Source organism: Ambystoma mexicanum, chromosome 5q (genome assembly GCF_040938575.1).
Source record: "Ambystoma mexicanum isolate Mex_15411 chromosome 5q, UKY_AmexF1_1, whole genome shotgun sequence".
NCBI lineage: Eukaryota > Metazoa > Chordata > Amphibia > Caudata > Ambystomatidae > Ambystoma > Ambystoma mexicanum.
This window is the reverse complement of record NC_090933.1, coordinates 283,172,590-283,316,768: the sequence shown is the minus strand read 5'-3', so window position 1 is coordinate 283,316,768 and position 144,179 is coordinate 283,172,590.

The window sequence follows — 144,179 nt, the reverse complement described above, 5'->3', positions numbered from 1 at the left end:
AATAAATTATTTAAAAGTGTAGGGGGATGTCTTGCCAGGAAGAGTTAGTGTGTGCGTATAAATGGATGGCTTTGTATATGACTGGGGACTTGGGAGCATCAACATGTTTGGCAAGGGGGTAAGTGGGTTATTTGTAAGTGTGTTGTATGATGTGCACTTTAGCAAGTGTGAGTATTGGTGTAGGACTATTTAGTTTGAAAATGGATTAGGTCTCATTATAGAAGGGTCAGAAAAAGTTTCGGAAAGGTGTACAGATTGCAAAGGAGAGTGTTTTCGTGTGTGCAATTCCATTTACTTTTCTTCACATATATGTTTGGTAAATTAGTGGAGCAATTGTTTCAGTTGTTTCATTTATTTATCTACTTTTATGAATGGTACTGTTGTCAATGCACACATGCATTTTTTTGGTTTTTGAGTAATGTTGCATTCTGTGAAGTGTTTAAAGTAACTGACAGGTACACTGTTGTTTTGCATGGAATGTATGCACTTGGCTTAGTTTGGTAGGATACATTATAGGAGATGCATTAGTGGGGGAAAAGGTCGTAAAATTGACAGAAAGAAAGAAGAGAGTGATGTTTGAATATTACAATTGCTAATTTGGGTAAATGTCAACTTTGCAAGCACATACCACTGTAGGTGACATTTGATGGTAGGTGATGGGAGAGATGACAGTATGCTTTTTGAGTACGGTATGGAGGTTCAGTGGCAGGTACCCGGTTGGGAGGCACTCATAACAGAGTTGCAAATGTACTGTATACAAAATATTGAAACCTACAGGTTGTGGTGATGGGTGGCGATGTGGATGAATCTGGATGCAGAAATCGTAGATAGTTTTAGAGTACTTTCCAGTGGAAGTGCGTTTGATTCACAGGACACTTGTACTCTGAGTGTTTAACGGTTAGTATGGAGAGTTGAGCAGAGATGATAGTGTTAGATGCAGAGGTCCTGGATGCGATTGGTGGATGTGTGTGTGACTGTTTAACAGTATCCGAGTTCTGCAAAATGAGCACTGGAAAGGGAAGGAGGACTGCCCCTGCTTCACTCCTTCAGCCCTCGTGGTAGTTGAAGAAGTGCATGTGCCACATGCTGTCCTTCCTAATATGCTTGTCACGGAAATGGGACTTTGGATTATCCAATCAGGTGTTGAGGGTGTGCTTAACAGGAAGGGGTGATCATACTTTTTTGAATTACTGGTTACCGTGATGATGGCAGAGATGCAGAGAGTGACAGTGCTCATTGTTGGTGATTCGTTTGTCGGTAAACTGTACACATATGCCCAGGATAGCAGCATTGATGAAAATGTTGCTGTGGAAGGAGTGCACGCTTTGTTAGCACAGTGTGGCACTACCGAGTTTGCAAGCTGTGATTGCAGAGTGCAGAGATGTGGCACTTGGAGTACTGTTGACATACTAGTGCTGCATTGTGGAGCACTGCATGTGGCTTTTTGCACTGCTGCAAGTTTTCTCTGTGAACTGGAGGTGATGAGAGCAGTGATGTGCATTTTTCCCACTGCAACAGTGATTTTCTCATGCATACCACCAAGACCAGTGTGAAACAATCCCGATGTACCTTCTTCTGAGGTAGAGAAGGAAAGGTGTCTTGTAAACGGCGGCATGTGTGCATTTCTGTTTGATGCTGGCATGTTCTTCTGTGCCCATGAGAACCTTAGTTCTTCTAATGTGAGGTTTTTCAGTGAAGCTGATTTTTTTTTGTCCCCCCTCGAAAATGCTCTTGTATTAAAGAATCTAAAAGCTATCTTGGAGAAGCTTGTGTAATAATGTAAGGAGGAGAAGAAGAGAACAATCCCCAACAAATACAAAAAAAGGTGTTTGTTTACAAGCACCTTTAAAAAAAAAAGCTTGTCACAGCTACCAATAAAGAGGGGATCCTCTACCCTAGTTGAAATGTGTTCTCGCACCCATGCATAAAGGACAATATGTCCGCGGACATCACAGCATTTGGAGGTGGACACGTGCCACTTGTGGGTATTCTGAGGGTGGCTGGCATGGAAATGGGACTGTGTAGGGATGGGGATTGGTCAATAAGGTTTCCTGGGTGTGGTGTGTAAGGAAAGATTGTGCCATAAGGTGTGTTTGCAAATAGGAGTGCACATGGCTATGGTTATGGCTGTGCTGATCAGGAGGCAGAGTGTATGGCTTTTGGGCGACTCCTGGATACATTAGTTGGAAGTGTATGCAGAACGCTGTGGAGTGGCTGCACACCTTGGGTTCCATCATGTGGATGTCCACTGGTACAGAGTGCGTGTTATGAAGTGGTTGCATGTGGGTCCTCTTTGTGCCACTTTGGTGACGCTCGATCATCCAGACATTATTATTATTCATTGTGGAGGGAACAGTTTAGGACATGTTACCGGAATCTCACTGCAGTTTGTGATGAAGGAGACACTTCAGCAAGCCATGTAAATGTTTCCAAAGTCGCAAGTAACTTTTTCTCGAATTGCCCAGAGACAGATGTGGCTGCGTTCTTCCTCCTTTGGGCCGCAAATGGAGAAAGCGAGTCGCAATGTGAACAAGGTTGCTTGCGCCTTTTTGCAAGTTGTTGGCAGTCCATCTTACTGATGCTTGCATTCAGTTGTTTCTGCATATTATCCAAAATGCAGTGCAGCACTTCTTGCAAGTATAGCAGGCATTTCTCCAGTAGGTATTTACCATTCCAAACCCTCTAAACACAAACAGTACAAAAACGCTCTTTTCAGAGCCACCACTTCCTTTTGGGAATGTGTGCAATGTTTGTGACGGAGCCACAACTTGCATTTTTTACTGTGCTGTCCGCGGAGTTATAGGCTACATGGCGGCCTGCATTCTTTCATTGGAATTCTATTTTTGAACTGTGAAAGATGACTCTGAAAAGAGACTTTTTTTTACTTTCTGGTTGTTTTTTATTTCTCCTGTTCTTGTAACACAAGACACTGAAGGAATAGAAGGGAAGGGAGGTTAGGGAAAGTGCACCAACCACAGGGATAAGAAAAGACAAGTGGAGAGAGGAAGATGTTGGGTGGCCCTTACTTAGTCCTTGTCATGCTCCTGGACCGCAGCTTGAAAGCACTTCGAAGTTGCTCTCCCTTGCAGAGTACCGCATTGCAGTACATGCACAGTACAGTGACCTTTGAAAGGCAAGGGTCTGCTGTGTTGCGTATGGCCTGCAAGGATGGTTTAGGGATCCGCTACCTCACTGGAGTGTCCCTAGTGGTGGCAGGAGCAGATGCAGAGGATGCTGTCGAGGAAATTAACTTACTGCCTTGTTCGAAGGGGACAACCCTCCAAACAGCTGCTTTGTGGTTCGATTTGAGGTGTCGCCGCATGAAGGTAGTGCCGCAGCTGTACACGCCAGGTTTACTGTGACTGAGTACTGTGTTGCACTCAGTGCATCTCACTTGGTTAGCACAAGATTTGGGCACGTCTACTACGGTGGTAAATAGTTTCCACACCCAGGACTCACACGGGCTACAGGCATTGGGGAATTGCTCTACTTCATCCTCGTTCTCCTCTTGGTCTCTATCTACATTTCCACACCTGTTCTCTTGTCCAGGCCCTTCGGAAGGAGGTGGTGGTGGTGGTGAGGTTGAGGGTGTTGGTGCTGCTGAGTTAGAGGTAGTAGCAGCAGCCATGGTTGCAATAGTTGCAAAGGTAATATAGCACAGCAGAATTGCTCACAAAGCAATTTCAGCATGAAGCAATGTGCACCACTGCTCTGGTCTGTTCTGGAAAGCCAAACACTGAATGCAGAGTAGCTCTGGGGTGTGGCCTCTTTTAGGGCTGCTGGGAAGCACTTGGAACTGGAAATCAGCCCTAAATCTTTCCCAAAATAGTTAGATGTACAAGGGAAGTGTGTGGGACCTCTGTAAGGGTGCACTTTCACAGTTACACTCCATACATTGCAGAAAACAGTACTTTTTTCAATGCCCAGGGGCCAGGATCGTGTCTGGCAAATAAGTGCCCACGTGCAGCGTGGGTGCGGTCCCATGTTGACGTCGCAAATGTTCTCGAATGGGATGGCTGTCCGCAGGACGCGTATTGGGCGGAATACTTTGTGCGCATGTGCATAGGTGTTCCCAAAAATGCACACATGCAGCAAACATTTTGGAACAAGCAGCATGTTTGTAGGGTACATCAGGTGGGATGTTCATGTGCACAGCTAACCGTAGGACGTGGGTGGGCGTCTCAACCTACTAAAAGTATGTCACAAGCTTTGAGCACATTCTGGACATGGGCGGTGTTGCCAGGACACAGAGGAAGAGATATGCATGCGTGCAGCTGTGCAACGGACAATTGTGCACTCCCACAACTAATTACAGGTGGTTCACAAGATGTGGCCCATAGTGGCATCGTATGGATGCCTCCATTGTGATTGCGGATAGGCCAGGCTGGTGCAGTGTCCATAGGACACCTTCATTTTGCTTAATTGCGGTCATCCCCACAGCTACTGTGTGCCGCAGAGTCATTGATACATATACAGGAGAAATGGGGATTTGTACAAGTTGGTCGTGAGGGGAGGAAGGGATTGAGGTCTCATCGTAACATCTCTGATGATACAGAATTTGCAGGTATTGCGGGCTGGGAAACGGTGCATTCCTTTCATTTCCAGTATGTTCTGTTAAAGAAAAAATCTGTTAGATGTACATGAAGCAATATATATTAATTGCTTTACTTTTCAGACATTTGTGATGTCACATTTCATGTCATGGGTGGCCAGGTATTTTATGGACCACAAATCCATATGACGTGGGTCTATTAAAAGAAATGGGAGCAGTGAAGATTTAGCTCCAATCAGGAGGCATTTTGCAATGTGCAAAACAGTATCCAATGTCCAGAGAGTCGAATAAAGGAATATTCGAAAATATATCTGCTTTATTGAAGCAAGGCATCTTGGTGCCAGCCGATTCTCCATGCAACACGGCTGTGTACCCAGTCAAAAAAAGAAAATCAACAGGGGGGTTGTGGAGATTTATCCAGAACTGGAGGCCCATGAACAATATAGTTGAAGATGAGTTTCCTTTAGTTTCAAATCCAGCTACAATATTGTGTAATATTCCATCGAAAGCCAATCATTTTACTGTTGTAGATTTGAAAAATGTGTTTTTCTCAATTCCCCTTTATGAAGACTCACAAAATTTGCTTCATTTTCATATAGAACGATTTGCCTGCAAAATACTTCTTTGCCCCAGGGGTATTGTGAGTCCCTCTCGATCTTTAATAGAGTCCTTCAGATGGACTTGGTTGATACACAACTTGAAAGTGTCATAATGTTGATAACATGTTGGTGTGTAGTGAGACAGAAGAAAGATGTAGAGAAGACTCTGCCAAACTTATGACTATACTAGCAGAACAAAGGTACAAATTAGATAAGGAGAAATTACAAAATTGTCAAGAAGAAGTACTGTATATAGGACAATTTATCTCTCAAACGAAGGGCTTGAAGTGAAGGCTGAAAGAGCAGAGACTATAATGAGGACTGACCAACCAAATCAGTAAGACAAATGCAACCATTTTTAGGTCTATGCAATTATTTCAAGGACTGGGTCTTTGATTACAATACGTATATCCAACCACTTTTGAAAGGAGTCAGGTGGCTAAACATGATCTAATGTGTACACAGGAGATGACTGAAGAATTTCATGACTTAAAAAAGGTGATTAGTACAGTACAGCTACTGTATTAGGAATTCCAAATTATCTTGAAGAGTTTGACTTATTCTCTCATTCAAATGTAGAAGTCATGACAGCAGTACACATATGACACTGACACAATTGGTACAATTTGTAAAATCTTTATTGAAATTGTTGTAGTTGGAGAAAATCCTATTTTGCCATCTAACTAAAATGGGAGTAGTCTCGACCATCCAATAATAAATAACGCAGTGCTAGTGGAGACTGTCAAATCAAAATGGCCTATGCTAACAAAACTTAATGCCTGACCTATCATTTGTGCAAAAAAGTGTAAAAAGGTGAAATGTATGCAAAAGGAAACATCAGTGTTCAAATGAATAAATGGTGATTGAAAAAGCTCTCCTCCCCACATTCGACCTTGCAGAGTAATACTGTACATGTAGGCAGGGTGACACACTCTGGCTTGACTTGCAACACAATAAACAGTTCCAAAACGTGGATCGAGAACTGCTTGACCTCCCACGTAGAAGTCTCTTTTCTTGACTTCCAAAATAATGTTTAAAGGAATGGTTTGGTAAACATTTTTTATTGCCCCTACGGGTCAGCCATGTTTTTTTAAGCCTAAGTCGCTTGATTTTAGAAAAATTTCCTATGGACCTTACCCGAGTTTTCGTCCATTAAACACACGTGAAAACAAGCGGTAGGGTGCCGCCATTTTGTGATAATCTTATCACTTGCCGCATCGCCCTGGCTGACCTGCTTTTGCGGCACTAAATCATATCCCCCGCCCCTGAGCCTGACATTATCAAAACATTCATATTCCCCACCTCTCTCCGTGACGTTTCTGTGCTGCGTAGGCAAACGCGGCCAGTCGTCTTCTACGCGACTTCACACAGAACCCGGAAACCAACACAGATCAACTCACAACACAGCGCGCCACAATTCAGAATATGAAACTGTACTTTAAAATCAAACAGCAACACGGTACATTTGGTAAAGTACATTTATTTGACATTAAATGTTTCTAGAATATTCAGCAATTGCTATATGAACTCGGAATGCCATTTATTTTCTTTTATCTCTATCCGCAAAAACTGTTCCGTTTTATTGTGAGTGACGCGCTGTTCCTTTATGGTACACAGGGTGTTGGTTTTCGTTAAAAGAAGCACTTTGGTCGCACGGTGAACCGCAAGGCTGTTCCATCAAGTAGGCACTACTCCAGCGTAAAGGGTGATAAGTTGCTTTTAGCCGCTAGTACCGCGTAAGGGCATAAAATTGTCAAAGTGGTGCAGTTGTTGACAAGAAGCTGCAGCTGGCGGTTGAAGAAGCCGTCTGCCGGGGTCTGCAACTGGTAGCATTCGCAGTAGGGAAGGATATACCTGTTTTGAAAACAGAAAAATTATAATTAGACTCGCCAGCCGATCTTTATTAATATTATTCATTTTATTTATTACGGCCGAGCTGAAACTATTTGCTTTTAAGGATAGTGCAATGGAGTATGTTTGGCTCTAAAATCAATGCGAAAAGTAACAAAATAAATTGAGGTTAGCACACAATGAGAAACGACTGTTTGTCTACATGCGTGTGGAATGTGGACCTGCATGCCCATGTGTCCGCTACAAGGACGATACCACAAACGTTTTCCTAGCTCTTCATTCATTCATTTATTCATGCATCCATTCATTAATTCTTCATTCCTGTATAAAAGCATCTAAAGAGTTACTTACATTATATTTGCAATTTCCATTGTGTCTCTGCGTAATGCAGTCCGTAAATCCCACTGTGCTCTTGACAACGATTTTTCGTATACTGAACTAACATGAAACTCGGTCTAGTTTCAGAATTTTCTGCCTTATCGTCTCTTACGTTATTGCACCCCCCTTCAAATGAAGTTCTTTCGGCATGGTCCCTGTCTCTCAAGGTCAAAAAAGAATAGAACCTTATACTGCCAGTGCGAGTTGTGGGCCTCTTCAGGCTTCGAGCTGAAAATCAAAGCCGCTGACCTTCACTAGAAATGAGCATACATTCTTTCTTTGCAACAACCCGTAGTAAAGCCATCTGTGAGAACTTGAAGTTTCGAATCCATCTATGTACTGCGCCCCAATGTGCAAATGCGAACTGGCTTCTCTCCCATCTGCAACAGCTCACTTGGCGCGTTCTAAGGCCCCCAATTCTGTCCTCGTGGTCTGCGAGCATTGAAGCCCCAAAAAATCATAACTATTGAGACTTTTAATTCTTTGGGGAAGGTCAGGGAAAGTATAAAGTACCCGAGGAGTTGAGTTGAAATTGAGATTTATTGTTTGTTTGTTTTATTATTTGCAATACGCAAGCCTCCCCTCGGTTAACAGTGTGCAGCATTTACATGAGATTGCGAAAATTTGTTACATCAACAAAAATATATACATACACATATAGACAAGGTCAGCAATATGAGGTGAATAGAGAGAGAATTCAAAGATGACACCCAGGTTGTTCGCCACCCAGGATGGTGAAGGTAGGGGTTAGGATTAGAATACTTTGTATGTACACTGTACAATAACATTTATTTACAAAAAGACAATCGTATTACAATTATTTAAACCGGGATTTGTACTTCACAACCAGCTCTCCTTTGGGTGGACATGGCACAGTGGCAATGTTGGGTGGCAATGGATCAGTGCTCAAAATTCCATATCTGTGCTTCTCTAATACAGCAACAATAAGGCTTTTGACAAAGTCGAGCTCCATTTCCTCATAGACTGGTTTGATCACCCATTGCTTACTTCTTTTTGAAAAGGCCTTACTGTAGCGAGGCATCCTTACATTACCCGTAGTCCTAGATTGTTCACGACCGAGATTCTCGTTATGGGCCAAGACGGCAAGTAGAGACCTATGTCTCATGCCCTGTATGCTGAAATGCAAGCGCTTTGGCCTGTACTTTAGGCACATATTGTGGAACACCTCCAAACCTCCTGTGTGACAGAATTCTGTCAGTCCCCTGATATCCCTTCATAGAGTTTTATAGAAAACAATCTTCTCAATGGCTTTGTGTGTCGGTGAAGATGGATTCAACCACTTCTTCTTCCGTGCCTCCACTGGGGACAAAGGGCCATGTTCACATTGGTGGAAATGTAGGTTTTCTGCACACAGTAGATTGCCTGCTGGCAGTTTCCCCAGCATCGGTTGTGCAGACCATGAGAACGTATGATTTAATCTACAGACGGCATGTATTTTGACATTACTGCCTTGTTTTTGATGAGTCACATGAATCAATGGCTTCCCACATACTTTCCCTCTAACTGAATGCCCACATTTCAGCATACTTATAATATTCATCAAACAACTGTTGAATACTATGTTTTTGCCCTCTTTCATTAGACTGTCATCCTGCGTCAAAGTTGTTTCGGACTGTGACGTTGAGGACATATAACCACATTTGAAAGAAATATCGCTGCTATCAAGTTCTGATGCGGTGGTGAATGCTGCTGCTGGTTCATTCTCTGTCATTTCAACAGCTGCTACTTCAACATTGATGGGAGAACACAACAATGTCGACAGCTTTTTTGGAGGCAATTTTTTGGCGTGTGTAGATTGTGTGAATTGATCTGCGACAACTTCAGAGCTATCTTCAATACATCCAGTATCATGTTGTTGTGGTGGTGGGGACGCACTGTAGCAATGGTCCTTTACAACTTTACTGGATTCTCTAGACACATTCATTTCATGTTCTGGCCATTGGACATGAGCATCTCTAGTCTCAACACACGGCGTCTGAATTAATAGTTCCTCCATAGTGTAAATGGTCTGGCAAGCAACATCTCTCATTCGCTTCACTGTCTGTGTATGTATAGTTTGGACACACACGGTTAACTAGAGGATAAATTGGAAAAGGGATGTTCAGTTTAAACACAAGATAAAGTATAGTACAATTGACTGGAAAAAAACATAAAATAATCCCAAGCACAAAAAAAATTGTAAAGTTATGAACTGTTTGTAACTAACCTTATTTTTGTTCTTTTCTTTGCAACTTTTTTGACTCGACCTTCAACATCTGCACGCTGTTGCTCTGATCCGCATGTCTCCCCTTCCTCTTGCGCTGCAACGACTATATTTTCTGTATCCGCATAGACAGGACGGAATGAGGCTCCATCGACTCCCTGAAACATAGTATTTTCATTACTGTGTATCAAAGTATTGTTAGCATAAAACACACGTGAGGACGAACACACAGGTACATCTCAATAGCCAAACACGATTTAAACATTGTGTGGAACAATCAAACGACAAGTATTCGAGCTCTGATGACCTAGTTCGATGGAGCTGTCAGTATCCATACCTCTGGCTCTGCATGGACTGCCACGAATGATTGTATTGAAGAGGAGGCATCATCAACTCCCTGAAGCACACTACTTGCGTTAGTATGGTTTTCAATATTATAAACATAACACACACTTGGGGTTGACGGCACATGTACATATAAAGTGATAACCACAAATGTTGCACTGTCTAAAAGAATCAAGGAATATTTAAATATGATCAGATTTCTTTAAATGGGATCCTGTGATTGTAGTGGAAGCTCCATCGTCTCCCTGAAACACAGTACTTGCGTTAATAGGGAAGAAAGTATAGCAAATGGAATCACGTTATATGATCACGCTCAATGGAGCTGTCAGTATCCATACCTCGTGCTGCTGAAGAATATCTATGCATGTTGTAAATGTGGTGCGCACTTCCGAAAGCTGTTGCGCCGATTCGTATCCGCATGGTCCCGCTTCCCCTGGAATTACTTGAATGTCAGGCTCCGCATCAAGTGCGTGTGTTGACGCTTCAACAACTGCCTGAAACATAGTATTTGCATTAGTAAGGATTACAATATTGAAAACACAACACACACTTGGGGTCGACCTCACAGGTACATATCAATGGCTAACCACGAATGAAACATGGTGTAGAACAATCAAACGACAAGTGTTCCAGTCCTGATGATCACGGTCGATGGAGCTATCAGTATCCATACCTCGTGCTGCTGAAGAACATCTAGGGCTGTTGTCAATGTGGTGGACGCTTCAGCATCTCCTTGAAAGACAGTACTTGCATTAGTACGGATAACACTAATTATAACTGAAAACAAACACCAGGGGACGACAACTAAGGTGTATATCAATTGGAAAGCACTAACCAAACAATTGGTAAAATAATCACACGATACATAAAAACTATTACTTGACATGCATAAAACAAGTCTGTAGCGGAATAGCCAAGTATGATTACCTGATACGCGCTAGAAGTGGTTGATAACTGCGGGCACGTCACGGATGTAGAATGTTCTTGCTTCAGATTCAGTGGATAGTCAAGCAGTATTAAAGGTAAATTATTGTTTGATGATGAAATGCAAATATTAAAAAATTGCCATGTAAACCGACAGAATACTTGAGAATAATGATATTGAAAATGCACAATATAGTACAGTTCCCTGTGCCCATAAATAGATTTCCTTTGGGGGTTATAAAATCGAAAAATAATTTATTGATAAATGTCATTATTCAAAAAGCTATACACTAATATCAATATCGAAAGTATTACAAGGGAGTATTACAAGGGACACAACACCTAAAATATCAATTAATCCATTCGGCTACCTACACACTACCGCAAGGCCTAAAGCTAAATCCGGACACTTGACTCACCAGTGGCGGAATGTGGACGAATAGAGTTGGAAAAGCGTTTGCGAGCAATTTTCAAGTCGTTCGCCCTTTATTCTTCTTTGTTACCCAAGATGTGGCGTACATGTTCGAGGAAAAGTGCCGGCTGCAGATGCGGTATCGATCACCCCTCTTGTCCTCTAAGACTTGTTAGACTTTACTTTCCAGCTCATCCAGTGGATATCCGCAATGTCTGACCCATTCTCTTATTCGATCAACAGTTTTTCGGGAATACATGCATTGTAGTGCCTTCAGATTTAGCATGGGTCTTCGAAGGGCAACCGCTAATCGAACAGGCAGGCATTGTTGAAAATTCTGAAAAGTAAATATCAAGATTATTATAAAACCTTGATGAATAAAAATGTCATAAAAAAGTAAATGAACAATACCATGCTCAATGCAAGATTTGTTTTGGTCGCAGGAACTATACCAGTTCATCATGTGCGGCTTAGTATTTGCATAAATTACAGAAATGTTTTAAATTATGTGACTAAACTCTGAACATGTGACTCGTCCCTTGGATGTTCTGTCTTGCACGAAAAGGAACCATGCTTACATTATAGACTGGACCACCGAAGGATGCAATTCGATGACAATTGACACAGATGAAAATCAATAGATCTATTGATAGCATATCAATTCAAAATCAAGTCAATAGCAATGAGACCAATGACCATAGCTCTATTGGGTACTGTAATCGCAAATAGATAGAAATGTAAAAATGACCGAAATATGACTAGGATACATGGCCTTACCTTGACCAACAAACAGGTGGATTCAGCAGGCCGAGCAGTATGTTGCAGGAGAACAGGTAGATGGCCGCAGGTAGCACACTGACGAGTTTGCTCAAAGCGGTCACAGATAGCACGACGACGAGCAGATTAGCATAGAACTCGGTGCTTCTCAGGTAGAAGGTTGAGGAGTTGACTTGCAAAGCACAAAGATGTTCTCATGAGACATATCAAGTGGTGTATAAAGCATTAGAAACAGGGGTGTGTTTGTGAATGAATGACGTGTGTATGTCGTGGTATTATGTGGTTTGCAGAGGGGCGGCCTGCCTCAAGGCCTGCCTGGAGACACGGGGTCTGAGGAGGCCATGTGAGCGATGGCCCCTGGGCGTGGGATACCTTTTGAAGTGTACATGCTGTTTGGCACCTTGGCCGTTTGCGCCCGTGACAGCCCCACATGCCAGCGCTCATTCCCGTGTGCGAACCGCCTTTGATAGAGGGGGGTGGGATGGATGGGCCTGGGGCGTGAAGATAAGGCACAGGAAGACTGCTGAATGGAGACACACATATGTGGATTGCAGGGGGGCGGCCTGCCTCAGGGGAGGCCTGCCTGGAGATACGGGGTCTGAGGAGGCCATGTGAGCAATGGCCCATGGGCGTGGGATAACTTTTGAAGTGTACATGCTGTTTGGCACCTTGGCCGTTTGCACCCGTGACAGCCCCCCATGCCAGCGCTCATCCCCGGGTACGAACCGCCTTTGATAGAGAAGGGTGGGATGGATGGGCCGGTGGGCATGCAGGCAAGTGTGTGGGAGCGAGGGGCCATCAGGCCCCACTCATCCTTTACTTCTCAGTAGGAACTCGGACCAAGTGCCTCCAGTAGTGGGTCCACCCCTTGTCCTTATGTGATGTTAACTTTGATTGACATTCGCATAGATAGGACCACTGAGCAGGACATGGGGTATCCATTTTTGTACCCCCTTTCAATCCGTCTTGGTGACCAGGCCTCACTGCACACAGCACATGGACCCCACCCTCGTTCCCACTCTGACTGGAAAACTCCAGAGATATTTGCAACAGCTAATAAATGTAACACATCACTCTTCCTCTTCGATCACTGTCCTGCATGTGAACCAGCCTGAACTAAGCACATAGCTCATTCATCTCCACAAACGTGTCCTCAATACCTGCATGCATTATTGAGAATATATTATGTTAGCTTAGATAGTGACCACCCTGCTTCACAGCGACCTGACCTTCACCCATTCGGAGCACAGATGTCTGATGTCCTTCCTTGAATGGAGACACACTTGTTTCATTTAAAAAATCGAAACAACCGTTGTTAAAATATATGTGGTGTTTTATTTTGTATCTTATTTTGATGACACAAAAATACAAGACTTAACACATTGTACAGGTCAGGTTGCAGCACAGTGAGAGAAAATCCCCTGTACTGACCGCTGTCACTCAGGAATGATTCTCTTATGGCACGAATGTCACAGGTGGGTATTACTCTTCGAACGCGGTGACCAAGCCTCCCGTGAAGCCACCATGTAAAGGAACGATAGGCCACCAGCCTGTACCACCTGTGAAAAGGAATGAAACAAACTGTTTTTAAATGACCAAGATAAGTTTAATAAACGTTTGTTGTCAATGACAATTCTTGTAACTAATGGCATTCTGCTCGGACAAATGCTATCTAGACAATGCACAATATTGAACGACTTTCATGCGTTACGATGATATGTATATGTAATTTTGGATATAGTAGAAGACCATGAAATAGGAGTGGCATGACAAGCAGAGTATACTTACTCGTTACTCGGATTACGAGGACGAACAGTTGCGTGAAGTTCGTGCATAAGCACCATCATTATCCTCAACACGGACCATGTGAGGCAGGCTGCCCTGAAGTCTGGCAGCTCGGTGATGCATTGCGGCCGTGGCTCGCCTTCCGAAATGTAGGCCACGCATCCTGAGTTTTCACAGCAGCAGCAGTTCTCGTCCTCGGTTGGCATTAGCTCGCACCGATTGCATGTGCACCAGGTGGAAACACCGTCGATGCGGCTAGGTCCAGGCTCTTCAGCTGTTGAATCTTCCTCCCAACTGCCGTCCGAAGACCCATTGTTTTTGTGTGTTTCCCTTTCCAGTAGTTCCTCCTCTGTATACTCGGGCACGTACATGTAGGGCATTATTGTAGCCATTGTGTGTTAAACAAACTAAAATGATTTATAGCGGTGGTACTGGTATCTGTTCACACGGGCTAAAAGTGATGAAGGTAGCTGACCAGAGCACAGAAACGAGTCACAGAATACTCAAAGTAGCACAGAGAGAGGAATGGAATCAAAAATCTGCTGCTGTGTGTTGTGAAACGGTCTGTTTATACTTATTGAGGAAAGAGGCGTCCTGCCATTTCCATGGCGACACGTCATTAGCTGAAGCGCAGCGAATGTTGACACGAGATGTGCTTTGGCGTTGTGAAATGGGCGGTACGCTTCTGCTGATGACAGGCTCAGGAGCGGGGGATATGATTTAGTGTCGCAAAAGCAGGTCAGCCAGGGCGATGGGGGAAATGATAGGATTATCACAAAATGGCAGCTCCCTGATGCCTGTTTTCACGTGCGTTTAATGGAGGAAAACTCGGGTAAGGTCCATAGGAAATTTTTCTAAAATCGAGCGACTTAGGCTTAAAAACACATGGCTGACCCGTAGTTGCAATAAAAAATGTTTACCAAACTATTCCTTTAAACCAAAAAGTTCACAAAGTCCCCCCTATGTTAGGTTCAGACCTTTCACCACACAGTTCTCGTAGGTTCCCCTCTGCCGGTTCAGACCTCTCATGATAGAGTTCAAACCAAACTTGCAAGGTGGGCTCCCTTCCCCAAGTTTATTACCCTTTGAGTGTCCCTCTTTTGGGATCAGACTACTTTCAGATAAAGTTCAAAACAAACTTGCAATGGGGGGGGGCCTTGCTCAAGGTTATTTCACTTTCGGTCTCCCTCTGCCAGGCTCGGACTACTTTCTGACATCGAAGACTTTCAAATGTATGTGACTTTCTTTACAGACCACTGCAGGACCAGTTCGACAAAAATGTACAGTTCAACTTTCACTTTCCCCTTCTCTATTAGTTAAACTTCTTTATTTCAATTTTGCTGATCATTCGCTTTATCGCTTCAAACAATTTACTTTTCACTGAGACTTTTGAATGGGCTACTTCCTTTAACGGACCACTCCGTTACTAAGTATTGCTGATTTTGCAGCTGTCTTTTACTTCAAAATTCATTCAAGCTCTGCCTTTACTCGTCTCTCATTCACATGCGTGCAGCCTTCACTTGAGATTATAATGTTGCTACTTCAAACTGTAACACACACCGGTCTTTCAGGGAGCTTGATTTTGCGATTGCCAATTCACAAGTCAAGCCACAGGCTTGGCCTTGCGTACCCAACTCTGCCGTTCACCCGGTAGGGTCCTGCCACCCTTAAAACACAGTGCATTCTTCACTTGTGGGATCTGGCCTTCTCCAGGTATCTTTCATGGCCTGTCGGAAGTAACAACCTTTAGTAGGGAACTCTTGCGGTTTTCGACCAGCAGCTCTTGTCCCTTGATCTATCGCTCTGCTCCAGTAGGTTTGCCTTCACCCGGAAGCCCTGCTCATTCTCCTGTTCCTCCTTGCTCAGACTGTGTCTTTGAGTTCTGCCTTTTATTTTTGTTACCAGACCTAATTGGTATCAGGTGTATGCCCTTAGAATCAAGTGCCTGACCCGATTAGCGGGACATGTCCAGTACAATGTGTGAAAGTTAATATTGTTAAACTCAGTCACACTCTTCCTCGGCCCAGTGTTTGTGTAAAAAGGAGGGGTGGTTGGTACGTGTGGGCATCCTAAAACATAGGATGGTTTGGATAAACAAAATAGGGGGAATACCTCATCTCACCATCGGCTGCCTCAGTCCCACTCCCCAAAGACCCCTCACCCAGGAGATCCTCCCATACTGGTCCACCCCCAGGAAATGGATCCAAAAGCGATGGCTGTTTCCTGGCCACCTGGATGACAAGTCCCCGATGACTAGCGGGCGAGACACCCTTTGGTTTCTAACAATGATCATAACCCATTGGCTTATTATAGTGCGATTTTAGATCCAGTTATGAAAGAGCACTATCTTTCTGAGCAATCTTTAGCAGCTGCTGCTGTTGCAATTGGAAACGCTTAAAGTATACCCATGGGATGTTCAGTAACGTTGTTTGTAGAACAGGCATTTTTTACGATTTTGGAGAAGCCTAAAAGTATATTGGCCTCACAAACCGGGTCAGGGTATGAGGTAATTATCTCAAACCCTGCCATCAAGATTGTTAGCTATAGCACAGTGAATCCAGCAACATGTATAGCTGAACCCGTGGGAGAAGATGATGATGGGCATGACTGTATAACGTATACCGAATGCTTTGACGATATTCCCCAAGTTAGAGAAAATGCTTAATTGATGGGTCATCAAAAATGTATCAAAAGATGGGTGTGAGACACACAGGATCAGCAGTGGTAAAGCTGAACTGAGAGGGTACATTTGAGGTATTGATTAGCAGGCAATTGCCCCCAAATTACTCAGCACAGGTGGTAAAATTAGCAGCGCTTATTAACACACTGCAAAGCTTTGAGGGTGAGGAAGTGATGGTGTACTCTAACTCCACCTATGTCAACTGTACACACAGGCTTATCACATTGGAAACGGAGGGGTTTTCTCCATGCTGAGGGCACTCCAGTGCAACATGCAGGTTTATTAGAAAATCTTTTTGAAGCATTAAGTTTCCCAGAGACCATACCAGTCATAAAATGGGCCACTCATTCAAAGAGAACAGATTTAATCTCTCACAGAAATGAAACTGCATACTTTGAGGCCAAAAAAGCAGCCTACCAAACAACCACATTTGAGGGTGAAGTTAACAATATAAGGCAGGTAACAGGGCAATGCAATCTGGTTAAGGAAGGATGTAATATGACATCCATTATGCAGTTCATTGAAATACAAAGACAAGCATTTCAGGAAGAAAAAAAGTTATGGAAAAAGCATGGGTGTTTTCTATCCCCCATTAAGGCTATTTAGATACAGGACAGCACTGGAAAGTATGTTATGCCTCTAGCCTTATTGAGGGTAGCGTTGGAGCAGCTTCACTACCCAGCGCATGTGACTCAAGAGAGAGAATCTATCTGCTACGATTGCAGTGAATTGGTTTGTACCGTACCTATGTGAACATGTGCCACAATTTATTATAAACTGTATTGTGTGCCATTTTAGCAGAGGAATCGAGGCGGGTCCATGCATACACAGTGATGCCGCTAGGTTTCTTCTATGGTAAGTGTTTCCAAGATGGGGTGTGTGTGAGGTTTTGCGATCTGATAATGGACCACACTTCATCAATGAGCTATTTGAAAATATAATTTTGTTACTAGGAATAAGACATAAGTTTCCATCAGCTTATCATTCACAAGCAGTTTTTGTGAAAAATTAAATGGTCTTTTAAAGGAAAGGATAGCAACGTTAAAATTCACTTTAAAAATTGCCTACTGCTTGTGCTATATGTGTTGCGGAATCAGCCTGGCTCAGATCACCATCTAACACCTCATCCATCGCTCAACCTTTTGCGGGAGGTAAAAATGTCCCCTTACTGCATGTTTTCAGCTGTTTTTTGGCACTATTACTGCTGGCACTATTACTGCCGGTGCTAATAGCTGCCCCTGACCCCATTGGGTCCATTGGAACTTACGTATGTACCGCTACTCGTGATCCGGGGCTATGTAGCGGTACCACTATTTGCGCAGGTGGTATCCTGGCTTTATTACCGCTGGAATACCGCCAAACTCTTGATGAGGCCCTATATCAAAATTGAAATAGACTGTCAAAACCCAGCCAATTGTGAGTTCATTATTTTCTTGTAAACTGATAAACCTCATTGTGGTTGGCCTACTTTTCTAACTGTGAAAAACAAACAATCACAGATTTAACTAGTGCCAAACCTAATTTATTTTATGTTAGAACCTGGTGGAAAGAGGCAAGCTGATCAAGTGGGAATGAACACTGGCTTTACTACATGCTTCCTCTGGGCTCTAACTTGTACCAGGAGTCCTTAACCAGCCACTAATAGCCCTCTCATCAGTGTATATTGCTTAACTAATTGTGTTTTCCTGTTTTTAAGATGCACATAGAATGAATTCTACTGATTACCCCAAAAAAGAAATACATATTTACTGGACACAATGCAAAAGCACTTGAAGGGCTAGCAGGGCCTTTTATATGCTCTAGAAAACCTGATAGACAAACAAAATAAATACATGTCACTTCTCTTGAGATTATCTGGAGGGCAAAAAGGGTGGAATATGGCATCTGCTATCTTATTTTATTTTATTGAGCATTTGTAAGGCGCTTTACAGCAGAGATGTATTTCAAAGCGTCACAAGGCTAAATGGGAAGGGAACAGGGGAAATAATAGCAATGGTAAAAACAGTAAATATACACTTGTGGTCCTAATAGGTCTTGTGTCATCTGGCCGTGCAAGTGCATTGCGGTAAAAGTGCAGGGGATGAGGATGGAAGGAGGGGCAATGGAGTGGACAAGTGCTGGAAGGGGGGCCTGGAGGGAAGTGCTAATGGTGAGCCAAGGAGGAGAACCTCAGGTAAGTGCTAGTGCAGGCGACTCTCAAGGGTGGGATGTGGAGCCACCAAGCAGGGGCAGGAAGGGTAGTGCAGTGTCGGTGGGTGAGGGGTGCTGGTATAGACTGGGAGGAAGGGCCTGGGATTATGTGTGATTCATGAAGATCAAGCCATGGGTCACAGCGGCAGTGGGGTGATTAGCAGGGAAGGGAAAGAGGGGAAGAGGTAGGGAAAAGCAGAGTTTTGAGCAGTTTCTGGTACTTAAGGAGGTCTAGCTCAAGTCTGGCAGGGAGGCTGTTCCCTATGGTTTGGTGAAACAGCATCAATGCTTTGCACAGGAGCAAGTCAAATGATGTTTTGTAATTCATATGACTTATACTAGAGACAAACAAGATTTAAAAATGGCATAGCCTAGCAACGGTGTAGATGCCACATCAATCAGATATCAAGTGGGACATCTTTAACACCAGTATGCAGGATTCCAGATATACACTTTCAGTTGTTCTTGGCTGGTCACTCCATCAGACAGAATTTTTGACAGTCAATATTTATGCATCCAAGAAATCTACAGCTCCCTCACTCAAGGCACCTTTACCTCGCCCCTCAACACCAGATAAATCCTCTCGCTTCTTACAAAACCAACACTGTACCCCGATTTCCCCAGCAATTACAGGCCCATCACCCATCTTCCTTTCAAAGGGATGATACTTGATAACGCACTTGCTATGAAACTCCTCCAACATATAACACACAGTCAACAATAAACTTCTTTAGTCTTATCAATATGTCTTATGACCCAGAAGCAGCATAAAAACAGCTGCCAACAAGCTAATTGTTTAACATGCTCAGCAATGGCCATCCTTGCCTCGTGGTTCTCGTCCACCTCTCAGCCATGTCCAACACAGTAGACCACCAGGAATTTGCCAACGTTGTACATCAATGCATGGCGATCAGGGAGACCATCTTCAGCTCGGTCAAATCCTACATCGCAATTCATCTCTATCAGCAACTCTTCCCATCACCTTTGGAGTCCCACAAGGATTCATTCTCTCCCCCTTGATCTTCAACATTTACATGGAGCCACTCAGAATCCTTCTGGCACCAAATGACATTCAATTCCACAAATATGCAGATGCCATGCAGTTCAACCTTAATAACTCCTATTTTAAATACATTCACATGCTCAAGGATTGCCTTACGTTGATCCAGCCTTGGATGTCCAGTGCTTACCTGAAGGTGAAACCCTCCAAGACTGAATTCCTTCTAATGACCAACAACTCCAAAAACCCTGACATCCAGACCTGACTCTCCGCTATGATCCTCTAGCGCATCACATCTCAGCTGACCAACTGCACCAAATCTGTTCGGCTCTACATCAACAGACACCTCTCCCTCAAGGAATGCATGGCAAAGGAGACACACATGGCTTTACCTCCCTCCTGAGGAAAACCAAGAGCCTCATCCTAGCAATCAACTTCAGATCTGCTGTTCATGCTCTGGCACTCCCCAACATGGATGGTGTCAATGCCCTTGTGGTAGGCCTTCCGGCGACCACCATGGAACCCCTGAGATGTGTCCTACATGCTGAAATACAAATCATCAAAGCACTCCACAAATGTAACCACATCACCTGGACCCTCATTGAACTTCACTGACTCCTGCTGTAACCATGTATCACCTTAAAGTCCTGCTGCATCATCTACAAGGTTGCTGCTCTCAAGTACCCAATCTACCTCACCGAGCAGCTCAGCATCTACAGAGGGCTATGATCCAACTGAAACCAGGACATGTGCAGACTTCAACTCCACCAGTGCAGGAAAGAAAAGAACCAGAAGATAGGCCTACTCTACCTACTCCCACAGACTATGGAACATTCCCCCTTTCAACACCAGTTTCACCCCCTCACTTCTAAATTTCAGAAAAGACCTCCAGACCTACATCCTCCATAAATGGCGCCTACTTAATTCCTAGGTCCACACCCAATCCACTCCCCACCTAACCTGAGACTGGGCTATCTGCTCCCGTTTAACCCCCTTAGTGCTTGTATATTCCTATCTGTCAAACTGCCCACCCTCCGTCTTTCCAATGTTAGCTCCCTGTGCTCTTGGATTGTTCACTTGCGATTTGCTTCCCTCGCTATGTACTTACTCGTAAGACTTGTAAAGTGCTTTGTTGCTTCATTGAACCGGGTCTGCGCCCCATAAGTACCCTAATAATGATAACCCTATGAATAGGAAATACATGCATGGGCCGTTTTGAGCTTGGTTTGCAGACCTGTTAGTCCAAATAGGCTAGAGATCAGCTTTGAAATAAGGTTTTTAAAAATCAATCATCTAAGTGTGGACTTGTTTCTTGCACAAGAAAACTAAGTTTAATTATTTTCTTCTGGACTGAAATTGTTTTGCTACCGATAACAAAGCTATGTTGGTATATAGGCAAGACCATACAGAAGCAGTAGCTCGCTGCACTGCAGCAGTGATATATAGCTCGGTGCACTGCAGCAGTGATATGCCGACGAATATTCACTGTTCTCTTATTTCTTTGCCAGCTACTCTTTGTAGAACTATTTCCCTTTGAATAAAATGGTACACACGGAATGCCTTGCCTCACTATTTCAATGTTCTTTTCTTAACAAATGAAACTCTAATGCATACGTATCCATTTACTTCAGTTTTGTTTTATTGTGTATTATTTTATCACAAACACCCACAAGCTGCTTTCTTTTCAGTGAAAAATGATATAATCTCAGCAGTGGATTTAAGAACGTTGCCTCGGGCAGTCGGAGCCCAGACCTCAGAACTGTGCTGCTGACACTCAGTGATTGAGTCCAGCAAAATTAGAAATCGTCAAAGGTAATGCCTTTAGGCAAGGTGCAGTACAGAGCCACATGCATGCTCTCTTTGAGGCAGAGACATTTGCTACATCACATACACGGAATGCAAGGAGAAAAGGCAAGTGTTTCTACCTGTTGCTAATAGGATAACGTCTCGCCGTGTGTTGTGTTTCTTTATCAAGCTGTAGAGCTACAATACCCTGTTTTTGTGCATTGTTATTTTGGAAATGTTTGATGGTATTAAACTTTGACTGTATTTTCATTAAAAACCCCAATAAATATGCTTGGAATAAAAAAGCGGTGTTATGCACTGTCACGCTGGTAATAGAAAGACAGACATTATTCTTAGAATGCTTAGGGGGAGAGGAGTCCAGGCAGAGCAGTGGGGGTTTGGAGGTTTGCATAGGCATGCTTTTGGAGGAAGCACAGGGGCTGGTTGGCACACCAAATGTGACCCGTGAATGAATATGGGTCACCGATGTCTTGTCTTGACTCTGTGAGCCGCACATATTTGCGGGTCACTTTAAGGACCTTCTTGCCAGCTTTTCTGCTACTCAAAAACTTTGGAACCCCCTGAGTGCATTACCTATACACAGAAGTATGTGGCTTTTCAGCTACGTAGAGGTCCCCTAAATAAATCCAATACATGGCCTCAAGTTCTTCCAGCCTTAGCCGGAAGCAGACACTGCAGCTTCACCTGACACGTGCTGTTACTTGCATCCAATCGGATTGACCCTGTGACCATTCACTGCTGGAGTGTTCCTTGAACATCTCGAGACACTGTGTCTGTCCGGCCTGTGCTGTGCAATGTGCTCATCCTTGCAAGCTGTGCGTCTGCTCTAGATAGGGCGTTAGTTCATGTCTGGTGGGGCATGTTGATTCCTGTCTGCTGCGACGTTTGTGTCTCTGCATTGTGATTGTGTGCCTCTACAGTGATTGCACCACACCATGTTGCTATTTCTTCAGGTGCATGACAGGGGTGTGATTTTGTTTTCCTCCAGCTTCATTGTGTTCCTTAATTTGCACATGCTTCTCCGTCCCTCACACCCCTCACCAATTCTTTTTGCAGCTAACACTCAATTTATGAAGTAGTTAAAACAAGCAATTGCGCTGACCTAATGAAAAGCATAATTCCATTTGAAAAGTGTATTACTTTCTAAAGTACATTCAGAGACATACCAAAACAATCATTATAATGTTATCAAACTTGTACTGGCTTAAGTACATTTAGCAGAACAAAATATGGATACCTTCATTTGCATTTGTATTTTGCATTAATTGAAATTTAAAGAGCATTTTCGAAATTCAATGGTAAAAGCTAATAAAAAATAACAATAAATGAATATTGTTCTGTGTGGCTGTTCCCCTGCCTCCCGTACCACACTGGACAAAGATAACTTTAACAAGCCTGTGCGGGCCATCTGTTTGCTGCAAAGTAAACAACACACAACACACTGATCTGGTGCATAAACCTGGACTGCCGTTGCCTACGCAGTTCCAGTGATTCCTTTATTTCCCACACTGCGCCCTATCACTTGACCCCAATTACCTGCAGTACACGTGACATCACATTCCTCCTAAACTTAGAATACCACAATAACTTGTATTCAAACTTTTTAAACATTGTTCATAGTCAAATCTAGTCTTTTACAGGTGTTGCTCGGCCTCGCTCATCCTGTGATATATACCCTGCAGGACATACCCGTAGAGGTGGGAGGAAGGCTTTGGCCTTTCTGTCAGTTGGTAGTGAGGGTGTGCTCTTTCCGTTTCTTCTGCCCTGTGGGAGTCTGGTAGAATACTGTCTACCATGGCTTGTGGCCCAAGCTCTTCCACTGTCTGCTCCATTTCCTCAGATCGTGCAAGTGCATCATGTTCTCTCCGTTGGATTCCTGCTTGCTCCTGCCACATGGTTTCTGGAACTCTTTGGAAGTGGGATATGTTTCTGGTCACTCCCTCGTTTCCTCTGGTGGCTGTTATCATGCTGTGATTTGGGTCAGGAACGGTCCATGGGTGGGATTCAAAATGTAAGGTCATCTTCTCGGGTGGCGCCCTGTTCTTTACTAGCACCAGTTCTCCGGGCTGCAGCTCCCGGTGTCTGGTACGATGAGTTCGGCTCTCTTGTTCCTTTGTTCTGACTCATTTTGCCTCTATGAGGGGAATGTCTGGATCCGGTGCAAACCAGTTTGGAAGCATTGGGAGCTCTGACCGGATTGGCACTGCGAACATGAGAGCCGCTGGGCTTATGCCTGTTGACATGTGAGGAGTTTGGCGATAGGTTCACAGGAACCTGTATACAGCCGTCAGCCAGGGATGGTTGTTTTCTTTGGCGATGCGTAACACTTTGTTCAATGACCCCATGAACCGCTCTGCGTTGCCATTGGCTCACGGCCAGTACGGGGTGATCTTCTTGTGCTTGATACTCAGGTTGGGGGAATTGTATTAGCTCCTGGCTTGTGAACGGCGGGCCTTTGTCGCTCTTCAGCTTGACGGGGATACCGTGTATTTCAGATAATTTTTGTAGGACCATGATCACTGTTTCTGCATTGGTGGACCTCACATACTCGATTTCGGGATAGCGTCTGAATTCGTCTTCTTAGACCAACAGATATCCTTCCCCTGCAATGGTGCATAAATCTATGCTTACCGATTCCCACCTTATGTTGCTCCGTGGGGTGCTGATGATTGGTGCGGGTGCTTCTGCCTTCCTGGCGGACTCACAGGCTGTGCATGAATCCAGGCTAATTTCGTGCTGTTGCATGCAGGGCATCCACATTCTGGATTTCAGATATTATAGTGTCTTAACAATACTTTGGTGTCCATTATGCGCTAGCTTGAGTGCTCTCTCCCTAAGCATTGCTGGTAGGATGATCCTATGCCCTTTTAGCAGCACCCATTCGCCCACTATCGTGAGTTCATGGCGGACCCCGAACAAAGCTTGCAGTTTCTCCTGAGCAGCTTGTGTCTGCTGCGCTACTGTTGCCAGGTAATTCTTCCAGTTACCTGTTTGGAAGGCCACCATGGTCCATATCAGGCAGGCATCTCTATTGGTTTCATCTGCTATATCTTGTAGAGTAATGGACCGGGGCCATGTGCATGCAATGAAGTGGCATACGTGTTCCTCGGTTTCTGCTGCGTGTGGTTCCTCCTTCTCCATTGCAGGGCATGGATGGCGGGAAAGGTAGTCTGCCGGGTTGTCTGCTCCGGCCCGGTACTCAACTTCAATATTGTAGGGTTGAAGCTTTAGCATCCACTTCTCAATCCTCGCTGAGGGATATGGTGCTGAGACCTTGAAAATGGAGATTAGCAGCTTGTGCTCGGGGAAGACTTTTGCTGTCTTCCCAAGCAGGTATACTTTGAAGTGGCAGCACCACAGAGAATTACTAGCGCTTCTTTTTCGATAAGTGCATAGTTCTGCTCAGTCTTGGTTAGTGCACGGCTGGCAAAAGCAATGGGGTGTATGCCGCCGTCCCTGTCTACTTTGGTAAGAACAGCCCCTAGGCCCACAGGGCTCGCGTCTACTAGGAGCTTGGTTGCTTGCTCAATGTTAAAGAACGCCATGGTCATGGTGCTGGACAGCAAGTCTTTGATCTGTTGAAATGCTTGTTGATGTTGAGCTGTCCTTTTCTGGTCTTTTTTGGTTGAACTGCACCAACATGTGCAAGATTCCCAAACAATCTAACAATTTAAGTCCAAGCTTGTGGGCGCTGCAGCTGAACACACCACAATGAGTACCAGCCCCAATTCCAACTCTCACAACTGACCAGGTCCAACACACACCACTCAGAACCCCATCTCCTCATCACACCATCCATCTGCCAAAGTACACTGCACAGCCACAGTCACCGCTCAAACGTAACTTCCAAAACTCAGCACACCAACACCATACCGCCCACAACCACAGGGCAACAGGAACCCTTGAACCCCGATGATACCACAGACTGCCCCCTTCAAGGGTACTGGGCATCACAAACTGAGTATTAAATGAGCAGGTAATTCCTCCCAGTACAACTACTGAATGCCCAACATCCAAAAAAAAAACAACAGGCACAGGTCCTAGACCCCCCTCCAAGTGCCGGGTGTCTCACACTCCATGTTATCCGTGGCCTGGTCATGCTCCTAAACAGACCTACATCACACACAAACAGGTTGTGCCCTATGGTGGACACTCTCTTGCAACATGCATATCATAAGGATTTGGGCAGCCATGAACCGCGACCCGTGCTTCGCTACGCCAGCGGGTGGGGTTCACACACATTTCATACAACATACAGGCCTCTCCACACAACTGTAGGCAAATTGAGCAGGCATGGTAAACAAGCGTTTTTACTCCAATCGAATGTAAAGTCTTTAACATGAGTGGTCCTGTGGAGGCAAACATTATTTAACATAACATAAATGACACAACATTTGTGGAATCATAGTGATAACTATTAACAGAGGCCGCATCAGAACATTTCCAAACTTTCAGTGTCAGCTGACATACCCAAACAAAACACATTCACATTCCATCCAGCTGCAACAACACAAGGCAACTCTGCAACAGCTGCAACATATGAAATCTAATATGAATAACAGGCCTCACATGACATCTAGAACTAATGAAAACACAGAATCTGGACTTAGAATGCAATGAATATCTTTGCTTCATCTGAGAAAACAACAATCAGCAGAACTTCTCTAAAAATGATTGGAAACAAACTTGCTGGTATGGCCAGCCAATTTGAACATATGGGTCACTGCACTTCAATGCCATTTAGCGCCTTGCCAGTAAAAAAAATAAAAATTAGAACAGTACCTCTTACTTCCAAACAGCAACACTAGACAAAGTGCACTATCTTTGCTTTGCCGTTGTAAATGCTGTCCATGCAGTGTTATTGCTACGCTGGCAAGAAGACTGTAGCATCTCCTTCCAGATAACACATTTCCTTATGCCCGTTATTACTGTGCAATGGCTGCCGACTGGCACGAAAGAAAAACAAAAAGTGTTGCAAACTCCATTTAACAGCAACCTTCCTACTCTCCCAACTTTTCCGCTTAACACGGCACACACAGAAGACCGTTGTAATGTTCCTTAATCGACACTCTGAGAGCACCGTAGAACGCTATTGTCCCAACGCCTCAGTAACTAAAAACAATATCATCATTCAACATCAGTCCTCCGAACAGCGTTGAGCTCCCAGGATGCCAACGGCCTCTGTTATCGTGTGCCACTGACACTATTTTGGGACAAACAAGATCCCTGGATGTTTTCTCCCTCCAGTGCCGCGCTACCCCAGAAGTCAGGTCAGAAACAGCACACTCAAGAAAAATCATCTGCACTAACACCATAAAATCGGGCACGCAGGCTGCTCACTCATTCATTGCACTGTTGGCTGTTTACACCTCTATCTATTATTTACTCAGCCATGCTCATACATCTGACAATTATGTCACTCACAGGCATTTTCATTGCCGACTCTGAGATACCCCACCCCTTTCTCTCCACCACCAGATAGCTTTTTCTCAGGCATTTGAATGCCAAATCTCTCCTGGGTCCTCCCAGGACCGGCTTGAGCTGGTTTCTCCCAGGTTGAGTTTATACACTGTCCCTGTCACCTTAGTGGTGCCCTCTACATACAGGACATCTTTTTCTCCTAAGCTGGAACAGCTGCCTGGTTGTTCTCTCCCAGGCCTTTTTCAGCTGCCTCAGGTGTCCTGTTACTGCAGGAAGCCCTAGATTGATAGCAGGGGCCCTCTGACTGCCCCCTTCATCTGTGCTCCAACCCCCAGGTGCCCCTCACTGGTCCTGGCTCAACTGCTTGCTATGGGCAAGGGGTTAGCTCAGGTTAGGGGGTGGGGGTCGGTGAATGTCTCCTCTTCCTCTGGTCTACAGCACTGTACCTCTGCTCTGTGCTGTCTGCTGCTTCATCTCATGATCCCTTCTTTTCTTCATTTAGGCCTTGTTCATGGGTTCTTCAAGTTCCTTGTCATCGTTGATAAGACCTGCTTGGTACAGAAGAGACAGGAGCCACTTTGGAGGTAAGACCTTTACTTAGGTTCAAGATACAGGTACAGGATGACTGGGCATTAGGGAAGGCAAGTTACAAAGAAAGGAGAACATCCACCAGCCCCCTTATTCTGGACCAGGCACTCTTCAACTAACATAACAGGAACCTAGGAAAAGGGAATATTCAGGGCACTCACCAATCTTCCATGGATACTGCATTCACTGAGGTAGAACAAGATGCAACAAGTGGGATTGCCTAATTTCCTAATGTGAACTAATGGACTTCCTTGCTTCTTGTTGCCTGAAAGGTTAATACCATAGAGACAGTTTAGGAGTAATATGTTGTCCTTTAAAAGCTCTTCCTCATGGTCCTTCAACCATCTGATTAACAGTTAGTCTTATCCTTTTATTTACTAGGCCTTCTCATTGTTCCATTGCCACCAGAGGTCCCACCTCCTTCCTCCCCTGCTGCCTCCATCCCCTTTCGATCCTGTGTCCTCAGCTCAGCTGTCTCTGCGGAACACTGGCTGCCTCTTGATCTGGATGCCTTGTTGTCTGCCTGGGATCCCTCATATGCCGTAGCTGCCAATATCTGTGTCCACTCTCTGTTCTTTCTCGAGATGCAAGGTACACTGGTGCCAGGACGGGAAGTTCTTCCCATCTCGAGTCTTCCACCCGCCGTTGCAGGTAAAGGGGATGTGTAGGGTGTTGACTTTTCAGGGAGCTTTGGTAGCCCCTGTATTGTAATGCTGCCACTGCTCCCCCTTGGTCTTGCACAAACAAGTAGTGTGAATGTTAGTCATGCAAGAATTATAGCGGCATCTCAGACTCCTATAGAAAGTGTATGCCAGTGTACGAATGGTGATGGTGTTGCAGCCGGTGTGTGGCTTAGCACTGATGTGAGACATTGATGAGAATCATACAGACCAAAGAAAGGTGTGAGCATAGCATAGCTTGAATTGATTGAATAGCATAGCATAGCATAACATAGATTAGCATAGCACAGCATGCCAATGTAGTGTAACTTGATAGGGGATAACAATTAACCTACTAATTACTAATTATTAACCATTAACCAATAACCATTAATTTTAACAAACTCAACTATTTGTAATTAGAAGGCCTCACTGCATGCCGTGGGTGAAAAGGCACCCTTCACACATTGATGTGCGTTTAGAAAAAAATGCAGAAAAGGTGAAAGTTGAAACTGGATCACAGTGTACGTGGTATACACCAGAATGTATTTTGTAAAAAAGTATTTGTTTGTTTTGGGAGCTGCATGATGATAATGTTGCATATTAATCCGGGCCTGGACAATCAACGCTGTATAAGGGTGACTGATAAAAAGGTAAAAGATTTCTGGAAATCTACTGAAAGGCTGGCCATACTAGAGAAGGTGCCTGATTGTGTTGACCTCATGGCAAGGGGTGGTGATATAATATACTGAGCCTATGTTCTTCGGAGATGGGGTATTGCTGTCAGCAGTGCAGACAGAGCACTTCTAAAGCTCTTGGTAAGCATGAGTTATAAAATTTGAATATAACTAAAAGGATGACCTCATGGTCTTTTCGTACAATGTAATATAGAGGCTTGTTCTTTGTTCGCAATTAGTCTCTTGCAGGCTTGTGAGTTCACACAAAACATTCCAAAGTTGCACAGACAGATAACTTTGCAACGCCTGCTAAGTTTTCTAGTGGGAGGGAAATAATTTTTATTAAAAAAAGGATTCAGAGTGCTTTCGCAGTTGCTGAGCTGTCTGGGAATGCATTACATGTGAAATGTTTTATGTTATTCTTGGCAGAAAAGAGACATCCAAGCTTGCATTTCATTAATGTCTATTTCCGTCTATTTTGAGCAAATCCAGATAAAACCAAAGGGCGCTATTATAAAACATGTGTGTGGTCTATCATTGTGTGAGTATTCACTCACAATATAAAGGGTTGTGTGTTCTGCACTGCACTGGGATAGCAATTAAGAGGAACCGAATAAAATGGACAGAACAGCATGCAAATTCCCCATATTTTAGATGCATGCTTTCGCAGGTGGTGAAGGTAACCAGAGATATATCAAAACAATCCTTCATGTTTTGGTGGAGATGCTGGGGAGTCTCTTTGGTTAGTAAAACTGCAAGGTGTGGCATTTTGTAACAGGGTCATATTGTGTTGCGCTGGTGCATTTTGAATTCCATGTTTTGTTCTTCCCTGCTGTGTGAATTACTTCCATGACATTTTGCTGAGGATAGTGATGGTGCATGGTGTACATGCTTTTGTAGACGTAATTGTGAGTGAACTCCGGCTGTGTTTTGACAAGGCATTTACTGCAATGGCATAGGGTGAACATTAGTGCACTGCAAGAAGACTCAAGTTGGGATTACTGATCTCTTCACTTTTGCAGAGACAGACATGTACGCACTGGCAACATGGTCTTCTGACACATTGTCAAGTTGTTGAGAACGCATCATTTCTGAGATTGATAAGGACTTTCCCGAGGAGCTCTTTACTGATTGAAGTGCGTTACAAACATGCATGTTGAGACTCTTAATTGAGGGGATCGGAAAGAACAGATAGACTGTCTATTTCGACCTGACTACAAAGACATGGTTTAACCTACATACGTTAGTTAAACTGAGGGTATAGGACAATGAGATAATTGCAGCCTTGCAAACAGACCTGGTAGCACGAGGAAATGTTACAGTAAGAAACAAAATCAAAACAGGTTGATCCTTGTCTGCAGGCCAAGTATGATAATGTAAGTGCACAATTGCCACATAAAGAGAGATGGTTTTCTGTGAGTGATGGAGAAATTGATCATTTAAAAACTGTTTTAGGAGGGCGTTCAAAAAGATAGAGGCATTGCATTATCAGCAATACAGGTACTCCGAAAATGTGGTAGCCAGTCCTCAAAAGAATGACAGGCAATGGAAGATTACATTTTTAGGCTTATGGATGAGAATGATAAAAGGATGGCAACAGTTGTTTTAAAACTGCAAATTACAGAAATGAATGAGGTAATAGCCAAATTAAGCAAAGACAATGCTGCCCTCTACAATGAGACACAAGACCTCCAGGTACAGTGTACAGAAATGAGGCAGCCAAATTCGAGTGTCAGGGGTGCTAGGAGTACAGAGCTGTTCTTACCTGGTGGACAGCAGGGCGTTGCTCTCACTGAGGCTGAATGCAGTGCAGACTGAGAAATGTGCCAGCTGCTGTACACTTGGAACATCCATACCAAAAATGTGTTGCATTTGTATTTTTAAAACTTGGTATCTCTTCTCTGTCAAGAATTTGTTTGGACATATTTTCATTAATGAAACTGTTTCCTGCTCTAGGCACAACATTGCTTCAAATCATTTATGGATGCACACTCACCTGCACAATAATCTAGGCCTGACCTTCTTTCATGTGTATTCTTGCAATTGTTGAAATATAGTTTTCCTGATTTGACTCTGAAGCAATATTTTGTTTAGAATGTTCCCCATTTAGATAAAGATGCAATGTGTTTTCATCTATCTGGGTTTGCCAGTTTTTCTTGGGGTCCAAGTAAATCTCTAAAGATTGCTTTTCTGTTTATCCTTGCATTTCACCCTGTCACATGAGAATGACAGTGACACTAGGTACACAAACATTCTTCTGAAGATACACTTCCACTGCACTCTCTTATCTAGTAATGGTATGGCATTCTGTTGCACAGCCTTGGGTCATAACTTTTTTAGGTTTCAGGTTTTTTGTCCAAATACCACAACACCAATTTAGCCCATCAATAATGGGTGACAGTCTCTTAAGGTAATTTGTCCCTAACAGGAATGGTGTCTCTTCAATGGGTGTGACCAACACCTCATGTCTAATTGTATGCTTCCCTACCTTGATGTCAACTTCAATGACACCTTCCACTGGTATTTCCTCTCCAATTAAATGATGCACAGGGCCTTCAATTTGTCTCAAATTCATCATTTCTTGTGGGGATTTCCATTGGTTGCTGTTCAATATTTTCCTTGACATCACTGTTGCCTACGCACCTGAGTCAATCATTGAAAATGTACCACACCTCTCTTCAATAGTAACAGGGGCATAATGTCTGTTCTTGCATTCTTCAAATATGTAAATGAAATGTGAATTGTTGTTGAACTCAGGGCTTATTTTCTTCAGGTCTGCCTGGCTTCTTACATTAGAAAGGGGCATATTAAATTATATTTTCCCCTACCCCCTTTTGCTCATCTCTTTTTCAACTTCTTTGGATATTTTTCTGTCCTGAGAATTCATTTGGAGCTTTGCCACTCATTGGCCCCCTTTGAGACCACCAGTGTTCCTCCCCCATTCCTCTTCTTCTTTTTCCCCATTGTCTGGATCGCTTTCACTTACCTCCACTCTTGAATCCCATTGTTCTATATTTTTATTATTATCATGTAGCAGAACATCAGTTTCTGCGGTGTGACACTTACCTATCTCTTGTATCATAGCTGTCATTTCTGACTCATGGAACATCTGTTGCACAAAATAATCTTCAGGCAGTTCATTTTAATCTGATCTTGGCAATATATGTATTTCTGTGAGGACATGATCACTATTAGAACTGTCAGGCAATGCAATCTCTTCACTTGCTTTTATGCCATCACCTACCATCTCATTAGTTTCATATTGTATGTCCTTTTTAAACTGTCTTTTGATCCTTTGTTCTTTATCTGTATTTCTGTTTTGGTCTATATCATTTTCACACATGTGAATGGTTTGGTTCAACTCTGAATGAAACCACACCCCTTTCTTGTGTGTGTTTTCATTTCCTATGTCATCACTTTTCATCTTTTGTCTTTGTTTTAAATCGCTAAGCAATTCTATTGTTCATTCAATGGTAATCAATTGTCATTTGTCTTTCATTGTGGGGATCCTGGCTAAGTAGTCTTTTGTTGCCACCCTGTGCAATGTCACTCTTGTGACATTCTGCGCCCTCATTCAGCGGATGCTTCTGTACAGCACACAGTTTTCCCATCTGCTCAGACAACATATTCACCTGCCCCTCCAAGCACTGAAATCTGTGCATATCCCTAAACTCATCCCTCTTTGCTATAAGCCGGTACTGGTTCAATTCACCATGATCAGACCTGTTCTGGCACCTTTCAGGAGAATGGTTCCTGTTTGTGTTTCCCCTGAATTCCTGGGACACAGGGGATGGGGAGCGTGGGGTGACTGTCCTCTTACCTGGTCAATATCTGGAGAGGACTGAACATAATTGTCAGGTGCATAGTGCACATTCTGTCTTTCATCTCAATGAAATTGTTCCCTTTGTTGATTTCCATTTTCAACGAACCTATCTACATATCTTGGACTTGCCTGATTGCCATATACCATTGTTGCAGGGTCAAATCTAATCGGGGCACCCAATGCCTGGTATGGCCTGTTATACATCCGATTCTGGGAGTTATTTAGACACAGCATATCATAGCGAAATCCCACCTTTATATACAGAGGACTAAAGTATAAGCTTCTGTCAATGGGATCCATGGATTGTAGCACAGGTGTTTGGGGTATTGCCGCCTTCCCTTGCATGGCCAGGTCCCTCTGATTATGTGGTGTGTCATTCTTTATTTGAATTTGAGCTGTCTCCAATGGCATCTTCCCAGATGTTACCTCTAGTACTGCAGGGGTAGATTATTTACCTTTTTGGTATCTGGGTTCCTTATTTCTAACCTCTCCTTTCTCCTGAGAAATTATTTCATAGATTTTAGTGGCTTGTTCAATGATCCATCTAAGGTTTTATACCTATTAAATTCACAGGCCAATTGTGAAACTATCTCCCGGTGCAATCCATAACAAAGCGTGGTCTTGAACTCTGCTGAATGAATGTCACATGCCACATCAAAACGTGAGAATGCCCTTTTCAAATTTTGCAAGAACTGATGTGGTGACTCATCTAATTGAGCCGTCATACTGTATGCTGCCCTCTTGGCATCTTGGATGGAGAGATATGGAGAACATTGTTTCCCAATCTCTCTTTCAAGGTCCTTCCATGATAAATTACTCTGCTCATTTAAACCTTCGACATGAGGCTATCAGAAGTTGGGTCCATGGTGAATTGGAAGAACCTACCATATTGGGTCTTATGGATTTCAAGCCTCTGAAAAATCTCTGCCACACTCTCAATGTGTTCTTCTATGGATATACCTACATCCTTTCTAAATGGCTTCATCAAACTTTGAATAGACTTCAATATATTGAGCGCATTGTACTATGCATTACACAATGCATAATTGTTATCTCCTTTCTCTGGCTTGGGACAAAGAATTGTGGGAAGATGCACGTTGAGAATCACAATAGGGTCCAACAGCTTTCATCACAATGTATGGATTGTAAGTGGAACCAAAATTAAATTCTATTTAGGAAATGACATCCTGCACAGAATGTGTATGGTTTTAGATGATTTGAATCGAAAGGTTTGGTCTAGGCTGGGAAGAGCAACGCCTGAATTTGAGAACAGAAGACAAGCTTATCATTGTGCCCAAATGATGCCATATGCAATTGAGCTGAAAGTAAAGAAGGATGTTATTATTCCTGCTTTCACAAGGCAAGTTGCAATAGCATTAAACTACAGAAAGAGATAACAGATAAAAGGGGCTAATGCATTTTTGTGTATCAATAAATCCAAGCGACAGCACTGGCTAGAATGTGAATATACACCATAAGGAGAAATTGGGGAAGGCTCCATTTGAATACTGGTGAATAACAAGGGGTGCCAAGACATTTGTTTTGAAGAAGATACAGCATTAGGGATGGCATCTGAGGAATCCCACTACACTGCTGATCTAAATAACCCAGTGATTGGAAACATCCTTGAAAGCTATGCCACTTCACAGCATTAATTTCCGAGTCCTTAGATTCCAAACCAACAGGGATTTTCAGGATTCATTCTGTATACCCTTATGAATCAAAGAATGTGATTGGTTGTCATCAGGATAGTTGCATCCTATTTAAGGTGGATGAACCTATGTAGAGGAGGAGCCAAGTGCCCCCATCTCAAGCATCGTACCCATGTTGCCTATATGCTGGGAACCAGAATGTGAAACACGTGCAATGCCAGTGAAGATACCAATACCAAGAAGAACCATGGAAGCTAGGGTCCCATTGCGAAAAAAATACCAACATACACGGCAATATGATGGCCATTTGAATGAGATACCAGAAGGAATGTGAAAAATTAGCAAAAGAGCAGATTGATAATGTCAAACGCAAGACTGACACACCAAGAAGAGATGTGGAGACAAGAGAACATAGACATTCTATAGGCGTCAAGAAAGTATCAAAGATAAGCAACATTTCAGGATTGAGATAAAGATGCATATGCTAAATAAAAGATGAAGACATTAAGTCATTTTACACGTGTACAGATGCAAAGAAATGAAAGCAGACAAAGTATTCTTTAGGTTAACTATGTAGAGAACAGATTGCAGCATGCGCCAACGTATATTACACGGCCCACGGTAGCTGGCGTGTAGTTATGTTTAAGTTGCTCAACCAATAGGAAGAGCACTTTTTGGCAGCCTTATAACTTCACTCCCCCTGGATGAATTCTCATAAAACTTTGCAAAAAAAGTATATGGCCCACTCCGAATTTATTTTGGAAGTTGGGTGAGATTTCGTGAAGGTGGGGCAAAGTTATAGTGGGGGTCCCAAAAATAAATGTTTTTCCATAGAGTGAATGGACAAACAAAAATTCTGCTCATACGCACAGCCCAAACCGTTGGATGGATTTTCACCACATTTGCAGCAGGAGCGGCAGTTTGGTCTCAAAAGCGTGCTTTTGTAAATTTGTTCAAAATCTGTCCAGTACTTTTTTTAAAAACAGCTCAAATATAGCTCTAAAAAAATAGTGATATCTGGCTCCGCTTCGCAGTCCTATTTCCCTGTTCGCTCCGTGGTCAAAAGTCTGATTGGCCTGGACTGTGGCGTGATGTCGACAAACAGTGGACATGCTGCATCAGGGGATAGTGTGGCGCCGAAAGGGGCTGGAAAACATGCTTTGCAGCATCTGTTGGTGGGAAGAGGGGATGGAAAGGGTGTGGGAGTGAAAAGTGGTTCATATGATATATTTGTTTAGGTGGAAGAAGACAGTGGTGTGCGAGCGGTGTCAATTCGCGGGTAGCTCCGCAGGCAACTAGCTTCTGTGGTGACTGCAGGGAGGCTCGATTTTGGATGGGTAGTGGATTGCAGATGATATCAGGATATTTGCATTAGGTGTAGTATGCTGTGTTGAGTGTGGGTGTGGTAAGCACCTAGCGCCTTGGGTGCATGGCCAGAGGCCTTGAACCGAAGAGTATGCCCACTGGTTGCATGTACGTTTCACACTGTTGGCTTTTGTGTGTCGTTTGTGCACAGTGTGCACATTGTTTCATGACTGTGGTGATTGTTAGCACGTCCTACAGTTTTCGGTCCATGCCTGGAGGTGATGGAGTTAATAGTCCTGCAGTGTGCCCACTGCGTGAAGTGTTGTATTACTGTGTGTATAGAAGTGGACAGGGATCCAGTGGATGGTTTATGTGTTTGGGTTGTGCCCATTGGCCAGATGACTGAGTACTTTACTGTATTATGATGTATTGGTTTTCAGTACTTAATACAGTCTTGGGTGCAGGTGCAACGCTCTGAAGATTTTGTGCTTTGGTTGGAAGAAGTATAATAGTATGTGAAAGGGAGTGGGTAGGGGTGCCAGAGGCTGTGTTATGTTTGTGAGTCTGCTAACTGGCTAGCTGTTTGCATGCATGCATGTATTATGTTGCGGGGCTTCGTTTGGGGTACCGGTGGCTGTGTTACGTTTGTGGGTTTTGTTAACTGGCCAAATGTTCGCATGCATGGCTGCATTACATTGCAGTGGTTGTGAACAAGGCCTAGCCTCTTGGGTGCATGACCAGAGGCCATAGGCCTCTGCATGCACCCAAGAGGCTGGACTTTGGGCACACCCACCACAACGTAATGCAGCCATGCATGCGAACACTGTGATACTGGTATATGGATTCCACAAATATTCTCATGGAGTGCATTTATTCACCTCTGCTCATTTGGGTAAGTTGTTATAACCATACATTGCTCCATCGTACACACTTTCAAATATGCATCTCTCTTAGGGTGGTCACTATTACAGAATGGTTGTGGAGGGCATTTTAGACTTGGTAGACACCAGAGGGGACCTGGAATGCGTGAACTTCCATATGGTGTACTTCATTAGATTTGTTGACCTTTACAGAGTGACAGGCCACCATTTGCGTTTGCTATGGTTTGCCCCTGATCAGACCTTTGCTTAAGGAGTGAAGTAAGATATTGCGACAGCAAGATATTGCGACAGTCCTTAGCATCACACATTTAAAATATGGAAAATGAACGCAGCTACCCACTTATAATTGAAGGTCTACTTCACATACTTATGTATGAAATGTTTTCCTTATATAAATGCTTTGGAAAGAAAACATATCCCATTTCAAGAAAAGCAGCATTTCACAATGACATAACCTTGCACTATATAATTAGTCACATAAATATGTTCCTTGAAATCAGTATGCTGTTATTCTTTTCTCCCCAATCCCACATGGAAGGTACAGCAGTACTAGACACAGTACTGTGGGAGAACAAATGTACACTTTACTCTGAAAATTACAGTCTTACGTGACTGACAACATGCTGCACTGCCGCTTGTAATCACTGAAAGTGCACATTTCTTAAGAGAGAACAGTCCTTATTAATATCCCCCTCTGGCTCCTATTGATGTTTATCTGCAGTGCTCTGTTTACACAGAGCAGCATCTTCAAATGCCGCACATCCTGGGAGAGCTCCCCTAACACCTTTCTGCCCTGATGTTCAATTATCACACAGAAGTGTGAGCTCAGGGCTCAAAAGGTTTTACTCAGGCAGGGGGTGAAGGCAAATTCGGCATGTTTAGAGGTCCGCAGAGAATGCCAGCAAATCATCAGACAAAACCATCAATGCAGGTAAGTCCTGCAAAATAAAGGATGGTTGGCAATCTCTCTATTACCTTTTTTGTTTTGTGTACTTTTTGAGATGTGCAAAGAACACGCTTGGTGTTGCCATTCTATGCTATTGTTATGTGTGCATCACTTGCACTAACATTGCGTGAGGACAGGGCACCACATGACAACACTCACCTCCATAGCTGACATTAGTTGTTGACAGTAGTTGCTCAAACCATGCACTCCAGGTATTTTCATAACGTGCATGCCCAGCGTCGTCCAACGTGTCATGTGACCAGCTAGTTCCGGAAAACAGGAAAATAAACAGTAGCTAAAGCAGACATGCACACACAACTTTTACGTCACAGTCTTGTTGTGCACAGTAGTTGCTCAGAGAATATTTGAATAATTTACGAACAACACTGTGTACTGTTGCAAGTGGTTTTATTTTTCATAGAATGCTCACAAGAAAGTGTAAGCTGCCTGAAATTATAGTTTTTTTCATTTTGTGGGTAAATTCCAGCATAGAATGTCATCTGTGCTTTTCTGTTCATCTGGCAAAGTAGCAAAAGGATTCATTTATGGACAGTTGTGGAAGAGCACACATTCTTTGTAAGTTAAGAAAGGTGACAGCTGTTGTCTCTGTGATGTCTTACATCATAACGGTTTGCTGTTGCTTCTTATTGCCGGAAACGCAAATGGACATACAGGGCCATAGTGGTCGTCGCAGATAACAATGAGCGAGAACACACCGCTTATGGTAATCTTGTATTGATTGCTCCATCATCCGTCTGCTGGGATGTGGAAGGCGTGACACGGGCAGTAAGGTGCAAGTTATCTGTGAACAAAGAGGAATAACAATACATTTAAGTAGTCATTATCAGTGGCAGCATAAAGGACAGGGGTCTGAGGGAAGGATGTTGTGAATGGGCGCTAGGTGGCCGGGTTATGGACCTTTGGATGACCTACTGTGTGTTATTGACTAGCATCAGATTTTCACCCACTGCCTTGCTCTCTGTTTTGTAGGGGCCACTCTCCTTCTACGGCTACACATGGGCGAATCATCTTTCAAACGTTGCCAACACACCCTCCTTTCATGTGTTTGCTTTTCACAAAAGATGTCAGTGCCAGCGAGTGTCATCAGACGACCCACGGCACATTCTATTTGTGTGTCCAAACAAACATACAAAAACAAATCCTCATGGGGGTCCCCTCCGATTGCAGGACAATGCAGGAGCTGTTTTGCCAAAAGATGTAACACTACAATATTAGCTGGTGACGTTTGTGTGCCCGCCGAGTTTTATTTGGGCCTCTGGCCATTATGAATTTGAATAGATTAAGGCGCGTACAACTCTTCAGTGTTTGAAAGGTCATTGTAAGGACAATTCCAGCAATCTAGCAGCACACAATTGAACATACAGTGTGCTGTTTCAGTGCACACGTTGCGTTCAATTTTCAGTGTTGTGCTTTATATATAGGTTTGCATGGGCTGGAGAAGCATGTCAATAAAACCAACGACAATGTTAGCTGTCATTTACGCTGATGGGTGGACACATGGCACTGTAACGCAGCGTGCCCACTGCTGTTACAAACCCCAGTACAGTGCACACAGACAAAGTCTACAGGATGTACCTTCATAATTATGCATACAGAACTGGATCCTACTAAGTTTTAATCCCTATACACATGTAATGTAAAGTTGTACTTACATAACTTCTGCAAATTCCATGTTTATACTGTGTGATAGGAAATTGCTCTGTACGGTGTATTGTACATTTGCAGACTACCTTTGCAGAACATGTGCGCTGCTACTGTACTGTAAGTTATCTTTGACTTTTTTTTCAAATTTCATACAATGTCTGCCCTTGGACCAATTCATGCGTACCGCTCAAGGCTGTTTTACAATGAGCATTTGTCCTGTTGAAAGAGAGTTACTTTAGGTTTCGCTTTCCGGCGACCATGCGGCTAAAAATAAATATTCAGGAGACACCATGTTACGATTTCACTGTGCATTTCCGAATGTCAGTAGTGTAGTTACGTAGAAGTTAGTATGAGGTACATGGAGAGATGATGGTACCTTATATATGCTGCACTGAATGCACAGATGACACAGATGACACAATACATAAATGTACATTTACAGCCCCAATGTACTATTTGTATGTGTGTCTTACGAAGCAACAGTGTACGTTGGCAGACTGTGTGTTTGATGGCTCCGCATATGTGGGTGGCAGGGCCATCTTCCGCAGTTTGGTGTCGTTCATCAAACAAAAGGAATTACTAACAACTTCTTCAAACATTGTAAAGGGGGTATGGTTTCCAAATTGTGTCTCCATTACACATTAAAAAAGAGAAGCAGAACTTTGAACTTTTAAGGAGTACAGCAGACTTTCAAATATGGTTGCCGACTTGTGCAACATGTGCTCCACTCTATTGTGTGTTCTATACCTTACAGTCAAATGGTGTTCATAACAACAAAGATGAACTAATGCCGTAAACAGTGCCAGTGGCATGCGATGAGGCAAATCGCACAGAACATAGGACAGTTACGTAAGACATATGGATGCTTTTTTGTGTTTGGGTTGTTGTGGATGTGCAGATTATTGGGTAGGTTTCTGTAGTATAGTGCATAGAATGTGTTCGCTTACTACAGGCTTGGGTGAAGAGGGCGTTCAGCAAAGAGGTTGTCCATTCTGTGGAAGTAATATAATACAATGTGAACTGAAGTGGCTAAGGGGTATGTGGCTGTGTTATGTGTCGGGTTTGTCGTAACTGGATAGATGTTTCTATGCATGGTTTTACTGTGCTGTGGTAGTTGTGGCCAGAGTCTACAATATTGGGTGCATGGCTGGAGTCCGTACGCTGTACGGTGTGTTGTGAAGCGTGTAGGCTGTGGGCACAAGCAGCACATGGTAATATAGCTGTACATTGAATATTGTGCCATTGGTATGTGGATTGCAGAAATATGTGGACACATTACACTTTGCAGATTATAAAGAAGTATGACACTAATCATTTCATACTTACTGTTTCTATTGTCGAGGGCCTGTGCAGTTTTTGTGTATGGGATGTGAAATGCTGTAGTAATTGTTGCTTCATTATCTGTGGAAAAAGAGAACATAACATGCTAGAGCAGGTAGTTTGTTATTTTGCAGTTCATTACATTGCAGATATTTTACACTTTGCGGACCCTCATAATTAGTACTTCATAAGCACTATGCTTTAAACAAGTGTACTGTGCAATGTGCCAGTTGCTGTGTTTCTTTGCATAATCATTGAGTCTGTGAGTAAAAACAAATACATTCTGGATAAAAAAAAGAATCCAAATGTATTTGCTGTTACGTTGCACAGTCCATTTCAGAAACGTATGCACTGATTATAGCAATGGTTAAGGTGCAATGTTGCAGTAGGAGGAATTGCAATGTTGTACAATTTCTGTTTTGTACGTAATGGTAGTATGATTGCAGTTATATAGCAGTTGGTGAATTCTAACTGTTTACCTGTTTCCTTTTTTAGCACTATTTCTTTATGTGTTTGGTTGCTGCTGATGTTTTGCAAGTAGTGTGCCATTGCACTGTGCTGTTGCAGAATTGTGAGGGTAGTTACATACCTGTTGGCGTACTGTAACTGTTAATAGTTTGGAAGTGTTTGAGGATATGTTTGTAGCACACTGGTTGCTGAAGGTTGCATTGGGCAGTTTCATTGCTGCAAGTAATATTGAAGTATTCTGGTTGCATTTAGCTACCAGTTGGCGTATTCTAACTTTTTACAGTTTCCCATTTTTATAGGGTACGTTTAGAAGCTTGTGCATTCCTGTTGGTATTTTCACATCTTTCCACATTCTGAAGAGGTGGTGCACCATTATGGGTTTACATAATGATGTTTTCATATCTATTGAATTTGTATGGGCATTGTTAGATGGATGGTGACTCATTTGTGTAGTTGGTGGTTTCAGAGGTTACTGAGAGTAGTTTTGAACCCTCATACTTAGTAGTTTTTCTTTTACATATCATTTAGGAAACAATATTAGCGTGATTGTTGTACACTTATTGTTTCTCTGAGTGTAATGATTGGGTTCATTGGGGAAAAAATTGTAGAACAGACACATTGATGTATTGGTTGGATAGTTACTGTATGCTAAGTTGTTCTAGTTCCACAGTGTAGAAGGTCATTCTTTTTTTGTGCACTTATGTAGGTACTGGTGTGTGTTGGGGAGTAGGGTGTTCTAATTATGTACATCAATGAGTACATTTTGGCTACAAGAATATTAACTAGTCATTTGAAAGATTTGCTGGTAATCTCTGCTTTGGAATAATGGAAGTATCATTGCATTCCAACCAAGACCATTGCTTTCTGATGTATGCAGTATAGAGGCCTGCACTGGTTGTGTCATCTGTGTGGTAGATTATGACTACTATTGTGAAGGTTTTCTTGCCAAGTGATACCTGTCCGTGTGTGAAGGTAGTAGGTTTGCAGTTATTTTTGGTTCCATCTGCATTGTATCTTAAAAGCATTAATATTACATATTGACTATTTGATTGTATATGTAACATCAAACGATTATCGGAATTGCAAGAAGTACACAATATGCTATGGTTTGCATTTTGTACCAGTTGCTGAAATGGAATGGAATCACAGTTAGGTATTAATACATAGACAAAGTGCTCGTTAGGGCCTTGTTCCTGAATGACATAGTTGCAGAGAGTGCATGTATGTTTGCACATGTAGGAAATCTGATATATTTCACTTATGGGTATGTGTTTGCTTTCCAGTATTTATATCATGTACATTAGAAATTCCTGTGGATCTTCTTGTCTGTTTAACGTGAATTTCACTATTCCAGCACTTTAGTCCAATTCCTGCCTTATTCCTGAGACACTGTAAGTGTTGTCAGGATTATTTGCTCCTTTTCTGTGAAGGATTAGCATTTGTAAACACAACTGGTCTGAGCCATTTAAATAAATGTTTTCAAAAATTGGTGGCATTTGCAATACAACATGCATGGCTACATTTGCATAGCAATTTATGCAGGTTGTATTGGACAATTTAAATGGACCAGGAAGTTTTGTGTCTGAGTACATTGATGGAAGTGCACCAGGTTTCGTTGAAGAGGTACTTCTCTTTGTGGGTGGAGTTGGGTATGTGTTGTCCTTTGCAATCCATTTTTCTGTGTTTTTGGTAGTTGATGCAGTATGAGCTGATTTTAATTTCTTTGGTGGTACTGTTGGGAGATCATTTAGAACTTAGAGCATGAGTTTTCTTTTAAAACCTTTGTGTTTTTTAGGAACAGGGTACATTTTGAAATGGGGTGCGTACAGTGCACATAGCCTATTGTACTCTATGATGCAAGGAATGTTAGCGCTGTCTGCACTTGCATCAAAATTGACTAGATATAGTTCTTCAAGTATACATAGGCGTGACAGTTCTACCTAACTCATGCCGTCTTTAAAGACTGTGCTGCCAATATCAATTAATGCTTGATCTAAGGTTAGACCTTGCGATTTATGAATAGTCACTGCATAAGCTAGTGACAGAGAAAACTGTTCTCTGCGTACATACGTGTCTTTGAAAAGAAGGAATCGAGCTGTTGTGCGTCGTATCCTTTTAACTTCTAAAAGTTTGTCAAACTGCATGTTGACCAACTGAATGCTGGGTATGTCTGGAAGCCATCAACTGTACCAACTGCTCCATTAACTAAACCTTGCTCTACATCAAGGTTACGCTTTAGCATTGCTCTACAGTTAACACATAATGTTAAAATGTTCTCCAAACCAGTTATGTTATTTCAAGGTATTTAGTCGTGCTATGGTTTGTTGACACATAGGTATTGTCATACCCTGTATGTCCAGTTTCTCTGTGGAGTGCATTTCCAATAGTGGTTGCATTTATTATTTCAGCATTGTTGCATTGAATTGTGCACAGCTTGCTAGAGTTGGCATTAATGAAAGACAGTTGACATGTTGGTGTGCTAATTGTTCCATGACATCAGTAGCACATGTGTTATGCCCATACAGCTCATGGATGCGTCTGGTATTTAGGGTAGAGTGCGCTTCATTTGATAGTACACCAATCTGCATGTTTTTTTAAATGTTGACCTATGTGAGGTCTGCAGACTGACGCATGTTTTCAGTTAGATCTCTGTATTGGGAATGTTGCCAGAGATTTACATTCCCGATGCTTCCAAGACTTTTACGGCACTGTTTGTGTCCTAGGTTCACCTTTCACTGGTGTTAATTGAAGGAGATCTCTGAAAGCAATGACATGCTTTTCTCTAAAGAGTTCTTTTTAGTCTGTTTTGAGGACCTCTCACAATCTGAGGTGAATCAAAGCTAACATTAAGTTGGAAAACATGCTCACCTCATCTATTAGGAGCATTTTCATTTGTTTCAAAACTCTGCGTAACTCCATAGCAGCTTCTGCTGAAAGTTTGTAGTACTCTAATTTGTTTTGGTGTTCTACTGAAAGGAGTAGCAAACGGTGTAAAGTGACACCACCTATATTGTAGGCAGCTAAACCTGTGGGTGCAGTTACAACAGCTGAAATGTTGTTGTTTATTAATTTTAGGAGGAATTTACTGATCATTTTGATTAAGAATGTTTTGCATGAACCAGCTTCACCACTTACATATAGCAGTACAGGTTTGTAGTGTTCACAGGTACAAGTTTTAGTTTTGTGCTGTATACCATGTTCAATTTATTTACTTACTTCTAGAAAAATCATACGCTGCTCATTCTTTAGTTGCAATTTTAGTAGAGCAAACTCTTCTGCAGATTGCTTATACTGACACATGAATGGTCTCTACTTCCGTCATGGCTAATTCTGCCTCATTTGCTATGAGTGGCTGTCCAAGTGGTTCTTGGCTTCCTGTAACAGAAGGTTCACGGTTCACAGGAGTGTCTACATTTAGTTGTGCTTGAAGTTCTTCTTCTTGTTGGCGTTCATTGTCCGATTTTGTCTTGTACCTTGTAACATTTATATCTCTTATGGTACTTTCACTTGCATTGAAAGCATATTCATAGGAGGCAGGGGTGGCTAATAAATCTTCTTTTCTCCACGGTTTGAAAAGTTGCAGTAGAGACATGTAGTACAGTTCTTTTTGTTGAGGAGTTTTTAATGACAATTTCGTATGATCATAATCGCGCTGTGTTTGGTAAGTTTCACCAGGCTGCCTTCACAACGTTCAACTCTGTATCTACCTTTGTTCTTATCTGGTTTAATGTTATTTTTGTATGAGAAGTTTTGGGCTATGTGGTACAGGCACATGGTTTCTAAAGTAATAATCCTGTTTGGGTAGTATTTGCCCAATAAGTTGTTTTTAAATAGGTCCTGGCTGTTAGGATCATTTTTGGCTATTGTTTCTATGTCTTCAAACAATTTGAAAACTCTTTTTCTGGATGCAGCAGGAGCAAGGCTTAGCTACACTATGTTTTCAGATTGCTCATATAAGGCAGTGCCAGTTAAATGGTCTGCAAGTTCGTAGCAACCACATTCTCTATGGGACAGCATTTTTCTGCCAAAGCTGTACAATTTCTGTGACAGTGTTTTGTCAGATAATATGTCATCCCAGATGTCTTTGAGCTCTGTTTTCTCTGCTTTGGTTAAGTAGGCTGTGACATAGCGTGCAACTGCAGTGGAATTGTCTGCAATGTACTGTACATCCACATTTGCATTCCATAGGAGGGCAATTATTACATTGTAATCAATGATGTACTTTGATGCTTTGGTTCTTTTTATGCTGTATGTGTTCTTAGGAGATTTCCATTTCACACTGTGTCTAACTGAAGACATGAAGCTGTTTACTTGCCCTGTTGCTGAAACTGGTCTAGGAAAACCAAAGCAGCATTTGGTGTAGTATTTGCATTTGTTCTTATATTTGCACTGACAATACTTGCCACACTTGTGTCTTTGAAACTGCAAAATGTGTGCATGTAGGTCACTAAGTGTACTTTTGGACGGGATTTCGCAAGTGACACATTTGTGAATGAACTGCAAAACAGTTGGATCACTGTCCTTACCAAATTTAGGAGCATTTCTAATCCACAAAAGCATATGGGTGTGTGGTGCTCATCTTGCTTGATATTCTTGTCTCCAAAAGAAGTGTTCTACTCCTCCAAGAGGACGATGTGCTTTATTGCAAATGAAGTGCAGCATGGCAATGAAGTGATGATGGAAGTACCTTGATACATTCACAGGATCAAGACAGCAAAGTTCTCCTGGTGTTTTCATGTCTACACCTGTTCTGTTTTTGTTTGCTATGCATAGGAAAGTGTGCAAGTCTTCACATGAATACTTTGCACAACATAAAATGACAAACCATGTGGGTGGTCCAAGGTTGCGTAGTATACACTGTACATCTGCCTGCTGTCTGAACCAGTACTATTTTGTGCCACGCATGTTTGCCAAAAGATTTGTAATACTAGACTGTAAAACTTGGTCTTTGTCTTGCACCTTTTGAAGTAGCTGTGTAGCAGACATGTTTTGAAAATGGGAATCTGTTTTCAATGTGTGTCCAACTCCATAACATAGCGTTGCTAGTTCACTTTCAAAGAGGAGGTGAAATATGTATTCCACGTTTAATCTAGGGTCTTCATAATACATTTGTAAACAGCGGCATTCTGATGCTGTTATTTGTGTGCATCTTTCATCATATCTTCCACCTTTTCTTGTTGGGAAGAGTAGAGGAAAGGCTTGTGCTTCCACACTTTTTTCCCATTTACTGATTTGCACTCCGTTCGCTTGCCACATTTGATATGTTTCTAGTGCATTGTCTATGGTATCTTTGGAGTGCAGTGGGTGAATTGTATTGTGGTCTAAAATATTGGAGGCTGCAGTAGGATCTAGATGTTCAAATTGGCCAGTTGTTCAGAAGTCCTGAATTATTTTGGTTGTTTCTCTCAGGTTTTCTTGAACGTTCACTTCCTTGTAGTATTCATTGTTCTCTTTAAGGTATTGAAAGGCTTTCCTAACTTTGTTTAAGTCCACCAGTTACTGCCAATTAGGATCATTAAAGATTGTTCTATAGGCCTTTGCACTCGTAGACTGTCTACATTTTCTTTGAGACTAATGGTAAATAAACTACTTTCCCATGATTGCCTCTTAGTAATTCGGTGGGAGGCAATTTTGCAGTTTTTGGTGAAGTCGTACTATTTCCTGAAATGGGTGTACTGTTTGGATTATAATGCTCTTATACAAATTAAGCTGCTGGAGTGCATTTGGCAGTGGAACTACTTCCTAATTATTACTAATCACCCGTGAAGGCATTTGGTTATTGTCAAGTTTTGGAGTGCAGTATGTGCACAGTGTGGATTTGTTAGTAATTTCGTATTTGTTTTCAGCTATAAGGTACATAGCTAATTGAAACTATTGGCATTCCTCAATGTCTTCTATTTTGTGCATTATATCTATATTTTTGGTGCTCTTTCTATAGAAAGTTCTGTGACAACACATACATACTTGGTTTGGCATTTCAGCAGATGTGGTTTGAACATATGGCAAGAGGGGAAGGCAGTGGACTTCCAAACGATAGTGGACAAAACTGGGATACATACGGGGCAATATATCACATATACCAGGATAGTTAAATGGGTGAAGGAAACATGGGCCGAAATAGCACTAGCAGAACAACCTGATAGTGCCATAGAAACGATGTATGATATCTCGGAGGGAAGGCACGAAATATCCCAGATTTACGAACTGGTGATGTCTAGAGTGGGTAAGGAGCTACACCAACTGAGACGGGACTGGGAGGAGGAAGCGGGAGAACCTATGCAAGACGGACAGTGGGAAAGAGCTCAGAGATATCATAAAAAGGTGTCTAGGAATGTGAGGCTGCAGCAGATTTAATTACATGTCACCCATAGGGTGTACATGACCCCCCAAAAGATCACCAGATTTCAGAGTACAGAAGTACAAAAATGCTCCAAGTTTGAGGAGGTGGATGCCGGGATGACCCATATTTCTTTTTTGTATGTGTGACTTAGAAAGTTGACATCTGCAAAGTTGTCGCTACTGTTGTCAGGAAGTGCTGGATTTTGTAAGTGCTCTTCACGTCTAAAATATTTCCTTTGGATGTGCTCTATTTCTTTGAGTAGTTGTTTGGATGTACCGTATAGGAGAATATCATTTAAATGTTGCAATGCTGAAGCTAGACTTTTTGCATAGTACAGTTTGTAAATGAGATTTCTTACAGTAGAATGGTGTGTTGCTAACATTTTGATATGGTGGAAGCTGCTTTTGCAAGCAGGTCCAGAAATACAGACTAAGGAATGTCCTCCTACTCCTGTGTATTTGCGCACAGAACAGGAGTCTATAGTTTGTAGTATTTTCATTTTTACTTTGTCGTTGTCTTTCACATAGTGATTGAGGAACTACTGCAAAGATTTGATAGAGTTTTGGCAAACATTACACATTGATGTGCAAGGCTATTTGTAGTTAGGGTGTATTGGTTTAGTGGACTGCAGATTGGCATCTAAGTTTGATGGGGATATTTGTGAAAGCAGTGTTTCTTCTTCCATTATGGTATTGTGTACGTTTTCATACACTCGTCCACTGCTATGTATATCAATTTGGTTTGGTTGCTCTTGGTTATATGATTCTTCATTGAAGTATCGCTGGTGGTGTGACTCCACTCACCTGTACAGATGGTGCCAAAGGTGTCTATGCTGATATTGCATATGTTTTCAAGTAGTGGTTGTAGTTTACCAATTAATTTTGTTAGTGGCTTCATTTTGTACGTGCTCTGTTAGCAGTAGTGCGAGTTGCACTGTTTTTATTGCATGTCTTTGCATTTCTACATTTTGACAGGGGAATTACAGTTTCCTTACTGGCAGGTGGTTTCATTTTCGTTAGTGACTGTATTAGCTCTTCTCTTTGAACTTTCTGTAAAACTTCTGCTAGGGGTGGATGGCTACTTTCTATGCTTTTAGGTTACGCTGATCTATTTATGCTTTGTTTTCTACAGAGTTGCTGTTTGGTAGGCATTCTGTAGTAGCTATTGGAGAAAAAAGGAAAGTGTGGGTGTGCAGATTTTGAAATGTATATGTGTGCAGAGTGCATACGTGGTTAAATATGAGGGTAGGCATATGAATGGAAGTGTGTCACTGTGTAATGGGCTCTGACTTTCGGTTGGGAACTCTATATTACTATCTGGGGGTTAGCATAATACTGGCGAGATGATAATATAAAGTGAGGAACAATAGAGCTGTCATGAGTAAGAATTAAGCAAATACTGTAAGACATAAACACTACGATGGTATTGTACTTACTTTGTTGGTTGGTGAGAGTAGGTTTATTCTAGGTTGTATTTTCAAGTTCACATGCCAGTGGCTTTCAGGACAGAGGTGGGTACTGCAAGTGTACAAGAAGATCGTAAGAAAATATGTTTGGTAATTGCATAGTGATTGCATTTGGAGAATAAATTATTTAAAAGTGTAGGGGGATGTCTTGCCAGGAAGAGTTAGTGTGTGCGTATAAATGGATGGCTTTGTATATGACTGGGGACTTGGGAGCATCAACATGTTTGGCAAGGGGGTAAGTGGGTTATTTGTAAGTGTGTTGTATGACGTGCACTTTAGCAAGTGTGTGTATTGGTGTAGGACTATTTAGTTTGAAAATGGATTAGGTCTCATTGTAGAAGGGTGAGAAAAAGTTTCGGAAAGGTGTACAGATTGCAAAGGAGAGTGTTTTCGTGTGTGCAATTCCATTTACTTTTCTTCACGTATATGTTTGCTAAATTAGTGGAGCAATTGTTTCAGTTGTTTCATTTATTTATCTACATTTATGAATGGTACTGTTGTCAATGCACACATGCATTTTTTTGGTTTTTGAGTAATGTTGCATTCTGTGAAGTGTTTAAAGTAACTGACAGGTACTCTGTTGTTTTGCATGGAATGTATGCACCTGGCTTAGTTTGGTAGGATACATTATAGGAGATGCATTAGTGGGGGAAAAGGTCGTAAAATTGACAGAAAGAAAGAAGAGAGTGATGTTTGAATATTACAATTGCTAATTTGGGTAAATGTCAACTTTGCAAGCACATACCACTGTAGGTGACATTTGATGGTAGGTGATGGGAGAGATGACAGTATGCTTTTTGAGTACGGTATGGAGGTTCAGTGGCAGGTACCCGGTTGGGCGGCACTCATAACAGAGTTGCAAATGTACTGTATACAAAATATTGAAACCTACAGGTTGTGGTGATGGGTGGCGATGTGGATGAATCTGGATGCAGAAATCGTAGATAGTTTTAGAGTACTTTCCAGTGGAAGTGATTCACAGGACACTTGTACTCTGAGTGTTTAACGGTTAGTATGGAGAGTTGAGCAGAGATGATAGTGTTAGATGCAGAGGTCTTGGATGCGATTGGTGGATGTGTGTGTGACAGTTTAACAGTACCCGAGTTCTGCAAAATGAGTACTGGAAAGGGAAGGAGGACTGCCCCCGCTTCACTGGGGTGCAGCCCTCGTGGTAGTTGGAGAAGTGCATGTGCCACATGCTGTCCTTCTTAATATGCTTGTCACGGAAATGGGACTTTGGATTATCCAATCAGGTGTTGAGGGTGTGCTTAACAGGAAGGGGTGATCATACTTTTTTGAATTACTGTGTACCGTGATGATGGCAGAGATGCAGAGAGTGACAGTGCTCATTGTTGGTGATTTGTTTGTCGGTGAACTGTACACATATGCCCAGGATAGCAGCATTGATGAAAATGTTGCTGTGGAAGGAGTGCACGCTTTGTTAGCACAGTGTGGCACTACCAAGTTTGCAAGCTGTGATTGCAGAGTGCAGAGATGTGGCACTTGGAGTACTGTTGACATACTAGTGCTGCATTGTGGAGCACTGCATGTGGCTTTTTGCACTGCTGCAAGTTTGCTCTGTGAACTGGAGGTGATGAGAGCAGTGATGTGCATTTTTCCCACTGCAACAGTGATTTTCTCATGCATACCACCAAGACCAGTGTGAAACAATCCCGATGTACCTTCTTCTGAGGTAGAGAAGGAAAGGTGTCTTGTAAACGGCGGCATGTTTGCATTTCTGTTTGATGCTGGCATGTTCTTCTGTGCCCATGAGAACCTTAGTGCTTCTAATGTGAGGTTTTTCAGTGAAGCTGATTTTTTTTTGTCCCCCCTCGAAAATGCTCTTGTATTAAAGAATCTAAAAGCTATTTTGGAGAAGCTTGTGTATTAATGTAAGGAGGAGAAGAAGAGAACAATCCCCAACAAATACAAAAAAAGGTGTTTGTTTACAAGCACCTTTAAAAAAAAAAACTTTTCACAGCTACCAATAAAGAGGGGATCCTCTACCCTAGTTGAAATGTGTTCTCGCACCCATGCATAAAGGACAATATGTCCGCGGACATCACAGCATTTGGAGGTGGACACGTGCCACTTGTGGGTATTCTGAGGGTGGCTGGCATGGAAATGGGACTGTGTAGGGATGGGGATTGGTCAATAAGGTTTCCTGGGTGTGGTGTGTAAGGAAAGATTGTGCCATAAGGTGTGTTTGCAAATAGGAGTGCACATGGCTATGGTTATGGCTGTGCTGATCAGGAGGCAGAGTGTATGGCTTTTGTGCGACTCCTGGATACATTAGTTGGAAGTGTATGCAGAACGCTGTGGAGTGGCTGCACACCTTGGGTTCCATCATGTGGATGTCCACTGGTACAGAGTGCGTGTTATGAAGTGGTTGCATGTGGGTCCTCTTTGTGCCACTTTGGTGACGCTCGATCATCCAGACATTATTATTATTCATTGTGGAGGGAACAGTTTAGGACATGTTACCGGAATCTCACTGCAGTTTGTGATGAAGGAGACACTTCAGCAAGCCATGTAAATGTTTCCAAAGTCGCAAGTAACTTTTTCTCGAATTGCCCAGAGACAGATGTGGCTGCGTTCTTCCTCCTTTGGGCCGCAAATGGAGAAAGCGAGTCGCAATGTGAACAAGGTTGCTTGCGCCTTTTTGCAAGTTGTTGGCAGTCCATTTTACTGATGCTTGCATTCAGCTGTTTCTGCATATTATCCAAAATGCAGTGCAGCACTTCTTGCAAGTATAGCAGGCATTTCTCCAGTAGGTATTGACCATTTCAAACCTTCCAAACACAAACAGAACAAAAACGCTCTTTTCAGAGCCACCACTTCCTTTTGGGAATGTGTGCAATGTTTGTGACGGAGCCACAACTTGCATTTTTTACTGTGCTGTCCGCGGAGTTATAGGCTACATGGCGGCCTGCATTCTTTCATTGGAATTCTATTTTTGAACTGTGAAAGGTGACTCTGAAAAGAGACTTTTTTTTACTTTCTGGTTGTTTTTTATTTCTCCTGTTCTTGTAACACAAGACACTGAAGGAATGGAAGGGAAGGGAGGTTAGGGAAAGTGCACCAACCACAGGGATAAGAAAAGACAAGTGGAGAGAGGAAGATGTTGGGTGGCCCTTACTTAGTCCTTGTCATGCTCCTGGACCGCAGCTTGAAAGCACTTCGAAGTTGCTCTCCCTTGCAGAGTACCGCATTGCAGTACATGCACAGTACAGTGACCTTTGAAAGGCAAGGGTCTGCTGTGGTGCGTATGGCCTGCAAGGATGGTTTAGGGATCCGCTACCTCACTGGAGTGTCCCTAGTGGTGGCAGGAGCAGATGCAGAGGATGCTGTCGAGGAAATTAACTTACTGCCTTGTTCGAAGGGGACAACCCTCCAAACAGCTGCTTTGTGGTTCGATTAGAGGTGTCGCCGCATGAAGGTAGTGCCGCAGCTGTACACGCCAGGTTTACTGTGACTGAGTACTGTGTTGCACTCAGTGCATCTCACTTGGTTAGCACAAGATTTGGGCACGTCTACTACGGTGGTAAATAGTTTCCACACCCAGGACTCACACAGGCTACAGGCATTGGGGAATTGCTCTACTTCATCCTCGTTCTCCTCTTGGTCTCTATCTACATTTCCACCCCTGTTCTCTTGTCCAGGCCCTTCTGAAGGAGGTGGTGGTGGTGGTGAGGTTGAGGGTGTTGGTGCTGCTGAGTTAGAGGTAGTAGCAGCAGCCATGGTTGCAATAGTTGCAAAGGTAATATAGCACAGCAGAATTGCTCACAAAGCAATTTCAGCATAAGGCAATGTGCACCACTGCTCTGGTCTGTTCTGGAAATCCAAACACAGAATGCAGAGTAGCTCTGGGCTGTGGCCTCTTATAGGGCTGCTGGGAAGCACTTGGAACTGGAAATCAGCCCTAAATCTTTCCCAAAATAGTTAGATGTACAAGGGAAGTGTGTGGGACCTCTGTAAGGGTGCACTTTCACAGTTACACTCCATACATTGCAGAAAACAGTACTTTTTTCAATGCCCAGGGGCCAGGATCGTGTCTGGCAAATAAGTGCCCACGTGCAGCGTGGGTGCGGTCCCATGTTGACGTCGCAAATGTTCTCGAATGGGATGGCTGTCCGCAGGACGCGTATTGGGCGGAATACTTTGTGCGCATGTGCATAGGTGTTCCCAAAAATGCACACATGCAGCAAACATTTTGGAACAAGCAGCATGTTTGTAGGGTACATCAGGTGGGATGTTCATGTGCACAGCTAACCGTAGGACGTGGGTGGGCGTCTCAACCTACTAAAAGTATGTCACAAGCTTTGAGCACATTCTGGACATGGGCGGTGTTGCCAGGACACAGAGGAAGAGATATGCATGCGTGCAGCTGTGCAACGGACAATTGTGCACTCCCACAACTAATTACAGGTGGTTCACAAGATGTGGCCCATAGTGGCATCGTACGGATGCCTCCATTGTGATTGCGGATAGGCCAGGCTGGTGCAGTGTCCATAGGACACCTTCATTTTGCTTAATTGCGGTCATCCCCACAGGTACTCTGTGCCGCAGAGTCATTGATACATATACAGGAGAAATGGGGATTTGTACAAGTTGGTCGTGAGGGGAGGAAGGGATTGAGGTCTCATCGTAACATCTCTGATGATACAGAATTTGCAGGTATTGCGGGCTGGGAAACGGTGCATTCCTTTAATTTCCAGTATGTTCTGTTAAAGAAAAAATCTGTTAGATGTACATGAAGCAATATATATTAATTGCTTTACTTTTCAGACATTTGTGATGTCACATTTCATGTCATGGGTGGCCAGGTATTTTATGGACCACAAATCCATATGACGTGGGTCTATTAAAAGAAATGGGAGCAGTGAAGATTTAGCTCCAACCAGGAGGCATTTTGCAATGTGCAAAACAGTATCCAATGTCCAGAGAGTCGGATAAAGGAATATTCGAAAATATATCTGCTTTATTGAAGCAAGGCATCTTGGTGCCACCCGATTCTCCATGCAACACGGCTGAGTACCCAGTCAAAAAAAGAAAATCAACAGGGGGGTTGTGGAGATTTATCCAGAACTGGAGGCCCATGAACAATATAGTTGAAGATGAGTTTCCTTTAGTTTCAAATCCAGCTACAATAATGTGTAATATTCCATCGAAAGCCAATAATTTTACTGTTGTAGATTTGAAAAATGTGTTTTTCTCAATTCCCCTTTATGAAGACTCACAAAATTTGCTTAATTTTCATATAGAACGATTTGCCTGCAAAATACTTGTTTGCCCCAGGGGTATTGTGAGTCCCTCTCGATCTTTAATAGAGTCCTTCAGATGGACTTGGTTAATACACAACTTGAAAGTGTCATAATGTTGATAACATGTTGGTGTGTAGTGAGACAGAAGAAAGATAAAGAGAAGACTCTGCCAAACTTATGACTATACTAGCAGAACAAAGGTACAAATTAGATAAGGAGAAATTACAATATTGTCAAGAAGAAGTACTGTATATAGGACAATTTATCTCTCAAACGAAGGGCGTGAAGTGAAGGCTGAAAGAGCAGAGACTATAAAGAGGACTGACCAACCAAATCAGTAAGACAAATGCAACCATTTTTAGGTCTATGCAATTATTTCAAGGACTGGGTCTTTGATGACAATACGTATATCCAACCACTTTTGAAAGGAGTCAGGTGGCTAAAAATGATCTAATGTGTACACAGGAGATGACTGAAGAATTTCATGACTTAAAAAAGGTGATTAGTACAGTACAGCTACTGTATTAGGAATTCCAAATTATCTTGAAGAGTTTGACTTATTCTCTCATTCAAATGTAGAAGTCATGACAGCAGTACACATATGACACTGACACAATTGGTACAATTTGTAAAATCTTTATTGAAATTGTTGTAGTTGGAGAAACTCCTATTTTGCCATCTAACTAAAATGGGAGTAGTCTCGACCATCCAATAATAAATAACGCAGTGCTAGTGGAGACTGTCAAATCAAAATGGCCTATGCTAACAAAACTTAATGCCTGACCTATCATTTGTACAAAAAAGTGTAAAAAGGTGAAATGTATGCAAAAGGAAACATCAGTGTTCAAATGAATAAATGGTGATTGAAAAAGCTCTCCTCCCCACATTCGACCTTGCAGAGTAATACTGTACATGTAAGCAGGGTGACACACTCTGGCTTGACTTGCAACACAATAAACAGTTCCAAAACGTGGATCGAGAACTGCTTGACCTCCCACGTAGAAGTCTCTTTTCTTGACTTCCAAAATAATGTTTAAAGGAATGGTTTGGTAAACATTTTTTATTGCCCCTACGGGTCGGCCATGTTTTTTTAAGCCTAAGTCGCTTGATTTTAGAAAAATTTCCTATGGACCTTACCCGAGTTTTCGTCCATTAAACACACGCGAAAACAAGCAGTAGGGTGCCGCCATTTTGTGATAATCTTATCACTTGCCGCATCGCCCTGGCTGAGCTGCTTTTGCGGCACTAAATCATATCCCCCGCCCCTGAGCCTGACATTGTCAAAACATTCATATTCCCCACCTCTCTCCGTGACGTTTCTGTGCTGCGTAGGCAAACGCGGCCAGTCGTCTTCTACGCGACTTCACACAGAACCCGGAAACCAACACAGATCAACTCACAACACAGCGCGCCACAATTCAGAATATGAAACTGTACTTTAAAATCAAACAGCAACACGGTACATTTGGTAAAGTACATTTATTTGACATTAAATGTTTATAGAATATTCAGCAATTGCCATATGAATTCGGAATGCCATTTATTTTCTTTTATCTCTATCCGCAAAAACTGTTCCTTTTATTGTGAGTGACGCGCTGTTCCTTTATGGCACACAGGGTGTTGGTTTTCGTTAAAAGAAGCACTTTGGTCGCACGGTGAACCGCAAGGCTGTTCCATCAAGTAGGCACTAGGCCAGCGTAAAGGGTGATAAGTTGCTTTTAGCCGCTAGTACCGCGTAAGGGCATATGGGCCCTTCGCGATCGTCCCATAAAATTGTCAAAGTGGTGCAGTTGTTGACAAGAAGCTGCAGCTGGCGGTTGAAGAAGCCGTCTGCCGGGGTCTGAAACTGGTAGCAGTCGCAATAGGGAAGGATATACCTGTTTTGAAAACATAAAAATTATAATTAGTCTCGCCAGCCGATCTTTATTAATATTGTTCATTTTATTTATTACGGCCGAGCTGAAACTATTTGCTTTTAAGGATAGTGCAATGGAGTATGTTTGGCTCTAAAATCAATGCGAAAAGTAACAAAATAAATTGAGGTTAGCACACAATGAGAAACGACTGTTTGTCTACATGCGTGTGGAATGTGGACCTGCATGCCCATTTGTCCGCTACAAGGACGATGCCACAAACGTTTTCCTAGCTCTTCATTCATTCATTTATTCATGCATCCATTCATTAATTCTTCATTCCTGTATAAAAGCATCTAAAGAGTTACTTACATTATATTTGCAATTTCCATTGTGTCTCTGCGTAATGCAGTCCGTAAATCCCACTGTGCTCTTGACAACGATTTTTCGTATACTGAACTAACATGAAACTCGGTCTAGTTTCAGAATTTTCTGCCTTATCGTCTCTTACATTATTGCACCCCCCCTTCAAATGAAGTTCTTTCGGCATGGTCCCTGTCTCTCAAGGTCAAAAAAGAATAGAACCTTATACTGCCAGTGCGAGTTGTGGGCCTCTTCAGGCTTCGAGCTGAAAATCAAAGCCGCTGACCTTCACTAGAAATGAGCATACATCCTTTCTTTGCAACATCCCGTAGTAAAGCCATCTGTGAGAACTTGAAGTTTCGAATCCATCTATGTACTGCGCCCCAATGTGCAAATGCGAACTGGCTTCTCTCCCATCTGCAACAGCTCACTTGGCGCGTTCTAAGGCCCCCAATTTTGTCCTCGTGGTCTGCGAGCTTTGAAGCCCCAAAGAATCATAACTATTGAGACTTTTAATTTTTTGGGGAAGGTCAGGGAAAGTATAAAGTACCCAGGAGTTGAGTTGAAATTGAGATTTATTGTTTGTTTGTTTTATTATTTGCAATACGCAAGCCTCCCCTCGGTTAACAGTGTGCAGCATTTACATGAGATTGCGAAAATTTGTTACATCAACAAAAATATATACATACACATATAGACAAGGTCAGCAATATGAGGTGAATAGAGAGAGAATTCAAAGATGACACCCAGGTTGTTCGCCACCCAGGATGGTGAAGGTAGGGGTTAGGATTAGCGTACTTTGTATGTACACTGTACAATAACATTTATTTACAAAAAGACAATCGTATTACAATTATTTAAACCGGGATTTGTACTTCACAACCAGCTCTCCTTTGGGTGGACATGGCACAGTGGCAATGTTGGGTGGCAATGGATCAGTGCTCAAAATTCCATATCTGTGCTTCTCTAATACAGCAACAATAAGGCTTTGGACAAAGTCGAGCTCCATTTCCTCATAGACTGGTTTGATCACCCATTGCTTACTTCTTTTTGAAAAGGCCTTACTGTAGCGAGGCATCCTTGCATTACCCGTAGTCCTAGATTGTTCACGACCGAGATTCTCGTTATGGCAAGTAGAGACCTATGTCTCATGCCCTGTATGCTGAAATGCAAGCGCTTTGGCCTGTACTTTAGGCACATATTGTGGAACACCTCCAAACCTCCTGTGTGACAGAATTCTGTCAGTCCCCTGATATCCCTTGATAGAGTTTTATCGAAAACAATCTTCTCAATGGCTTTGTGTGTCGGTGAAGATGGATTCAACCACTTCTTCTTCCGTGCCTCCACTGGGGACAAAGGGCCATGTTCACATTGGCGGAAATGTAGGTTTTCTGCACACAGTAGATTGCCTGCTGGCAGTTTCCCCAGCATCGGTTGTGCAGACCATGAGAACGTATGATTTAATCTACAGATGGCATGTATTTTGACATTACTGCCTTGTTTTTGATGAGTCACATGAATCAATGGCTTCCCACATACTTTCCCTCTAACTGAATGCCCACATTTCAGCATACTTATAATATTCATCAAACAACTGTTGAATACTATGTTTTTGCCCTCTTTCATTAGACTGTCATCCTGCGTCAAAGTTGTTTCGGACTGTGACGTTGAGGACATATAACCACATTTGAAAAAAATATCGCTGCTATCAAGTTCTGATGCGGTGGTGAATGCTGCTGCTGGTTCATTCTCTGTCATTTCAACAGCTGCTACTTCAACATTGATGGGAGAACACAACAATGTCGACAGCTTTTTTGGAGGCAATTTTTTGGCGGGTGTAGATTGTGTGAATTGATCTGCGACAACTTCAGAGCTATCTTCAATACATCCAGCATCATGTTGTTGTGGTGGTGGGGGCGCACTGTAGCAATGGTCCTTTACAACTTTACTGGATTCTCCAGACACATTCATTTCATTTTCTGGCCATTGGACATGAGCATCTCTAGTCTCAACACGCGGCGTCTGAATTAATAGTTCCTCCATAGTGTAAATGGTCTGGCAAGCAACATCTCTCATTCGCTTCACTGTCTGTGTATGTATAGTTTGGACACACACGGTTAACTAGAGGATAGATTGGAAAAGGGATGTTCAGTTTAAACACAAGATAAAGTATAGTACAATTGACTGGAAAAAAACATAAAATAATCCCAAGCACAAAAAAAATTCTAAAGTTATGAACTGTTTGTAACTAACCTTATTTTTGTTCTTTTCTTTGCAACTTTTTTGACTCGACCTTCAACATCTGCACGCTGTTGCTCTGATCCGCATGTCTCCCCTTCCTCTTGCGCTGCAATGACTATATTTTCTGTATCCGCATAGACAGCACGGAATGAGGCTCCATCGACTCCCTGAAACATAGTATTTTCATTACTGTCTATCAAAGTATTGTTAGCATAAAACACACGTGAGGACGAACACACAGGTACATCTCTATAGCGAAACACGATTTAAACATTGTGTGGAACAATCAAACGACAAGTATTCGAGCTCTGATGACCTAGTTCGATGGAGCTGTCAGTATCCATACCTCTGGCTCTGCATGGACTGCCACGAATGATTGTATTGAAGAGGAGGCATCATCAACTCCCTGAAGCACACTACTTGCGTTAGTATGGTTTTCAATATTATAAACATAACACACACTTGGGGTCGACGGCACATGTACATATAAAGTGATAACCACAAATGTTGCATTGTCTAAAAGAATCAAGGAATATTTAAATATGATCAGATTTCTTTAAATGGGATCCTGTGATTGTAGTGGAAGCTCCATCGTCTCCCTGAAACACAGTACTTGCGTTAATAGGGAAGAAAGTATAGCAAATGGAATCACGTTATATGATCACGCTCAATGGAGCTGTCAGTATCCATACCTCTTGCTGCTGAAGATTATCTATGGATGTTGTAAATGTGGTGCGCACTTCTGAAGGCTGTTGCGCCGATTCATATCCGCATGGTCCCGCTTCCCCTGGAATTACTTGAATGTCAGGCTCCGCATCAAGTGCGTGTGTTGACGCTTCAACAACTGCCTGAAACATAGTATTTGCATTAGTAAGGATTACAATATTGAAAGCACAACACACACTTGGGGTCGACCTCACAGGTACATATCAATGGCTAACCACGAACGAAACATGGTGTAGAACAATCAAACGACAAGTGTTCCAGTCCTGATGATCACGGTCGATGGAGCTATCAGTATCCATACCTCGTGCTGCTGAAGAACATCTAGGGCTGTTGTCAATGTGGTGGACGCTTCAGCATCTCCTTGAAAGACAGTACTTGCATTAGTACGGATAACACTAATTATAACTGAAAACAAACACCAGGGGACGACAACTAAGGTGTATATCAATTGGAAAGCACTAACCAAACAATTGGTAAAATAATCACACGATACATAAAAACTATTACTTGACATGCATAAAACAAGTCTGTAGCGGAATAGCCAAGTATGATTACCTGATACGCGCTAGAAGTGGTTGATAACTGCGGGCACGTCACGGATGTAGAATGTTGAGAATAATGCTATTGAAAATGCACAATATAGTACAGTTCCCTGTGCCCATAAATAGATTTCCTTAGGGGGTTATAAAATCGAAAAATAATTTATTGATAAATGTCATTATTCAAAAAGCTATACACTCATATCAATATCGAAAGTATTACAAGGGAGTATTACAAGGGACACAACACCTAAAATATCAATTAATCCATTCGGCTACCTACACACTACCGCAAGGCCTAAAGCTAAATCCGGACACTTGACTCACCAGTGGCGGAATGTGGACAAATAGAGTTGGAATAGCGTTTGCGAGCAATTTTCAAGTCGTTCGCCGTTTATTCTTCTTTGTTACCCAAGATGTGGCGTACATGTTCGAGGAAAAGTGCCGGCTGCAGATGCGGTATCGATCACCCCTCTTGTCCTCTAAGACTTGTTAGACTCTACTTTCCAGCTCATCCAGTGGATATCCGCAATGTCTGACCCATTCTCTTATTCGATCAACAGTTTTTCGGTAATACATGCATTGTAGTGCCTTCAGATTTAGCATGGGTCTTCGAAGGGCAACCGCTAATCGAACAGGCAGGCATTGTTGAAAATACTGAAAAGTAAATATCAAGATTATTATAAAACCTTGATGAATAAAAATGTCATAAAAAAGTAAATGAAAAATACCATGCTCAATGCAAGATTTAATTTGGTCGCAGGAACTATACCATTTCATAATGTGCGGCTTAGTATTTGCATAAATTACAGAAATGTTTTAAATTATGTGACTAAACTCTGAACATGTGACTCGTCCCTTGGATGTTCTGTCTTGCACGAAAAGGAAACATGCTTACATTATAGACTGGACCACTGAAGGATGCAATTCGATGACAATTGACACAGATGAAAATAAATAGATCTATTGATAGCATAACAATTCAAACTCAAGTCAATAGCAATGAGACCAATGACCATAGCTCTATTGGGTACTGTAATCGCAAATAGATAGAAATGTAAAAATGACCGAAATATGACTAGGATACATGGCCTTACCTTGACCAACAAACAGTTGGATTCAGCAGGCCGAGCAGCATGTTGCAGGAGAACAGGTAGATGGCCGCAGGTAGCACACTGACGAGTTTGCTAAAAGCGGTCACAGATAGCACGACGACGAGCAGATTAGCATAGAACTCGGTGCTTCTCAGGTAGAAGGTTCAGGAGATGACTTGCAAAGCACAAAGATGTTCTCATGAGACATATCAAGTGGTGTATAAAGTATTAGAAACAGGGGTGTGTTTGTGAATGAATGACGTGTGTATGTCGTGGTATTATGTGGTTTGCAGAGGGGCGGCCTGCCTCAGGGGAGGCCTGCCTGGAGACACGGGGTCTGAGGAGGCAATGTGACCGATGGCCCTTGGGCGTGGGATACCTTTTGAAGTGTACATGCTGTTTGGCACCTTGGCCGTTTGCGCCCGTGACAGCCCCCCATGCCAGCGCTCATTCCCGTGTGCGAACCGCCTTTGATAGAGGGGGGTGGGATGGATGGGCCTGGGGCGTGAAGATAAGGCACAGGAAGACTGCTGAATGGAGACACACATATGTGGATTGCAGGGGGGCGGCCTGCCTCAGGGGAGGCCTGCCTGGAGACACGGGGTCTGAGGAGGCCATGTGAGCAATGGCCCATGGGCGTGGGATAACTTTTGAAGTGTACATGCTGTTTGGCACCTTGGCCGTTTGCGCCCGTGACAGCCCCCCATGCCAGCGCTCATCCCCGGGTACGAACCGCCTTTGATAGAGAAGGGTGGGATGGATGGGCCGGTGGGCATGCAGGCAAGTGTGTGGGACCGAGGGGCCATCAGGCCCCTCTCATCCTTTACTTCTCAGTAGGAACTCGGACCAAGTGCCTCCAGTAGTGGGTCCACCCCTTGTCCTTATGTGATGTTAACTTTGGTTGACATTCGCATAGATAGGACCACTGAGCAGGACATGGGGCATCCATTTTTGTACCCCCTTTCAATCCGTCTTGGTGACCAGGCCTCACTGCGCACAGCACATGGACCCCACCCTCGTTCCCACTCTGACTGGAAAACTCCAGAGATATTTGCAACAGCTAATAAATGTAACACATCACTCTTCCTCTTCGATCACTGTCCTGCATGTGAACCAGCCTGAACTAAGCACATAGCTCATTCATCTCCACAAACGTGTCCTCAATACCTGCATGCATTATTGAGAATATATTATGTTAGCTTAGATAGTGACCACCCTGCTTCGCAGCGACCTGACCTTCACCCATTCGGAGCACAGATGTCTGATGTCCTTCCTTGAATGGAGACACACTTGTTTCATTTAAAAAAATTGAAACAACCGTTGTTAAAATATATGTGGTGTTTTATTTTGTATCTTATTTTGATGACACCAAAATACAAGACTTAACACATTGTACAGGTCAGGTTGCAGCACAGTGAGAGAAAATCCCCTGTACTGACCGCTGTCACTCAGGAACGTTTCTCTTATGGCATGAATGTCATAGGTGGGTATTACTCTTCGAACGCGGTGACCAAGCCTCCCGTGAAGCCACCATGTAAAGGAACGATAGGCCACCAGCCTGTACCACCTGTGAAAAGGAATGAAACAAACTGTTTTTAAATGACCAAGATAAGTTTAATAAACGTTTGTTGTCAATGACAATTCTTGTAACTAATGGCATTCTGCTCGGACAAATGCTATCTAGACACTGCACACTATTGAACGACTTTCATGCGTTACAATGATATGTATATGTAATTTTGGATATAGTAAAAGACCATGAAATAGGAGTGGCATGACAAGCAGAGTATACTTACTCGTTACTCGGATTACGAGGACGAACAGTTGCGTGAAGTTCGTGCATAAGCACCATCATTATCCTCAACACGGACCATGTGAGGCAGGCTGCCCTGAAGTCTGGCAGCTCGGTGATGCATTGCGGCCGTGGCTCGCCTTCCGAAATGTAGGCCACGCATCCTGAGTTTTCACAGCAGCAGCAGTTCTCGTCCTCGGTTGGCATTAGCTCGCACCGATTGCATGTGCACCAGGTGGAAACACCGTCCATGCGACTAGGTCCAGGCTCTTCAGCTGTTGAATCTTCCTCCCAACTGCCGTCCAAAGACCCATCGTTTTTGTGTGTTTCCCTTTCCAGTAGTTCCTCCTCTGTATACTCGGGCACGTACATGTAGGGCATTATTGTAGCCATTGTGTGTTAAACAAACTAAAATGATTTATAGCGGTGGTACTGGTATCTGTTCACACGGGCTACAAGTGATGAAGGTAGCTGACCAGAGCACAGAAACGAGCCACAGAATACTCAAAGTAGCACAGAGAGAGGAATGGAATCAAAAATCTGCTGCTGTGTGTTGTGAAACTGTCTGTTTATACTTATTGAGGAAAGAGGCGTCCTGCCATTTCCATGGCGACACGTCATTAGCTGAAGCGCAGCGAATGTTGACACGAGATGTGCTTTGGCGTTGTGAAATGGGCGGTACGCTTCTGCTGATGACAGGCTCAGGAGCGGGGGATATGATTTAGTGTCGCAAAAGCAGGTCAGCCAGGGCGATGGGGGAAATGATAGGATTATCACAAAATGGCAGCTCCCTGATGCCTGTTTTCACCTGCGTTTAATGGAGGAAAACTCGGGTAAGGTCCATAGGAAATTTTTCTAAAATCGAGCGACTTAGGCTTAAAAACACATGGCCGACCCGTAGTGGCAATAAAAAATGTTTACCAAACTATTCCTTTAAACCAAAAAGTTCACAAAGTCCCCCCTCTGTTAGGTTCAGACCTTTCACCACACAGTTCTCGTAGGTTCCCCTCTGCCGGTTCAGACCTCTCATGATAGAGTTCAAACCAAACTTGCAAGGTGGGCTCCCTTCCCCAAGTTTATTACCCTTTGAGTGTCCCTCTTTTGGGATCAGACTACTTTCAGATAAAGTTCAAAACAAACTTGCAATGGGGGGGGGCCTTGCTCAAGGTTATTTCACTTTCGGTCTCCCTCTGCCAGGCTCGGACTACTTTCTGACATCGAAGACTTTCAAATGTATGTGACTTTCTTTACAGACCACTGCAGGACCAGTTCGACAAAAATGTACAGTTCAACTTTCACTTTCCCCTTCTCTATTAGTTAAACTTCTTTATTTCAATTTTGCTGATCATTCGCTTTATCGCTTCAAACAATTTACTTTTCACTGAGACTTTTGAATGGGCTACTTCCTTTAACGGACCACTCCGTTACTAAGTATTGCTGATTTTGCAGCTGTCTTTTACTTCAAAATTCATTCAAGGTCTGCCTTTACTCGTCTCTCATTCACATGCGTGCAGCCTTCACTTGAGATTATAATGTTGCTACTTCAAACTGTAACACACACCGGTCTTTCAGGGAGCTCGATTTTGCGATTGCCAATTCACAAGTCAAGCCACAGGCTTGGCCTTGCGTACCCAACTCTGCCGTTCACCCGGTGGGGTCCTGGCACCCTTAAAACACAGTGCATTCTTCACTTGTGGGATCTGGCCTTCTCCAGGTATCTTTCATGGCCTGTCGGAAGTAACAACCTTTAGTAGGGAACTCTTGCGGTTTTCAACCAGCAGCTCTTGTCCCTTGATCTATCACTCTACTCCAGTAGGTTTGCCTTCACCCGGAAGCCCTGCTCATTCTCCTGTTCCTCCTTGCTCAGACTGTGTCTTTGAGTTCTGCCTTTTATTTTTGTTACAAGACCTAATTGGTATCAGGTGTATGCCCTTAGAATCAAGTGCCTGACCCGATTAGCGGGACATGTCCAGTACCATGTGTGAAAGTTAATGTTGTTACACTCAGTCACACTCTTCCTCGGCCCAGTGTTTGTGTAAAAAGGAGGGGTGGTTGGGACGTGTGGGCATCCTAAAACATAGGATGGGTTGGATAAACAAAATAGGGGGAATACCTCATCTCACCATCGGCTGCCTCAGTCCCACTCCCCAAAGACCTCTCACCCAGGAGATCCTCCCATACTGGTCCACCCCCAGGAAATGGATCCAAAAGCGATGGCTGTTTCCTGGCCACCTGGATGACAAGTCCCTGATGACTAGCGGGCGAGACACCCTTTGGTTTCTAACAATCATCATAACCCATTGGCTTATTATAGTGCGATTTTAGATCCAGTTATGAAAGAGCACTATCTTTCTGAGCAATCTTTAGCAGCTGCTGCTGTTGCAATTGGAAACGCTTAAAGTATACCCATGGGATGTTCAGTAACGTTGTTTGTAGAACAGGCATTTTTTACGATTTTGGAGAAGCCTAAAAGTACATTGGCCTCACAAACCGGGTCAGGGTATGAGGTAATTATCTCAAACCCTGCCATCAAGATTGTTAGCTATAGCACAGTGAATCCAGCAACATGTATAGCTGAACCCGTGGGAGAAAATGATGATGGGCATGACTGTATAACGTATACCGAATGCTTTGACGATATTCCCGAAGTTAGAGAAAATGCTTAATTGATGGGTCATCAAAAATGTATCAAAAGATGGGTGTGAGACACACAGGATCAGCAGTGGTAAAGCTGAACTGAGAGGGTACATTTGAGGTAGTGATTAGCAGGCAATTGCCCCCAAATTACTCAGCACAGGTGGTAAAATTAGCAGCGCTTATTAACACACTGCAAAGCTTTGAGGGTGAGGAAGTGATGGTGTACTCTAACTCCACCTATGTCAACTGTACACACAGGCTTATCACATTGGAAACGGAGGGGTTTTCTCCATGCTGAGGGCACTCCAGTGCAACATGCAGGTTTATTAGAAAATCTTTTTGAAGCATTAAGTTTCCCAGAGACCATACCAGTCATAAAATGGGCCACTCATTCAAAGAGAACAGATTTAATCTCTCACAGAAATGAAACTGCATACTTTGAGGCCAAAAAAGCAGCCTACCAAACAACCACATTTGAGGGTGAAGTTAACAATATACAGCAGGTAACAGGGCAATGCAATCTGGTTAAGGAAGGATTTAATATGACATCCATTATGCAGTTAATTGAAATACAAGGACAAGCATTTCAGGAAGAAAAAAGTTATGGAAAAAGCATGGGTGTTTTCTATCCCCCACTAAGGCTATTTAGATACAGGACAGCACTGGAAAGTATGTTATGCCTCTAGCCTTATTGAGGGTAGCGTTGTAGCAGCTTCACTACCCAGCGCATGTGACACAAGAGAGAGAATCTATCTGCTACGATTGCAGTGAATTGGTTTGTACCGTACCTATGTGATCATGTGCCACAATTTATTATAAACTGTATTGTGTGCCATTTTAGCAGAGGAATCGAGGCGGGTCCATGCATACACAGTGATGCCGCTAAGTTTCTTCTATGGTAAGTGTTTCCAAGATGGGGTGTGTGTGAGGTTTTGCGATCTGATAATGGACCACACTTCATAAATGAGCTATTTGAAAATATAATTTTGTTACTAGGAATAAGACATAAGTTTCCATCAGCTTATCATTTTTTTGTGAAAAATTAAATGGTCTTTTAAAGGAAAGGATAGCAACGTTAAAATTCACTTTAAAGAAGGGTTGGCTAAATTGCCTACTGCTTGTGCTATATGTGTTGCGGAATCAGCCTGGCTCAGATCACCATCTAACACCTCATCCATCGCTCAACCTTTTGCGGGAGGTAAAAATGTCCCCTTACTGCATGTTTTCAGCTGTTTTTTGGCACTATTACTGCTGGCACTATTACTGCCGGTGCTAATAGCTCCCCCTGACCCCATTGGGTCCATTGGAACTTACGTATGTACCGCTACTCGTGATCCGGGGCTATGTAGCGGTACCACTATTTGCGCAGGTGGTATCCTGGCTTTATTACCGCTGGGATACCGCCAAACTCTTGATGAGGCCCTATATCAAAATTGAAATAGACTGTCAAAACCCAGCCAATTGTGAGTTAATTATTTTCTTGTAAACTGATAAACCTCATTGTGGTTGGCCTACTTTTCTAACTGTGAAAAACAAACAATCACAGATTTAACTAGTGCCAAACCTAATTTATTTTATGTTAGAACCTGGTGGAAAGAGGCAAGCTGATCAAGTGGGCATGAACACTGGCTTTACTACATGCTTCCTCTGGGCTCTAACTTGTACCAGGAGTCCTTTACCAGCCACTAATAGCCCTCTCATCAGTGTATATTGCTTAACTAATTGTGTTTTCCTGTTTTTCAGATGCACATAGAATGAATTCTACTGATTACCCCAAAAAAGAAATACATATTTACTGGACACAATGCAAAAGCACTTGAAGGGCTAGCAGGGCCTTTTATATGCTCTAGAAAACCTGATAGACAAACAAAATAAATACATGTCACTTCTCTTGAGATTATCTGGAGGGCAAAAGGGGTGGAATATGGCATCTGCTATCTTATTTTATTTTATTGAGCATTTGTAAGGCGCTTTACAGCAGAGATGTATTTCAAAGCGTCACAAGGCTAAATGGGAAGGGAACAGGGGAAATAATAGCAATGGTAAAAACAGTAAATATACACTTGTGGTCCTAATAGGTCTGGTGTCATCTGGCCGTGCAAGTGCATTGCGGTAAAAGTGCAGGGGATGAGGATGGAAGGAGGGGCAAGGGAGTGGACAAGTGCTGGAAGGGGGCCTGGAGGGAAGTGCTAAGGGTGAGCCAAGGAGGATAACCTCAGGTAAGTGCTAGTGCAGGCGACTCTCAAGGGTGGGATGTGGAGCCACCAAGCAGGGGCAGGAAGGGTAGTGCAGTGTCGGTGGGTGAGGGGTGCTGGTATAGACTGGGAGGAAGGGCCTGGGATTATGTGTGATTCATGAAGATCAAGCCATGGGACACAGCGGCAGTGGGGTGATTAGCAGGGAAGGGAAAGAGGGGAAGAGGTAGGGAAAAGCAGAGTTTTGAGCAGTTTCTGGTACTTAAGGAGGTCTAGCTCAAGTCTGGCAGGGAGGCTGTTCCCTATGGTTTGGTGAAACAGCATCAATGCTTTGCACAGGAGCAAGTCAAATGATGTTTTGTAATTCATATGACTTATACTAGAGACAAACAAGATTTAAAAATGGCATAGCCTATCAGCAACGGTGTAGATGCCACATCAATCAGATATCAAGTGGGACATCTTTAACACCAGTATGCAGGATTCCAGATATACACTTTCAGTTGTTCTTGGCTGGTCACTCCATCAGACAGAATTTTTGACAGTCAATATTTATGCATCCAAGAAATCTACAGCTCCCTCACTCAAGGCACCTTTACCTCGCCCCTCAACACCAGATAAATCCTCTCGCTTCTTACAAAAACAACACTGTACCCCGATTTCCCCAGCAATTACAGGCCCATCACCCATCTTCCTTTCAAAGGTATGCTACTTGATAACACACTTGCTATGAAACTCCTCCAACATATAACACACAGTCAACAATAAACTTCTTTAGTCTTATCAATATGTCTTATGACCCAGAAGCAGCATAAAAACAGCTGCCAACAAGCTAATTGTTTAACATGCTCAGCAATGGCCATCCTTGCCTCGTGGTTCTCGTCCACCTCTCAGCCATGTCCAACACAATAGACCACCAGGAATTTGCCAACGTTGTACATCAATGCATGGCGATCAGGGAGACCATCCTCAGCTCGGTCAAATCCTACATCGCAATTCATCTCTATCAGCAACTCTTCCCATCACCTTTGGAGTCCCACAAGGATTCATTCTCTCCCCCTTGATCTTCAACATTTACATGGAGCCACTCAGAATCCTTCTGGCACCAAATGACATTCAATTCCACAAATATGCAGATGCCATGCAGTTCAACCTTAATAACTCCTATTTTAAATACATTCACATGCTCAAGGATTGCCTTACGTTGATCCAGCCTTGGATGTCCAGTGCTTACCTGAAGGTGAAACCCTCCAAGACTGAATTCCTTCTAATGACCAACAACTCCAAAAACCCTGACATACAGACCTGACTCTCCGCTATGATCCTCTAGCGCTTCACATCTCAGCTGACCAACTGCACCAAATCTGTTCGGCTCTACATCAACAGACACCTCTCCCTCAAGGAATGCATGGCAAAGGAGACACACATGGCTTTACCTCCCTCCTGAGGAAAACCACGAGCCTCATCCTAGCAATCAACTTCAGATCTGCTGTTCATGCTCTGGCACTCCCCCACATGGATGGTGTCAATGCCCTTGTGGTAGGCCTTCCGGCGACCACCATGGAACCCCTGAGATGTGTCCTACATGCTGAAATACAAATCATCAAAGCACTCCACAAATGTAACCACATCACCTGGACCCTCATTGAACTTCACTGACTCCTGCTGTAACCATGTATCACCTTAAAGTCCTGCTGCATCATCTACAAGGTTGCTGCTCTCAAGTACCCAATCTACCTCACCGAGCAGCTCAGCATCTACAGAGGGATATGATCCAAATGAAACCAGGACATGTGCAGACTTCAACTCCACCAGTGCAGGAAAGAAAAGAACCAGAAGATAGCCCTACTCTACCTACTCCCACAGACTATGGAACATTCCCCCTTTCAACACCAGTTTCACCCCCTCACTTCTGAATTTCAGGAAAGACCTCCAGACCTACATCCTCCATAAATGGCGCCTACTTAATTCCTAGGTCCACACCCAATCCACTCCCCACCTAACCTGAGACTGGGCGATCTGCTCCCGTTTAACCCCCTTAGTGCTTGTATATTCCTTTCTGTCAAACTGCACACCCTCCGTCTTTCCAATGTTAGCTCCCTGTGCTCTTGGATTGTTCACTTGCGATTTGCTTCCCTCGCTATGTACTTACTCGTAAGACTTGTAAAGTGCTTTGTTGCTTCATTGAACCGGGTCTGCGCCCCATAAGTACCCTAATAATGATAACCCTATGAATAGGAAATACAGCATGGGCCGTTTTGAGCTTGGTTTGCAGAACTGTTAGTCCAAATAGGCTAGAGATCAGCTTTGAAATAAGGTTTTTAAAAATCAATCATCTAAGTGTGGACTTGTTTCTTGCACAAGAAAACTAAGTTTAATTATTTTCTTCTGGACTGAAATTGTTTTGCTACCGATAACAAAGCTATGTTGGTATATAGGCAAGACCATACAGAAGCAGTAGCTCGCTGCACTGCAGCAGTGATATATAGCTCGATGCACTGCAGCAGTGATATGCCGACGAATATTCACTGTTCTCTTATTTCTTTGCCAGCTACTCTTTGTAGAACTATTTCCCTTTGAATAAAATGGTACACACGGAATGCCTTGCCTCACTATTAATGTTCTTTTCTTAACAAATGAAACTCTAATGCATACGTATCCATTTACTTCAGTTTTGTTTTATTGTGTATTATTTTATCACAAACACCCACAAGCTGCTTTCTTTTCAGTGAAAAATGATATAATCTCAGCAGTGGATTTAAGAACGTTGCCTCGGGCAGTCGGAGCCCAGACCTCAGAACTGTGCTGCTGACACTCAGTGCTTGAGTCCAGCAAAATTAGAAATCGTCAAAGCTAATGCCTTTAGGCAAGGTGCAGTACAGAGCCACATGCATGCTCTCTTTGAGGCAGAGGCATTTGCTACATCACATACACGGAATGCAAGGAGAAAAGGCAAGTGTTTCTACCTGTTGCTAATAGGATAACGTCTCGCCGTGTGTTGTGTTTCTTTATCAAGCTGTAGAGCTACAATACCCTGTTTTTGTGCATTGTTATTTTGGAAATGTTTGATGGTATTAAACTTTGACTGTATTTTCATTAAAAACCCCAATAAATATGCTTGGAATAAAAAAGCGGTGTTATGCACTGTCACGCTGGTAATAGAAAGACCGACATTATTCTTAGAATGCTTAGGGGGAGAGGAGTCCAGGCAGAGCAGTGGGGGTTTGGAGGTTTGCATAGGCATGCTTTTGGAGGAAGCACAGGGGCTGGTTGGCACCCCAAATATGACCCGTGAATGAATATGGGTCACCGATGTCTTGTCTTGACTCTGTGAGCCGCACATATTTGCGGGTCACTTTAAGGAGCTTCTTGCCAGCTTCTCTGCTACTCAAAAACTTTGGAACCCCCTGAGTGCATTCCCTATACACAGAAGTATGTGGCTTTTCAGCTACGTAGAGGTCCCCTAAATAAATCCAATACATGGCCTCAAGTTCTTCCAGCCTTAGCCGGAAGCAGACACTGTAGCTTCACCTGACACGTGCTGTTACTTGCATCCAATCGGATTGACCCTGTGACCATTCACTGCTGGAGTGTTCCTTGAACATCTCGAGACACTGTGTCTGTCCGGCCTGTGCTGTGCAATGTGCTCATCCTTGCAAGCTGTGCGTCTGCTCTAGATAGGGCGTTAGTTCATGTCTGGTGGGGCATGTTGATTCCTGTCTGCTGCGACGTTTGTGTCTCTGCATTGTGATTGTGTGCCTCTACAGTGATTGCACCGCACCATGTTGCTATTTCTTCAGGTGCATGACAGGGGTGTGATTTTGTTTTCCTCCAGCTTCATTGTGTTCATTAATTTGCACATGCTTCTCCGACCCTCACACCCCTCACCAATTCTTTTTGCAGCTAACACTCAATTTATGAAGTAGTTAAAACAAGCAATTGCGCTGACCTAATGAAAAGCATAATTCCATTTGAAAAGTGTATTACTTTCTAAAGTACATTCAGAGACATACCAAAACAATCATTATAATGTTATCAAACTTGTACTGGCTTAAGTACATTTAGCAGAACAAAATATGGATACCTTCATTTGCATTTGTATTTTGCATTAATTGAAATTTAAAGAGCATTTTCGAAATTCAATGGTAAAAGCTAATAAAAAATAACAATAAAAGAATATTGTTCTGTGTGGGTGTTCCCCTGCCTCCCGTACCACACTGGACAAAGATAACTTTAACAAGCCTGCGCGGGCCATCTGTTTGCTGCAAAGTAAACAACACACAACACACTGATCTGGTGTATAAACCTGGACTGCCGTTGCCTACGCAGTTCCAGTGATTCCTTTATTTCCCCGACTGCGCCCTATCACGTGACCCCAATTACCTGCAGTACACGTGACATCACATTCCTCCTAAACTTAGAATACCACAATAACTTGTATTCAAACTTTTTAAACATTGTTCATAGTCAAATTTAGTCTTTTACAGGCGTTGCTCGGCCTCGCTCATCCTGTGATATATACCCTGCAGGACATACCCGTAGAGGTGGGAGGAAGGCTTTGGCCTTTCTGTCAGTTGGTAGTGAGGGTGTGCTCTTTCCGTTTCTTCTGCCCTGTGGGAGTCTGGTAGAATACTGTCTACCATGGCTTGTGGCCCAAGCTCTTCCACTGTCTGCTCCATTTCCTCAGATCGTGCAAGTGCATCATGTTCTCTCCGTTGGATTCCTGCTTGCTCCTGCCACATGGTTTCTGGAACTCTTTGGAAGTGGGATATGTTTCTGGTCACTCCCTCGTTTCCTCTGGTGGCTGTTATCATGCTGTGATTTGGGTCAGGAACGGTCCATGGGCGGGATTCAAAATGTAAGGTCATCTTCTCGGGTGGCGCCCTGTTCTTTACTAGCACCAGTTCTCCGGGCTGCAGCTCCCGGTGTCTGGTACGATGAGTTAGGCTCTCTTGTTCCTTTGTTCTGACTCATTTTGCCTCTATATGGGGAATGTCTGGATCCGGTGCAAACCAGTTTGGATGCATTGGGAGCTCTGACCGGATTGGCACTGCGAACATGAGAGCCGCTGGGCTTACGCCTGTTGACATGTGAGGAGTTTGGCGATAGGTTCACATGAACCTGTATACAGCCGTCAGCCAGGGATGGTTGTGTTCTTTGGCGATGCGTATCACTTTGTTCAATGACCCCATGAACCGCTCTGCGTCGCCATTGGCTCACGGCCAGTACGGGGTGATCTTCTTGTGCTTGATACTCAGGTTGGGGGAATTGTATTAGCTCCTGGCTTGTGAACGGCGTGCCTTTGTCGCTCTTCAGCTTGACGGGGATACCGTGTATTGCAGATAATTTTTGTAGGACCATGATCACTGTTTCTGCATTGGTGGACCTCACATACTCGATTTCGGGATAGCGGCTGAATTCGTCTTCTTAGACCAACAGATATCCTTCCCCTGCAATGGTGCATAAATCTATGCTTACCGATTCCCACCTTATGTTGCTCCGTGGGGTGCTGATGATTGGTTCGGGTGCTGCTGCCTTCCTGGCGGACTGACAGGCTGTGCATGAATCCAGGCTAATTACGTGCTGTTGCCTGCAGGGCATCCACATTCTGGATTTCAGATATTATAGTGTCTTAACAATACTTTGGTGTCCATTATGCGCTAGCTTGAGTGCTCTCTCCTCAAGCATTGCTGGTAGGATGATCCTATGCCCTTTTAGCAGCACCCATTCGCCCACTATCGTGAGTTCATGGCGGACCCCGAACAAAGCTTGCAGTTTCTCCTGAGCAGCTTGTGTCTGCTGCGCTACTGTTGCCAGGTAATTCTTCCAGTTACCTGTTTGGAAGGCCACCATGGTCCATATCAGGCAGGCATCTGTATTGGTTTCATCTGCTATATCTTTTAGAGTAATGGAACGGGGCCATGTGCATGCAATGAAGTGGCATACGTGTCCTCGGTTTCTGCTGCGTGTGGTTCCTCCTTCTCCATTGCAGGGCATGGTTGGCGGGAAAGGTAGTCTGCCGGGTTGTCTGCTCCGGCCCGGTACTCAACTTCAATATTGTAGGGTTGAAGCTGTAGCATCCACTTCTCAATCCTCGCTGAGGGATATGGTGCTGAGACCTTGAAAATGGAGATTAGCAGCTTGTGGTCGGGGAAGACTTTTGCTGTCTTCCCAAGCAGGTATACTTTGAAGTGGCAGCACCACAGAGAATTACCAGCGCTTCTTTTTCGATAAGTGCATAGTTCTGCTCAGTCTTGGTTAGTGCACGGCTGGCAAAAGCAATGGGGTGTATGCCGCCGTCCCTGTCTACTTTGGTAAGAACAGCCCCTAGGCCCACAGGGCTCGCGTTTACTAGGAGCTTGGTTGCTTGCTCAATGTTAAAGAACGCCATGGTCATGGAGCTGGACAGCAAGTCTTTGATCTGTTGAAATGCTTGTTGATGTTGAGCTGTCCATTTCTGGTCTTTTTTGGTTGAACTGCACCAACATGTGCAAGATTCCCAAACAATCTAACAATTTAAGTCCAAGCTTGTGGGCGCTGCAGCTGAACACACCACAATGAGGACTAGCCCCAATTCCAACTCTCACAACTGACCAGGTCCAACACACACCACTCAGAACACCATCTCCTCATCACACCATCCATCTGCCAAAGTACACTGCACAGCCACAGTCACCGCTCAAACATAACTTCCAAAACTTAGCAGACCAACACCATACCGCCCACAACCACAGGGCAACAGGAACCCTTGAACCCCAATGATACCACAGACTGCCCCCTTAAAGGGTACTGGGCATCACAAACTGAGTATTAAATGAGCAGGTAATCCCTCCAAGTACAACTACTGAATGTCCAACATCCAAAAAAAAAAACAACAGGCACAGGTCCTAGACCCCCCTCCAAGTGCCGGGTGTCTCACACTCCATGTTATCCGTGGCCTGGTCATGCTCCTAAACAGACCTACATCACACACAAACAGGTTGTGCCCTATGGTGGACACTCTCTTGCAACATGCATATCATAAGGATTTGGGCAGCCATGAACCGAGACCCGTGGTTCGCTACGCCAGCGGGTGGGGTTCACACACATTTCATACAACATACAGGCCTCTCCACACAACTATAGGCAAATTGAGCAGGCATGGTAAACAAGCATTTTTACTCCAATCGAATGTAAAGTCTTAAAGCTACAAAGTCATTTAACATGAGTGGTCCTGTGGAGGCAAACATTATTTAACATAACATAAATGACACAACATTTGTGGAATCATAGTGATAACTATTAACAGAGGCCGCATCAGAACATTTCCAAACTTTCAGTGTCAGCTGACATACCCAAACAAAACACAGTCACATTCCATCCAGCTGCAACAACACTAGGCAACTCTGCAACAGCTGCAACATATGAAATCTAATATGAATAACGGGCCTCACATGACATCTAGAACTAATGAAAACACAGAATCTGGACTTAGAATGCAATGAATATCTTTGCTTCATCTGAGAAAACAACAATCAGCAGAACTTCTCTAAAAATGATTGGAAACAAACTTGCTAGTATGGACAGCCAATTTGAACATGTGGGTCACTGCACTTCAATGCCATTTAGCGCCTTGCCAGTAAAAAAATTAAAAATTAGAACAGTACCTCTTACTTCCAAACAGCAACACTAGACAAAGTGCACTATCTTTGCTTTGCCGTTGTAAATGCTGTCCATGCAGTGTTATTGCTACGCTGGCAAGAAGACTGTAGCATCTCCTTCCAGATAACACATTTCCTTATGCCCGTTATTACTGTGCAACGGCTGCCGACTGGCACGAAAGAAAAACAAAAAGTGTTGCAAACTCCATTTAACAGCAACCTTCCTACTCTCCCAACTTTTCCGCTTAACACGGCACACACAGAAGAACGTTGTAATGTTCCTTAATCGACACTCTGAGAGCACCGTAGAACGCTATTGTCCCAACGCCTCAGTAACTAAAAACAATATCATCATTCAACATCAGTCCTCCGAACAGCGTTGAGCTCCCAGGATGCCAACGGCCTCTGTGATCGTGTGCCACTGACACTATTTTGGGACAAACAAGATCCCTGGATGTTTTCTCCCTCCAGTGCCGCGCTACCCCAGAAGTCAGGTGAGAAACAGCACACTGAAGAAAACTCATCTGCACTAACACCGTAAACTCGGGCACGCAGGCTGCTCACTCATTCATTGCACTGTTGGCTGTTTACACCTCTATCTATTATTTACTCAGCCATGCTCATACATCTGACAATTATGTCACTCACAGGCATTTTCATTGCCGACTCTGAGATACCCCACCCCTTTCTCTCCACCGCCAGATAGCTTTTTCTCAGGCATTTGAATGCCAAATCTCTCCTGGGTCCTCCCAGGACCGGCTTGAGCTGGTTTCTCCCAGGTTGAGTTTATACACTGTCCCTGTCACCTTAGTGGTGCCCTGTACATACAGGACATCTTTTTCTCCTAAGCTGGAACAGCTGCCTGGTTGTTCTCTCCCAGGCCTTTTTCAGCTGCCTCAGGTGTCCTGTTACTGCAGGAAGTCCTAGATTGATAGCAGGGGCCCTCTGACCGCCCCCTTCAGCTGTGCTCCAACCCCCAGGTGCCCCTCACTGGTCCTGGCTCAACTGCTTGCTATGGGCAAGGGGTTAGCTCAGGTTAGGGGGTGGGGGTCGGTGAATGTCTCCTCTTCCTCTGGTCTACAGCACTGTACCTCTGCTCTGTGCTGTCTGCTGCTTCATCTCATGATCCCTTCTTTTCTTCATTTAGGCCTTGTTCATGGGTTCTTCAAGTTCCTTGTCATCATTGATAAGACCTGCTTGGTACAGAAGAGACAGGAGCCACTTTGGAGGTAAGTCCTTTACTTAGGTTCAAGATACAGGTACAGGATGACTGGGCATTAGGGAAGGCAAGTTACAAAGAAAGGAGAACATCCACCAGCCCCCTTATTCTGGACCAGGCACTCTTCAACTAACACAACAGGAACCTAGGAAAAGGGAATATTCAGGGCACTCACCAATCTTCCATGGATACTGCATTCACTGAGGTAGACCAAGATGCAACAAGTGGGATTGCCTAATTTCCTAATGTGAACTAATGGACTTCCTTGCTTCTTGTTGCCTGAAAGGTTAATACCATAGAGACAGTTTAGGAGTAATATGTTGTCCTTTAAAAGCTCTTCCTCATGGTCCTTCAACCATCTGATTAACAGTTAGTCTTGTCCTTTTATTTACAAGGCCTTCTCATTGTTCCATTGCCACCAGAGGTCCCACCTCCTTCCTCCCCTGCTGACTCCATCCCCTTTCGATCCTGTGTCCTCAGCTCAGCTGTCTCTGCGGAACACTGGCTGCCTCTTGATCTGGATGCCTTGTTGTCTGCCTGGGATCCCTCATATGCCGTAGCTGCCAATATCTGTGTCCACTCTCTGTTCTTTCTCGAGATGCAAGGTACACTGGTGCCAGGACGGGAAGTTCTTCCCATCTCGAGTCTTCCACCCGCCGTTGCAGGTAAAGGGGATGTGTAGGGTGTTGACTGTTCAGGGAGCTTTGGTAGCCCCTGTATTGTAATGCTGCCACTGCTCCCCCTTGGTCTTGCACAAACAAGTAGTGTGAATGTTAGTCATGCAAGAATTATAGCGGCATCTCAGACTCCTATAGAAAGTGTATGCCAGTGTACGAATGGTGATGGTGTTGCAGCCGGTGTGTGGCTTAGCACTGATGTGAGACATTGATGAGAATCATACAGACCAAAGAAAGGTGTGAGCATAGCATAGCTTGAATTGATTGAATAGCATAGCATAACATAGATTAGCATAGCACAGCATGCCAATGTAGTGTAACTTGATAGGGGATAACAATTAACCTACTAATTACTAATTATTAACCATTAACCAATAACCATTAATTTTAACAAACTCAACTATTTGTAATTAGAAGGCCTCACTGCATGCCGTGGGTGAAAAGGCACCCTTCACACATTGATGTGCGTTTAGAAAAAAATGCAGAAAAGGTGAAAGTTGAAACTGGATCACAGTGTACGTGGTATGCACCAGAATGTATTTTGTAAAAAAGTATTTGTTTGTTTTGGGAGCTGCATGATGATAATGTTGCATATTAATCCGGGCCTGGACAATCAACGCTGTATAAGGGTGACTGATAAAAAGGTAAAAGATTTCTGGAAATCTACTGAAAGGCTGGCCATACTAGAGAAGGTGCCTGATTGTGTTGACCTCATGGCAATGGATGGTGATATAATATACTGAGCCTATGTTCTTCGGAGATGGGGTATTGCTGTCAGCAGTGCAGACAGAGCACTTCTAAAGCTCTTGGTAGGCATGAGTTATACAATTTGAATATAACTAAAAGGATGACCTCATGGTCTTTTCGTACAATGTAATATAGAGGCTTGTTCTTTTTTCACAATTAGTCTCTTGCAGGCTTGTGAGTTCACACAAAACATTCCAAAGTTGCACAGACAGATAACTTTGCAACGCCTGCCAAGTTTTCTAGTGGGAGGGAAATAATTTTTTTTTAAAAAAGGATTCAGAGTGCTTTCGCAGTTGCTGAGCTGTCTGGGAATGCATTACATGTGAAATGTTTTATGTTATTCTTGGCAGAAAAGAGACATCCAAGCTTGCATTTCATTAATGTCTATTTCCGTCTATTTTGAGCAAATCCAGATAAAACCAAAGGGCGCTATTATAAAACATGTGTGTGGTCTATCATTGTGTGAGTATTCACTCACAATATAAAGGGTTGTGTGTTCTGCACTGCACTAAGTCTGGGATAGTAATTAAGAGGAACCGAATAAAATGGACAGAACAGCATGCAAATTCCCCATATTTTAGATGCATGCTTTCGCAGGTGGTGAAGGTAACCAGAGATATATAAAAACAATCCTTCATGTTTTGGTGGAGATGCTGGGGTGTCTCTTTGGTTAGTAAAACTGCAAGGTGTGGCATTTTGTAACAGGGTCATATTGTGTTGCGCTGGTGCATTTTGAATTCCATGTTTTGTTCTTCCCTGCTGTGTGAATTACTTCCATGACATTTTGCTGAGGATAGTGATGGTGCATGGTGTACATGCTTTTGTACACGTAATTGTGAGTGAACTCCGGCTGTGTTTTGACAAGGCATTTACTGCAATGGCATAGGCTGAACATTAGTGCACTGCAAGAAGACTCAAGTTGGGATTACTGATCTCTTCACTTTTGCAGAGACAAACATGTACGCACTGGCAACATGGTCTTCTGACACATTGTCAAGTTGTTGAGAACGCATCATTTCTGAGATTGATAAGGACTTTCCCGAGGAGCTCTTTACTGATTGAAGTGCGTTACAAACATGCATGTTGAGACTCTTAATTGAGGGGATCGGAAAGAACAGATAGACTGTCTATTTCGACCTGACTACAAAGACATGGTTTAACCTACATTCGTTAGTTAAACTGAGGGTAAAGGACAATGAGATAATTTCAGCCTTGCAAACAGACCTGGTAGCACTAGGAAATGTTACAGTAAGAAGCAAAATCAAAACAGGTTGATCCTTGTCTGCAGGCCAAGTATGATAATGTAAGTGCACAATTGCCACATAAAGAGAGATGGTTTTCTGTGAGTGATGGAGAAATTGATCATTTAAAAACTGTTTTAGGAGGGCGTTCAAAAAGATAGAGGCATTGCATTATCGGCAATACAGGTACTCCGAAAATGTGGTAGCCAGTCCTCAAAAGAATGACAGGCAATGGAAGATTACATTTTTAGTCTTATGGATGAGAATGACAAAAGGATGGCAACAGTTGTTGTTTTTAAAATGCAAATTACAGAAATGAATGAGGTAATAGCCAAATTAAGCAAAGACAATGCTGCCCTCTACAATGAGACACAAGACCTCCAGGTACAGTGTACAGAAATGAGGCAGCCAAATTCGAGTGTCAGGGGTGCTAGGAGTACAGAGCTGTTCTTACCTGGTGGACAGCAGGGCGTTGCTTTCACTGAGGCTGAATGCAGTGCAGACTGAGAAATGTGCCAGCTGCTGTACACTTGGAACATCCATACCAAAAATGTGTTGCATTTGTATTTTAAAACTTGGTATCTCTTCTCTGTCAAGAATTTGTTTGGACATATTTTCATTAATAAAACTGTTTCCTGCTCTAGGCACAACATTGCTTCAAATCATTTATGGATGCACACTCACCTGCACAATAATCTAGGCCTGACCTTCTTTCATGTGTATTCTTGCAATTGTTGAAATATAGTTTTCCTGATTTGACTCTGAAGCAATATTTTGTTTAGAATTTTCCCCATTTAGATAAAGATGCAATGTGTTTTCATCTATCTGGGTTTGCCAGTTTTTCTTGGGGTCCAAGTAAATCTCTAAAGATTGCTTTTCTTTTTATCCTTGCATTTCACCCTGTTACATGAGAATGACAGTGACACTAGGTACACAAACATTCTTCTGAAGATACACTTCCACTGCACTCTCTTATCTAGTAATGGTATGGCATTCTGTTGCACAGCCTTGGGTCATAACTTTTTTAGGTTTCAGCTTTTTTGTCCAAAAACCACAACACCAATTTAGCCCATCAATAATGGGTGACAGTCTCTTAAGGTAATTTGTCCCTAACAGGAATGGTGTCTCTTCAATGGGTGTGACCACCACCTCAGGTCTAATTGTATGCTTCCCTACCTTGATGTCAACTTCAATGACACCTTCCACTGGTATTTCTTCTCCAATTAAATGATGCACAGGGACTTCAATTTGTCTCAAATTCATCATTTCTTGTGGGGATTTCCATTGGTTGCTGTTCAATATTTTCCTTGACATCACTGTTGCCTATGCACCTGAGTCAATCATTGAAAATGTACCACACCTCTCTTCAATAGTAACAGGGGCATAATGTCTGTTCTTGCATTCTTCAAATATGTAAATGAAATGTGAATTGTTGTTGAACTCATGGCTTATTTTCTTCAGGTCTGCCTGGCTTCTTGCTATAGAAAGGGGCATATTAAATTACATTTTCCCATCCCCCCTTTTGCTCATCTCTTTTTCAACTTCTTTGGATATTTTTCTGTCCTGAGAATTCATTTGGAGCTTTGCCACTCATTGGCCCCCTTTGAGACCACCAGTGTTCCTCCCCCATTCCTCTTCTTCTTTTTCCCCATTGTCTGGATCGCTTTCACTTACCTCCACTCTTGAATCCCATTGTTCTATATTTTTATTATTATCATGTAGCAGAACATCAGTTTCTGCGGTGTGACACTTACCTATCTCTTGTATCATAGCTGTCATTTCTGACTCATGGAACATCTGTTGCACAAAATAGTCTTCAGGCAGTTCATTTTAATCTGATCTTGGCAATATATGTATTTCTGTGAGGACATGATCACTATTAGAACTGTCAGGCAATGCAATCTCTTCACTTGCTTTTATGCCATCACCTACCATCTCATTAGTTTCATATTGTATGTCCTTTTTAAACTGTCTTTTGATTCTTTGTTCTTTATCTGTATTTCTGTTTTGGTCTATATCATTTTCACACATGTGAATGGTTTGGTTCAACTCTGAATGAAACCACAGCCCTTTCTTGTGTGTGTTTTCATTTCCTATGTCATCACTTTTCATCTTTTGTCTTTGTTTTAAATCGCTAAGCAATTCTATTGTTCATTCAATGGTAATCAATTGTCATTTGTCTTTCATTGTGGGGATCCTGGCTAAGTAGTCTTTTGTTGCCACCCTGTGCAATGTCACTCTTGTGACATTCTGCGCCCTCATTCAGCGGATGCTTCTGTACAGCACACAGTTTTCCCATCTGCTCAGACAACATATTCACCTGCCCCTCCAAGCACTGAAATCTGTGCATATCCCTAAACTCATCCCTCTTTGCTATATGCCGGTACTGGTTCAATTCACCATGATCAGACCTGTTCTGGCACCTTTCAGGAGAATGGTTCCTGTTTATGTTTCCCCTGAATTCCTGGGACACAGGGGATGGGGAGCGTGGGGTGACTGTCCTCTTACCTGGTCAATATCTGGAGAGGACTGAACATAATTGTCAGGTGCATAGTGCACATTCTGTCTTTCATTTCAATGAAATTGTTCCCTTTGTTGATTTCCATTTTCAACGAACCTATCTACATATCTTGGACTTGCCTGATTGCCATATACCATTGTTGCAGGGTCAAATCTAATCGGGGCACCCAATGCCTGGTATGGCCTGTTATACATCCAATTCTGGGAGTTATTTAGACACAGCATATCATAGCGAAATCCCACCTTTATATACAGAGGACTAAAGTATAAGCTTCTGTCAATGGGATCCATGGATTGTAGCACAGGTGTTTGGGGTATTGCCGCCTTCCCTTGCATGGCCAGGCCCCTCTGATTATGTGGTGTGTCATTCTTTATTTGAATTTGAGCTGTCTCCAATGGCATCTTCCCAGATGTTAGCTCTAGTACTGCAGGGGTAGATTATTTAGCTTTTTGGTGTCTGGGTTCCTTATTTCTAACCTCTCCTTTCTCCTGAGAAATTATTTCATAGATTTTAGTGGCTTGTTCAATGATCCATCTAAGGTTTTATACCTATTAAATTCACAGGCCAATTGTGAAACTATCTCCCGGTGCAATCCATAACAAAGCGTGGTATTGAACTCTGCTGAATGAATATCACATGCCACATCAAAACGTGAGAATGCCCTTTTCAAATTTTGCAAGAACTGATGTGGTGACTCATCTAATTGAGCCGTCATACTGTATGCTGCCCTCTTGGCATCTTGGATGGAGAGATATGGAGAACATTGTTTCCCAATCTCTCTTTCAAGGTCCTTCAATGATAAATTACTCTGCTCATTTAAACCTTCGACATGAAGCTATCAGAAGTTGGGTCCATGGTGAATTGGAAGAACCTACCATATTGGGTCTTATGGATTTCAAGCCTCTGAAAAATCTCTGCCACACTCTCAATGTGTTCTTCTATGGATATACCTACATCCTTTTTAAATGGCTTCATCAAACTTTGAATAGACTTCAATATATTGAGCGCATTGTACTATGCATTTCACAATGCATAATTGTTACCTCCTTTCTCTGGCTTGGGACAAAGAATTGTGGGAAGATGCACATTGAGAATCACAATAGGGTCCAACAGCTTTCATCACAATGTATGGATTGTAAGTGGAACCAAAATTAAATTCTATTTAGTAAATGACATCCTGCACATAATGTGTATGGTTTTAGATGATTTGAATCGAAAGGTTTGGTCTAGGCTGGGAAGAGCAACGCCTGAATTTGAGAACAGAAGACACGCTTATCATTGTGCCCAAATGATGCCATATGCAATTGAGCTGAAAGTAAAGAAGGATGTTATTATTCCTGCTTTCACAAGGCAAGTTGCAATAGCATTAAACTACAGAAAGAGATAACAGATAAAAGGGGCTAATGCATTTTTGTGTATCAATGAATCCAAGCAACAGCACTGGCTAGAATGTGAATATACACCATAAGGAGAAATTGGGGAAGGCTCCATTTGAATACTGGTGAATAACAAGGGATGCCAAGACATTTGTTTTGAAGAAGATACAGCATTAGGGATGGCAGCTGAGGAATCCCACTACACTGCTGATCTAAATAACCCAGTGATTGGAAACATCCTTGAAAGCTATGCCACTTCACAGCATTAATTTCCTGAGTCCTTAGATTCCAAACCAACAGGGATTTTCAGGATTCTTTCTGTATACCCTTATGAATCAAAGAATGTGATTGGTTGTCATCAGGATAGTTGCATCCTATTTAAGGTGGATGAACCTATGTAGATGAGGAGCCAAGTGCCCCCATCTCAAGCATCGCACCCATGTTGCCTATATGCTGGGAACCAGAATGTGAAACACATGCAATGCCAGTGAAGATACCAATACCAAGAAGAACCATGGAAGCTAGGGTCCCATTGCGAAAAAAATACCAACATACACGGCAATATGATGGCCATTTGAATGAGATACCAGAAGGAATGTGAAAAATTAGCAAAAGAGCAGATTGATAATGTCAAATGCAAGACTGACACACCAAGAAGAGATGTGGAGACAAGAGAACATAGACATTCTATAGGCGTCAAGAAAGTATCAAAGATAAGCAACATTTCAGGATTGAGATGAAGATGCATATGCTAAATAAAAGATGAAGACATTAAGTCATTTTACACGTGTACAGATGCAAAGAAATGAAAGCAGACAAAGTATTCTTTAGGTTAGCTATGTAGAGAACAGATTGCAGCATGCGCCAACGTATATTACACGGCCCACGGTAGCTGGTGTGTAGTTATGTTTAAGTTGCTCAACCAATAGGAAGAGCACTTTTTGGCAGCCTTATAACTTCACTCCCCCTGGATGAATTCTCATAAAACTTTGCAAAAAAAGTATATGGCCCACTCCGAATTTATTTTGGAAGTTGGGTGAGATTTCGTGAAGGTGGGGCAAAGTTATAGTGGGGGTCCCAAAAATAAATGTTTTTCCATAGAGTGAAGGGACAAACAAAAATTCTGCGCATATGCACAGCCCAAACCGTTGGATGGATTTTCACCACATTTGCAGCAGGAGCGGCAGTTTGGTCCCGAAAGCATGCTTTTGTAAATTTGGTGTAAATAGTGATATCTGGCTCCGCTCCGCAGTCCTATTTCCCTGTTCGCTCCGTGGTCAAAAGTCTGATTGGTCTGGACTGTGGCGTGATGTCGACAAACAGTGGACATCCTGCATCAGGGGATAGTGTGGCGCCGAAAGGGGCTGGAAAACATGCTTTGCAGCATCTGTTGGTGGGAAGAGGGGATGCAAAGGGTGTGGGAGTGAAAAGTGGTTCATATGATATATTTGTTTAGGTGGAAGAAGACAGTGGTGTGCGAGCGGTGTCAATTCGCGGGTAGCTCCGCAGGCAACTAGCTTCTGTGGTAACTGCAGGGAGGCTCAATTTTGGATGGGTAGTGGATTGCAGATGATATCAGGATATTTGCATTAGGTGTAGTATGCTGTGTTGAGTGTGGGTGTGGTAAGCACCTAGCGCCTTGGGTGCATGGCCAGAGGCCTTGAACCGAAGAGTATGCCCAATGGTTGCATGTACGTTTCACACTGTTGGCTTTTGTGTGTCGTTTGTGCACAGTGTGCACATTGTTTCATGACTGTGGTGATTGTTAGCACGTCCTACAGTTTTCGGTCCATGCCTGGAGGTGATGTAGTTAATAGTCCTGCAGTGTGCCCACTGCGTGAAGTGTTGCAATACTGTGTGTATAGAAGTGGACAGGGATCCAGTGGATGGTTTATGTGTTTGGGTTGTGCCCATTGGCCAGATGACTGAGTACTTTACTGTATTATGATGTATTGGTTTTCAGTACTTAATACAGTCTTGGGTGCAGGTGCAACGCTCTAAAGATTTTGTGCTTTGGTTGGAAGAAGTATAATAGTATGTGAACGGGAGTGGGTAGGGGTGCCAGAGGCTGTGTTATGTTTGTGAGTCTGCTAACTGGCTAGCTGTTTGCATGCCTGCATGTATTATGTTGCGGGGCTTCAGTTGGGGTGCCGGTGGCTGTGTTACATTTGTGGGTTTTGTTAACTGGCCAAATGTTCGCATGCATGGCTGCATTACGTTGCAGTGGTTGTGAACAAGGCCTAGCCTCTTGGGTGCATGACCAGAGGCCATAGGCCTCTGCATGCACCCAAGAGGCTGGACTTTGGGCACACCCACCACAACGTAATGCAGCCATGCATGCGAACACTGTGATACTGGTATATGGATTCCACAAATATTCTCATGGAGTGCATTTATTCCCCTTTGCTCATTTGGGTAAGTTGTTATAACCATACATTGCTCCATCGTACACACTTTCAAATATGCATCTCTCCTAGGGTGGTCACTATTGCAGAATGGTTGTGGAGGGCATTTTAGACTTGGTAGACACCAGAGGGGACCTGGAATGTGTGAACTTCCATATGGTGTACTTCATTAGATTTGTTGACCTTTACAGAGTGACAGGCCACCATTTGCGTTTGCTATGGTTTGCCCCTGATCAGACCTTTGCTTAAGGAGTGAAGTAAGATATTGCGACAGCAAGATATTGCGACAGTCCTTAGCATCACACATTTAAAATATGGAAAATGAACGCAGCTACCCACTTATAATTGAAGGTCTACTTCACATACGTATGTGTGAAATGTTTTCCTTATATAAATGCTTTGGAAAGAAAACATATCCCATTTCAAGAAAAGCAGCATTTCACAATGACATAACCTTGCACTATATAATTAGTCACATAAATATGGTCCGCGAAATCAGTATGCTGTTATTCTTTTCTCCCCCATCCCACATGGAAGGTACAGCAGTACTAGACACAGTACTGTGGGAGAACAAATGTACACTTTACTCTGAAAATTACAGTCTTACGTGACAGACAACATGCTGCACTGCCGCTTGTAATCACTGAGAGTGCACATTTCTTAAGAGAGAACAGTCCTTATTAATATCCCCCTCTGGCTCCTATTGATGTTTATCTGCAGTGCTCTGTTTACACAGAGCAGCATCTTCAAATGCTGCACATCCTGGGAGAGCTCCCCTAACGCCTTTCTGCCCTGATGTTCAATTATCACACAGAAGTGTGAGCTCAGGGCACAAAAGGTTTTACTCAGGCAGGGGGTGAAGGCAAATTCGGCATGTTTAGAGGTCCGCAGAGAATGCCAGCAAATCATCAGACAAAACCATCAATGCAGGTAAATCCTGCAAAATAAAGGATGGTTGGCAATCTCTCTATTACCTTTTTTGTTTTGTGTACTTTTTGAGATGTGCAAAGAACACGCTTGGTGTTGCCATTCTGTGCTATTGTTATGTGTGCATCACTTGCACTAACATTGCGTGAGGGCAGGGCACCACATCACAACACTCACCTCCATAGCTGTCATTAGTTGTTGACAGTAGTTGCTCAAACCATGCACTCCAGGTATTTTCATAACGTGCATGCCCAGCGTCGTCCAACGTGTCATGTGACCAGCTAGTTCCGGAAAACAGGAAAATAAACAGTAGAAAAAGCAGACATGCACACACAACTTTTACCGTCACAGTCTTGTTGTGCACAGTAGTTGCTCAGAGAATATTTGAATAATTTACGAACAACACTGTGTACTGTTGCAAGTGGTTTTATTTTTCATAGAATGCTCACAAGAAAGTGTAAGCTGCCTGAAATTATCGTTTTTTTCATTTTGTGGGTAAATTCCAGCATAGAATGTCGTCTGTGCTTTTCTGTTCATCTGGCAAAGTAGCAAAAGGATTCATTTATGGACAGTGGTGGAAGAGCACACATTCTTTGTAAGTTAAGAAAGGTGACAGCTGTTGTCTCTGTGATGTCTTACATCATAACGGTTTGCATGTTGCTTCTTATTGCCGGAAACGCAAATGGACATACAGGGCCATAGTGGTCGTCGCAGATAACAATGAGCGAGAACACACCGCTTATGGTAATCTTGTATTGATTGCTCCATCATCCGTCTGCTGGGATGTGGAAGGCGTGACACGGGCAGTAAGGTGCAAGTTATCTGTGAACAAAGAGGAATAACAATACATTTAAGTAGTCATTATCAGTGGCAGCATAAAGGACAGGGGTCTGAGGGAAGGATGTTGTGAATGGGCGCTAGGTGGCCGGGTTATGGACCTTTGGATGACCTACTGTGTGTTATTGACTAGCATCAGATTTTCACCCACTGCCTTGCTCTCTGTTTTGTAGGGGCCACTGTCCTTCTACGGCTACACATGGGCGAATCATCTTTCAAACGTTGCCAACACACCCTCCTTTCATGTGTTTGCTTTTCACAAAAGATGTCAGTGCCAGAGAGTGTCATCAGACGACCCACGGCACATTCTATTTGTGTGTGTCCAAACAAACATACAAAAAAAAAAATCCTCATGGGGGTCCCCTCCGATTGCAGGACAATGCAGGAGCTGTTTTGCCAAAAGATGTAACACTACAGTATTAGCTGGTGACGTTTGTGTGCCGGCCGAGTTTTATTTGGGCCTCTGGCCATTATTAATTTTAATAGAATTAAGGCACGTACAACTCTTCAGTGTTTGAAAGGTCATTGTAAGGAAAATTCCAGCAATCTAGCAGCACACAATTGAACATACAGTGTGCTGTTTCAGTGCACACGTTGCGTTCAATTTTCAGTGTTGTGCTTTATATATAGGTTTGCATGGGCTGGAGAACCATGTCAATAAAACCAACGACAATCTTAGCTGTCATTTACGCTGATGGGTGGACACATGGCATTGTAACGCAGTGTGCCCACTGCTGTTACAAACCCCAGTACAGTGCACACAGTCTACAGGATGGTACCTTCATAATTATGCATACAGAACTGGATCCTACTAAGTTTTAATCCCTATACACATGTAATGTAAAGTTGTACTTACATAACTTCTGAAAATTCCATATTTATACTGTGTGGACACGAAATTGCTCCGTACTGTGTATTGTACATTTGCAGACTACCTTTGCAGAACATGTGCGCTGCTACTGTACTGTAAGTTATCTTTGACTTTTTTTTTAAAATTTCATACAATGTCTGCCCTTGGACCAATTCATGCGTACCGCTCAAGGCTGTTTTACAATGAGCATTTGTCCTGTTGAAAGAGAGTTACTTTAGGTTTCGCTTTCCGGCGACCATGCGGCTAAAAATAAATATTCAGGAGACACCATGTTACGATTTCACTGTGCATTTCCGAATGTCAGTAGTGTAGTTACGTAGAAGTTAGTATGAGGTACATGGAGAGATGATGGTACCTTATATATGCTGCACTGAATGCACAGATGACACAGATGACACAATACATAAATGTACATTTACAGCCCCAATGTACTATTTGTATGTGTGTCTTACGAAGCAACAGTGTACGTTGGCAGACTGTGTGTTTGATGGCTCCGCATATGTGGGTGGCAGGGCCATCTTCCGCAGTTTGGTGTCGTTCATCAAACAAAAGGAATTACTAACAACGTCTTCAAACATTGTAAAGGGGGTATGGTTTGGTTTCCAAATTGTGTCTCCATTACACATTAAAAAAGAGAAGCAGAAGTTTGAACTTTTAAGGAGTACAGCAGACTTTCAAATATGGTTGCCGACTTGTGCAACATGTGCTCCACTCTATTGTGTGTTCTATACCTTACAGTGAAATGGTGTTCATAACAACAAAGATGAACTAATGCCGTAAACAGTGCCAGTGGCATGCAATGAGGCAAATCGCACAGAACATAGGACAGTTACGTAAGACATATGGATGCTTTTTTGTGTTTGGGTTGTTGTGGATGTGCAGATTATTGGGTAGGTTTCTGTAGTATAGTGCATAGAATGTGTCCGCTTACTACAGGCTTGGGTGAAGAGGGCGTTCAGCAAAGAGGTTGTCCATTCTGTGGAAGTAATATAATACAATGTGAACTGAAGTGGCTAGGGCGTAGGTGGCTGTGTTATGTGTCGGGTTTGTCGTAACTGGATAGATGTTTCTATGCATGGTTTTACTGTGCTGTGGTAGTTGTGGCCAGAGTCTACAATATTGGGTGCATGGCTGGAGTCCGTACACTGTACGGTGTGTAGTGAAGCGTGTAGGCTGTGGGCACAAGCAGCACATGGTAATATAGCTGTACATTGAATATTGTGCCATTGGTATGTGGATTGCAGAAATATGTGGACACATTACACTTTGCAGATTATAAAGAAGTATGACACTAATCATTTCATACTTACTGTTTCTATTGTCGAGGGCCTGTGCAGTTTTTGTGTAAGGGATGTGAAATGCTGTAGTAATTGTTGCTTCATTATCTGTGGAAAAAGAGAACATAACATGCTGGAGCAGGTATTTTGTTATTTTGCAGTTCATTACATTGCAGATATTTTACACTTTGTGGACCCTCATAATTAGTACTTCATAAGCACTATGCTTTAAACAAGTGTACTGTGCAATGTGCCAGTTCCTGTGTTTCTTTGCATAATCATTGTGTCTGTGAGTAAAAACAAATACATTCTGGATAAAAAAAAGAATCCAAATGTATTTGCTGTTACGTTGCACAGTCCATTACAGAAACGTATGCACTGATTATAGCGATGGTTAAGGTGCAATGTTGCAGTAGGAGGAATTGCAATGTTGTACAATTTCTGTTTTGTACGTGTTGGTAGTATGATTGCAGTTATATAGCAGTTGGTGAATTCTAACTGTTTACCTGTTTCCTTTTTTAGCACTATTTCTTTATGTGTTTGGTTGCTGCTGATGTTTTGCAAGTAGTGTGCCATTGCACTGTGCTGTTGCAGAATTGTGAGGGTAGTTACATACCTGTTGGCGTACTGTAACTGTTAATAGTTTGGAAGTGTTTGAGGATATGTTTGTAGCACACTGGTTGCTGAAGGTTGCATTGGGCAGTTTCATTGCTGCAAGTAATATTGAAGTATTCTGGTTGCATTTAGCTACCAGTTGGCGTATTCTAACTTTTTACAGTTTCCCATTTTTATAGGGTACGTTTGGAAGCTTGTGCATTCCTGTTGGTATTTTCACATCTTTCCACATTCTAAAGAGGTGGTGCACCATTATGGGTTTACATAATGATATTTTCATATCTATTGAATATGTATGGGCATTGTTAGATGGATGGTGACTCATTTGTGTAGTTGGTGGTTTCAGAGGTTACTGAGAGTAGTTTTGAACCCTCATACTTAGTAGTTTTTCTTTTACATATCATTTAGGAAACAATATTAGCGTGATTGTTGTACACTTATTGTTTGTCTGAGTGTAATGATTGGGTTCATTGGGGAAAAAATTGTAGAACAGACACATTGATGTATTGGTTGGATAGTTACTGTATGCTAAGTTGTTCTAGTTCCACAGTGTAGAAGGCCATTCTTTTTTTGTGCACTTATGTAGGTATTGGTGTGTGTTGGGGAGTAGGGTGTTCTAATTATGTACATCAATGAGTACATTTTGGCTACAAGAATATTAACTAGTCATTTGAAAGATTTGCTGGTAATCTCTGCTTTGGAATAATGGAAGTATCATTGCATTCCAACCAAGACCATTGCTTTCTGATGTATGCAGTATAGAGGTCTGCACTGGTTGTGTCATCTGTGTGGTAGATTATGACTACTATTGTGAAGGTTTTCTTGCCAAGTGATACCTGTCCGTGTGTGAAGGTAGTAGGTTTGCAGTTATTTTTGGTTCCATCCGCATTGTATCTTAAAAGCATTAATATTACATATTGACTATTTGATTGTATATGTAACATCGAACGATTATCGGAATTGCAAGAAGTACACAATATGCTATGGTTTGCATTTTGTAACCAGTTGCTGAAATGGAATGGAATCACAGTTAGGTATTAATACATAGTCAAAGTGCTTGTTAGGGCCTTGTTCCTGAATGACATAGTTGCAGAGAGTGCATGTATGTTTGCACATGTAGGAAATCTGATATATTTCACTTATGGGTATATTTTTGCTTTCCAGTATTTATATTATGTACATTAGAAATTCCTGTGGATCTTCTTGTCTGTTTAATGTGAATTTCACTATTCCAGCACTTTAGTCCAATTCCTGCCTTATTCCTGAGACACTGTAAGTGTTGTCAGGATTATTTGCTCCTTTTCTGTGAAGGATTAGCATTTGTAAACACAACTGGTCCGAGCCATTTAAATAAATGTTTTAAAAAATTGGTGGCATTTGGAATACAACATGCATGGCTACATTTGCATAGCAATTTATGCAGGTTGTATTGGACAATTTAAATGGACCAGGTAGTTTTGTGTCTGAGTACATTGATGGAAGTGCACTAGGTTTCGTTGAAGAGGTACTTCTCTTTGGGTGTGGAGTTGGGTATGTGTTGTCCTTTGCAGTCCATTTTTCTGTGTTTTTGGTAGTTGATGCAATATGAGCTGATTTTAATTTCTTTGGTGGTACTGTTGGGAGATCATTTAGAACTTCTGATTGCATGAGTTTTCTTTTAAAACCTTTGTGTTTTTGAGGAACAGGGTACATTTTGAATTGGGGTGCGTACAGTGCTCATAGCCTATTGTACTCTATGATGCAAGGAATGTTAGCGCTGACTGCACTTGCATCAAAATTGACTAGATATAGTCCTTCAAGTATACGTAGGCGTGACAGTTCTACGTAACTCAAGCCGTCTTTAAAGACTGTGCTGCCAATATCAATTAATGCTTGATCTAAGGTTAGACCTTGCGATTTATGAATAGTCACTGCATAAGCTAGTGACAGAGAAAACTGTTCTCTGCGTACATACGTGTCTTTGAAAAGAAGGAATCGAGCTGTTGTGCGTCGTATCCTTTTAACTTCTAAAAGTTTGTCAAACTGCATGTTGACCAACTGAATGCTGGGTATGTCTGGAAGCCATCAACTGTACCAAGTGCTCCATTAACTAAACCTTGCTCTACGTCAAGGTTACGCTTTAGAATTGCTCTACAGTTAACACATAATGTTAAAATGTTCTCCAAACCAGTTATGTTATTTCAAGGTATTTAGTCGTGCTATGGTTTGTTGACACATAGGTATTGTCATACCCTGTATGTCCAGTTTCTCTGTGGAGTACATTTCCAATAGTGGTTGCATTTATTATTTCAGCATTGTTGCATTGAATTGTGCACAGCTTGCTAGAGTTGGCATTAATGAAAAACAGTTGACATGTTGATGTGCTAATTGTTCCATGACATCAGTAGCACATGTGTTATGCCCATACAGCTCATGGATGCGTCTGGTATTTAGGGTAGAGTGCGCTTCATTTGATAGTACACCAATCCGCATGTTTTTTTAAATGTTGACCTATGTGAGGTCTGCAGACTGACGCATGTTTTCAGTTAGATCTCTGTATTGGGAATGTTGCCAGAGATTTACATTCCCGATGCTTCCAAGACTTTTACGGCACCGTTTGTGTCCTAGGTTCACCTTTCACTGGAGTTAATTGAAGGAGATCTCTGAAAGCAATGACATGCTTTTCTCTAAAGAGTTCTTTGTAGTCTGTTTTGAGGACCTCTCGCAATCTGAGGTGAATCAAAGCTAACATTAAGTTGGAAAACATGCTCACCTCATCTATTAGGAGCATTTTCATTTGTTTCAAAACTCTGCGTAACTCCATAGCAGCTTCTGCTGAAAGTTTGTAGTACTCTAATTTGTTTTGGTGTTCTACTGAAAGGAGTAGCAATCGGTGTAAAGTGACACCACCTATATTGTAGGCAGCTAAACCTGTGGGTGCGGTTACAACAGCTGAAATGTTGTTGTTTATTAATTTTAGGAGGAATTTACTGATCATTTTTATTAAGAATGTTTTCCATGAACCAGCTTCACCACTTACATATAGCAGTACAGGTTTGTAGTGTTCACAGGTACAAGTTTTAGTTTTGTGCTGTATACCATGTTCAATTTATTTACTTACTTCTAGAAAAATCATACGCTGCTCATTCTTTAGTGGCAATTTTAGTAGAGCAAACTCTTCTGCAGATTGCTTATACTGACACATGATGGTCTCTACTTCCGTCATGGGTAATTCTGCCTCATTTGCTATGAGTGGCTGTCCAAGTGGTTCTTGGCTTCCTGCAACAGAAGGTTCACGGTTCTCAGGAGTGTCTGCATTTAGTTGTGCTTGAAGTTCTTCTTCTTGTTGGCGTTCATTGTCCGATTTTGTCTTGTACCTTGTAACATTTATATCTGTTATGGTACTTTCACTTGCATTGAAAGCATATTCATTGGAGGCAGGGGTGGCTAATAAATCTTCTTTTCTCCACGGTTTGAAAAGTTGCAGTAGAGACATGTAATACAGTTCTTTGTGTTGAGGAGTTTTTAATGACAATTTCATATGATCATAATCGTGCTGTGTTTGGTAAGTTTCACCAGGCTGCCTTCACAACGTTCAACTCTGTATCTACCTTTGTTCTTATCTGGTTTAATGTTATTTTCGTATGAGAAGTTTTGGGCTATGTGGTACAGGCACATGGTTTCTAAAGTAATAATCCTGTTTGGGTAGTATATGCCCAATAAGTTGTTTTTAAATAGGTCCTGGCTGTTAGGATCATTTTTGGCTATTGTTTCTATGTCTTCAAACAATTTGAAAACTCTTTTTTCTGGATGCAGCAGGAGCAAGGCTTAGCTACACTATGTTTTCAGATTGCTCATATAAGGCAGTGCCAGTTAAATGGTCTGCAAGTTCGTAGCAACCACATTCTCTATGGGACAGCATTTTTCTGCCAAAGCTGTACAATTTCTGTGACAGTGTTTTGTCAGATAATATGTCATCCCAGATGTCTTTGAGCTCTGTTTTCTCTGCTTTGGTTAAGTAGGCTGTGACATAGCGTGCAACTGCAGTGGAATTGTCTGCAATGTACTGTACATCCACATTTGCATTCCATAGGAAGGCAATTATTACATTGTAATCAATGATGTACTTTGATGCTTTGGTTCTTTTTATGCCGTATGTGTTCTTAGGAGATTTCCATTTCACACTGTGTCTAACCGAAGACATGAAGCTGTTTACTTGCCCTGTTGCTGAAACTGGTCTAGGGAAACCAAAGCAGCATTTGGTGTAGTATTTGCATTTGTTCTTATATTTGCACTGACAATACTTGCCACACTTGTGTCTTTGAAACTGCAAAATGTGTGCATGTAGGTCACTAAGTGTACTTTTGGACGGGATTTCGCAAGTGACACATTTGTGAATGAACTGCAAAACAGTTGGATCACTGTCCTTACCAAATTTAGGAGCATTTTTAATCCACAAAAGCATATGGGTGTGTGGTGCTCATCTGGCTTGATATTCTTGTCTCCAAAAGAAGTGTTCTACTCCTCCAAGAGGACGATGTGCTTTATTGCAAATGAAGTGCAGCATGGCAATGAAGTGATGATGGAAGTACCTTGATACATTCACAGGATCAAGACAGCAAAGTTCTCCTGGTGTTTTCATGTCTATACCTGTTCTGTTTTTGTTTGCTATGCATAGGAAAGTGTGCAAGTCTTCACATGAATACTTTGCACAACATAAAATGACAAACCATGTGGGTGGTCCAAGGTTGCGTAGTATACACTGTACATCTGCCTGCCATCTGAACCAGTACTATTTTGTGCCACGCATGTTTGCCAAAAGATTTGTAATACTAGACTGTAAAACTTGGTCTTTGTCTTGCACCTTTTGAAGTAGCTGTGTAGCAGACATGTTTTGAAAATGGGAATCTGTTTTCAATGTGTGTCCAACTCCATAACATAGCGTTGCTAGTTCACTTTCAAAGAGGAGGTGAAATATGTATTCCACGTTTAATCTAGGGTCTTCATAATACATTTGTAAACAGCGGCATTCTGATGCTGTTATTTGTGTGCATCTTTCATCATATCTTCCACCTTTTCCTGTTGGGAAGAGTAGAGGAAAGGCTTGTGTTTCCACACTTTTTTCCCATTTACTGATTTGCACTCCGTTCGCGTGCCACATTTGATATGTTTCTAGTGCATTGTCTATGGTGTCTTTGGAGTGCAGTGGGTGAATTGTATTGTGGTCTAAAATATTGGAGGCTGCAGTAGGATCTAGATGTTCAAATTGGCCAGTTGTTCAGAAGTCCTGAATTATTTTGGTTGTTTCTCTCAGGTTTTCTTGAACGTTCACTTCCTTGTAGTATTCATTGTGCTCTTTAAGGTATTGAAAGGCTTTCCTAACTTTGTTTAAGTCCACCAGTTACTGCCAATTAGGATAATTAAAGATTGTTCTATAGGCCTTTGCACTCGTAGAGTGTCTACATTTTCTTTGAGACTAATGGTAAATAAACTACTTTCCCATGATTGCCTCTTAGTAATTCAGTGGGAGGCAATTTTGCAGTTTTTGGTGAAGTCGTACTATTTACTGAAATGGGTGTACTATTTGGATTATAATGCTCTTATACAAATTAAGCTGCTGGAGTGCATTTGGCAGTGGAACTACTTCCTAATTATTACTGATCACCCGTGAAGGTATTTGGTTATTGTCAAGTTTTGGAGTGCAGTATGTGCACAGTGTGGATTTGTTAGAAATTTCGTATTTGTTTTCAGCTATAAGGTACATAGCTAATTGAAACTATTGGCATTCCTCAATGTCTTCTATTTTGTGCATTATATCTATAGTTGTGGTGCTCTTTCTAAAGAAAGTTCTGTGACAACACATACATACTTGGTTTGGCATTTCAGCAGATGTGGTTTGAACATATGGCAAGAGGGGAAGGCAGTGGACTTCCAAACGATAGTGGACAAAACTGGGATACATACGGGGCAATATATCACATTTACCAGGATAGTTAAATGGGTGAAGGAAACATGGGCCGAAATAGCACTAGCAGAACAACCTGATAGTGCCATAGAAACGATGTATGATATCTCGGAGGGAAGGCACGAAATATCCCGGATTTACGAACTGGTGATGTCTAGAGTGGGTAAGGAGCTACACCAACTGAGACGGGACTGGGAGGAGGAAGCGGGAGAACCTATGCAAGACGGACAGTGGGAAATAGCTCAGAGATATCATAAAAAGGTGTCTAGGAATGTGAGGCTGCAGCAGATTTAATTATATGTCACCCATAGGGTGTACATGACCCCCAAAAGATCGCCAGATTTCAGAGTACAGAAGTACAAAAATGCTCCAAGTGTGAGGAGGTGGATGCCGGGATGACCCATATTTCTTTTTTGTATGTGTGACTTAGAAAGTTGACATCTGCAAAGTTGTTGCTACTGTTGTCAGGAAGTGCTGGATTTTGTAAGTCCTCTTCACGTCTAAAATATTTCCTTTGGATGTGCTCTATTTCTTTGAGTAGTTGTTTGGATGCACCGTATAGGAGAATATCATTTAAATGTTGCAATGCTGAAGCTAGACTTTTTGCATAGTACAGTTTGTAAATGAGATTTCTTACAGTAGAATGGTGTGTTGCTAACATTTTGATATGGTGGAAGCTGCTTTTGCAAGCAGGTCCAGAAATACAGACTAAGGAATGTCCTCCTAGTCCTGTGTATTTGCGCACAGAACAGGAGTCTATAGTTTGTAGTATTTTCATTTTTACTTTGTCGTTGTCTTTCACATAGTGATTGAGGAACTGCTGCAAAGATTTGATAGAGTTTTGGCAAACATTACACATTGATGTGCAAGGCCATTTGTAGTTAGGGTGTATTGGTTTAGTGGACTGCAGATTGGCATCTAAGTTTGATGGGGATATTTGTGAAAGCAGTGTTTCTTCTTCCATTATGGTATTGTGTACGTTTTCATACACTCGTCCACTGCTATGTATATCAATTTGGTTTGGTTGCTCTTGGTTATATGATTCTTCATTGAAGTATCGCTGGTGGTGTGACTCCACTCACCTGTACAGATGGTGCCAAAGGTGTCTATGCTGATATTGCATATGTTTTGAAGTAGTGGTTGTAGTTTACCAATTAATTTTGTTAGTGGCTTCATTTTGTACGTGCTCTGTTAGCAGTAGTGCGAGTTGCACTGTTTTTATTGCATGTCTTTGCATTTCTACATTTTGACAGAGGAATTACAGTTTCCTTACTGGCAGGTGGTTTCATTTTCGTTAGTGACTTTATTAGCTCTTCTCTTTGAACTTTCTGTAAAACTTCTGCTAGGGGTGGATGGCTACTTTCTATGCTTTTAGGTTACGCTGATCTATTTATGCTTTGTTTTCTACAGAGTTGCTGTTTGGTAGGCATTCTGTAGTAGCTATTGGAGAAAAAAGGAAAGTGTGGGTGTGCAGATTTTGAAATGTATATGTGTGCAGAGTGCATACGTGGTTAAATATGAGGGTAGGCATATGAATGGAAGTGTGTCACTGTGTAATGGGCTCTGACTTTCGGTTGGGAACTCTATATTACTATCTGGGGGTTAGCATAATGCTGGCGAGATGATAATTTAAAGTGAGGAACAGTAGAGCTGTCATGAGTAAGAATTAAGCAAATACTGTAAGACATAAGCACTACGATGGTATTGTACTTATTTTGTTTGGTTGGTGAGAGTAGGTTTATTCTAGGTTGTATTTTCAAGTTCACATGCCAGTGGCTTTCAGGACAGAGGTGGGTACTGCAAGTGTACAAGAATATCGTAAGAAAATATGTTTGGTAATTGCATAGTGATTGCATTTGGAGAATAAATTATTTAAAAGTGTAGGGGGATGTCTTGCCAGGAAGAGTTAGTGTGTGCGTATAAATGGATGGCTTTGTATATGACTGGGGCTTGGGAGCATCAACATGTTTGGCAAGGGGGTAAGTGGGTTATTTGTAAGTGTGTTGTATGACGTGCACTTTAGCAAGTGTGTGTATTGGTGTAGGACTATTTAGTTTGAAAATGGATTAGGTCTCATTGTAGAAGGGTGAGAAAAAGTTTCGGAAAGGTGTACAGATTGCAAAGGAGAGTGTTTTCGTGTGTGCAATTTCATTTACTTTTCTTCACATATATGTCTGCTAAATTAGTGGAGCAATTGTTTCAGTTGTTTTATTTATTTATCTACATTTATGAATGGTACTGTTGTCAATGCACACATGCATTTTTTTGGTTTTTGAGTAATGTTGCATTCTGTGAAGTGTTTAAAGTAACTGACAGGTACACTGTTGTTTTGCATGGAATGTATGCACTTGGCTTAGTTTGGTAGGATACATTATAGGAGATGCATTAGTGGGGGAAAAGGTTGTAAAATTGACAGAAAGAAAGAAGAGAGTGATGTTTGATTATTACAATTGCTAATTTGGGTAAATGTCAACTTTGCAAGCACATACCACTGTAGGTGACATTTGATGGTAGGTGATGGGAGAGATGACAGTATGCTTTTTGAGTACGGTATGGAGGTTCAGTGGCAGGTACCCTGTTGCGAGGCACTCATAACAGAGTTGCAAATGTACTGTATACAAAATATTGAAACCTACAGGTTGTGGTGATGGGTGGCGATGTGGATGAATCTGGATGCAGAAATCGTAGATAGTTTTAGAGTACTTTCCAGTGGAAGTGCGTTTGATTCACAGGACACTTGTACTCTGAGTGTTTAACGGTTAGTATGGAGAGTTGAGCAGAGATGATAGTGTTAGATGCAGAGGTTTTGGATGCGATTGGTGGATGTGTGTGTGACTGTTTAACAGTACCCGAGTTCTGCAAAATGAGTACTGGTAAGGGAAGGAGGACTGCCCCCACTTCACTGGGGTGCAGCCATCGTGGTAGTTGGAGAAGTGCATGTGCCACATGCTGTCCTTCTTAATATGCTTGTCACGGAAATGGGACTTTGGATTATCCAATCAGGTGTTGAGGGTGTGCTTAACAGGAAGGGGTGATCATACTTTTTTGAATTACTGTGTACCGTGATGATGGCAGAGATGCAGAGAGTGACAGTGCTCATTGTTGGTGATTCGTTTGTCGGTGAACTGTACACATATGCCCAGGATAGCAGCATTGATGAAAATGTTGCTGTGGAAGGAGTGCACGCTTTGTTAGCACAGTGTGGCACTACCGAGTTTGCAAGCTGTGATTGCAGAGTGCAGAGATGTGGCACTTGGAGTACTGTTGACATACTAGTGCTGCATTGTGGAGCACTGCATGTGGCTTTTTGCACTGATGCAAGTTTGCTCTGTGAACTGGAGGTGATGAGAGCAGTGATGTGCATTTTTCCCACTGCAACAGTGATTTTCACATGCATACCACCAAGACCAGTGTGAAACAATCCCGATGTACCTTCTTCTGAGGTAGAGAAGGAAAGGTGTCTTGTAAACGGCGGCATGTGTGCATTTCTGTTTGATGCTGGCATGTTCTTCTGTGCCCATGAGAACCTTAGTGCTTCTAATGTGAGGTTTTTCAGTGAAGCTGATTTTTTTTTGTCCCCCCTCGAAAATGCTCTTGTATTAAAGAATCTAAAAGCTATTTGGGAGAAGCTTGTGTAATAATGTAAGGAGGAGAAGAAGAGAACAATCCCCAACAAATACAAAAAAAGGTGTTTGTTTACAAGCACCTTTAAAAAAAAAACTTTTCACAGCTACCAATAAAGAGGGGATCCTCTACCCTAGTTGAAATGTGTTCTCGCACCCATGCATAAAGGACAATATGTCCGCGGACATCACAGCATTTGGAGGTGGACACGTGCCACTTGTGGGTATTCTGAGGGTGGCTGGCATGGAAATGGGACTGTGTAGGGATGGGGATTGGTCAATAAGGTTTCCTGGGTGTGGTGTGTAAGGAAAGATTGTGCCATAAGGTGTGTTTGCAAATAGGAGTGCACATGGCTATGGTTATGGCTGTGCTGATCAGGAGGCAGAGTGTATGGCTTTTGGGCGACTCCTGGATACATTAGTTGGAAGTGTATGCAGAACGCTGTGGAGTGGCTGCACACCTTGGGTTCCATCATGTGGATGTCCACTGGTACAGAGTGCGTGTTATGAAGTGGCTGCATGTGGGTCCTCTTTGTGCCACTTTGGTGACGCTCGATCATCCAGACATTATTATTATTCATTGTGGAGGGAACAGTTTAGGACATGTTACCGGAATCTCACTGCAGTTTGTGATGAAGGAGACACTTCAGCAAGCCATGTAAATGTTTCCAAAGTCGCAAGTAACTTTTTCTCGAATTGCCCAGAGACAGATGTGGCTGCGTTCTTCCTCCTTTGGGCCGCAAATGGAGAAAGCGAGTGGCAATGTGAACAAGGTTGCTTGCGCCTTTTTGCAAGTTGTTGGCAGTCCATCTTACTGATGCTTGCATTCAGCTGTTTCTGCATATTATCCAAAATGCAGTGCAGCACTTCTTGCAAGTATAGCAGGCATTTCTCCAGTAGGTATTGACCATTTCAAACCTTCCAAACACAAACAGAACAAAAAGGCTCTTTTCAGAGCCACCACTTCCTTTTGGGAATGTGTGCAATGTTTGCAACGGAGCCACAACTTGCATTTTTTACTGTGCTGTCCGCGGAGTTATAGGCTACATGGCGGCCTGCATTCTTTCATTGGAATTCTATTTTTGAACTGTGAAAGGTGACTCTGAAAAGAGTCTTTTTTTTACTTTCTGGTTGTTTTTTATTTCTCCTGTTCTTATAACACAAGACACTGAAGGAATGGAAGGGAAGGGAGGTTAGGGAAAGTGCACCAACCACAGGGATAAGAAAAGACAAGTGGAGAGAGGAAGATGTTGGGTGGCCCTTACTTAGTCCTTGTCATGCTCCTGGACCGCAGCGTGAAAGCACTTCGAAGTTGCTCTCCCTTGCAGAGTACCGCATTGCAGTACATGCACAGTACAGTGACCTTTGAAAGGCAAGGGTCTGCTGTGGTGCGTATGGCCTGCAAGGATGGTTTAGGGATCCGCTACCTCACTGGAGTGTCCCTAGTGGTGGCAGGAGCAGATGCAGAGGATGCTGTCGAGGAAATTAACCTACTGCCTTGTTCGAAGGGGACAACCCTCCAAACAGCTGCTTTGTGGTTCGATTTGAGGTGTCGCCGCATGAAGGTAGTGCCGCAGCTGTACACGCCAGGTTTACTGTGACTGAGTACTGTGTTGCACTCAGTGCATCTCACTTGGTTAGCACAAGATTTGGGCACGTCTACTACGGTGGTAAATAGTTTCCACACCCAGGACTCACGCGGGCTACAGGCATTGGGGAATTGCTCTACTTCTTCCTCGTTCTCCTCTTGGTCTCTATCTACATTTCCACACCTGTTCTCTTGTCCAGGCCCTTCGGAAGGAGGTGGTGGTGGTGGTGAGGTTGAGGGTGTGGGTGCTGCTGAGTTAGAGGTAGTAGCAGCAGCCATGGTTGCAATAGTTGCAAAGGTAATATAGCACAGCAGAATTGCTCACAAAGCAATTTCAGCATGAAGCAGTGTGCACCACTGCTCTGGTCTGTTCTAGAAAGCCAAACACAGAATGCAGAGTAGCTCTGGGGTGTGGCCTCTTATAGGGCTGCTGGGAAGCACTTGGAACTGGAAATCAGCCCTAAATCTTCCCAAAATAGTTAGATGTACAAGGGAAGTGTGTGGGACCTCTGTAAGGGTGCACTTTCACAGTTACACTCCATACATTGCAGAAAACAGTACTTTTTCAATGCCCAGGGGCCAGGATCGTGTCTGGCAAATAAGTGCCCACGTGCCCCGTGGGTGCGGTCCCATGTTGACGTCGCAAATGTTCTCGAATGGGATGGCTGTCCGCAGGACGCGTATTGGGCGGAATACTTTGTGCGCATGTGCATAGGTGATCCCAGGACTAATTAAAAATGCACACATGCAGCAAACATTTTGGAACAATCAGCTTGTTTGTAGGGTACATCAGGTGGGATGTTCATGTGCACAGCTAACCGTAGGACGTGGGTGGGCGTCTCAACCTACTAAAAGTATGTCACAAGCTTCGAGCACATTCTGGACCTGGGCGGTGTTGCCAGGACACAGAGGAAGAGATATGCATGCGTGCAGCTGTGCAACGGACAATTGTGCACTCCCACAACTAATTACAGGTGGTTCACAAGATGTGGCCCATAGTGGCATTGTACGGATGCCTCCATTGTGATTGCGGATAGGCCAGGCTGGTGCAGTGTCCATAGGACACCTTCATTTTGCTTAATTGCGGTCATCCCCACAGGTACTGTGTGCCGCAGAGTCATTGATACATATACAGGAGAAATGGGGATTTGTACAAGTTGGTCGTGAGGGGAGGAAGGGATTGAGGTCTCATCGTAACATCTCTGATGATACAGAATTTGCAGGTGTTGCGGGCTGGGAAACGGTGCATTCCTTTCATTTCCAGTATGTTCTGTTAAAGAAAAAATCTGTTAGATGTACATGAAGCAATATATATTAATTGCTTTACTTTTCAGACATTTGTGATGTCACATTTCATGTCATGGGTGGTAGTCCTTGCAGTGCCCAATGGTGCCGTGAGTTATGGTTGCTTAGCTTACCATAACTGGCAAATTTCTGGGGGTTTTCGGTTCTACTAGTAAGCATAGTATGGATAGGTTTTTATTAGTGCAAAGTAACTATAATGTCCCTTTAAAAAAGCTTTTGCACTGAATTTGATTGCTTTTTATTAGGGCAACTGACCATAACGTCCCTTTAACAACGTTTTTTCACTAAATTTGATAGGTTTTTAGTAGCACACCTTAACCATAACGTTCCTTTAACATAGTGTTTTCACTGATATGTAAAGAGTGAGTGAACTATGGACGATTCCACATCGCATTTTAGCAGAGCTGGACCAGAAAAGGGAAGGCTTTTTTCCAGTGTGTCGCAGTTGAAAAGCAGTTTAATTACAGAGGTGGATCAAAGAAGGGAGAGGCAGGATCAGCACCAAGAAGTCAAGGCTGCTCTAGGTTGGAATGATCAGACAGTAGCTACAACCATGTGAAAGAACAAACTCCTGTTCAGAAGACGGGCACGAACACAATGAAGACATAGGAGGTTCATTAAATAGTACTATATTAAATACACCAAGAGCTCAAAATCATGGTCTTCAGTCCCGTGGATGTGTGAAAATGAGCAATCATGACAAACCACACCTACGCAGGGAGACAGAGCATGTTATACTCCCTCGTATTCTCCAGAGCAAGGTACATTTCCAAGGCCGAGTTCAAAGCATTAATTGACGTGCAGACCACAGAGGTGATGAGAGATGATATGCTAATTGGTGAGAAGCTATGGTCAAGACCATCCCACCAGTATCTGGAGGCCAGCTGTATGCTGCTGGCGTATGTGGAAAAGTACTGATGGATGTAAGGGTGCCAACCAATTATAGAGGGCCACTTAGTAAAGATCCCTATAGATTGTGTAGCCAATGGGACGTTGTGTATTTGCTGACGATCATAGTGACCTGTTTAAGATGAGGCCTTAGTTGCCCCACCTGATGTGAAAGACCGTATTACTCCCTTAGACTAATATGGAATTAGTTGCCATACGGCAATCGGACCGTGTGAGACATGCATCGATACATCTCTCTCCTTCTCCGCCTGAGACCAAGGTTCTCCTTAGAGAGCAGCCACATCTAATTTCTGACACCTTACGAGTTGGAACCTTTTCTTCTGATTCAGAACGTTATAAACAGGGCTGCCTAAGAGCTAATTCAAACAATGTTTAACAAAACCAATCAAAACAGTACAACTTCGTAATTTGACTTCAATTAAATAAATAACCCCTGATGATCCGTCCGAAAACAGACGGTGAATCACGTGTTGGGTAGCAGACCAATAAGGCATAACCTCACCACCATTGTATCTACACTACAATTGGTAGAAAATCAAGCGAAGCCAACCCTAATACTGTGAAGTAACAGTGATTAAGAGGGTAGCAGATCTACAACAATTTCTTTTGTGCATTTAGGGTATAAAAACCTGTGTTACCTTTAACTGAGAAGTAACAGTGACCAAGTAAGAAACAGTGACCATAACTAAGTTAACCTGAATTTCTCTGTGATGTAACAGGATTCATGACTACAGTGTTCATTTTTTCAACAACAAATTGGGACAATATGCAATTTGATCTTTATTCTGCATAATCACCTGAATGCATGTAACTGTTACCATCAATTAAAGTTTATAAGTTGGGAAAAATTACAAAGAAAAATTACAAATTGTGATGTTACAGTCTCTTTATTTTTTCGCATGTAAGACTTCAAAACAAAGTCAGGCTAAGACACCGATGGATTTATTTTTTTAGTACAGTCAATCCAGAAACCATAATACACGATTAATTTCTCTTTTCGTGTTGTCTGATTATTTGGATAAATTTTTTTGCAAAGCGCGAAACACGTTCAGGTCTAAATAGTTATTTTCAAGTTTAGTTTCCCTTTACAGTCTAAGGGTAATAGACCTCTGTTACGCGGCTATGCATTCTCTCCACTGTTAAATTGAGAGGAGCGCCGGAATCAGCCCAAGACTGTTCATATGTGTACTAGTACGGAATGTATACCTATTGCCACATAGGTTGATGTCAGCAGTGACAAGTTTTTACTATAGAAGATGCTTTTTTATAAGATTGGTTGAGAGCTCATGCTTTGTGACGTCCTTTGATGTCCGTTGTACTCCCTGTTTTAGACAATTGCAAATAAAACAGATTTGATTAGTCAACTTCCTGAGTTAGTTTGATTATTGATGTTTGAGTAGCTTCTGCATCCCCATACATCTCAAAGTATTGTTACATCATCTTAAAGGTTAACCTGACAAAAGAAAAACAGCAAATTGAAATCAGCAAATTGAAATGGAAGCTGATGTACCAAGATACTTGAAGGTTTGCATCTCTCCAAAGAGACACTGCCATACAGCTAGAGGAAGGCACATGCATTCCTTCGTTAGATGATTTCCCAGAATTCTGTAAAATGATAGAGGAACACATTCAAGATGCAGATGCTTGCACTAATAAACAAGAGAGACACCATTTGAAAAAAGTATTCATGGAGAGGTATTTGCCAACGCCGCCTTTGATTGCAGGCTTTCTGATTTGCATGTTGCTACACTACCAGAAGTACATGGTACGGAGCTTGTATTTGTGTGACAATATTGGCTACCCTTGGCCTGCCTGAATGCCTAGCCGAAATCATTAAAAATGTAGAATCATTAGGCCTAGCCAAAGTACTGCTGCAGCAGGCCCATCATTAGCACTGGCTGTCCCTGATAATTATTCGATCCTCAGAGCTGAGAGACCCAATGCTAGAGGAGGAGGCACCCCCATCATCTTCAGAAGCACGCTAGACATAAGAATAGCACCCTGAAATTCTTTCACATCTTGCAAGGTTCTATCAGTTAAATTCCAAATGTTGCTCAAAAGTACCATTACCATCCACCTAATATACAGGCCTCCTGGTCCCATCGTATCCTTCGAGGAAGAGGTCACAACACTATTTGTTGACAACACCAGAGCCATGTCGCAAAACCTAAACTTAGGTGACTTCAACCTTGGCTATAACGACTCCAATGATCGACCAGCCATAGCCTTAACCAAAGCCCAGTCTGAACATGGATTCACACAAAAAATCACTCAATGTACCCACAAGAAAGGAAGGATAATCGATTGGGTAGTAGACCTAAATTGTAATACCACAATGAACGAGACTTCCCCCCAATCTTGTACCGACCACTACCTTCTCTCCTTTGAGCTCAGCAATAATAACCTAGAGAAGAAAACTTGCCCGGTTGCATCAACGTGCCTCCCCAGAAACAAACGTAACATTACTGCCGAGGCCATTCTACCTCTAGTAATCCCTGCACTAAAAGCATCAACGGATACGAATGAAACCAACCTTCTAGTAGACCTATACAATTAATGCATTGCCAAAGCTATAGACACAGTTGCTGGACTTAAAATGTGCTGAGGGAAGCCAAGAGCATATTTGAACACCTGGTTCACCCCGAACTAAAATTACTACGAACCGAAAAAAGGAAACTTGAAACACTCTGGAAAAAAAAACCCATCATCAGAGAACAAAGCGAACCTAGCAAATAGTACTGCTAAATACAAAAGTTAGATCATTCATACTAAGAGGAAGACCTTCAATAACAGAATAAACCAAGCAGGCTCCAGTACAAAAGAACTGTTCAAAATACTGAGAGAGTTGGAAAATCCCAACCCACCCTCGGACACTTGCCTTAAAGACAAACCTTGGTGTACCAGCATCCAAAACACTCTCACCAACAAAATTGCCGGCCTTCAAACTAAAATAGCTGACAAACGCGTCAACTAACTTTTCCTCCTCCGACTACACCACCACCCACTACCTCTTCACATGAACTGTCAGGCTTTAAATTTACTAAAGAATCAGTTACAGAAGTACAAAACTCATTGCTTCCCTTAAACCCTCCAATTGCCATGCTGACAGCTATCCAGCGCAGATTATAAAAGATGCGGCCAGAGACTTGGCCCCATTCATTACTAAATTAATAAACTCCTCTTTCTCTAGTAGTACTCTACCTGACAACCTGAAGGAATCGTGGGTACTCCCCTTACTCAAGAAACAAACTCTAGACCCCTCAATACCCACCAATTACAGACCGGTTACCACGGTCCCCTTCTTATTAAAAATCCTATATACTGTTGCATATTTGCAAATCCAATACCACCTAGAGACTAACAAATTACTGGGAACTCGACAATTTGGCTTCAGACGTCAACACGTGACGGAAACCGCCCTTGTTGACCTCAAAAGCCATATTGACAAACTAAAAGATAAGGGAAACATGGCCATCCTTCTCCTCCTCAATCTGTCGGTGGCTTTCGATCTAGTCGACCAAAAGGTACTGTGGGATCACTTTGCCACAGCAGCTCATTTCTCGAGCACCGCCATCACCTGGATACAGTCTTTTCTCAATAACAGGGCCATGCAGGTCTTCTCACCGTTGGTAGTGGCTGACCCCATACCCATCACTTGTGGCATGCCCCAAGGCTCTTGTGTCTCGCCTACTTTGTTTAATATTTTTACAAAGCCACTGTTTGATAAACTGGACCGTCTGAGTGTCACCTACACCAACTACACAGATGACACGCACATACTGCTCCCCATGACAGGCATCTATGACACAGATGTATTATGGATAAACAAAATCTACACCATCAATCAGGCATGGATGGCCCTCCATGGTCTCTGCCTGCATGATGATAAGACAGAAATCCTATTGATTGGTTCATCTACCAACTTAAATAAACTATGCCCAAACTACACCAGTATCAACATAGATGAAACAACATCGTAAACAACAAAAATGTAAAAATGCTAGGTTTTTACCTTGATGCTACCTCCAAACTAACCAAACAAGTAAACATGACTGCCTCAGCCACTGCCTACTCAAGCAAGCTGATTAGTGCCTGTAGACCTCTCCTGTCACCCGACAGTTGCCTGATACTTGCCAGAGCACTTATACAGGCCAAACTGGACTACTGCAATGGTCTCTACCTAGCCGCCAACAAGACCATGCTCAACAAACTCCAGATTATGCAGAATAACGCGCTCAGAGCGGCCCTAAACATACCAAGAAGAAAGCACATTTCAGCGACCAGAAAACTCTGCAAATGGCTCTCCATACAAGAAAAGTTCAAACTGAAAACCCTATGCCTCACCTATAAAGCACTGAACCACCTAGCCCCCTGTATCTCACTGACAAATTCACACTAATAACCTCTACTCGTATCACGTGATCCTCCAACACCTCCTGCCTATTAGTACCCAGAAATATTATAAAAAGAGTTGGCGGTTCCAGCTTCTCGGTCATGACCTCCCAACTTCGGAACACACTCCCATCCGACATTAAATCCATCCAAGTATTTGCTAACTTCAGGAGTAGTGTCATCTCCTGGCTACTCAATAAGAATTAATCTTCACTCATGTATTCAACCTATACTCTGCAAATGTATTATCCTTCAATGCGTGCACATTACTACTCCATGTTTATGACTGATAACCTGCTTGTAATATGTGTTTTCTTTCACTCTAAACTGTAACCGTCTTGTTTCCATGAGCGGCAGATACCCAAGGGTCCGGTGTGCTATATAAGTAAAATAAACAAACAAACAAACAAACAAACTTCAAATACACCCATATTAGGTGTACTAAAGCCCAATTGTCAATGGTGCTTGTGTGCAGACTTGAGAGAATTAAACAAGAGGGTACCTGTGTTAAGGTGTCCACTTCTGTTAATTGGTCAATCCCTTAAACAGATTCACGGGTCAAAGGTATTTTCCATTTTCGATCTTAAAGCAGGGTATTGGGGCGTGCCACAAGCTGAAGGTTTTCAAAATCTCTTTGCCTTTTTGTTTACCCGACTACAGTATGCATGGAATTTTACTACATTTGGGTATATCAATAGTGGGAGTGAGTTCAGGATATTTCTGAGCAAAGCACTCCCAGATGCTGCCGACAGGGGCACTGTGATCTATGTGGATGATGTCCTGATCAAGAATGAGGACATAAAAAAGTAACTTCAATGAAATTAGACATGTGCTCAGCCTGTTACAAAAGACTGGGGCAAAGGTATCATCACAGAAAGCACAGTGGTGTAGAAAAAGGGTAAACTTCCTGGGACATTAAGTAGCAGAGTAATGGTTAAAGCCACAAAAGAATAAGGTTGAAACTATTCGGAAATTAAAATATCCCACCAATCTGAAAGGCCTGAAGTGTTTGTTTGATCGACAAGTTACAACAGCTCATGTATTGAAGATTATGCAGAAATGACACAACCCTTGATTACATTTCTGAAGCATTGTTACCCTGGAGATGGGGAAAGGAGCAATGTGAGGTTGTAGCAATGTGAGGTTGTAGCCAAAAAACAGTCTTATATAAGCCCATGTTTAGCTTATCGGAAAAAGAACAAAGATTTCTTTATAGAGATAGGGTTCACAGATCAGTGTATGTCAGCAGTTTTATATAAAAAACATGATTCAAATAACAAAGCCATTGCGTATGCCAGCAAAGAATTGTCACAGGTAGAAACAGCATTTTTCAAATGTGAAAAGGCACCATTGACCACTGTGTGGGCATTACATGTCTGCCCCGTTATTCTGGGGGTAGTGGGTAATTGTTGAAACAAATCATCAGCTTCTGCAATTTTCTGCAGAGTAAAACAATCATATCAGGGAATTTAGCTCAGTCAAGAGGCACATCATGGACATTGGCATTGCAGGGATTCCCAGTGGAAGTGAGATATGGACAAAATAAAAGGAGCGCAGTTGCTCAAGAGCTTGCAGACAAACATGACTGTGCAGCTGTCTGTGCCACTGATGACACAGAGTTAGAAACAAATTTGACCGAATTGGAACAATGCCCACAGAAGGCATTCAATGAAGAGACATGTAGGGATCTCCCAGACGTGTATGAAGATGCATGTGCATCTTTTGGATATGTGGAAAATTTACCTGGGTGGAAGTTGAGAGTAATGGTCACATATAACAAAAAGCCACTCAAACATGGTAAAATGATTCACACCATAAATAAGCTTGTTTCAGAGAATGACATGACCATTGACTGGAGGAAAATACGAGGCCCCCTGAAACACCAGAGGAAGACAATGATGGGAATGACAAGTCAGATCAGTTAGCCAAGATTGGGGCATTGATGGGGGAATAATTTCCTACTGAGCATCTACTTGGTGAAATCCAGGGGGATGCGATAACCAGCTTGAAATATAAGGTAACAGTTGATCAGCCTGTGGTGCAAAGGAGTTTTGATACCCCTAATCAGGATTTGGTCGAGGCACAAAAAGAAAATACCATTTTAGGTCTGTTCTACAACAATTTGCTGGATGCAGAGCGAAATCCTCTGAGAGAGGAGGAATATACATGGAGAGAAGAGCTGAGAGTGTTGTTAAAGAACAGAAAGAGAATTTGATAACACGATGGATTGATAGTTCGGGAGTCCGTGTCCGGCCAAATCCAGTGGGTGGTACCTTTATCATTTCGGGGGTTGATGCTATGTCATGCCCATGATGCCATAACTGTGGGTCGCAGAGGGTTGCAGAAAATATTGGAAATCAAAAATGAATATGCTTATTGGTCACAGATGTTGCAAGATGTAGAGTTGTATACTCAGGGATGTTTGGTGTGTGGACAGTTTCAACCTGCCTCTCCAACACATATGTTACCATTAATGAAAAGAAGTCTGACACTACCCTTGTAAGACTTACAAGTAGATTTCATTAACCCGGTCCAAAGTTGAGCATGGTTAAACAGATATATGCTGACATTCACCTGTTTGATGTTCAAATGATTGGAGCGTATTCCTGCACCTGACTATAGTGCCCAAACAGCGGCCACATTGCTGGTAAAATCATATTTTCTCTATGTTTCGTTTACCTCAAAGAATAGAGTCTGAATGTGGGAGTCATTTTACTAGCAGTGATGACTAAGATGTGGCAAATTTTGAGAGTGAAATGGAAACTGCATATCTACTATCGGCCATCTTCTTCTGGTGGTGTGGAACGGTGCAATAGATGAATCATTGACATTTTGAAAATATTTGTAGTTGAAGAATGGTCCAGCTGGGATGTATCTCTTCCTCTGGTGCAAATGGCTATTAGGTCAACACCATCAAAGTGCACAAGCATTAGCGCATTATGACAGGCAGGAAAATGGTCTTGCCACAGCATTTGTTGTACAGGACTAATGAGCAAGTCCTAGTAAATGCATCCACGATTCATGAGTATGTGGAAAATTTAAGGAAGCACTTGAAGCATGCGTTTTCATTTGTGCAGGAATTTGAAAACAGCAGCTGAGACTGCAAAATCATACTATGATAAAAATAAAACCTGTGAGAAAATTTGACGTGGTTGACCACTTTTCTAGGTTTAATTTTGCAAAAGGCAAACACAAGAATTCCACATTTCTAGCATCCTGGCTTGGCCCATACACAATTGTAGACAAGGTTTCACCTGTGTTCTAAAGGATTATGGTGAAGAAAGGAGATCTAGTTGTGGAACCATTTGTCCACTTCAACCAAATCAAATCATTTCACCCGAAGCATGAGGTTTAAAGGTGTCAGGTTTCGCCCATGGAAATTGTGGCAGTCTTGGAAACATGAACTGTATCTACTAGAAACAGAGTTGTCGATCTAGTCTACTACCAGGATGGCCACTGTTTGTATATTTTTGGGTCACGCCCCCTGTACAGTGCGTTGTATCCATCCATTCACCTTTGGACCGCACTGCTGTGTTTTCACAGTTCTCTCTCTTAGAGTTTCCTCCATGCCATTTGCTAACCAACCGGCTTTCCACCCTTGTTGATCTTGGTGCAGTCTTGTGCCACCTCTCTCTCTCTTTGACTGCCAGTGCTTGCTTGCTCTGTGTCTCTTTCACTCGTTTGTCTTTTGCGCAGTGTTTTACCGGTGCATTCTGCTTTCCTTTTCCGCTTACCTGTCCTTTCCTTTCATCGCTCCTAGCGCTTCACTCTCAGCCTCCGCGGGGCTTTTTAGCTGGTGCGTTCTACTTTACTTACCTGCTTTCCTGTTAATGTCTTTTCCGCATTCTAGCAACTCACTCTACCACTGTCATTTGTATCGCTCCACACTTTACTTACCTGTCTTCTATCCTGTTTAATTTTCACTTACTGCATTTCAGTCTTCAACCTCTACTGGTACTTCAACTTCCATTTCTCCTTTTTTCGGAACTCTTTTCTCACCGTAGTACGTTGTCATTATTTCTTCCTTCTCGGCTTGAACTATACTTCCTCTCTGGACCTGCTGACCTTCCATACCTGAATAAGGGTGTGGTTTGCCTTTTCAGCCTCCAGTTGTTCCATCTTTTTGAAGATAGACTTTACCACTATCTATGGACTTCTGATTCCAAGAATCCTTCAGCTTCAAGTATCCACATCAACGGAGCCACACACATTACCATCAGAAAAGACTTCTTCTTGCAGCTGCGATTGGTTACATCTAAAAGACACCTTCCATTGGATTTACTACTAGGGTTTTTTGTTGCCTCTGCTTTTTCCCTGGTCTGGGGTTTAGCTCCTCGGAGTTCTCCAGTGACATGTACCAATCCTGCCACGGTGGCCTCGGAGGGAGCCAGACCCTACTTGTAGGAAAAGAAAGAAAGAAGGTCAAAGGAAAAGAAGGAAGCAGACCCAAATAACACACGCAGAAAGAAGCTATCAGACCACAAGGGCAGCTTTTCTGAAGATAGAGGTGAGGAGGAGGTGAGGAAGGGTAGGATACAGTCAGACAAAAGGCTGGAACACACTGGAAAAATTAGTAGGGAATGAAAGGTATAGTTTTGCACTAAAATCAAAGCAGTAAAAACATAAAATATAGCATTTTGAAGTGATTCACTGTAGCAGGTAAGTAGGTGTGCACTGTAGCAGGTAAGTAGGTGTGCGTGGGAATGTTAACATACATTGTAAAAATGGGGATAAAACAGGTGAGTAGGTGTGCATCAGAGTATGTATGTGAGGTGTGTGAATAAAAAAATAAATGCTAATTAATAAAAGGGTTGACTTGTAATATTGTATGTTTAGCTTAATGATATATAGTATACATGTTGGTTCCCAAATAGGTGCAACAAATGGGGATATGATTGAATTGAATATGTTTATTATGTTTAATTCATACATTTGTTTTTAGGTTGTTGCGAAGGGAGCTGTGGTTGTATTATATGTTTATTTGCTGTTAACACATATGTTTGTTTCCAGGTGGGGTCAAAGTGAAACTGAGTGGTAGATTTTGTGTTTGTATATTGTATGATACATATAATAAATTGCAGGTTGCAAAGAAAAGTGGAATAATGGCAATAATATAAAAAAAATCTTTTACCCGATACTTAACCTGTCTGTTTCTATTCCGATTTGATTGCTAACTCGTTACCTTCACCAGTGCCCCGGAGCTGGGTGTCATCGGAGGGAGCTAGGAGTCCACCGGATTGGTGGCACCTGGACCAGAATCCACTGGACTGAAAAAAGGGGATAAGATGGTGAAACTGGTGAGCATAAAGGAGGAACACAGATGTGGAGAATAGAAACCTGCATCCATGTTGTGAGAACATTTGTGGCATGGACACACTCCTATCTGACAAACAGGTGTATTTGTGCAAAAATTCTATGACCAGAAGTGGGCATTGTGATGGATAATACACCATTGGTCTGAAGGAGTCATCAGTCCAGACATTTCTTAACTATTTTTTCACTTTCTTCCATTAAGATGTAAACATGTATTGAATTATTTTTATTTCTATGTTTGGGCATGTATTGCCATTCCTCTTGGCATTAATTGACTTTATAGACTATTGGAGCTCATTGTGAAGTTAATGGTCAAGTAGGGTTGCACATATATTGACTATTTATTTGTATTATATTTTTTTTTACTTTTATTGACTATTTTCTCTTTTATAAAACCATTTTAATGGGTGTTGCAATATTTAACGGACTGAAACTATTATATATAAATTCAAGCTGTTAATCTTAACAAAAGATATAATAAAAATTGGTGTTTGATTAAAAAACAACTTATATGCAAATGGAATAAACAGAAAGCATATTCACAAGTTTAATGCTATGAAATTGAATGAATGGCCGATTATGGGTGATTATTTTTAATTGCTTTGATGCCCATGGGTTTAAAACACTTTACAAATGTGAAAATACATAAAGAAAAATAAGAAGGAACAGGCAGAACATTAGTAATGCAGTTATGTAAGCTTAGTAGCAACCTAACCCTTTTAATTAAGCACAGTAAAATGTACACGTTTGCAGCAATATTTATTTTTTCTTGCTGTAAAATGTTTAAATGAATGCCACTGTATTCTGGGGTGTCTGGTATAAACGACATCTGTGGAGAGCATATTATGAGGCAGAAATCAGGAAATCAACATGCTTACACCAAACTCAATTAACTAAGCATGTTCCCCCTCAGTACACTGATCTTCAGCGCAGTGTCAATATGAACCAAAACAATCCCCAGTTACCTTTGTTCTTTGAAATGATGAAGTGGGGGTCTCCAGGAACAGGAACATTTGAAGGTATTACTGATCATAAAAGTGCTACTCTTGATAAGCTTTAACCCATTCTAACTAGTTATCTAGTTACAGGTAGCGGATGAAGCCTCTCCCATTTCTATCTTGCCAGATCCTCAACATTTCTAACTGCTATTTTGTGAATTCACTCTCCGTCTAAGCATTGTTGTACTAGAAATAGGATGTCCTGTCATAAGAGTGTCGAAATTGGAAGTCCTATTTTTGAAGCAAGTATAAATCAGGTTACTCATTTTTCAAATAATAAACCCCTTTATTACAATTTCTACACAAATGCGTTAATAAGAACTCCCTCCTCAAATGTTTATTCAACATAAAGAATATTGTTATTGCCCTTTTAACAGGGATGTCATTATCAGGCTTAGGAGAAGGGACATCACTCGCCCGATTACATGAGCAGAAGAGATAGCAAACGCCTTTTGACCTGTATTGAATCATAGTAAGAGGAGGTTTTGTCACATGCCCTTTACCCTTGATGATATCACCGAAAGTGGAATTACTGATGTAAATATGCACAATAAGCATACATTAATTTACTGCTGTAATGATAAGACAGCGGAATACTCAGTAGAACGCTACTTAGTCCATATGCCATTACAGACTCACATGGACACGTACTGCCATTTTATGCCAGTTAAAGCATCACTTACCAGTTCATAATCATCATGTAAAAGGTACCACTGTTCATACCCGGGCAATGCTATCATATACCATCAGGGCCTTGCTACAGCCTGACCTGAACCTCAAGCCACTTTTGCCTTGAGAGACTTTGCCTCATAGTCAGGATGTTTAGGGGGTTATGTGTGGGATTCCTCAGCCGATAATGTTCCACAAAGTTAACATATGCCAAAGACATCCTATCCCGCTACTAAAAATACTGCAACTTTTGTAAATAAGGCTGCATTATAGAATATTCTAAGCACTGTAATGATATGTGTCATTAATAGCCAATTTAAAGATATGCACCATGTGAAAGTAGATTGTGTTAATACCTCTGAGGCATGAACATAACTATTCAAACAATCTCGCCTACTGGTGTTGGAAGCTATGCTGTTTGATCAAAGCACCATTTTATACATAATCTAGGACATTAGGTTTAAGAATTAGTATTTATTTTTTGTTAATTTACTCTGTCAACAGACAGATTAATGAGTCATCCATGGTGATGCACCCCTAACCTATGTATCGTACAGGTGAGAGACCATATGCATTAAGGCAACCATATCAACCATATCTCAAACAAATACAAAAGGAACAATACAAACAAACAGAAGAAATTAACATGCTGCAACTGAAGATGATCAGAATAAGTTACCTTACTGCCAAACTGACGCACGAGACATGAAGCAGATATGCACTCATTTGGAGTGTTGCTAGGGCAGGAAAATATCTGAGGCTAATGTCAGGACTGTCGGGACTCAGGGCTAGCTAGCCTTCTGGTTGTAGACCCTGGGCTTCTATCCAGGGCTAAAACCAAAAGACCCAGGGATATAGCCACCTCAGCCACCACCCCCAACAGCAACGCTTCTGGCACTCACCATGAAGAAACACAAACACTAGATCAAATGTGCATTTAGACATAAAGAAAATTGCTTGCACCATATAGACATGAAGAACATAACATAATCAAAGTATGTGCTGAAATGCAACATGAACAATATACATATAGCTTGCTCAACTTAGAAAAGCAACAGTAATGAGTGGCCATCTTGCATAAAGTGGAGGAGCTGCATTAGAATGAAGAAAAAGCCTTAAGACTGCAGGGAGATTTGAGTTGCTGGATTAGCTGAAATACAGATCCGTACAGGCCAGACAGTGGTTGCGCGCCCCGCTTCCAAGGTTACTGTGAAGAGAAGAGAGGTCCGGATAGTTCTGAAGAGAACAGAAGATAATACTACCCAATCATAAAACATATTTCTCTTAGATTAAGTAGAGAACAAACAACCTTTGAAAGCCAGGTGCCCATTTATTAGAAGCTTAATACTGCATGAGGGATGGTTCGATCAAGTCTATAGTAGCCAGAAAGGGTAATAGCACCCATATTAATATGAGCTAAAATCAAGGTAAATGTCGAGCATATTAATTCAAAATGTGGTCTCCTTACACATGACCTATAACTGGAAGACTCTGTCCATTCATTATATCCAGAAACAGACAGGCACATTCTTGACTCCCCACAGATTCCCAGAACAGGATATTTGCATGCTTCATACAAAGGGAAGACATTTCAAAAGGGATTAGCCATTCTAGAATTGTGGAAGATGTATGGGGACGAGACACAGGATCCACCCGTGAGGGAGTGGATGCTTAATCAACAAGAAAGGGAGGGCACAGCATCCTCTGCTCCTGCTCTTCCTCCTCAGAGCATTGATCCATCTGAAGAAGGGCAGGGATTATATCCATTGACAGAATTGAAAGCAGCAACAAGATACACTAACCCTGTATATGTGTCCACTCCTGCTTATAGTAATGAATATGCTGTAAATGGAGCTAAATTAAATAAACAAAAGTCTGTGTCCATGCGTGATGAATATAACAAATGCTGCGAGCTGCAGGCGAAGCTGACAGAGGCTGAAAAAGAGATCCAGACACAGAAAGGCAAGCAGGGCAATATGTAAGAGACAGCAATCACTCTGAATGAGTGGGTGGGAAAAAATACTGCTAGAATTAGGTGGAAGAAACATGGACAATTCTAAAGAGAGAGAGGGGGAAGTTTAAGAAAGACATGAGAAATAAGAGGAAGAGGAGAGAAGACAAGATGAAAGGGTGCAACATAGAAGAGAGCAGGAGAAGGAAGAAAGTGAATGGAACAGAATAATTGAGGAAGAATAGGAAAGGGAAATTAAATGTGAAGCAGAGAGAGAGAAGGTTAGGAAGCAAAAGGAAGTGAAGAGAGGGGAACTAGCGGAAATAGAAAGCGAGAGAGAGAGAAAGAAGAAAGGGAAAGAGTGAGAAAACAAAAGGAAGAAATAGAGGGGGCTAGAAAACAGAGAGAAGAAAGAAAGGCAAAGGGAAGCAAAGAAGGAGAGAGCAAAGGACATTGAGGAAGAAATAGAAAGGGAGATAGAATTAGAGATGGAAATAAACTGAGCAAAATGGCAAAAAGAAGTTGATGAGACTGTGAGGGAACACATGCTCTGGGAAAAGGAGAGGAACAAAGAACAGGAGCAGGAAAAGGGGAGAAGTATAGAAAGACGTAAAAGAGAAGTGGAGTATACATTGAAAAATTGTACTCTCCCAGATGAAGAGGAGGACGAAGCAATGCGCAGGAGGATTGGGAATCTGTACAGAAGGGATGGTGGTGTCCATAAGGTAAAGAGGACTGTAGTAGGGTTTCCACAGAGAGGGGAAGCAGACTTATTGGAGAAAGCAATAAGGGGATAACATGGGATGAGTCCTCTGAAAATATTAGATTTTGAGGACAGAGAAGATGAAGGAAGTGATGGAAGTTGGAATACAATGTGTTCAGGTGAGTAAAGATATGAAGGTGAAAATGAGGAAAAGAAGGAGGGCATCAAGCCCCTTCGACAGGCTTAACAACAGGGGAATAGATAATAAGGTTGGGTTTGGAAGGAGCAAACAGAATGCCAGAGCTTGCTAAAAGCTCTGGGACTCTGAAAATGCGATCAAAAAGTGTAGACGGAGGGACACCTTATGTGAATAGGTTGAGGAATTTACTGGGAAGGAAAAAAAGGCTGATGTCACAGGCACCATACATAAAACACAGGGACTGACCTCGGGGGGAGGACGTCTGCAACATACATACCATGGATACAAATGGATAAGGATAATTTAAGGTGTAAGTTACCAACTTTGACATTGGGAGTGGGCAAGTGAATTTAAGAATTAGCAAGAATGACAGCAGAGATGACGTTAGAGATGGGTGACATAAAAATCTTGCGTGCTGCCACGATCTGGGAGAGAGCTGATGACATTTGGAAATGAGCGTGCTATCCCAGGATCACATCACAGAATACGACTCATTACGGAGCACTGCTTAATAATTGTAGGGCAGATGTATGGAGAGCACTCAGAGTGTTATATCCTTATACGTCAGACCTGAGTGCATTCATGACATGAAAAATGCATAATGACGAATACCCAGTTGCTTACATTCAAGAGATTCAAGAGAGATGGCATCTTGAGACGAGGGAATAGTGGGATGAAACTATATCTATTTTTTGTATCACTTATAGTGTCAGGGATTCTGAGCCAGTGCAGAGACAATTCAAAAAATTAGTGGGAATGGAGGCAAAACCCTGGCCAGAGATTCAATTAACCATAGTTCATCATTGCCGATTAAGGCAAGGGAAAGCAAGAAAGAAACTGAAGGAAAGAAAGCTGGAGGAAGTAAAGTTAGTTCAGAACAAACTATTGAAGTTTTCAGTGGACGGAGCAATGTTAACAAGCGGAGGTATAGTGGTTACACAAAGCGCACAGCAGGCACAGTCAATGGCTGGAGGGAATTTTGCAGAAAGGGGAGAATACAATTACTTGTCATGCAGAAGAATGGGTGCACCCAGAGATATAATGTTTGGATTTCAAGCTCCACTAGGAGCAGGGTTTAATGGGGGAAAATCTAGATTTACAGGACATCCTCAACAGAGCTTGACATGTGGAAAAATGAGGCACATTTCTCAAGCATGTAGAAGTAGGGGAGGGATGCAGCAAAATTGTCTGGATGCAAGAGGGGGGAATGTATTTGCTCTGCCATACAGTGCAGAACCAGTTGAATATTATGCCCAAGGTGACACACAGTATCAGACATATGCGATGCAAATACAACCTATAAAACAAGCACCAATGCAAGCACAACAAGCACCAATGCAAACACAGGAAGCACCTATAAAGGCACAGCAAACATAGATGCAACCACTGGTTCCTTTACAACAGAATACTATGGCAACATGGAACTCAAATGCAGGATTGCAGTCACCTACACCCAGAATAGGGAGGGTGATTGCGGTGGGAGTAAACCCTTTTACTGGGACAGGGATGAATTTATATCCACAATAGAAACAGCCCAAAAAGTGACTTGAATCTTATCAGTTACACCACACCCACAAGAGGGACCAAGGGTTGGGGTGACTATAGGTGATAAGACATTTTCCATCCTTGTAGATACAAGGGCGACTAGGTTCTGCGTTAGGGAAGGGAAGTACTCAATGTCAAGCATTGGTTTTTCTGGGGCTACAAGTATGTTTCTTTTTACTGACTACTTACCCATCAACAAAGGAGAACATGATCTTTCCATGCCACTATTGTACAACCGCAAGACACCAATTAACATATTGGGATGGAACTTAATGAGCAAATTAAACATGACAATATCCTTCACTGACCAAGAGATAATATGTTCCAATCCAGGGATTCCATACATAAACACACAAGAATATATATATATATATATATATATATATATATATATATATATATATATATATATATATATATATCAGCATTTTTTGGCTGGGAAGCACAGAGGGGCATACCACTAGACCCAGAGGTATTTCTTTATGGAGTACACAACTTGTTAGCATGGCTACCTGGAATAAGGGGCAACTTATTGTGATTACCTGCAGATTTTTTGTTCAGACAGAATTACCTATGGATGAGGAGGAAGGAGAGGTAATTCCAATAGAACTAGAAGCAGTCACAGTGAGAGAAGACTTGGGGATTATTCATGGGACTGATGATGAGAGGGAAGTATGACGAATGGTGATAGCTCCTGACGAAGGACACAAACTGACTGATTTGACAGATAAGGAAATGTTCAGATATGTAGATTCAGATAATTAGGTAGGATTTTTCATAAGGCTCACTTGCGGGTTGAAAATTGAGTGCAGAGAAGGTTCACAGCGAATGCTATGGTTAAAAAATATACCATTGTTTTTTGGAAAAGATTTAGCACAGGTACTAAGCCTGCTGTCCAAATGACATTGACCTATTGAAAGGAGTAGGTGCAGTTAAAATCAAATTGAAGCCGTGAGCAATTTTGCCATGAATGAGACAGTTCCCGATGTCAATAGAAGCAAACACAGGCATTTGTTTCACAATTTCTACTTTAGTGCAACAGGGAATATTAGTGCCATCAGAATTCCCATATAACAAAGCAGTGTACCCAGTGCAAAAATCAACGTGGGGGCATTGAGATTTATTCAGGACTTACGCACCTTAATCAATATTGTTGAGGCAGAATTCCCATTGGTCCCGAATCCATCCACGATATTGTGTAATATTCCATCCACAGCCACATTTTGTACAGTGATTGATTTAAAAAATACTGCTTCTTTTCAATCCCCCATCATGAGGAATCACAAGACTTGACTTTGTTTTCGTATAGAGGAAAAAAACATACTTGTTTACCTCAACGGTACTGTGAGTTTCCGTCCATTTTTAATAAAATCCTCCAGATTGACCTGGGCAATGTACACCTTCACAGTATAATGATACAGGATACAGTATGTAGATGACATATTGTTATGCAGCGAGACAGAAGAACAGCGCAGAAAAGACACACTACAATTGATGACCTTCTTGGCACAAGGTAGGCAAGGAGAAATTACAATATTGTCAGGAAGAAGTCTTGTTTATAGGACAGGAGAACAAGGAATGAGGATCCGTTTTTTTTGCACCAAATTAATAGATTTATTAGTAGATTATGATTGCAATTTCATTGGTGTTTCAAAACGATTTATTTGGTCCCATACGTCTCATTTATCTATAATGTTTCCATAGTACTCATTTACTCTTCTCATAACATTTCAATGATACTTGTTTTGTTCTCTCAATGTTGGTAATGGACCTGATGTCAGTTTTTCAGAACATGAGGTATCATCCTAATGTTGTAGAGCTAATTTGACAAAGTCTTCAGTGTTCATGAACACGATATTGCATACTTTGTCTGCTATTCTTACTGTTTTTTTTTATTTTGTCTTAAATCCGCTAGTGCTTTCTTTTGAAATATTGTTAAATTTAAACAAAATTTAATTTGTTAAAAGAAGCAACCTGACCGCGTGCTCTCGAGGCGGAGGTCTTGCCATAATAGCTAAAACCAAACTCACATTGAAAATCTCTCCACCCATTAACGTAGGATCATGTGAATCCCTAACTGTGAAGTTAACCTTATCTAATATACAGTCTATATCTATTCACCTTATTTACCAACCCCCCGGCCCTCTAGGATCCTTTGAAGAAGACCTTACAAACATCCTATCAAATAATCTCAAGAACTCCACACAAAGCATCATATTAGGAGACTTCAACTTTGGTCATAGCGACCCTTCAGATGCCAATGCCACACTAATTAACAACACTTTAGTGGAATTAGGCTTTATCCAGAAGATCACAGATCCCACCCACATTAAAGGCAGAACTCTTGACTGGCTAGCCGCGCATTATTGCCCAGTCCTGATTTCATCCATATTGCCACAGCCTTGGACAGACCATTACTTGACCTCGTTCACCCTAGAAGCAACACCAGCGCAAGTCGATAGTATAGCTCCAGCTGTCCAGACCAGAAACAAAAGAAACATTACTCCTGAAAACCTTGTCCCCTTGATCCTACCGACTCTGAATGCCATTCCGGACCACACAGATCCCTTTACTATGGTAGACCTGTATAACAAAGCTTTGCTTTCAGCTCTTGATGACATAGCACCCCTGAAGTTGAGAAAAAGCAAACCTTGCAAAGATGTCAACACCTGGTTCTCTTCCCATCTTAAGGCCCTCAGACAGGAGAAACGATGCTGTGAAAAAATGTGGAGATCACATCCCTCAGAAAACAATAAGACAATCTTGAGCATACTAGCTTCCCAGTATAAAAAATAAATTATCCTGGCCAAACAAACCTCCTCTAACACCCGCATCTTGCAAGCTAAATCTAACACCAAAGAACTCTTCGCAATTTTGAAAGAGGTAGAATCCCCTGTACAGACGCCTGACTCCTGCCTCAAGGATAAAAATTGGTGCATGGGTATACAAAACGCCCTAGCTAACAAAATTACTTCTCTTCAGGTAAAGATAAGCATCAAAAAAGATTCCCTTCTCTCTACTACTAAATCTAGTATCTCTAGTTCTATAACGGCACATTCCACTCGGACGCATCCCCCTGTGTCCATTCCCCACTTCAATTTCCATAAAGTATCCACCAAAGAGGTTGAAAACGTCATTCTCACTCTCAAACCCTTGAATTGCCATGGGGACTTATGCCCCGCACAATTGATAAAGGATGCGGCTCGCGATCCTGCACCTTTTATCACTAATCTAATAAATGCCTCCTTCACATCAGGTATCATACCTAATAATTTGAAACAATCCTGGGTCCTCCCCCTCCTCAAAAAACCTAATCTAGATCCCTCTACTCCCACTAATTACTGCCCCATCACCACAGTACTGTTCCTACTTATAATCCTTTATAAAATAGCATACCAACAAATCCAACACTACCTTGAACACTTCCACCTCCTAGGAGTCCGACAGTCTGGCTTCAGGCCTCAGCACGGAACTGAGACTGCACTCATAGGTCTCTAGGCACGGATAGATGAGCTGAGAGACGAGGGTAAGACTGCATTACTGCTACTTCTTGATCTCTCAGCTGCTTTCGACTTTGTTGACCATGAGATTCTCTGCAATCATTTACAATCGGCAGCCCACTTTTCCCAAGAGGCAACTGACTGGATCCAATCCTTTCTTAACAACCGCACTATGACAGTCTTCTCCCCATCAGCAGCGGCCGACCCAATGCCCATTACCTGTGGCGTGCCTCAGGGCTCTTGCGTCTCTCCCACCTTGTATAACATTTTCACGAAGCCCCTTTTTGATGATCTAGATGGTCTAGACTCATTATGTGGATGATACCCAGATCCTCATCCCACTGATGGGGGATTATGACAAGGATTTGGCCTTTGTAAATAAAGTGTACCTCATCATCCAGGCATGGATGGCTTCACACGGTCTATGCCTGAATGATGACAATACAGAACTCCTCATTCTGGGCACCTCATCCAACCTTAACAAATTAGGCCAAAACTACTCCTCCTTTGTAATTGACAATAACAAGATCACCGTAGGTAAGGAGGTCAAAACCTTTGGCTTCTACCTAGATTCAACACTAACATTCAAAAAACAAGTTAACGCTATGGCATCCACCACATCTTATACTTGCAAACTTATTAGAGCAGCTAAACCATTCCTTTCACCATCCAACTGTATCACCTCAGCCAGAGCTCTGATCCTGTCCAAGCAGGACTATTGCAATTCTCTATATGTAGGTTCCAACAAATATATTAGGAATATAATTCAAATCCTACAAAACAATGCCTTAAGAGCTGCCCTAAGCATCCCGAAGAAAGCCCATATTTCTGAGAACAGGAGATCTGTCAATTGGCTATCAACGAAAGACAAAATCTTCCTCAAATCCGTCTCTCTGACTCATAAGCGCCTTCACCAAGCAGCCCCTCAATACCTGATAACTAGATTCACCAGACCAGCATCCTCCCGCCCTTCTAGAAAGGTTAACACTAATCTCCTTCATGTGCCCAGATTTAAACGCACGATGTCTGGAGGGAACAGCTTTCCGGTCAAAGCAGCACAATTCTGGAACTCCCTACCACCACACTTTAGGGATGACCACCCGTACTTACAATTCAGATGTAAGACTATCCTCTGGCTCAGGGAACAGGATACATAACGCTCCTCCTACTGCGCCACATTACAATTACTGTAAATTGTGTATTTCCATGTTTATCTACTGATCTTCTCAGAGAAAACATACTATATAACTTGTAAATATTGCATATCTCATGTAACTATTTGCCACATCGGTTCTCATTGTTCTTGATGTTTCCAGCACTGTAACTTCAGCTGGATTCCAATTATTGCTGTTATGTAACCAAGCTTCACAATCCTCTTGCTGCCTCTGCGCCCTGCTAACCTTGGGTTAGGTGCGCACTATAAATAATAAATACAAATACATATACAAATACAAATACAAACAATATCTCAAAAGAAATCATTTTGAAACACCAACGAAATTGCAATCATAATCCACTAATAAATCTATTAAATCTATTGATTTGGCACAACAAAACCGGATCCTCATTCCTTGTGCTCTTATAGTATATAGGTACTGGTCAGCATCAGTACCTTCAGGATCTGACACTGCTGCCGAATCAGACATTGAAACATAAATAAATATTCATAGAAATCTAAAACTAAATTATGAAGGGGACCCGCCAGCAGCTGTTTAAGGCTGATCACCCTTGTATATAGCACAGTTGATGTCTCAAGTAGGAAGAAAAGTGACCCCAGAGAGAGCAGCTAAACCAAAAGCAGTGAGGCAGATGCAACCATTTCTGGACCTATGCAATTACTGCAGGGCATGGGTCTTTGATTATAGTTCATATGTCAGACCCCTCTTAAAAGGACTCAGGGAAGCTCAGAAGGATGACAGTGACATAGCCTGGACAGGTAAAATGACAGAAGCCTTGAATGAGTTAAAAAGGTCAATATGCACAGCACCCGTTCTAGGGATTCCTGATTACAATGCAACATGTTTTCTATTCTGTTCTTAACATGGAATAGTAATGACAACAGTACTCAATCAAAAGACTACTATAGGACATAAACCAATAGTATACTGCAGTTGCATTCTACATCTAGTGATGAGAGGCCATTATCCCTGGGAACAATCACTGGTGGCAGAAACCTTTGCAAATCGAGAAGTCTGCTAGTATTAAGATGGGCATAATAACTGTACAGTAACATTATATGTGGAGCATGCCCTGCTCGCCATTCTTGAAAAATCCAAAAGCACATTGACCACACAGATAGCATCTGGATATGAGGTGATCATCTCAAACCCAGCTATCAAAATTGTCAGGTGCAGAGTATTGAATCCAACAACATTCATAGCAGAGCCAGTGGAGGAAGGAGATTACGGCCACAATTGCACCAAATACGGTGAATATTATGACGATATACCACATGTTAAAGAAAATGCCCAATGGGGGGGGAGTCCTCTTCATTGACGGTTCCTTGAAAATTGACTAGAGTACCGGGGAAAGGCACACAGGGACTACAGTGGTAAAAGTAAAGCTGAATGGCAACTTTGAGACAGTGGTGAGTACAAGATTGCCTTTGCATTTTTCAGAGCAAGCAGCATAATTGTTAGAGCTTATTGTGGAACTTGAAAGGCATAAGGATGAGGATGCTGTATTGTATGTCAAAAAAGGGTGGCTTTAATTCAAGGCTGGTCTGGTTGGCGACTCCTTTGGATACCTAATTTTCAAATAGAACAGATTAGGATGCAATCCAGAATAAAACTAAATCTTGTTTAATAGATTTAATGTCGCAGTTCACTGGAGTACAAAGGTGTAAAGCCTAGCCCGACAAATAGTAGAATTGAGACAGAAAAAGGCTCCAGGACTCTTTCTATTGTGGAAATTGTGCTTTATCATAAATTCATCATTGGTATGTCCTTCTCGATAAGACGTTCTTCGGCTCAGCTGAGTCTTTTTCAATTCAGGGCTACATCTATTTACTTATATTCAGCTGAAATACAGCAACATCTGCATCCTTATGCATTTCAAGTTCCACAATAAGCGCTACCAATTCTGCTGCTCGCTCTGAAAAATGAAAAGGCAATCTTGCACTCGCCACTGTCTCAAAGTTGCCATTCAGTTTTACTTTTACCACTGCAGTCCCTGTGTGCCTTTGCCCGGTGCTCTAGTCAATTAATGAATAAAGCACGATTTCCACAATAGAAAATTGATGCAGAGTGCTGGAGCCTTTTTATGTCTCGATGTTGCAATGTATTCTGGCTCCGCCTTTGTGAGGTGAACAGTACATGCAGGACTGTCAAGTTGGAAGAGTCAGGGCTTCTTATGCTCAGAAATGTGCCATTATTGGACTGGTTTATAAATGCACTAAAACGACCATTGCTCATCACCGTGGTGAAGTGTGCAGTCCATACTAAGGGTGCATAATTAATTTCCTGCTGCCAAAATAGAGGCCAAAAAAGCAGTGTATTTTCCCAAAGTATCTGAATTTCACACAGCACCCAATAAATACACACATGCACGCAACATGGTAATGAAATAAGGCTGTAATGCATTGCCCAAAGCACAGATTATTGAATTACAGAGACAAGCTCCACCAGAAGAAAAGGATTTATGGAAGTGCAGGGGGTGTTCATTGTCCCCCACAGAGGCAATGTGGTGGCAGGACAACACTGGAACACCAGTTATGCCCCTTGGATTGCTTAATGTTGCATTCACCCAGCTGCATTTCCCAGCACACACCACACAAGAGAGTCTTCCAGCTCTGATATCGGAAGAGTGTTTTGTGCCCAACCTGACAGAACATGTTGCAGCTTTCATCATTGCTTAATTTGTCAGAGGTTTACTGCAGGGCACATGCTGTGAAGAGTGAGAGGAGCAATACCCTGTCCTACTGGACCTTTGCAGCATTTGCATATCTACTATGTAGATATGCTCCAAGTTTGTAATGGCTACAGATATATGCTAGTATATCACAACAATGTGACAAAATCACCATCATCACAATCATACACAGTGTGATGCACTGCAGGGAATTCTCATGTGAGGACGTGGGCAATGACTCCCCTTGTTGCAAATAGTGAAGCATAGACTGTCACTGTCACTAACGGTTTTACTTTAGCCACAAGAATTGGCAGAATAAGCAATTTTCCGGAGCATGAACACCTACAACAAATAACCACCAAACTCTGGAAGGTATGTATAATGCACCACCACAGTGGGCACTTGCTGCAGGCATGGCTACCCACACACATCAAAATACATCAAGGACTATGACAAATGTGGTTATGCTGTTCACATAATTGTCTGCATACTTACACCAGATTATGGGTCAAACCGTTTGACATCGGAATGGAGCACAGACCTGCAACAAATTTGGGCACGCTGATCACACAGTGAGCCTCTATCACTCACACCATCTCCTAACTCCCCTCAAGCACCCATCCACATGCCTGACCTCATGGGTTGCTCTCTACCAGAGCCTGACCAGCCCTGCTAAGCTTTACTGGCCAAATGCACACAAGCATCCTAATCATACCCCTTATCTCCAACACTCTGGGCTTTTGTCTTCCAAAGGCATTCTCACTCACAGCACATTGAGGCTATAATAATGGCAAAAGGTGCTATATAAGTGACAAGTACAATACAAGTAGTTGTATTTCCTTTCTCTTGATGGATTGGAGCCAGTCCATGCACACATCCTGATGCCACATGTGCTGCAAAGTTCCTCATACATGAGGTCTTCCTGAGGTGGGGAGTGTGCAAAGTCCTTCTGTCTGATAATGGACCGCATTTTGTAAGTGAAGTCTTTTAGCACATCACAGTCCTATTGGGTATTAAGCACACATTCTCTTCCACTTACCAGCTGCAGGCAAACAGTGTTTGTGAGTGCATCAATGGCCGTCTCAAAGAATGGATTGCTAAGGTAAAGGTGACCCTGAAATAAGGATGGTTCCTTGCCTACCCTTAGCTCTATTTGCATTACTCGATCAGCCAGGCTCACACCATCACCTGACTCCTCACGAGCTATTGACGGCCCGCCACATACATATACCTCCTGCTCTTCCCATCCCACTCCAGCATAAACTGATGCCCATAATGATTCTAGTGTGCTTGCTACTGAAATGCATGAATACTTGACGGCTACGATGGCGAGTGTCGCTTTTTTGTCTCAATACCTTCAATCTCAGCAGGGGAGGTCAAAGAAAAGGGATGAATACAGTGAACAAATTGATCCTCAAATGCTATTGAAACCAGCAGTATTGTATCGCGGTGACCATGTTCTAATAAAAAATCTAATAAAAAATGTTGTAAGGCTCTGGCACAAGCTGCACTTTGAAGGACTGTACCACATCGAGGAAGTCTCTCACACTGCAGTGAGAAATCAAGGAAGGTGAGCCTGGCTGCACCTCAGTGATGTCAAACCCTACAAAGGAGATAACCCCCTGCCGCAACTCCCTGAACCTGAAGGTGAAGAAGAGGTGATGCATATGCAGACAAGATAGGCTACCAGGAGCAGACAGAAAGCAACAGACTGCGACCGACTATAAATCGATCTTTCCTAATCAGCAGACAAAAAGAAATGGATGAACATTTATCTTAAAGATTTTACCTGCACTTTCAGAAAGAGAGACATACAGATTCTCAATGCTGCACTTGCAAACGCTACTGTGTATGATTTTCTCTTACATAGTAAAAACTTATCCTTCTTTGAGAAACATAAACATGACTCTTGTTGCCCTTCTAAGTAATCCAAAGACTTGCTTAGTTCTGAATAGAGTTCTTCTTGCTTTAATTATGCAGTGTTTTTCTGTAAACATTAACATTGCAAAATATCGTAAAGAAATTAAGTAAAAGGAGGAATGGGCCTTTGCAATTTTGTTAGGTGTATGCTTTTGGCCCGCAGACAACCTAAAGCATGTGGTTATTACAAAATGCTGGTACATTAGCAATAATGCTTGCAGTTATATTTTTCACATTTTGTGATCTCTACTTTATTATCCTCTTAGGATTACTCAAGCTGGTTCTATTAATATGACCCCAATTGCTATTATCAAAACCCTGACCATCACTCACAAGTGCCTCTCTAACACAGTACCACTTTATATCTCCCAGAAGATTACAAGAGCCTGCTCCTCCAGTCCCACAAGAACCCTGTATGTCCATAGACTCATACAACCCAAAGTCAGATGTGCTAAAGCGGGAGGTGTGAGTTTCCCCTACATTGCAGTCAAACAGTGGAACTCCCTGCCTCCCACCCTGAGAGGCAAACCATCCTATTGGGCATTCCATAAAGTCCTCAAAAGCTTGCTGTTCGAATAGGCCAGGTCCGGAACATTCTTTATGCCAGGTATCACTGAATGTATGTGATTTACACTTGCAAAACCTGGCTGTTCGAATAGGCCAGGTCCGGAACGCTCTTTATGCTAGGTATCACTGAATGTATATGATTTACACCTGCACTGCCTGCATATCATAATACTACCAAATGTATGTAACTGATCACTGTAACAGCACTGCAATGTCCCCAGACTGGTTGTGCACTTTATAAAGTAAATAAATAAATCGAAAAATAAGTGAATTAGCAGATCAAGAATGTTCTACTGCTGCTAAGCAGATAAAAAGATTGGAAATGCAAATGATGACTTCCAACACTTAAATGCTTATATCAATGACTCTGCCCAAGTAACTAAAATATGTGGTACCAGCACATGAGCCAGGTGGGAGTGGGACATCTGATTAGAGCTGTTATGTGTGCTCCCTCATTCCCTATGCCATGGGCACTTCCATGGTTTTGGAGCCACAGAATTACACACTATGTCTAACCAGAAGACAATTCCAATGACAGAATGCTTCATTAGTGTGGGTAAATAAAGCAAAGTCCCAGCAAGAAGATAATAATGTGCGAGGGATACAATCCATGATAAACACTGAAACATTAAACCAGGTAATAAGCTATGAAGAGTCTGAAATGAACAGAGCTGGGTTTAAACTAGAGGAAAATAAGATGCTGCAGTGCAATGACATTAAAAAGGGAAACAAATACCCCAATGTTGGGAATGAGGTCAACTACAAATAAAAGGAACTGTACTTAGACCTCAGGGGTGGGCTGATGGATTAGTGGTATGAACGGCACTTGCACTTCTGTTTCTCTATAGGAGGTTGGCACCGTGGGAAGAGGTTGTGGCAAATGCAAACGAAGAATGTCTCGATCAGTGGCCTAAAATTACAAAGGTACTCACATGGGTCGATGATGATGGGGGATCAGTAGAGTTAATACCCCTGAGAAATGCCACCCTATGCTTCTGAAATAATGGTGCAATAAACGTTGGTAAAAATACTGGGTGCAAATGCATCTTTGATGTACCAGCATGACAACAGGAACAGTAGTATTGATGGACCACCAGTGGGCTTGTAGATCCCGAGCATACATGAAGTTGGTGAGGTCTGTTGTCCACAGTGCTAATAAACATACCTACTCTGGTAGTGCCCCAGAGTGATATACACATTATGGATTTCCCTAAAATTGATACACATTTAAGGAAGAAGTGGTCTTTTAACCTCAAACGCCTTAAGACCTTAAGAGGGAAAAATGTTCTCAACAAAATACAACAAGTGCCTACTATGACATTCCAGATGAGCACAAGTTATTTAGTATGACGGAAATGGTTCTCCTAGTCATGTTTCTCGGTCGTCTACCGTCAGGCACAAATGGAAAATGGCTGCAAATGATGTGGGAGCTGTTGCAAACAATCAATACAACAGTCAAAGGCTTTAATGGTATAAGAAAGGATTTAAGAGCCAGCCGGCTTATGACCCCCCACAATAGGTATCTTCTTGACTTTATAATGCAAAACAAAAGAAGGGAAGTCCAGCCCGAACTGCTTGGTCATATCCCTTCTGCACGAGACCACAAGCATCTCCAGATATGTTTCAACCTTGTTGGGCCTCATCAGTGAGGAGTAGATTGGGTCTCTAGGCCCGCAGGCACAGGACCCGAGTCTTGGCATACCCATCCCACTCAGGGTGACTAAAGCAAAACAACAGAGGTGATGTCTGGAGGGTTTATAATTAATCATAACCTCTGGCATTGCTCTGGGCAACCCTCCAGATCATCGTTCTTCACCTACCGAACCATTAAACATGTGAAAAGACCATATGCAAATCAGCCTTGTTCCCACTCCCAAAGGGGGAGTCCAGCCTGAACTGCTTGGTCATATCCCTTCTGCACGAGACCACAAGCATCCCTAGACATGTTTCAGCCTTGTTGGGCTTCATTAGTGAGGAGTAGCTTGGGTCTCCATGCCCAGCAGGCACGGGACCCCCGTCTGGACATACAAATCCCACTTGTGGTGACTAAAGAAAAACATAACAGGTGATGGCTGGAAGGTTTAGAATTAATCTTAACCTCTGGCATTGCTCTGAGCAACCCGACAGATCATCGTTCTTTGCCTGCCAAGCCATTACAAAAGGGTAAAGACCATATGCAAATCAGCCTTGGCCCCACCCGCAAAGGGGGCTTGACTTAATAACAGCAATGGAGGGTGGCGTTTGCGCAAAAATTGTCCCATTTTACTGTATATACACACACCTGCTAATGATGAGGAAAATGGGACCCTAACAGGGGCCATATCTATGCTATGATGTCATACCAAAATGACAGAGGAGGTGGGAGACCCTCCCGGCTGCTGACTACATTCAAAATACTAATAGCCACACTAGTATTCGTATTATTGGGATGTGGCACCCTAAGAATAGCCATAAGACAATGTTAAAAGAAGGTCAAAAATGTTGTAGGAATGAAAATAGTGATACACTCGGACACTAAACTACAACAATACACACAAACCGATGACCTACTTCATATTGACATGAGACAAAGTCCTATTGTTCCTCCAGGATCGAAATTCTGTTATCCCCGAGACCCTCATAATTACCTGGGACGTTGGGTATCTTGCAAACCAGATGAGGTGTACTGCTATATGACTGGAGTACGGATGAACATGTAATAAATGCATGTGACATGACGGGCGTAACCAAGATATCGACCCCAAACATACCTTATTGGGGGAGGCCCCTAAAAGAGGTGTGGTCAAGGACTCAACCAGAGGGGGGAATGTCGAGAGACAGATAAATATGTCATTCATGACGACGCCCGTTCCCCTGCCTATATATTGTTAAAGTGAGAGACGCTATGCTTAAAGGCAGCCATATCAGCGTTAACCCAGATAAATACAAGAAGAAATAAAAGGAAAACTACAAGAAGAAATTAACATGCTGTACCTGAAGATGATGAGAATAAGTGGCCTCACTGACAAACAAGAATACAATAGACATAAAGCAGGTATGCACTCATCATGAAGAAACACGAACAGTCGGTCAAATGTGCATTTAGACATGCAAAATATTGCTTGTACCATATAGACATGAAGAACTTAACATAATAAATATATATGCTGAAACGCAAAATGAACGATATACATATATAGCTTTCGAAATGTAGAAAGATGGAGTGGCCATCTTGCATAACATGGACGGTGTAGCTGTATTAGAATGAATGAGAAGCCTTAAGACTGAAGGGAGACTTGACTTGCAGAATTAGCTGAAATACAGATCTGTGTAGGCCAGACAGTGGCTGCACGGCCCACTTACAAAGTTCTGTGAAGAGAAGGGAGGTCTGGATAGTTCTGAAGAGAACAGAAGATAATAATTCCCAAACGAAAGACATATTTCTCTAAGATTAAGTAGAGAACAAACAACCTTTGAAAGCCAAGTGCCCATTAATTAGATGCTTAATGCTGCATGAGGTATGGATCGACCAAGTTTCTAGTGGCCTGAAAAGGTAATAGCATGTGTATTAATATTAGCTCAAATTAAGGTAAAGGTCAAGCTTATTAATTATATAATATGATATGATATGAAGTGACATTTATAACGCGCCTGTACACAAGTGTTTTTAGGCTTGACAAAAAAAGGAGGGGGAAACAAAGGGAGGACAAAATAATGATATTGTGTCATTCAGATTGTGCAAGTGCGGGGAAGAGGCAAGGGGAGAAGTGCCAGGTGGGAGATGAACGGGGAAGCGCAGTTAACTCACAAGTGCAGCCAGCGGGTGGCTCATAAGTGCAGAGAGAAGTGACTGTAGGGTTGCAGATACAGACCCTTAAGTGCTGGGTAGCCCGGAGGCAGTGTGAGGGCAACTGGACTTGCAGGAGCCTGGGCCAGAGTTCAGAGGGTGACCAGTGCGCAGAGCAGTCAGGTGCATCATTAGGGGAGAGGAAGAGAGAAAGTGAAAGCAAAAAGGATGTTCTTGAGTTGCTTCTGGAACCAGAGGTGGGTCGGCTCAAGTTTGATAGAGGCATGGAGGCTTTTTCAGAGGGAGGCCCCAGCCTAGGAGATAGATCTGCAGCCAACTCTCTGCTTGGAGGAGCGTCTGACCCTCAGAGAGTTGGATGTGGATGAGCAGAGAGCTCGAGAAGGAAGATGTTTTGGAAGGGAAAGTTGGAGGTAGAGCAGCCCCAGGCCCCAGAAAGCCTTGTGTATGATGCAGAGGGTCTTGAAGTTTATCCTTGCAGCCACGAGGAGCCAGTGAAGATAATTTCAGATCTGGAGAGATACAATCCCTGGGCTTGAGGCCAATGACAAGTCTTGCAGTCCTGTTCTGGATAATTTGTAAAGGTCGAAGATTAGAGGTAGGACGATTTAGAAAGAGGCTGTTGTAATAGTCCAGCCTAGAGAGGACCAAAGCTCTGAATATGGTCTCCTTACATGTGACCTATAATCGGAAGACACTGTGCATTCATCAGCTCGAGACACAGACACGCACCTCCTCGAACTCCACACAGATTCCCAGAACAAGAGACGCCGGACAAGGCCAAGTACAAAGATAGATGCCCCGGCTCATGGCATAGGAAATAAGGTATGGTGCTTTATGTAATTGGAAGAAGCAGTTCCTTGATATCGCTCCCCGTACCACTATATTTGCTCATGTGTTGATGACCTGCCAAGTGCTCAATGTTGGTAAGACAGATGCCAACCAATTAAAACTCTCAACATGATGATGTCCTGCAAATGTTGCATTAACCAATTAATTGTTGCTGAGATGATGTCTTTATTACCTTTTATGAATTTAGGGGTGGTCCAAGATGGGGCCATCAGATAGTTATATCCAATGAAAAGACTAACCTTTGTAGAATGTATATGTAGAAAATGACCATAACCAATCCCTCGACCCCATTGATTTTTGCAACTAGGATTATGGTATTCTGTCAATTATTATGTGTTTCTCGTTTATAACCTACTGTTTTGCATTGAAACATGAGAGAGCTCTTGAGCAGGTATGGCTGGCACATGGGTGTCAGGGCGTGGGGGTGCCCCACCATTAATGACACTCCCTCACCTCCATGAGTAATAGCAAATTCATGTCTCGCATGGACAAGCTAGGGCTGCATTGACGTTGCAGCAGGGAGGGCTCTAATGAGCCTTCTCCGCTGCACACGCACAGTGCAGGCCCTCCAGGATGACACTAACAGCCACTAAACCTGGTGAAAAAGGAATGCCTGAGGTGTTAAGAAAGAAACACTCACTAGCTATCCTTTTCTTAACACCCAGCCCTCTGTCCTGTTTCTTATACAGACTAGGGCAGGGACAGACTTTGCAGACCCTGCTGCAGTCTGTGCAAGAGAAAGGGCAGGGGGTGGGGAATGCTGGGTTTCAAATACAGCCTGCAATGAGGAGGGTCAATGCTCTGTGGCTGGGGGCTCACACAGTGATGTCACTGGAGCGCCACCCATGTTGGGAAAGGGAAACGAAATGAAACCAAACAGAGGTTTGGTTTTATTATTATTGTTGGTATTATTGTTATTATTATTATTATTATTATTATTATTATTATTATTATTGATTTTTATTATTTGTATTATTATTATTATTATTATTATTATTATTATTATTATTATTATTATTATTATTGATTTTTATTATTTGTATTATTATTATTATTATTATTATTATTATTATTATTATTATTATTATTATTATTATTTAATGTGTAGGATGCCTCACATGCCCGTTTGCCTCAGGGCACACAAAAAAACAGAAAGACATGTCCAAGACAGACAAGGGGTCAGTGCCGGGAGAGGAGAGGGCTGGCAAAGGTGGCTCTTCAGCCTGGTTTAAGATTGAACAGGTGGTGCTTAACAAATTGTTTGAAAAGAGTGATTGTGCCTGCTGGTTTTATAGACCCTGGTAAAGCATGGTTGGGCCATTTTAAGGTTGTCCTGAAAACGCAAACAACGTCCCCATATGATCACCTGCTTCAAATCCTTAGGGTATTCTGTGGCCTTAGCTGTCAAACATTTGTAAGACAGTGTCAGGATCTTGTGGGTGATCCTTTGTCTTATTGGATGCTAGTGCAGTTCCCTTCTTATGTCGGATACATGATTGCATCTTGATAGACCGTGAATGACACACACTGCACCATTTTGGGAGACCTGAAGAGAGTGCAGATTGGCTTGTGAGGTACCAGCCAGGAGACTGTTACAATAAACCAACCTCAAGTTCATCAGAGTGGTGACTAGTAGAGAGCAGTTGCTTGCTTAGCTGAAAGCGCATAAGTGGTTCAGAAGCTTTGTTGTTTGTTTGTTTTTTTGTTTAATAATTTGTAATACGCTCCAGACCCAGGGGTATCAGGGCGCAGCAGTCACACCAATATGCAAAACTTGAGTACAGAGGTTACAGATAACAAACATGGATATATCATAATCATACACTGACATACAGCAAGGAGATTATATACATTCTATATACAGATCTAGTGGAGCTAGATGGGAGGATGGATGGAGATATGCCGGTGTAGCTGGACGGTCTGTAAGCATGTGTGAATCTTACTGATCTGTGGATTTAAGCCAGTTAATGTACTTAAGTCGAACATTCTGATATGGTTGGTCTTCTCTAATGGGGTGTGGCATGGAGTTCCAAAGTTGGGCCGCTTTGACGGGGAAGCTGCAACCACCGATTTTAGAGAGCTTCAATCTTGGGATGGTGAGGCAGTTGATGTGGGATAGTCTCGTGGGTCTGATAGATGTTCTTCTGTGGAATCTATCGGTAAGGTAACTGGGAGCAGAGTTATTGAGTGCTTTATAGGTGAGGGAAGCTGTTTTAAGCAGGATTTTGTTGTGAGTAGAGAGCCAATTATTATGGCGCCTGATGGCAGATATGTGAGATCTTCTTGCCATGCCGAGTGCCGCTCTTAGGGTATTGTTTTGAAGGATTCGTATCCTCTGGATGGTTGCTTTACTGGCCCCAATGTATAGGGTGTTGCAATAATCCAACCTGGGGAGGATGAGGGCTCTGGCAAGAATCATGCAATTGTCATCAGACCAGAATGGTTTGCCAGACCTGATGAGCTTACATGTGTAAGCCGTAGGGGAGGCCATGGCATTTACTTGTTTGGAGAAGGAGAGTGTGGAATTGAGGTATATCCCCAATGTCTTCCCCTCCTTGGCCACCTTGATGAGGTTACCGTCTATTAAGAAGGATGCATGCTCCTGGCCTAGTTTCTTAAAGTTGGTTTGTGTACCCAGGATGATAGCTCGGTTTTATCATCATTCAGGCAGAGTCCATGGGTTGCCATCCATGCCTGAATGATGAGATACACTCTATTACCCAAAGTCAAGTCCTAAACATGATCCCCAGAAAGTGGGAGGAGAATCTGAGTATCATCTGCATAGTTAGTGTAGGTGATACCCAGAAGGTCCAGATCGTCGAAGAGAGGCTTTGTGAATATATTGTATAGAGTGAGGGAAACATATGAGCCCTGTGGTACACCACATGTGATGGGGATGAGGTCAGCCGCTGCAGATGGGGAGAACACCCTCATGGTCCTGTCACCCAGGAAGCACTCAATCCATCGAATGTCTTCTTTGAAAAGGTGGGCTACTGAGTCCAGGTGACTGCATAAGACCCTGTGATGAGGTTGATAAGGGCAGTCTCGGTTCTGTGTTGGGGCTGGAAACCTGATTGTTGGGCCCCTAACCGTTTGTGGGCTTCCAGAAATGTTTGAATTTGAAGGTAAGCAACCTTGTCGAGTATTTTTAACAGGAAAGGGACTGTCGTGATGGGATGGTAATTAGTGGGTATTAATGGGTCAAGGGTTTGCTTTTTTAGCAAAGGGAGCACCCAGGATTGTTTAAGGTTAGTGGGGATGTTGCCAGAAGCAAATGAAGCATTGACAAGTTTGGATATAAAAGGGGTCAGATCTCTTGCCGCATCCTTTATGAGCTGGGCTGGGCAGAGGTCACCCTGGCAGTTGGATGGCTTGAGTGAGAGATTAACTTTTTGTACCTCGCGAATAGTAGTTTTAGAGAAATTAAAACGGGTGGGAGAGTCGGATGGTGGAATGTTCTTGGAAGTAGGGGTCGTGGGCATCTTATTAGGCAGGAAGTTGAGTGAGGCTTTTTTTATTTTGTTTTGGAGGGTGGTGACTTTATTAACGAGTGCTTGTTGAATGTCTGAATACCAAGTTATATCTTTAGTGCAGATGTCGGGAGTGGGAATCGGAGACTCTAGTTCCTTAAGGATGGTAAATAATTCCTTCATACTACAGTTGGCATTGGAGATGCGTTTATTGTAAGCTTTACGTTTGGCCAGTCAGATTTCTTTTGTATATTTGGAGGAAATTTCTGTTAATCTATTTCTGTTAGCTTCTGATGGGAGTAATTTCCAGGAAATTTTACAGCTCCTCTTTAATTGACGTAGATCTTTTAGCTGTGGGGTGTACCATTTAAATGGGTTTTGGGCATGTTGGCTCTGAGTTTGAGCGGGGCAATGGTGTCAAGTGAAGTGTCAAGTAAAGTTTGCATGATTTTATTAAATTCATCGACAAGCTCCCAGGGTCTAGGTTGTCAGCAAGCGAGTTAAGGTTGGGGAGGATGGCAGGGATCACTTTGTCCGCTGTGATGCTCTTCTTATTTCTTGTTAGGCAAGGTGGGGCTGTAGGGCTAACTGAAGGAAGAGGTCTAAGCGTAGAGAGTGCAAACGACAGGAGGAAATGGTCAGTCCAGAGTAAAGGGTCAATGGCTCTGATGTTGGCAGTACAGTTATAGTCCGCCACCCAGTCAAGGGTTCTCCCTTTGTTGTGGGTGGGTTCGCAGACTTTTTGGGATAATCCAAGTTCGGTTAGAATATTGGAGGTGGTTGTGGCGTGTTTATCTAGAGGGTCATTAAAGCCCAGGTTAAAGTCAGCTAGGAGTAGTAGCTGAGAAGTGGTTTTAAGGTTGTTAGAGGGAAGGGTAGATGTGCTTCTCTAATGTCCCAATTGTGCCAGGAGGTCTATAAATTAAGCAGATAGTAAGGGACTGGGAATTGATTAGTGGAAGTTTGACTGATAAAGATTTGCAGGACTGGTAATTTGGGTGGGCGAGAGTCATGGAGAGGCGGGATTTGGCGATAATAGCAATGCCTCCACCTTGAGCGTTGTCTCTGTCCTGTTTGATTATTGTATAATCGTCAGGGACTGCTAACAATAGCATGGGCCTGCTGCTTCATGCAGCCATGACTCTGTAATGTCGAAAAAGTCCAGGTTGTCTGCCAATATTAGGTCAGCAATTTCTGTAGCGTGGGCAATCATGGATTTGCCGTTTATTAGGGCTCCTTTGAGGGAGTTGGTGACAGTAGAAGGACTGGTCGTTGGGTGTGCTTTCTTCGTTTTATGCACCTTGTTGTGCTTGGTAGAGGTGTAGGGATTTAGGCTAGAGGTGGTGAGGTTATCACTGATAGTCAGCTGATTGATAGTAAGGTTAGTTATCTTGTTTGCCGTAGGCAAGGATCTGGTGAAGGGTTCGAAGAATTTAGTTAATTGTGCATGGAGTCTGGAGTTCCTGGTGGCTAAGGTGCACTGATTGCTTTGGAATGAGCTAGATGAGGAATAGTTCACTTGCCCAATAGTGAGTGGGTCTGTTGATGTAGTAATCATTCTAGTGTGGACGTGTGTGTTGGTAAGAAGGGGTTGCACTAGACACATTAGGAGGTAGAGTGTAGATAATGTGCTGGGGACACAGGGTGTGTGTGCTGTGGTGAGCATATTATGCTAAGGGATTACAGTGGTGGAGATAAAATGCTAGTAATAACAGTGGGCCAGTAGGTTGTTGTTCCAGTGGTGCAGGGTAGGCCAGTTCAATATTGGCAAAAGACAAAAACACCAGTGTGGGTAGGCTAGTTCAGTAATGCAGCTAATTATCTGTACAGAATAAGCTAGTTCAGCATTACAGTAGAAGCGAGTACAGTAATGCAGGTAGTCCCAAAGTCAACATAACAGTGAGGGCTGGTACAAAAATACTAGGTAGGCACTCATTCCATGAAGGCAGTAGGGTTGGTTCACTAATGTAAAGTAAACAATTTCAATACTACCTTATAGTTGTGTAGCCACAAGAAGACTGGGTGTGTGAAACATGGGATTTCATGGTAAATTGGGCGTCTAAAAATACACCAAGTTCCTTCGCACTCTTGGCAATGGTGATGGGGTTGCCCGTGATGCTGAAGCTGACATATGCTGGATTACATTTCTTCAGCCACGGACCTGAGGTCACAATCAAGAGCTCTATTTTGTCTCTGTTGAGGGCTAGTGAATTATCAGCAATGCACGTCTGAACTGCATCATACACTATGTTGATGGTGCCTGCATCCTGTTCATAATCACCAGTGAGCTTGAGGACGACCTGGGTGTTGTCAGCATAGTTGGTGTAATGCACACCCAGGTGGTCCAGGAGACTGAGAAGGGGCATGATGTATATATTTAAGAGGGTGGGAGCAAAACATGAGCCCTGTGGGACACAGTAGGTCTGGGTGGTAGGTGTGCAACTTGCATCACCGTCTGCCACTCTAGCAGTGTGTGGCCCAAGAAAGGAAGTGATCCATTGAGACACCAGGTCAGAGCATTGTGCCTGGTCCCTTAGTCTGGTCTCCAAAGGGTAGGGATCAACCAGTTAAAAGGCTGCAGAGAGATCTAACAGTATCAGCAGGGCAGGATGTCCCCTGTCCAATCTGCTGGCCAAGGAGGATTTATGATCCAGCATAGCAGTTTCTGTCCTGTGCTTGGCTCTGAAACCTGACTGGCATGCCCCAGGATGTAATGGTCTTCAAAAAAGCCCTGAAGCTGTATATAAGCTACTTCATCCATCATGTTGAGGAAAAAGGGCACATTTGTGATGGGCAGGTCATTTTTAGCCACTTCTGGTTCCAGGTTAGATTTCTAGATCGGTGGCGTAATCCAGGCCTCTTTAAGGGACAATGGGGCCAGGCCTTCGATAAAGGAAAGGTTGATTAGTCTGGTTATCCAAGGAACAAGTAAATCGAGTGAACCCTTGAGAATATTAGCTGGACAAGTATCTCTCTGACAAGATGTTGGTTTCAAAGCGAGGTCAATGTTATAGATTCGGCCTGGGAAAAAGTATGCAAAATTAAAGATGGCGTTATTAGTCTGGGGGGTGTTGTCATCAGGAGAGGGAGGTGGAATCACTCTGTGCCCAGTGGTACACCCTTGTAGGTCCCTGATGGTCTGAATATGGCCAAGATTTTTAGAGGAGAATTCATTGTGAATGGCCTGGCACCACGCTGAGTCTTTAGTATGATCATGGTTAACGGTTGGTTTATCCTTGAATTCATTGAGGATTTTAAACAGTTTACTTGAGCTTAAGCATGCATTCACGGTTCTGGTGTTGAGGTAGGCTGATTTAACTACAATAATGGCTATTTTTAATTCTTTCACTGCCTGTTCATAGAAGCTGAGAGAGTGGGGACATGGGTTCTTACGCCACTCCCTTTCGAGAGATCTTTTGGTACGTCGAAGTAGGATGATGTTATCTTCGTACCAGGAGTTCTTTTGGGTCTCGGTTTTAATCTTTTTAACATTCACTCGAGGAATAGTTTCTATAACAGAGATAATAGTGGCCGTGAGACGTGTCACCAAGTTGGATGAATTGGTGGGACTATCGATAGGGTGTAGCCTGGCTGCAGGAAATGCAGATAATTTAGCGGGTGTAACATTTTTGAAGTTCCTAGATTTCTTTTTAATTCTGGGTAAAGAATCCATTCTGGGGGGTGATGTTGGTAACTGAGCGTGTACGTTCACTAAATCGTGATCGGACCACGGGCATGGGATGACTTCAACATCAGAGAGGTACAAGGAGTGTGCAATAACCCAATTGAAGTGTGTCTCCCCATGTGCTTGAGACCTTTGACCCATTGTGAATATCCAATGATTTGGAGGGCTTTAATTAAGGAAGAAGCTGGCCTGTCGAGTGGATATTCAGCCAAAAGCTTCAGTTCTCTGGGAATATGATTAAGAAGTTTGAGAATTTGTTCCTCAAACTGAGGTATATCCCTTGGTGGTCTGTAGATGACCAAGACACTCAGGGAAACATTAGCATTGATTTTAATTTTCGTAGTCCTCGGGGCTAGGATTAGTGACCAGGTGGCAGTGAAGCTGTTTTTTACACACCGAGGCCACTCTTCCACCCTTTTGGCCTGTGCAGTCTGCACGAAGAATTAAATTTTCCGGTGGAAGAGATAATGTGGCATAAATCGTTATAGACCCATTTAGCCAGGTTTTTGCGTGATTGCCAGCACATCAGGGGCAGACTCAGACAGATGGTCTGCAATTTCCATCCTCTGTTTCAAAACAGAACGAGTGTTCAGGAGGGAGATGGACAGCAGGGGCCCTGAAAGGGTAGGGTTATCTTGGGCATCAGATCCCGAGGATGTGTAATGCAGCCAAATGTGTACTGGCAAGATGGGTCAAGTCATTGTTTGAAGTTGTCTGAGGGACATCCATGACAGCCCCAAGGTAACCTTTGTGTGATGTGACTGCCCTTAGAATTGAAGTATTGGTATATAAATTGATGTCAGACACTACCTGGCCGATGATTTCCTTATATAGATCTTCTGGGTTGAGTGGCAGTGCTTCCCTTATAGTGGGAGCAAGAGCCGCCTTTTCCTGAAAGCATGGGGCCTGAGAATGAGCCCTCGAAGACAGTCGGCAAGTGAGGGTGGGTCAGGTCCTCACAAGTAAGCTGGCGAGCAGGCGGGTGAGCGAGCTGAGGTATGGGTGTTTGAATGAAAGTCATGGGCATAGGAGTTGGCGGCAAGGGGAGGTTGCGATGGTCTGCAGGGTTTAGGTAGCACTGCAGGATGCTAGCCTTTCTGGGCTGGTATGGAGCCATGTTATGGGCAGGTTCAGGCGTCGTGTTGGTGCGCCAATCTTGTATTATCTCAGTAATTGCAGTCATGGCAAAAAGAAGGATAACGGATTGTGTACAGTAACTTAACTGAAATAAGATTGGAGAGAATCTGGCTAAACCGCACACCTTGTGCAAACCGGTGATAACCGGCCTCACAAATGCACCAGCATTAATGCACCACCAACATACTTTTAAGGTTGCAGTTATCCTGGGAAATGTAGTTCCGGAGAAGTACTGGAGGCACAAACAGCCCTGTGCTGTCATGATCATGCAGCTGATTTGTGGATAAATGTGCGGTTCTCACAGTGTAAAGATATCATTGACTTTATATTTACAGTGTTTCTCTTTCCCAAGTTCCTGTGTGCGTCGGGCTCCAGTGACATCACAGTGTGATTGTTGAACACGCTACCACCGGACGAGGCATGAGGAGAGCACCAAAAGAAGGTACAGCCGTCATGGCTGACATGTTAAGGTTTTTTTTTGTATTAAACAATGTAGTACACTTCACTTGTTGAAAGCATGGGCATTGTGCCACCAACATCATAGAGCCTTGTTAGGAATTGCTGGTAATCGTACTGTGATTACCAGCAATTTCTAATATGGCTATGGTATCTAAAATATGTGGTTGGCTTTTTAAGAAGTGCTGGTAGCCTGCCTCTCATACTGTGCTGCAGTATACATTATGAAATGTGAAAGTTTAAATGTTATGCCCTGTCAAGCCTTTCCCTCTCACAGGGACGTCATTTAGGAGTCGCCAGCGGTTGCACTTGCGACCCCTGAGGTCTCCTTTGCTACCCCTAAAACGTTTTTCTTTTTAACTTTTATTTTTTTCTTTTACAAATTAAAGCTCTTGGACTGTGGCCAATGCCATGTGGCTATTCGAGATATGTGTCTTTCTGGAATTGTATATAATAATTGCAAGACTCATTAAAGGTTAATTTCAGGCACACTTTGCGGGGTGAGGCACTGATTTAATCTTTTCTTAAACATCTCAAATTCACAATGAAGGCAAACTCCTCCAAAAAGCATTTAGAGTAGAATAACCATCCATTTCGGACTATGTATTTTGCTTTTCGGAAGTTGCAGTTATAGTATGTTTTCTTCTGCCGATACATATGGTGATCCATTCTTGTATGAAATCCATATCACGTTACAGTAATATTGTAACCATATTTTTCACAGTGTACTTAGAAACCATGCTATGTGATGCCACTTCCTGTTTTGTCAAGGGTAAATGGTCGTCATCCATCGCTTCCCGTGATGTCACTTTGGGGTGGGGTCAAATGATATCACTTCCTGTGATGTCATCAGAGGTCAAGGGTCATGGGATGTCACGTTCGCTACCCCTGGCATTTTGGTCAAATGAGGTCCCTGCCCTCTCAGCTTTGATTGAGTTTGTTGTTTGTTTGCGCTGTCAGAAATCTTTTCATTTTAAAATTTACTGTAAATATACTTTAAAAGTATATAAGAAGTACACGTTCAAAGTTCAAATGTAAAAGCTTCCCAATAGCAATACACACAGCTGCCTTTTTCAATCTTTGTTACACCTGTGTGCCTTTCTGTCCCTAGCCAGGATTTCATTTGGGAAGCTGACAAGTGTGCAGAAGCGTGTGCAGCGCCTACAGCTGCCCATTCGTTCTCCCCCTCCATCCGTATTTTTTCATCATCCTGATGGCACACATGCTTCGCACGCATGCCTAACTATTATCACCTCGTGATCAACAGACAATCGGCGCATTTTAGTAAAAATGAACTGCAAGTGCATAAACCTTAGGCGCTAAAGCAATCAACAGCCATGCATTTGAAATCATCCATTTTGCACACTTTGTTCAAAAGCAAGCTCTTTTTCTCTCGCTTTTTTTCCTCCTGTGAGTGTGCACTATTTTCTGATCCCATTGTGTAATGTCTTCCTGTCTACGCCACGTGTTCACTCTTTCTGTACTCTGTCTTTGCCAAAGATAGAGAGCACTCTGTGCACTCTTTGCCTCTGGTGAACTGGCTCTACCCCGTGTGCCTCTCTTCCCAAGTTCTCACTCTCTCTCTCAATGCACCGTCTAGCTCCCCCATGTCCCACGGTCCCACCTGTAGCTTCTTTCCTTTTGTGTTCACCTGGCCAAGGATACTCTGAGCTACTGGTGACCTGCATCTGTTATCTCTTATTTTTCACTCCCTCTGCACGTTCTCTCTTCCTCCTGTGTACGCACGTTCCTCCTTCCGCATATTTATCCAGCCCCTGCACTCCTACATCAGTGGCAACACAAACATTGGGCCCCCCCAGCGAGCCATGCGGAGGGGCAGCCCCGCCTCAACAGAGCAACAAATCACTGATCACGCCACACTCTGGGCTGGCCTAGATTACCACGCTTGTGCAATATGCAGTAACAGTACGCCGCACACTGCACTAGGAGAACCATATAAATATGTGTTTTTTTTTTTTTTTTTAAATTCAATTTTATTAAGTTTTCAAAGTTAACATTTATCCTCATTA